Source organism: Alligator mississippiensis, chromosome 5, assembly GCF_030867095.1.
Source record: "Alligator mississippiensis isolate rAllMis1 chromosome 5, rAllMis1, whole genome shotgun sequence".
In the NCBI taxonomy this organism is placed as follows: Eukaryota; Metazoa; Chordata; order Crocodylia; family Alligatoridae; genus Alligator; species Alligator mississippiensis.
This window is the reverse complement of record NC_081828.1, coordinates 214,546,048-214,690,226: the sequence shown is the minus strand read 5'-3', so window position 1 is coordinate 214,690,226 and position 144,179 is coordinate 214,546,048. Positions and strand designations below refer to the sequence as shown.

Genomic DNA, 144,179 nt, shown 5'->3' with positions numbered 1-144,179 from the left:
TAACAAACATCTCTCCCAACTATACAGTTGATCCAATAACAGAGATTACCAAAGACAACAGGCATTTTGCATGCTCCCTGGATCATCATAGCTACAACAGCTCTCCAACCAGTTAGAATGATAAAGTTATAGAAAAATAGGGTTGGAAGGGACCTCAGGAGGGTCACATCTAGTCCAACTCCCTGCTCAAAGCAGGACCATCCCTGATTATATCATGCCAGCCAAGGGTTTATCTATCCAGATGTTAAAAATCTCCAAGGATGGAGAGTCCACCACCTTCTGTTGCAGTGCTTCACCACCCTCCTAGTGAGCGAAATGTTCTTAATATCCAACCTAAACTTCCTTCGCTGCAAGGTGAGCCCATTGCTCCTTGTCCTGTCATCTGCCCCCACTGAGAACAGCCCAGCTCCATCCTCTTTGCACCCCCCTGCAGGGAGGTGAAGGCTGCTATTCAATCCCCGCTTAGTCTCTCTTTTCTCCAAACTAAATACACCCAACTCCCTCTGCCTCTGCTCATGAGTCATGTGCCAGTCAAGGGTAGCAAACTGTTTTCTGCATATTGGTTGAGTACATAAACTATATGCTTAAGTGCACAGGAATATAACTGCATTCCTTTCAACTGCATATTTAGTGCACTGGACCAGAAGTCATCAAATTTATAGCTTCTGAAGCAGCCTTGAACCTACTGGATCCTGCAGATGTCAAGGTTGCTACTAGAACCATGATGTGCTCTGAGAATGAGGGTATGCAGTACAAGAAAATTAGGGTGAACTCTCCCTGTCCTTAACAAGCATTATTTGTATTGAGTTCAGGTAAGTGCATACTCAGAGCAAATGCACCCCCTTGTTTTCAGCCCCAAGGCTGTGCACTGAAATGCTGTATATATATGAAATACATTGCCCCAACACAAAGCCTGCCATCCCATGCGTGTGTTATGCCCAGAGTGCAGACCTGAAGCCAGCGCACCAAGAGGATAAGTAACTTGCCCAAGGTTACAGAGCAGAACTCAAGTCTCCTGTTGCAAAGTTCTCGGCTCTAAAACTGTAGACAATACCTTTTCCAAGCCTGCTGCTCTGGGTCCTAGGTCACTTCATTGACGTGCTAAATTCCCACTGGGACAGGTCATGCTGTGCGATTGCTGTTGTGGAACATTCCTCTTCCAAACCTTTCCAAGTGAGGCTGCCAACAAGGATGCCTCAAATGATGGCAATTTCCACAGACTGAGTACTTGGAATAGGGACACCAGCATCTCCTAGAGCTGCTCTAAATATAAGCTCCAAATGCTCTATATGTTTGGTGTTTGACACCATCTCTGATGGCAGATAAGGCCACCAAAAAAACACCAGGCCTTAAGAATTGCACAGCACCTCATACCCTCCTGGAAATGATGTGAACCTAAACTTTTGGTCTTCAACAAGTTATGACCCTTACTAACAAAACCGTGCACGTAAAACCAGCACTCCACTGCCCACTCTTGCATATTTTCTGTGCAACAGAAAGCAATATTCATATCCTAGATGTCATTCTCCCTGCCTACATGGAACCAATTAAAGTCATTCTGCTGATGGAAACTCTGCAGGAGTCAAGTTAGCGGCATGCTAGAGCCAAGAACTATTATACGGTATTTGTACATACCCACCTCTCATGCCAAGCGGTTCCAGAAAGCCTTATCTAGCCATTTAAGGATGAGAGCAGCAGCAGCCAAATACAGTCAGATGGGAAGTTGATGGAAACTGAATTCAAAATAGGATAAGTACCTCTAGTGTACCGCTATCTGTGGCTGTGTCTACATGAGATGCTTTACTGTGCAATAAAGCATCATCGTCTACATGTGCAGGTGCTTACTACACAACAAATTAGTCTACTGTGCAGTAAATATACTACCTGCTCATGCTATTTGGCTTTGCTATTTGCATATGTAGGTAGTACATTTACTGCACAGTAAAACCAAATAGCAGTAATTGCACATGTAGATGCACCCTGTAAGTAATCGATCCCTCTGTAAGTTTGAGTCCCAGTAGAGACTTGTTCTTCCAGGCACACATATTCACAGCCACTCCCTTAGCTTTAGCTCAAGGTGTAGCAACTAATGCTTTTAGCTCTGGAAGTCCCAGTTTGTAAGCCAAAGGGGGTTGCTTTCACCTTGAGGCTACTCTACAAAGAGTCATTTCCAATGAGCACAAGCACTATTCAGCAGTCCAGCTCCTTAGCCCAGTCTTGGTTGATCAAGGAGTCAGAGGAAAGGAAGACCTCCGCTCACATACATTAAATCGCATCTCACTCTGTGCCACCTGCACATTAGTTACTAACCTCCCATCCCCACTTCTAGCCACTTACCCAAGTTACCTGGCAAGATGTAACAGAACTACAGCCCAGGGTGACTATCCTCAAATCTGAGGTAGCAACAGAGATCAGATAAAATAAGACACAAGGATTTCCATAACAGATCAAACCAATGGCCCATCAAGCCCAGAGTCCCCTCCCACCCCCACCCCATCTCTAATATTTCAGAGACAGATGTGCACTGAACGAGGAGGTTGCCAAAGCCCAGATGGGTGCTCTAGCACCCAGGAATTAGAGAAGGCAACGCAACAGGTAGCACAGAGCCTATCCTCACCTGGCGCCTCAGCCTAGAGCAAGATGTGCTGTTCAACTAACCACCCATGGCCATCAAATATCTTGTGATGTCTTCTCTATAATGCAACTGCACGCTGTATGAAAGCAAGAACAAAATGATGTGTGGGTTCACTTGATTCATGGCAACACCTACATGTCCCAACTGTTCATTTCCCAGCAAAGCTCATTAGGGAGGAGATGAGATTCACTGCAAACAGCAGAGGCTCCCCATAGAAACTTCAACTGCACGACATCTCACCAAGGGATCTCCTGGGTCTTCTGATAATATGAACCAGGCACCGCCTTGTGCCTTTCTCTCTAGTCAGCTCCCTAAGGGGAAGAAAAAAAGACATCCCAAGCAGAGAAAGAGAGGAAAAAAAAAAAAGAAAGAAAGAAACAGAGAGGGGTTCATTAAGTGGCTAATTCCCTGCCTTTCACCAATAATCACCTGAGCATCTGATTCCCTCTAGCTATCTCACATGGCCGTCTAGACAACAGACACCTGTTCCTAATTAATGGCTAATACCCCCAAACTGGAAAGAGCGGTCGCTCAGAACACAGCCATGACCTCAATCATCTTCTTCCACCAGCAAATGTTCAAACGAGCCCGAGGACCGCCAAGCCTCTGACACGCTGCCCACCTGCTGCTGCAGCTACTATGGCTTCGGCTGCTCCGTTCAGCTGACTCCTTGGGGGTTTGGGGTTTGTTTTATCTGCTGTGCTGTGTGCAGTGACCTGAAGGAGTGCAAATCACACACACTCGCTCGCACACACATGGTTGGAAGGAGACGGAAAGAAAATATCTAGGGTTTTCGCCGTGTGTTTTCTTTCCAGGGAAAGGCATGCTTCCTGCATTCCAGCTGCACAGCTGACAGCTAGCCTGCCTTCTGATCCCCGCAGATAAAAGGGAGCCTCTAATTCAGTCACAGTTTTGCACCCTGGGGGAAAAAAAGGGACTTCCTACAAGAGGGCAACCTCCAGCCTGTCTGTGCTGTTTTTATATATATAAAAGTCAATTTGACTTTCACAGCTGACCTGACAAGCTAGGAGAACTAAGCCCTCTGCCCACCTCCAGAGTAGCCTTCTATCTCCAGTCACCGGGGGATGGCAGAAGGAGGTATACGCCTGCTGCCTTTCCTACCAGGACACACCTGAACCAGGAGGTGGAACGACAGCCCCCAAAACAACACTCCTTAATACTGAGACCTAATTAATCCAGGGGCCTGGGAATACTCCTCCCTTAGAGAAGCTGTTGAGACCCTCCCAAGCACATTTTGGTGCTGGTGGCTTTAGGTTACCATCTGGTTTGTTGCTTTGTTGAAGCAAAGTAGGTTTAGATTGGATATCAAGAAAAACTTCTTTGCTGTTTGAGCTGTGAGGTGGTGGAACAAACCCCTAACAAAGTCGTGGAGTCTCCAACATGGGAGGTGTTTAGAAGAGATTGGACAGGCATTGGTCAGGGATGGTTTAGGAGTAGCTATGCCTAGAGTTTTCTGTAAAGAGCAAGAGTCCCCAATAGCCCTCTTTGCCCCATACAGATTTCTGGAAGATGATGAAAAGCATTCCCCAATGGTCACAGAGGCCTTGGGACTGACTTGACTTGGTCTAACTTGACCTGACTTGATTTGACATGACTTGATCTGACTTGACTTGGCTTGGCTCAACTTGATCTGACTTGACGAAAAGAGTCTGCAACCTAAAGAAGGTGGATATTGCAGATGACCAGACTCAGCGGCAGGAGAATACAGCAGAGCTCCACGACTGGCTAAATTATGAAAGAAGAATTAAGGATCAGGGATAAGATTCCTGAAGGGGATACAGAAAAGACAGATGTGGTTGTCCAGTAAGAGAGTGATGTGTTGAGTGACACTTGCTGCCCCCAGGTTGCAGAGTAGACTGGAAGGTGCTTAGTCTTTCCAAGGCTTTTTTGGCTTTGCGGATTGCCATATTGGATCGGGAAGGTTTTTTTTCCCCGTTCCTGTTGCTACACATCTGGGAAGGTTTCCATGTTCCTTGGAGGTATAGGGGAGTTGGCTGGGGATTTTGACTGGGCTGTGCCAGTGCTCCATTTGGGACTAAACCCCAGAGTTTCCTTGCCCCTCTGCCCAGGGACACCACAAATGGGGTCGGGAAGGAATTTGATCCTCTGATCAGACCGTGGTACAGCCCGTGGGGGGTTTGGTACAGACCGTGGGGGGTTTGTCTTCCTCTATAGGAGGGGTCGGGGAAGGAGGCATGGCCTTCTTTCTGGGATATCTCCAGCATATTTTAGCAACCCTTGCAGCAGCAGGACATAGACTGCCATTGCCCCCCTGCTTTATCTGTGGCTGGTTGGGTGCTATGCCTTGTGTTTGTCTGACAAGGTTGCTTGTGTAAGGTTACTCAAGGATTTGTATGGGTGAGTTTGGATAGGGATGATCCTGCTTCAGGCTAGATGACCTCTGGAGGTCTCTTCCCACCCTATTTTTCTATGACTGTGACTCTATTGACCACAAGTTACAACTCTAGCTGCCTTGACTGAGCTGCTAAGCCATTCTCTCCAGCATCAGTCCAAGCACTTACATCCAGGTCAGGTTAGCACTACGTTTTAATAAGCTACAACTCTCTTGTTTAACTGCAGGCTCCATCATCCAGGTGATCATGCACCTTGGCTTGCCTTAGACTCTGACTTCCTGATTCACCACCCATTTCCCCCTCCACTGTAGGACTGAATGCATCCTAGACCCAAAGGTTGTTGGTTGTAACCGTGTTGGTCTAAGGACATAGGCAGATGAGGTTCTTTAGGTAAATATGATATCTTTTGTTAGATCACCTAAATACTTGGGAAAAAAAATGTTCTTTGCAAGCTTTTGGGGACAAACACCCTTCTTCTACACCCACACAAACACAAGTTTAACATGAGCAAGGAGCCAAATCTCATTTCCCTTTCACGGGGTTTGAACGGGTGTCTCCTGCTTCTGAAACAAAGTACTTTAACCACCCGGCCTAGGTGTAGCTTACTGTACTCTCCAGTCCTCCTCTTGAAAATGTGCCACAGACCTTTGGCTTTGTCATTCACTGGGTGAAGTGCAGCAAGAATACAGCTGCCCCATTGAAGGGAGGAGCACAGACAAAAGCTTCCAGGGCCAGCAAGCAACAAATTGAGCCACATACTCCTTAGCTGGCTTGCTTTTATCCTCCTACTCATGTTATCTCCCTTTCTTGGTTACCCAGTAGGTCAGCTTCAAGACCAAAGCTGGAGAGTGCTCTGATAGTGCTTAACCTGCAGCATGATCATTACAGCACTTGCAAGGAGCACACAACTCCTTGCAAGTGCTCTAATCTATTTAACATGCTTGGTTTTGCTTTTGAATGAAGCCAGAAGTGACCCTATTTTACTGCAAACTTTGCTGGTCTTTATTTAACTCATTTTGCTTGTAACACACCTGTAGCTCTCAGAAGCAAGTCAGCAAACAGAGATTTGAAGCAGGTGAGCACTGGCCTCGTGGTCAGGGGTTTGCAGTGGAACAGGTCCTGAGCACTGCCATTGCTATCCCCCTTTTGCTGTCTCTTCCCACTGCTCATCAGCTCCAAGATCCCCCTACTCTGTTCATGACATTTATATCCCCTTCATAACAAAGTCACACACTCAAGGGCTGTGAGCAGAAGAGCAGAGCTCTGAGCCCTGCACCCACCCTACAGCCTAGGGGGGGAAGGCTTTTGTAAGGATAACCCCACAAACTCTCTGGCCTAAATTCACAGCACTTTTTCGGTAATGCATTCCTGCTGAGAGATACCCCACTGAGATCAATAGGGATTTAGGTAAGATGCTGCCGTGATGGGATCTAAGCAATTTTCTAGATAAGGACATGCAGTCCTGTTAGGAGATACCTAATCCCTATTGATTTCAGTGGGGTAAAGCTGCAGTGGTGGGAACTAAGCAATTGTCTAGATAAAGAAGAGTTGCACTGTCCTCCAGTGTCATTCCATAGGGCTCTGTTGATTTTACACCAGCTGAGAATCAGGCCCATAATTTAATGTGGTATTTGCCACCATTAGCCCTAAATCAGTATGGAAACACATGCATATGCATACACACACATGCATACACACACACACACACACACACACGAATGAAAAAGCAAGAAGCAGATCCAACCTGAAATGAACTCAAGGCTTGCTTCAGGGCGGCTCACGGCTGGGTATTCCTCTGAATTCCCCCCTCCTCTCTTTTGCAACGTGATGCAGACTTTTGCTGCGAGTGCACTGGGATGCTTTTCACACAACGCATGCACACACGCGTGCACACAGCCCCGCCGCCTCCCCGTGCTCTGGACAGGGCTTTGGATAATGAAATGTGTCAGCAGCCTGGATAATTTTATTGTTGCAGGGGGAGATGGGAAGGGAGGAGGGCAAGGCAAAACATAGCAGAATTTGTCAGCATGCATCCACGTTGTAATAAAGCAGCCCAAGGCCAAATGTAGAATGACAGGGAGGTAACACTAAGCAGGCCTCAATCCCGTCTCAACCCATCACCTATAATTTCAGGGAGTCAGAGCTCTGCGGCTGACAGAGTTTTGGATGTCATCCCCGGCTGCTGCAGGGCAATAAAGGTGGCCGGGGGGAAAGGAGGGGAGAGGGGCACAAAGTGTTTAGCATTGAGAGGAGGGAGGAGCAAGCAACACGATGATGTCAGACCAGCGCAGCGGCGGCGGTGGCAGCTCTGGAGCTCACGTTGCACAGCCCCTAGGTCAGGCGATCGTGGGTGTAGCAAGAGCTGCTGTTCATTTTGGATGCAGTTGGAAAAGGAGCACTTCATCAATTCTAAGCTGGCTCACAGATGGGATGGAAAAGGTCTGTGGAGCCCTTATCTCTATCATATGGCACCTTGACTGCTCCAGCTTCCCGTTAGTCAAGCCATAAGTGTTTGTAGTAAGTGGGAGGAGACACTGGGAATGACCCCAAAGGTCACTGATGTCAATACGTATTTCTTTCCATCTCCTCCAATAAGTTTGCACTGATTCGCCTCAGATTTGCAGCAGGGTAAATCAAGAATATCTCCACTTAGTCAAAGGAATTGCACCAGTATAAACCTGGTACAAGTGGGAAGAGGCTCAAATCCCATTAACAGGCTGCGAGTTTCTTTCGATTTCTAAGTTTCTTTTGTTTGATAAATGAGCTGGAGACTCTAATAGGTCTCTGCCTTCTCCATCGCCTACAACCCCAGAGGGAAGAAGTCAGGGAGTGGCTGACATATACCATGCAGGATTACTATAAGGAAGATTTTTGAAATACAGAGAAAAGAAGCTAAATTAAGGGTGGAAGGATGATTTAGTGGTGAAGATACTGTTGTTGGACCCAGGAGACCTGGGATCAGTTGCCTGTTCTCCCACAAATATCCTATATGATGCCTTCAGCCACTTTTGCTCCGAACTTCAAAAGGAGCTAGGTGCCCAAATACCCGTAAGGATATGGACTGTACTCTCTCCTCTCCACCCCACATTCAAATGGGGTAATAGCCCTTCCCAATCCCATAGTGCATCATGCATTACAATACACAAATGCATTAAGAGCACAGACCAACTACAGACGCTTCCTCAGCCTGATGAAGGGTATTTGTACCCAAAAGCTTGCAAAGAAGAATTTTCCCAACTATTTAAGTTGGTCTAATAAAAGATGTCAGATTTACCCAAAGAACCTTGTCTGCTTAAAGACTGCGAAGCAGCTAGCTATTATGAATAGCAGGAACACACAGGTAGCTTGTTAGACCCTCACCTGGTACAAATCAGCATTGCTCCATTGATTTTGCTAGAGGTCTCATCAAACATGCTTATGCATAACCTCAGCTAGACCATTAGCCCTCAGATATAGTAGAACTTAATAATTTAAGTGGGGCCAGCCCCCAGGTCCATCCAGCCCAGTGTCCTGTACCACACACTGGCACAGAACAGATATTAAGGGTATTATTTATGTGGGATGTGTCCAGACTGATCCATCCCCTGCCCCTCTTCCCTTATTATATAAGGAGATCCCATTACAATCACATAATCACAGACAGCAGGGCCCTCAGGAGGTCATCTAGTTCAACCTCCTGCTCAGGACAAGGATCATCCCTATATAAGCTATCCTATAGAGTGTTTCATAGATGCTGGGGTCAGAAGGGACCTCAAGAGATCATTGAGTCCAACCCCCTGCCTGGGCAGGAGAGTGCTGGGGTCAGATGACCCCAGCCAGATGCCTATCCAACCTCCTCTTAAAGACCCACAAGGTAGGGGAGAACACCAGCTCCCCTGGAAGCCCATTCCAAATCTTGGCCACCCTTACCGTGAAGTTTTTCCTGATATCTAGCCTAAGTCTGCTCTCTGTCAGCTTGTGACCATTGTTCCTTGTTACCCTAAGAGGTGCCCTGGTGAACAGCGCATCTCCCATCCCTTGCTGCGTCCCCCTAATGAATTTATAGGCAGCCACAAGGTCACCTCTCAGCCTTCTCTTGCAGAGGCTGAGGAGGCCCAGGTCCCTCAGTCTCTCCTCATCGGGCTTGTCCTGTAAACCCTTAGCTGTATGAGTGGCCTCCTCTGGACCCTCTCAAGTCTATCAACATCCTTCTTGAAGTGTGGCGCCCAAAACTGGATGCAGTCCTCCAACTGCGGTCTGACCAATCATGAGTCAACACCTTCAACCAGATTATTGTTCAAAACCCATGTGGTTTGACTAATAAAACATTGCAGATTCATTTTATATGTCTTTAGGGACAAAAGTTACATACAAACTGGTATAAGTGACTGGAAACCGGTTCAAATCTGTAACACAACAGAAGTTCAGTGCACATAAACTGCTTTCAAAATGGGCTGAAACCAGTTTAAAATAAACCTGGATGCATGTAGTATCACACTTAACTGATTACATTAAGTTGGTTTATTGAACTCCTGTCCTAGATCTCCTCTGGATTCAAGTTAACTCACAGTCCCTCAGCATCCCAGGATGCTTTGCACCTCCCCCACAAACCACCCCCTTCGCAGGGGGGGTAGGCTGTCCTTGGCCTAAGCTGTCTGCTCCAGTTGAGCAGAGAGGTGTGCTCTAGCGCCCCCCAGCTTCTGTCCTGGGCCACTGCAGGCATGTGACTGCATTTCCAGAATCAAAAGTGAATGTCTGGTCACTTGCTTATCAGTTCAATCTCCGCAGTTTAGACTAATCTGCAAAGACTGAATCAATTCAGCCTCAGGCTTTTTGACTGTCTGTACTTAGCCTAAGTGTTGGAGTCTCTAAGTTTTGTGTTTTCAAACTTTCATTTCCACTCTTGAGGACCAGAATTATGAGTGTGCGTGTGTGTGTATATGTGTATGTGTGCGCGCCCGCACGTGCACGTGATATTTACAAGCACACACATGCATGCACACTCACACACACATGCACACATGCATACGCACATGTACGTGCACACACATGCATGCATGCATGCACGTGCATGCACCCGCATGCGCGCGCGCACACACACACACACACACACACACACACACACACACACAATTCTGGCCCTCAGGAGTGGATTGAAAATCTTGGAAACATATATATATATATATATATATATATATATATATACATATATATATACATGTTGAGATTCTCACACAATGACCTGACTCCAGGTCTGGAGGATTTAGGGGAAAAGATATTGTAACCTTCAGGATAAAAATGCAAGAGTTGGCAATATATCAAATAATTTGCAAGTTTATACATGTTTACAGACTCCCTGTTGGACAATAACCTTTGACATCACCTCCTAGGTTGTTGATCACTTATCACATGAAAGAAGAAGACTTTTTTACACACATATACACAGATATACTAGTCGTCTGACCCAGTATGGCACTTCTTATGTTCTTACCTAGGTGTATGAATACAAACTTCTATAGAAGTTCCAGGGGTTTGTCCTTCACTCCATCTCTGTGAAAAACCTAGTACAACTGGGCTGTTACTTGTGATCTTCTAGGAAGTACCACCACGAAAATAACAAAAACTGTGAAATTTGGCTGGAATTTTGCTTTCTGACCAGATGTTGTCACCATGTACCGTGCAAACACTAAAATAAATCCCTCCTGGCTCATGTGGTTTTCTGCAAATCCAGCAAAAGAGAGAGAATGCACCAAGTCAGCTTTCTAAATCAGGGACTTTCTTGCAACTCTAACTTGCTGGGAACCCTGCTTTGCTTTTCCAAACTCCTGCCAAGTCATACAAAATTAGATGAGCACAATTTCAAACCCTCCCCCCTCCACCCCACCACCAGCCCCTCCAATGCCAGCACAACTGAGTTTATTATTATATAACTTAACCCGCTTTTGCAAAGTCTATTTAACATGCTTGGTTTTGCTTTTGAATGAAACAAGAAGTGACCCTATTTTACTGCATACTTTGCTGGTCTCTATTTAACTCACATTGCTTGTAACACAGCTGTAGCTGTCGGAAGTCAAGAGCTCCTTTGATAGGAAAAATCTGTGAGCACAGCATGTTCCTAGATAAGTTACCTAGCAAAATAGCAGGTACCGGCCTGGAGTCTTAAAACTCTGCCTGGGAATCAGCAGAGGATTGAAATCTTTTGTTTTAGTTTGGTTTTGCTGACAAGAGAAAAAGTTAAGATCCCATGGGTGTACTGGTGAGACACTATAGCCTCTTGCATTGGCTTAATGGCCCATCAGAGGGGTTGCTGCAAGGCCAAACCCAACCTCCTAGCTTTTAAACTGGATGATTTGTTATTTTCTTGATTAAAAAAGAAAGACACCTCATTCTAGGTCAAATAGTTTGCATCTTATCCCAAAAGAAACCTATAACCAAGCCCTTCTCAAGATATCTCCCTAAATTCATGGCAAATCCAATAGATTGGGGAAGACCATATAGATTCATAGATGTTAGGGTCAGAAGGGACCTCAATAGATCATTGAGTTCGACCCCCTGCATAAGCAGGAAAGAGTGCTGGGTCTATATGACCCCAGCTAGATGCTTATCTAACCTCCTCTTGAAGACCCCCAGGGTAGGGGAGAGCACCACCTCCCTTGGGAGCCCGTTCCAGACCTTGGCCACTCGAACTGTGAAGAAGTTCTCCCTAATGTCCAGTCTAAATCTGCTCTCTGCTAGCTTGTGGCCATTATTTCTTGTAACCCCCGGGGGCACCTTGGTGAATAAATCCTCACCAATTCCCTTCTGTGCCCCCGTGATGAACTTATAGGCAGCCACTAGGTTGCCTCTCAACCTTCTCTTGCGGAGGCTGAAGAGGTCCAGGTTCTCTAGTCTCTCCTCGTACAGCTTGGTTTGCAGGCCCTTGACCATATGAGTGGCCCTTCTCTGGACCCTCTCCAGGTTATCTGCATCCCTCTTGAATTGCGGCGCCCAGAATTGCACGCAGTACTCCAACTGCGGTCTGACCAGCGCCCGATAGAGGGGAAGTATCACCTCCTTGGACCTGTTCATCATGCATCTGCTGATGCACGATAAAGTGCCATTGGCTTTTCTGATGGCTTCGTCACACTGCCGGCTCATGTTCATCTTGGAGTCCACTAGGACTCCGAGATCCCTTTCCACCTCTGTGCCACCCAGCAGGTCATTCCCTAGGCTGTAGGTGTGCTGGACATTTTTCCTCCCTAGGTGCAGCACTTTGCATTTCTCCTTGTTGAACTGCACTCTGTTGTTTTCTGCCCACTTGTCCAACCTGTCCAGATCTGCCTGCAGCTGTTCCCTGCCCTCCAGCGTGTCCACTTCTCCCCATAGCTTTGTGCCATCTGCAAACTTGGACAGAGTACACTTCACTCCCTCGTCCAAGTTGCTGATGAAGACATTAAAGAGTATCGGTCCAAGGACCGAGCCCTGAGGGACCCCACTGCCCACACCCTTCCAGGTCGAAGCAGACCCATCCACCACGACTCTCTGGGTGCGACCCTCCAGCCAATTCGCCACCCACCGGACTGTGTAGTCATCCAAGTCACAGCCTCTTAACTTGTTCACCAGTATGGGGTGGGATACCGTATCGAAGGCCTTCCTGAAGTCTAAGTATACGACATCCACCCCTCCTCCTGTGTCCATGATTCTGTATCAGGATTTCAAATTCAGTTCCCAAAGTTAGACAAGGTTTGGATAGGGATGATCCTGTCTCAGGACTACATAGCCTCTGGAAGTCCCTTCCAGCCCTACTTTTTTATGGGTTTTGTGATTTGATGACAAGCCATTATGGGGGTATTCCACTAGCCCACACCAACTAGTCCATGGACTCTGGTTAAGAGGTAACAGGTAAAAACTATACCATGCATAAACTCCATAATTGCCAATGGTAAAACATTTTCAGGAAGAAAACCCTTTTACTGGAAAAGCCGGTTGGATCAAAATCAAAATTTATCACAAGGAGTATTCCAATCTTAACCAAAACAATCAGTTTACTGAAGTGTTTGAAGTGACCCATTTCATGTGGAAAAACCAATTTCATTCAAAATGTTTTATTTCAAATTGACATTCCAAAGCAATGTGTTTCAGTTCAAATAACTATTTTAGTTCAACATTTGCTCTCCGAATGTCAAAACATTTCATTTTAATTGAAAAAGTCAACAGTTCCATAGGGACATTCCCAAAATATAACTTTTCTCCACGAAACATTTGGATATTTGGATTTCCATGCGGAGAAATCTTGAAATATCAGACATGTTCATAGGACAGAAATTCCATTTTATGACCGGATTTGCCCAGATCAAGCCTGGTCTTTTCAAATATTTGAAAGGCTGTGACAAAGAAGAGGGGAAACAACTGTTCTTTCTTGCCACAGAAGGCAGAACACGAAGAAATGAGTTTAAATTATAGCAAAAACTATTTTGATTAAATCTCAAGAAAAAAAATGTTCTTATGGCAAGAACAGCAGGACAATTTAACAAGCTGAACAGGGAAATCACGGGATTGCTTTCACTGAAGATTTTTAGTATCGGGCTGGATGAGAATCTGGGGAATTACAGATCAGTTGTTTTGAACTCAATACATGGAAATATCGTGAACCAGGTCTTCAAGGAATATATTTCAAAACATCTAGAGAAGAGCAGCCAGCATGGATGCAGCAAGAGTCATGCCTGACCAACTTGATTTTCTTCTACACAAAGTGACAGGATCAGTGGATGTGATATACCTTGACTTCAGCAAGGCTTTTGACACCGTTTCCCATGCAATTCTCGTTAATAAGATAAGTAAATGCAGATTAGATGAACATACTGTAAAGTAGATACACCACTAGAGGGTTCATCATGCTCAATGAGGAGTCATTGGTGATTCAATGTCTACTTGGGAGCAGGTGTCAAGTGGGTTCCCCTGGTGCCAGTATTGTTTAATATCTTCCTTAATGATCAGGATGGTGAAATCGAGTTCATGCTTAGCAAATTTGTGGATGACACCAACTTGGGTGGAGTTTCTGGCACTCTGGAAGATAAGGCTGGGATCCAGAATGACTTGGAGACATGGTCTGAAATCAAGCAGAGACAAGTCAGCAAAAGACAAGCGCGAAGTCCTGCACTCAGGACTGAATAATTGCATGCATAAATACCAATTGGGGAATGATTGGTTAGGCTGCAGTATTGCAGAGAAGGGCCTGTGAGTGGAGCAGAAGCTGAATATGAGCCAACAGTGTGCTCTTGTTGCTTGGGGGGAACCAAAAAACCCCAATAACCAGTGGATGTCCAACCTCTTCTTGAACGCCGCCAGTGATGGCAAGTCCACAACTTCCCTAGACATGTATTCACTGCCTCACTGCTCTAGCAGGGAAGAAGTTTTCCTGATATCCAATCTAATCCTACTCTGTTGCAACTTCAAGCCATTGGTCCACAATGGCAGCCAGAGAGAAAAGATGCTTTCCCTCCTCTTCGTGGCAGCCTTTGGGGTAGTTGAAGACTGCTATCGTGTCCCCTCTTAAGTGTCTTTTTTCTTCCAGCTGATAATAGAATTTGCATTCAGAAAGATGCACAGATTGGATAAAAAATTCAAGTTTTGTAAAGAACAAAACAATACACTAGAACAGAATAGACGGCATTACCCAGTTAGATAGACTACATCTCTCTTTTCACAGGACAGAGACAGAAGCATTGCAAGCTTCCTTCAACGTTACCCCCCTCAGCATATCCCAATCAGAGCAGAGCAAAGCCAGTCAAATAAATAAATAGATAAATCAAAATGACCTCAATTGTCCATTTGGAGTCGGAGACAAAGTCACATTGACTCTGTCAGCTGCTGATGAATAGTCTTGCAAGTGGGTTTGCTGACTGGAATGCTTGTAGAGAATTAAATTTACCTCTGTGTGGAGACGCTGACCGTGCCTGCAGGAATTCGGCAGGCCTCATGTGAGATTAGTGGAGGGCTGAATTCACCTAGCAATCCCAAACATCAAGCCAATATTGCAGAAGGCTCCCAGAAAGCCAGTTCCAAATTTAGAAGCCTGATTATAGGAGTTATGCTCATCAAGTCAGGGTTCAGAAATGATACCATGTCACCCGTGCATCCAATCAAAACAGCTCCAGTTTGGACTGTGAAATACTTATAACCAGCTGGTCATGAATGAACCATGGGCAGATATTTAGGAAGAGAAATATCATTTGCAGATATTTAGGAAGAGAGGAGTCACGGGCTAGTGAATTAAATCCAAGAAAAGTATAATCTGCAGAGAGGGAAAATGGTGAAATTGGGTGAATAAGCTTAGGTGCCACAGGTTGTATTTCCTGTTCTAATCTTCATTCTGAATTTAAAGAGGTAGGGGTGGGATTTGAGAAAGAATACGTCAGTCTGACTATGCTAGTGTGGTGTTTGGGGTTTTTTTTTAATACGGACCCTAGAATTAAATCCATCAAGCTGATTTTGCGTTGGCCATCAAACAGCCAGGAGTCACTACCAGCCTTCATTTATTATCTACCGAGGGCCTTGATCCTACACACACTTTAGACACAGGAGTAGTCCTCTTGACTTCACTACAGCAGCTCTCATGCTTGACATTAAGGATGTGCCTAAATGCTTGCAGAACTGTGACATGGGTTGCGGGGAACACTGAAAGCCGTAACAGGGGTGAAAGGCCACGTGCATCATTATCTCTCAATGGGGGAACAGGCAGATCAGTCAAGGCTACTCAGTTTGTCTTCGCTGCCTTCCCCCGTCTGCTTCCTGTCTCGGAGTCTGAAGAGCATCAACCTTTTTATTCACCGCTTGCCCATGGAAAAAAAAGAAAAGAAAAACCATTTGTGCTAGATAACATGCTTTGGATTGTTTGATACTGCAACTCTGTGTTTCCAATTATGTTGCCTTGCTTTTATCGTCTTTGTATAATCTACTCAATCCCTCCCACTAATTAGAAACTTATTTGCCCTTTCCTCCCCCCCGCCCTGAAAACAGTGTTTATTCTTCACATTGCTCCTCACATCTCTGGTTAGCTAGATTGGCTTCTGTTATCTTTATTTTTTAAATATATGTTTAGATTTTATTGGCACAGACATCCATTAAAGCTCTCCAACTATTCATTATGGGACCTCACAATTTTCCATAGTAAATTTCCTAGACAATCAACTCCGATCAACATTATTTTTTTTCTCATTCCACATTCTTTCAAAGAGCTATTTTTTTTTTTATTAAAAAACCCACAAAGCTACAGATTATTACCTTTCATACATAACATAACCTTAGAATCGGTGCATATCTGATGATATTCTGATGGCTAGACCTCCAGATGTTTTATTTTATTTATCATATTTGGCTTCTTTTCTAGGACTAAGTCCAGAATGAACTCTGATCTCAGTGGCTGCTCAACAAACTCGGTAAGGAGGAGCTGGGGACAGATCTCATGTTAACTCAAGGGGAGAAAACCCATATCCATGATAAGTGATTCTGAAAATACGGTCGTATTCTTTATCTATCTAACTGCATCTGACACCGGTTGATATTCAGCCTTTAAAAACTAACAGTAAGTTGAAAAACATTGTTTTGGAAAAGCTATAAATCATCATGCTTTTCAGGTCATAAGCCAGGAGGTCAGAAAGAAACTTCCTGAGGGCAGGGAAGAAACTGTCTCTGAAGGCAACTTTCCATGACTGCTGACACTAAGCGTCTTACCTTTCTTCTGCCGTTCCAACTCAAGTTGGAGATGGAACAAGCTAGCTGTCTGGTCCAAGATCATCATGAGTTTTCAACCAAAAAAACGGGGATCGACGAGAGCCACTTCCACATCATCATCTCTGGTAATGTCTCTGACAGCCAAGAGCTCCCGAATCGACAAAAACGCCAAAGCGCATAAAGATACGGACACCATTTTTGTCATAGGAAAGAAGAAACAAAGAAAGGAGAAAAGATTTGACTTTGCAACACATCACGGCACCTTGCATACAGATGATTGAGCTCAGGATTTGGTTTCCAAATACTTATGGGAGATTCATACCACACCATGTAGGACTACACAGAGATACCCAAGTACGGGGCGGGCAATTATTTTGAGCTGAGGGCTGCTCACTGAGTTTTGGCAAGCCACCAAGGGCCACATGACAGGCAGGTAGGGGGCAGATAAATATTAATTTTCTGATTTTTTTAGGGGCCCCACGGGCCGGATAGAATGGCCTGGCAGCCTGCATTTGGCCCGTGGGCTGCATTTTGCCCACCCCGTCCTAGTAGCTTTGAACAAGTTGGTAAGTCTATAATGCACAATTCAGTCCCACATGGGGAACAATAGCTGTTAATGACCCACTCTCCTTTTCAACTGTCTTGATATTCCACTAATCAGGCTATCCTTTCTTCTCTTGGGCTCTCTTCTTCTACATTACAGGCCTGCAGACTGCTGTTTTAAGCCATTTTCAACATCCTAGCTCTGCCCACGTCTTCACCAGCAGCTACTGTTTCAGCTTTTGGCTGTGCAGCCAAGAGCTACTGACAATTTAATTGCAGCCTGAGATCTCGCATCAGCCAGAGGAAACGCTGCAAGGACACGTTGAAGGCATACCCCAGGAAAATAAACACCGCCATAAAGAGCTGGGAGGAGCTGGATGCTACCGGACTCCAGGGGCACTGCAACCTCAGCCAAGCAGCACCTTGCTTTCAGGTAAAGCGTCTTGCCCTCGAAGCAGAGAAGAGAGAGTGGAGGAAGGAAAAGGAGATAAAATTCCAGCCTATAGCCTACTCTCTCTTAAAGAAAGACCTGCAACTTCTGCAGAAGGATCAGTGGCTCAAAGATTAGACTCTTAAGTCACTTCAAAACACATCGATGAGCCAATGTAGGGATCATCCTCAAACTGAGAGATTGCTGACAATGATTTGATGTTTCAGTGAAAATCAAAAACTCAGCAAAATGCTTCCAGCCAGCTCTGCAGCCATCCATAGGACTCAGCGTGTGCATGATCACTCCCTCCTTTTTGCAGGTAGGCAACCTAAGCCCTGGATCATGATGCCTGAGGATGACTCTAAAACACATCTCTTGAATCTGTTGAGATCTTTTTCAAATCCATCACCCAAGTATTTGTCTCTGTGGCTTCCTGCAGCAAGGAGTTCCCCAAGTCAGCAATCCACCCCGGGTCAGAAATTTCAAAATCAGACCCAAACAGTGAAACAAAATATGGTTAGAATAAAACTGGATGAACTCCACCCCCACCCCCATTTTTCAACATCTTGTAAAATAAAGGAGTCTTCATTTCCCAGTGTCACCACTTCAATTTAGAAATAATGATCTTTATAATGACAGTGGGTGATGTCAGAGGGTATGCCTAAACGTCCCTCATGCTGTGCCTGGAAACACCCCCATGAGTCATGTGCAGGGCACTCATTAGTGCACAAAATCCCCGAAATGAGGCTGTCCAGCTAGTCTAGACCAGCGCTGCATCCATGAGCACCCTAGGACTCACTCTCATTTGGGCATGCTTCTTCGCAGGTGCTCAGCACCGTGCTAGGAGGGCTGCGTTGCCACATTTGTCTCATGCAGAGCAGAAACACATGTGTGAATGTGCTTTATATTGGCACGGAGGTAGGACAGATGAGATGCCCTCGTGTCCAGCCCAGCTCTCTGTGTCAGAAGCCACACACGGAGCCCTAGCAGTTCCCATTTCTCTATTCCAAGAAAGGAACCAGCTATAAATCCACTGACACAAGATCAGGGCATGCACCAGGCCTGTCATTCTGGTCTCCAGCTGTTTAAGACTTCCTTTTTAATAGCTATCACGCTCAGAAAGCTGGCTGCAAAGCTCAGACCTCTTCATTTCATGAATCCTCCCTCCTCCTCCTTACCTCCACAGGCTTTTAAAGGGAGCTGTGCTTTTCGTTGACTCTTGAGACAACCCTGAAAGCCAACACTCGGGTCCTCTCTCCATCCTCTGGCTGGGTTGCTTCTATCCTGAAAGCAGCAGGTTTGGTTATGTTGGAGTCACACCAATTTTCAAATGGGTAGGAGGGGGAAAGAACCAAACCTCTCCAGCCTTGTCGGTGATGCACCATAGCAATGACATTAAATATCACGGCCAAGGGTCAGGGTGTCACGGAAGCAATGGAAAACCAGCTCTGCGGTGTCTCCTAGCGGCGGTGAGTGCTGTGCGTCCAGGACAGAGCTTCCCCAAGGCCATCCCGGTAACCACGTAAAGAGTGTGTACAAACACACAACCCTAGTGCCTAGCAACGTTTCCTGCAGCTCCAGACAGTGGCATACAGAAAAAATGCGGGGCCGCTCCATCCAGCGATTAATGCAATTATATCATCGACGGGCCGTAAAACATGGAAAAAAGCTGCCAAGCTAGTGGGGATGAGTGAGAACAGGGACCATCCGCCCCCGCTTTCCCAGAGGCAACGTTCGGCTGGCCTTGTCTTCCCAGCTTTGGGAAGTCTGCCCCGCTTAATTTGGCCTCCGGTGAGCTTTGTGTCCTGAGTTAAAGCTGATGTGTTAAAGAGGACATGCAGGTGTGGGGAATAGCAGACCGGGGGGAGAGCATCCATAACTCCACGTTATCTTTTCCTGCCTGGAGTGACAGTGACAGTGGCCTGTTGAGTTGTTGAGTCTCTTCTGGGCCATTTATGCCATGAGAAAAGGCTGTCATTTTTAGGGATGTTGAAAGAGACAATATAGAAACCAAAGTCCTCCATTTACTACCCATAGGGGCACAAGTGCATCTTATATAGTGACTGTGATAGCCTCCCTGTCCTGCCTTGCCGCCTCACTTCATGTGAAGCCAAAGTGGACCTCCTGGAAGGACGAGCATGGCTGGGCTCAGTGTCCTTAGAGGAGGAAAATTAATGAGGTGAGATAAAAAAAATGTTACTGGACCAAATTGCCTCCTCCTTGATGCCTCCTTGCTCCTTGAGTGAAGGCACCTGGGTCACAGAGAGAAAAGAAATAGTTTTGTTGAGAGAGAGAAAGAGGAGACAACCCTTCAGGTTTCCAGGGGCCTTCATCCAGTCCAAGCTAAGTACAAGATAGAAGAATTGCTTTAGCTGAACCTAATGATGTTCATGGTTTGACCATTTGAAAGGGAAGTAAGCAGTTATCATCCATGACCCTTTCTTTCTCCAACTTGAGGAAGGGCATTTGAAACCCAAAAATTCATCTCCACTCTCTCCCAGCTATGCAGTTTGGTCCAATAAAAGACAGTACCTCACACCACCAATCATGCTGCTTTTATTTCCCAGGCCTTTTGCAGCTACTACAACAGCACTGCAGCAATATTCATACTTATGAGAGTCAAGTTTCTGCACTGGGGCTGCCGGTGAATGCCCTCTTAATGACCACCGCTCTTCTGGCCTGCAAACAAGATAAGGTCCCCCCTGCAACCCTCAGCTTTCAAGAAGGATTCAGTGCAGCTGATGGCTAGGAAGAAGAGGCACAAGCTAAGGATCTGTAGCACAGCTGTACACAAAAAAAAAGCAACTTCATTTGGCAGAAAATGTTGATATTGCAAAACTTGGTTTCCTTCACATTTGGAGCTGGAAGTCTTGATGAAAGGGGGATGGAGATCTGGTTCCAGGGAGGTCCTCTTGGCTGGCTGCTCCAGAGCCGTCGACCCTGGGGCCACTGACATCCTCAACTTCAGGGCATTGCACGGCAAACTTCAGTGAATCACAGAATCCTAGAAAACGAGGTGGGGAAGGGACCTCAGGAGGTCATATCTAGTCCAACCCCAGCTCCAAGCAGGACCAGCCCCAACTAGATCAACTCTATCCGACGGAGTAGCTCCCATGACACCTAATTCTGCAGAAATGTGGGTGACCCAATCATAGCTATGTTATAAAGCAATGATTAATTCACTGACTTTTTTGGCCTACTCCCCCTGTTAGACTCAAGGCAGCACTTGCAAAATGCCGGCTTTTAGCTTTCACTCACTTTTTGACGAGGGAAAAATAAAAGGGCAGTTCTTCTCTTTCAAAGGACTCGGAAGGACCACGGCAGGGAAGAACATTTTTGCCCCTCTATGAAATCTCTGGGTTTATCTTATGAATCATGCTTAGGTGCTTGCACACCAGACAGTGCCAATATTGCATGGCACCCTGCAGTCACTTAAAAGGATCTCACAGCACCCCAGGGTGCTGGACTAGCCCGACTGAGAGTCACTGTTATAAAGGGCTCTATTTTACTTGGAGAGAAATGTCTAAATGAGAGGGAAGAAGAAGGGCCCATGCCCCTTTGAGCCCCTTAACGAGGGCACAGGTCTGAGATGGCAAAGATGCAAATTCGAGGCCCTGAGACATAGGGAACTGAACACCTTAAATCCCAGAAAATTACCATAACTAGCAGGCTTTAGGGTAGGCAGGACTAGTAAAAACTTCCAATCCTCCTATTCAAGTGAAGCCCCTCTGGGCAGTCAAGAAGGACAGCATTTAGGGAGCTGGAGGAGAGCAGGCCAAGAGGGAGTGTGAGTTTGTGGTGCAGCAAGGTGGGCACTGGCCTGGAGGCAAGGACACTTTTGTGCCAGCCTGTGCACCTAAGGTTGCCTGTGCAGTTTGCATTTAATAAGCATTTGATCTCTCACCAACAGGCTGAAAGGCAGGCTTGGGGTCACCCCTAGGATGCCCTGTCTCCAAGCTGGGCACATGCAAGTGGGAGCAGGCTGGGCCTGAGAGCAACCCTCCCTGAAAGCACCGAGGTTGGGATGTAGACCCAGCCTGAAGCCTTCAGGGCTGATTTGAATTGCTGCATTTATTGTGACCCCTCCTGCCCCCCGCACATGCACACAATCTGTGCTCCCAGTAGCTCTTGGAGCATCACTAGGTGTCACCTGCCAGGTGTCCATGCCGAAACCTCCTTGGCCCCATTTCTGAAACGGCTACTGAGCATGCCCGGCGGCCCCTACAACTGGATGTTTCTGCAGCCTCCCTTCCCTGCTCTCCACCCAGAGCCTGAAATAGTCCATCTCCCCTCCTCAACGCCTTCCCCCTGCTTGAAAAGCAAGAAAAAAGAAATAAATTAAAATGTGCAGTAGGAAGCCAGTGGCTGACATCAGGCTGGTAGGACGCTCCTTCGGGTGTTAGCTCTTTCCTGCCAGAGTGAGATTTTTATGGCACAAGGTTCGCTGCCAATGCTGAGCAGTGCCAAGACTCCCAGTGTGGTGGAGTCATTCCTTTGAAAGCAGGAAGAGAAATAACCTGAATTACCAACACCTATACCCACACACACGCATGCATGCATGCACAACCGCAGCTATTTTGCAGCTTTTAGGGAGATCCTGAGAAAGGGAACTGGAATCCGGGGGGGATTAATCGATCTTGAGAACGAGGGACAGATCTGTCAGGTCACTGATTAGGAACATCTGGCAGGAGAACAGGGAGCATTCAATAACAGGGGAACAGCTGGCTTCCCAAACAGCTAAGGCTGGCACAGGAACTATCCCAGCACCGGGCCGCTTCGGCATCTCTCCGGGGGGCACCGTTTCCACGTGCGGCTGTCTCCCATCGCTCCCCGTTCGGTTCACACACTGCTGGCCTCCCGCCTGTCAGCGGTACTGTTTCCACATGTCAACCGGCTCCCACCCGGGCTGCCCATGTCGTATAGAAAAGGAGGGAGGCAGGGAGCGTGTTGCTTGCATCATGGGTGCATGAGTAAAGCCATTTCTAAATACAGCCGCAACTTGCTGTATGGGATTACAGGAGCATCTGTGCCAGGAGGACTTTACAGCTGCAAACTGGATGGCCAGCTTCCTCCGGGGTGAAGCCCGCTTGCTCTTTCTGGAGGGGATCGCTGCCCAAAACCACTCGCAACCTATGCCCGTCAGTCATGCTGCTCCTGAACCAGTCCTCCCATCCCCATGCACAGTTGTCAAGGGCCCCCAGGACACAGCAGAAACCTGCTCCTTCCCAGGCTAGTTTTGGCAGCCAGATCCCGTCTGCTATATCGGCTTCCCCCTGAGCACAGATGTCTCATCTCTTAAAGAAAACTAGCTTCACCGTTATGCCAACAGAGCGACCGAGCCCCTGACCTCCTGCTCTCAACACTAAGCCATGGGGCTGATCAATGATCCTAGGAGTCCCCTAATTAAAACTATAAATTAAATCCTCAGAATAGGTGAGATTCTGTATTGGATCCGGTCCCAGTTTTGATAGTGACCTTCCAGTCAGGCTGTCTCCTCTCCCCTCCAGGAGTGATCACTGGCTGGCAGCCTTTGGCACTCGGCATACAAGGCTTATAGCAAAGCTGCTAATGAGCACATCAATAATTTCCGAACCTCAAAAGGCCAGGACAGGAGTCGGTTTAACCTGCTGGCATTTTTGTGCTATTGCCTGACTTGCTGGATCCATTGTCTCCATGAAATATAGAAAGCTGCCGTGCTGTCGAGGGGCTAACACACGGTTTCCATCTGTCACATCCAGCTAGCTGCTCAGAACAGTGTGCCCCAGCCCTTTCCAGCCGCAGATCTCATTACAAAAAGGGGATGAATGTAATCACCCCGCTCTTGTAGGGAAACTGAGGCATGGGAACGTGTGCTGATTCATCCGGGCTCATGCGGTGCATCAGTTGCAGTTCTGGGCTGAAATCCGGATCCTTTAAAAGCTCTAGCCCGTCAATCCTTCAGTCCTCGTTATAAATAAGAAGGGGAAGTGTGAAAAGAAGGGGATAATGCCAGTATTTTTCTTTTTTTTTAATATACCAGGTCTGAGCAGTGGGAAACATGCTCCTGATTCCCACATCCAGATGTCCTAGAATTGAGGTGCATTGAAAAATTATAAGGTGAATGGAAGTCAAGGAAGTGATTCAAGCCATGTGGTTGTCCAACATACACCCCCCTTCCCAGTCCTTTACCCGGGAACACCACAGGTATCCCAGCTGCTGACAACATCACTCACCCAGGAGCTTTGGGCCAAAAGATAAGAGTGATTCGAATGATGATAAAAGAATTGCCCTGGTGGGCCTGGGGTCCGAATTCGGCCTCCGATGGCTACACTGTCTTCTCCCTCATTTCACACATAGGCTTAGTGATCCCGATTGCACCTTGAACCTGCAGCTCATCCTGGTGAACCCTGAATTCCCTAGATAACACCCTCTGAATAGGATATTTCCTGCTGAGAAGCGGTGTCATGCAGTTTATAATTCCAGGAAAATCTTGGCCCCACACGTGTTGGAAAAATGGGGGAAAAAATGTATATTACAATAACTCCAAAATCCACAATGGAGGGTAGGCTCTGATTTGAAGAGCTTGGTTGTGCACAGAAAACATGCAGGAAGCAAAACAGATGAAAAACAGAATCCAAACTGGCTTTGTAGATGCCTCCACTTCAGTATTGCAATGCTCACAAATTCATTACCATGCCCAAGGAGTGAAATCCAGAGACAGCATAAGGCAACCAGGTCCCTATACAGCCCTTCTAAATTTAGGTGTCATAGATTCATAGATGTTAGGTTCAGAAGAGATCTCATAGGTCATCGAGTCCAACCCCTGGCCCTGGGCAGGAAAGAGCGCTGGGGTCAGATGACCCCAGCCAGATGCTTGTCCAATCTTCTCTTGAAGACCCCCAGGGTAGGGACAAGCACCACCTCCCTTGGGATCCCATTGCAGATTCCAGCAACCCTTACTGTGAAGAAGTTCTTCCCGATGTCCATCCTAAATCTGCTGTCCATCACTTTGTGGCCACTGTTCCTAGTTACTCCAGGGGTGCCCTAGTAAATAGGGCATCTCCTATTCCCTGCTGCCCTCCCCTGATGAATTATAGGCAGCCACAAGATCCCCTCTCAGCCTTCTCTTGCGAAGGCTGAAGAGATCCAGGTCCCTCAGTCTCTCCTCGCGGGGCCTTGCCTGCAGGTCTCTGACCATACGAGTAGCCTCCTCTGGACCCTCTTGAAGTGCGGAGCACAAAACTGAAGTCAGTACTGCAACTGTGGCCTGACCAGTGCCGCACAGAGGGGAAGCATCACCTCCCTGGACCTGTTCATTGTGCACCTGCTAATGCATGATAAAGCGCAGTTAGCCTTGCTGATCACTTCGTCACACTGACGATTCGTGTTCATCTTGGAGTCAACTATGACTCCGAGATCCCTTTCCACTGCTGTGCTGCTGAGAAGGTCATCCCCCAGCCTGGAAGTGTGTTGGTGGGTGTTTCTGCCCAGGTGCAGCACTTTGCACTTGTCTTTGCTGAACTGCATCCTATTTTGTTCTGTCCATTTTTCCAACCTGTCCAGATCCACCTGGATCCATTCCCTACTCTCTGGTGTGTTAACGCTGCCCATAATTTGGTATCATCTGCAAGCTTGGACAGAGTGCTCTCCATGCCCTTGTCCAAGTCACTGATGAAGACATTGAATAGCACTGATCCATGGACCGAGCCTTGCAGGACTCGACTGCCCACATCTTTCCAGGTTGATATCGACCCATCCTCCACCACTCTATGGGTGCAACCCCTAAGCCAATTTGCCACCCACCTGACCGTGTAATCATCTTCATCACATCCTGTCAATTTATTTGCAGGAACAGAATGAGATATCATATTGAAGGCCTTCCTAAAGTCTAGGTAGACAACATCTACCTCAACTCCTGCATCTACGTATTTGGTGACCTGGTCATAAAAAGAAACAAGGTTAGTCAGGCAGGATCTACCGGCAATGAATCCATGCTGATTTCCTTTCAGCATTATTTCCCCTGCTGGGCTCTCACAAATGTGATCCTTAATGATTTTTTCCAGAGTTTTCCCAAGGAAAGAAGTGAGACTAACTGGCCTATAGTTTCCTGGTTCCCCTCTCCCCCCCTTCTTGAACATAGGGACCACATTGGCCCTTTTCCAGTCCTCTGGGACCTAACCAAAGCACCACGAGTGCTTGAACAGCCGTGCCAGTGGCTCAGCCTTAAAGTAACTAGGGTCAGCAATAGATCCAAAATTTGAACTCAGTGACCTCTAGTCCGCATAGCTTCCTTGTTATCATTGATTTTCAATTCAACCCTTTCTGATAGCAGTGGGCAGGGCTCTTCTTGCTATTCAATTCCAGTTTCAAAGTGTCTGTATTGTATCTTTCGAACATGATATGCTGTAAAAGTCACCTAGCCACCCCCCGAGTCCTGTATCAAAAAGAAACTGATGATCCCGGGAATCATACCGTTCCTAGAGTTGCCTTGAGACTCACACGGGGGTCCCCACCCTTGATGTCTGTGAATCTGTGCTTGCCCTGGCTGTGAATTAAACCCCCAGATTTCACAGAGGACAGTCCAGGGATACTTCCAGATACAGATGCTGGTCTCTGGTGTTTAGCGATCAAAGCTATGGCAAGAGTCCCAGGGGTTTGAGCTGGATTTGAGACAAGAGACTTCAATGGGAGACAAATGATGCCCAGGTATGGATAAACTAGCTGTAGGCACAATAGAGCCTGAGAGAGAGAATAAAAATCTCTCTTCTTCCTGTGGTGGACTCTGAGCCCCTCACTATTATGGGTAATAAGACTTTGGTGTGGGAAATGCCAGTGGAAATGTTCTTCATGAGGCGTACGGGATACAGGAAAGGGCCTCATCTTCGCATCTTCATACGGCTTAAACTAAAGCCTCCTGAAGTCACAGGAAACTTGCCCATGGACTTCAGTGGGCTTCAGAAAAGACTCATAGCTCTGAATTACTATGGATGTTAGCAGAGTGATGGCCCAAGCAGGGTGGGGGAGGCAGCAGAGTCCTTAAGGGTGCAGACAGAAGTGCAGCGCCCAGCTGTAACTCAGAACAACTTCTGCAAAGCGCTCTGAGTTACAACCTTACCCCAGACCAAACAGAAGTTCACTGCTGGGTCCAAGGGAAAGGGTATCTAGCTGGGGCTGGAAGCCAGATTCCCATAGCAATGGCCAGGGCTCTCTGCCAATGCTCACTGCTTTCAGAAGGGAAGGGGGGAAAAGCAAAGGAGGGAGCTCTTCTTGGGGCTCTCCAGATGGTACTGAAGGGGATGAATTGGGCCCCCCCTGCCCACCTTGGGGGGCTGAAAAAATCCCAGACTAAACTCCCTCCACTCCCTTCCCCGCTCCCATTCTGAAAACAGCAAGAGGCTGGGAGCTTGCAGACACACTTACAAAAGACGCTACGTTTTGCAGCATCTTTATCTGATGCAATGAGGAGTCAGATTTTCACACGATCGGCCATTTTTTAAACCATCTGCAGCCATGCACTTGTGTTTGGTCACAGCTATAAACTGGTTTCTGTGGCCAGATTGGGTGAAAATTGTCACTTCTGTCTGCACCCTTAGCTCTTGCTGCAGTAAAGCAACTGGTTACGCTGTCGAATCTGCTTTCGATGCTTTCTTCCTTTTTCAGGGAGTGTTTTTTATTCACTTCTGCTACCCTGACCCTCTGCACCCTTGTGCCTCTTTAAAAGTCTTTGACTTCCTTCTAAAAGTATTTGACCTCCTTTGACCTCTTTCTTTTGTAGCTGTTCCCTTAGAAGAGATGAAGTTTTCTTTTTTTCCAAAAAAAGAAGAAAAAAAAGAAAGAAATCAAGGCAGAGGTAACAGAACCTGGTCCCTGTCCCTTCAGCCAATGCATCTTCGTGCAGAGGCAGCCCTCACAGAGAGGTAAGAGTTCATTCAACCTCAGCGTCTCTGCTAAAATTGAGTGCCAATGCATTTTGATGACATGGCCATCTGCTGTGAAATGGGCCAGGATTCACAACTCATTTCAGACACGTCCCAGCCCACAGCGTAAAGGGGTTTGTCGTCCATCCCTCGCACTCCCCCCCCATCAACCACAACCCATCAAACCAGCAGTCTGAAGGGGAAATGCTTTCAACCACCACCACCCATCCCCAGAGCCATGTAACCTCGCTTTCCTAGCTGAGATAAACTGGACACCTCCAAGGTTCCTGGCCCGTTCTCTGAGGCCGCGTTCAAGAAAAAGAAAATTAGTCTGCCTGCCTGACTGCCTATAAACCCCATGCCTAAAATGTGCGAAATGTCGGGAAAAAGCAAGAGACCAAATTGAAAGTAAAGGTCAGATCAGAGTTAGTCAGAGCCGATTCTTGAGGGCTGGTCCTTCAATCCCAGTTTTACAAGGACCATGGGGCAGAACGGGAGGAAAGCAAAGGTTTTACCTCACTCTTTCCAGTAGATATGATGACACTGTTAGGCTGGTGGTATTTCCATGTAAAGTGGTCAGAGACCGCTATAAATTATTGACTTTACTTTTTTTGGTTTGTGCTCTGCAGGCTGATGTACCGGGCTGCAAACGGGAATTGTAGTCATAGGAAAGATATGTGGAGTTTGGAGCGGATCTGAAGAATGTCAGAGCAGAGGAGATCCCCGACTGACCCCATGACTGCTGAACCCGTCTCGCTTGCTCTCTCAAATGCTTCTGTTTCTCCCTCCATCTCTGTCTAGAAACTTCCCCATGCATCGTCTCCAAATGCACGGCCACTCCCTAACCCGACAGCCCCTTACCAAAACACCGCCCTTGTCCTCAATACCTGCCACACCAGGTCATGCCACCCAAACTCGCCCATCACTCATAACTTCCTGACATTTGGAGAACACCCTCTCATTTCCCCTATGCTCTTGGCCCCAGTTTGGAGGGTTTTGAATGATTTCATAGACATTTTTAGACATTAGGGCTGGAAGGGACCTTGGAAGATCATTGAGTCCAACCCCCTGCCCCAGGGGCAGGAAGTCAGTCCCGAATTAATCGGTTCCAAAGTTGTAAAACACTCGTGGAAAATGCCTAACAGAAAAGTTTGAAAAGTTCAGTCGGGTTATCTGAAACCTGTTTCTCCCCATCAGTTTGGAGCTGCATAGCTTCACCTCTGCTCAAAATGCAATGTCGAGGCCTAGACGTCCCTAGCAATGCATTTATACTCCCTGCCACAGACTGATGAGGGCCGTTCATTCAGAGTCTCTTACCTCCACATCACCAAGTCAGCTCTAACCCTCTTTTAATCTCGGCTGAAAGTCTTCAGCGCAGACTTGTCCTTTTGAGGGCTTTGTAGGATGACTTAATGCATCCTATTCTTGTTGCCAATGGATGGGTGTCCACAGCACTGATCCTGACTGACTCTAGCTCTCCCCGCTATTAGGAATCTAGGCAAAGAAACCAATGTTAGAAGAAAGCAGGGATAATAAACCATTCCTTTCCAGCCCGCCACAGCTGTGCCTCCAAGGCAAGGTGAAGCCATTTCTGAAAGGACACGCTATACAGGATGCTTCCCCTCCTGCTATTAGTCCTGCAGCTAATGGGAGGGGGTTGACTTTTGGGCTGTCAATCCAACATGATCATCACATTTTAGAAATGGCATGAATGCTCACAAAGTTGCATTATGCACTTAGAAAAGACAAAAAAACTCCACTCTGTCACGTTGACAGCCCTGAAGTACCCAAGCCTCAGATTCAGATTATCCCATTTAAATGTTGCTTCCTTGTGATCCAGGAAATAAAGGTACCTTTCCTCTCAGTTGCTGAAAAGGATGTCCTAGGAGCTACAGACCCTGGAGCAATATCTAAAAAGGACAGTACACCCATGAGGGTCCTTCATGTTGGGTACACATTTCAAACTCCTTCTGCTTTTAATGGTACTGCTCATAGAGATACCATAAAGGCCCAGCGTGTCTAGGACTCCTACCAGCTCAAATCAATTCATTAAAAACCACAGATCAGGGGTTATGGTAATCAAATTATCTGGAGACTGCTTCCATCAGATTCCTGCCAAGGAAGGTGGTCAATCCAAAGACAAGAAACCTTCAAGTGACCTATCTCAGGTTTTAGACTTAGTCCAATAGCTGCTGGGACAAAGTTTATGGAAGTCAGCAGCAACACACTCCCATGAAACACCAAAGCACGATGCGGTACATCTCACCGTCCATTCTCAGCATACTGATGGAAGGGACATTTGTGGGACCACCTGAAGGACATCTAAAGCATCACTTGACATATTTATAACAAACAGTATGACCGGCTGCACCTTACATAGGTGTCAATCAGCTGTAACGCCACTGATGTTCCTGCAGTTATACCAGTTTTTACCAGCCTCAGTGAGAACAGACTCAAACCCAAAGATTGAAATAAATATTACTCCTCTTGAGATTTAGATTTCTTTTAATGATTTTGGATATGGGTATGAAATGCATACTGACAAGGTTCGCGGACTACACCAAGATATGGGGGAGGAGGAGACTGGGGGGTGGCTCCCTGGAGTGCGGTCACGCTGGAGGACAGGCTGACCTGAACAGCCTGTATCCTTAAGACTAAGGATGTCATCCTCCTGCTCTACTTGACATTGCTAAGGTGGGCAGATCAAAACCTGATGATGTTTAACACTGAAAAATGTAAAGGGGAGAAATAATCTGCAACGCACTTGCAGGCTCGGTGGTGCTACACTACCCAGGACCACAACTGAAAGAGGCCTGGGGGTCATGACTGAGCACATGAACATGAGCCACCAATGTGATGCTATAGCTGGCAGAGCAAACAATATGCTGGCATGCATCAACCGATGCATCTCAAGCAAGACTAAAGATGTCATCCTCCTGCTCTACTCCGCATTGGCGAGGCCGCAGCTGGAGTACTGCATCCAGTTCTGGGCGCTGCACTTCAACAAGGACGTGGAGAAGCATTAAAGAGTGCAAAAGCATAATGAGAGGTCTGGATATGAGGAGAGGCTGAAGGACATGGGACTGTTCAGCCTGGACAAGACTCAGGGGGTCTTGGTGGCAGCCTATACGCATATAACATGAACATCAGGGGCTGAGAGAGCATCTGTTCACCAAGGCACCCCAGGGGAAGACAAGGAATAATGGACATAAACTGCTAGAAGATTGCTTCAGATTAGATATAAGGAAAACTTCTTAATGGTTCAAGTGTCCAGAGTCTGGAACAGTCACTGACCCTGGGGATCTTCAAAAGACGATGGGACACGCTCAGTCTTTCCTGCTTACAAGCAACGGGGGCTGGACCTGATGACCTCGCGACGTCCCTTCCAGCCCCTAACAGCTACGAATCTATCCCAGGCCAGCCACGCACGTTTTATCCCACATATGAGTAAGAATGATCTGGGCAATCCAATATGCCCCTCTTTGTATGAATGTATTTGAACTGTAAAAACCAAACAGCCTGGTGTGGAGCTCTGATAAGGACCCAAAAGATATTTCAGAGCCCACAGAAATACCTTCATCTCTAAGGCAGCCTAGGCCAGAACTACATGAGCCAGACTGCATTATTGTTATTTATTAAGCTCTTTAAATGTTCCCTGGTGCAATAGTTTCCCTTCAGAAAAAGTGGATATAATAAAATCCAGGCATTCCACAGGAATATGTCGATCCCTTTGAATCACTCAAAGAAAATTCAAGAAGCAGGCAGGCTGGCCAGGGACCGGTTTCTCCTGACTGGCTCCCTGATTGGGTACCTGGGCAGTCATATGCCCACAAACTATTTTTTTTTCATGGGAAAATGCCAGTTTATTTTGTGGGAATCCATTGCTTTCAATGAAGCTACTGTCAGGGAAGGTTGAAGAATGAGTCTCTGGTTCAAATCAGAGTGAAAAAGAGAGTGCTGCCCCAGAATAACCAATAGCCCAGTGGGAAAGACACTCACCTCCAATATTACTTGCTAAACTCAAGTTCTAGACTTGAAACTGGTCATAAAACCAAATGCCAGCTTCCGAGACATCCCTCCTCCCAGGTGAGGGACTGCCAGATACCCAGCTCTCTGCACAGCCCAAGAAATGGGCCCATTTCCGTGTATGCACAATGCTGGATTTCAAAACCTCAGGACTGAAAAAAAATACAAAAAACAGAACATATGATGTATTTGGGGTTTTGCCCCAATTTGCAATTTGTTGGGTTTTGTTTTTTTTTTGAAAACTCAGACATTTCCCAGGAATGGAAACTGTTTCCCCCAGCTGTCCCTGTACTATTTATATTCATTAGCAACTAGAGGGCTCAAGCAAGAACAGGGCGAAATTGTGATGGGTACTGCAAAGCCCTATAAATAAGATGTAGTAGACGTGTTACAGAGCCTACCATCTGCATAGACCAGGTTGAAACAGCAAAGACTCATCACCTCTGTTTTACAAAGGGGGTGCCAAGAATCAGGGGACGAGGGCTAAGTGATGTGCCAGAGGTTAAACAGCAACCTCTGCAACAGGAGAAGGACCTGAACCCAGTGTGCTTATGCCTCAACCCCCGAGGTCAATCTTGATCGATATCTGATGCTCGTACAAGGGGTTAGGGATGAAATTCAGCCCTTTCCCCAGGGCCATTTTAGGCACTATCTGGAGAGGAAAGGATTGACTTCTTCATGCATCAGCGGGATGGCGTATCACCCTAGCAGGGCAAAGCAAGAGGCGAGACCCCCCCGCCCCCCATTCACATGTATGCACTGGAGGATGAATCTAAATTTTCCTGAAGGAGGCAACCATCTGCCCTAGGAAGGAGCTGTGCCTACGGACAGCAAGGGGACGAAGCACGGCCCTCCTCAGCCTCGACTCACCTCTGCGCACCAACCCCCTTCTGTGTCCGTGCAGAGGCCTCCAGCACTGCCTCCCAAGCCCTCCCGGGCATCCAAGGTGGCTTCAACAGCTTGGCATCTTGCACTTTCCCACCCTCCCCCCGCCCCCACCACCGCATGATCTCCTTTCTCCCCGGCTTTCCCCTTAAGCCTTCCTTGAACCACGGCCAACGCTGTGTTTGACGGGTGAAATGTCAGAGGATTAACTTCTCCCCGGCTCGAAGGGGCCAACTCAGGTCCAGCGAACAGACGGCAATTCTCACAAGACGGGGCAGCTTCTCCTCCAGCCTTCCCAGACTCGCAAGGACCGGGCGCCGCCACATCCACCTCCTGAAGCCAGGGCCCTGGGGAGCACTCAGCTTTGTGAAGTTATTCTGCTGCCTTCATGGAAACAAGGAGGGCATTTTCCTCTCTCTTCCCTTAATGCCATCCGCAAACATTCCCCACACAAAAAAACCAGGCTGGGAAGAATTGATCTATGCACCATCTTGCATTTACCAAATGGATTAGCTACTAAATTGCTGGCTCGCTGAAACACTGAAGGGCTTCTGAGTGTTATGCATTGGGAAAGGTTGCTGGGATGGGGAGGGAGGGGGGTTATTATTATTATTTTCCTCCTTGTGAGGCCTCAGATCCTGCTCCTAAATCCTTTTCACCCTTTATTTTTTTTCATTCAGTGAGCCGAAAACTGACTTTGGGAACCAAGATATTAACCTTTGCGGCTCCTAATGCCGCATTACAACATCTAATCCTGCATTGCGTGGTCTGTTTAGAAAAAAAAGAAAAAAACCTAGGAGGACAGCTATAAGAACAAAGATTACCCATAGTGCAAAATATGCACAGGCCAAAAGAAACATTTGAAGAGGAGAGGAGGACAAAAAAAGATTTGGGTGGATTTCTCTGTAAGGCTGTCTAAGCTTGGGAAGTTTCTGAAGAGCTGAGGGTCTGGTCTGGTGTGGTTTATTGAAATTTTAAGTCCCCCACAAGCACGCATGCACACACATATGCAGAGCTTGACCAATAATGGCTTATTCTCCAACGTGCACAATACAGGCCTTGTAGAGGCGATGCAATTACCCTATCTAGGAAGGCACTGTGGGAAGGCACTCATCCAGGGAAAAGGACTGATAATGCATCGGGATAGAAGTAGTCATCCCTCCATTCATGTTATCTCATGGGCAAGGGTGTCAGGATTTGCTGCAGCTTTTTTAAGATAAGCTGGCTTTGCCTTGCAGTCTCACCACGTGAATATTTTCCTCCCTCTGTATCACTAAGGACTGATTTTATGCTAGTGGGAAACATACCTGAACCATTAGGTCACGGGACAATACAAGATTCATTTAAAGGAAGTGCTACGATGGAAAGATGGGAGCCAGGAGGGGGCCAGGTTTGGTTTGGGGAAGAAGAAGGGTAAAATCTGAGCTCTAAATAAAACGTAAAGAGCAGAGAGAGTGCAAGGGCAAGGAATCTAGATCTGAAACAACCTGGTTTGAAAATTGATGCAAGGAGCTATGATTTTGAGGGTCAAGGCATGTAGAGGGGTTCTCAGTGCTTGTCAATCAAAAATAAGGGCCTCATCTGCTCCAGTCCTGCACCATCATTTTGCATTGGTCCTTGCATTGCACTACAACCCAGCCAGAATTGTGTTTCACAAGCCCTTTACACCCATAACAACTAGCCAAGGTACAACGGGGTGCAGAATGAGGCTCTAAATAGGAGAGAATCAGCACCCAAAGGTTACAATCTGCATTTCTAATGAGCAGTCAACTATTTTCCCATGGAGCATGTTTTTTTCCACCCCCACCAGAAAAAAAAAGCCATTTTAGTCAAAACTGAACCTTCCTGCAGGTAGATCTGAGTTTGAAGAAGGGGAATTAAAAAAAAAAAAAGTTTGCTTCTGCATTTTTCAGAATGTGATGTTTTGATTTTTTCAACCCAAAACACCTTTTCAGTTGTCAGTGTCCTTTTTTTTATATATAATAGAGGCATAATGTCTAAATGGATTTTAAAAATGTGAGTTTAAGTTCATGAACGCCTTGATGGATCTAAAGCTATTCCTTCGGATTTTTTTATTTCCTGGGAAATGATTAAATGCTCCGATTTTGTTCTGATTTCGAGAACAAAACAAAATGTAACATTGTGGGATTTTCTGCAAAAGGAAAATTGCAGGTCCTACAATGTTCTGGATATCTATTTATCTATCTGTCACCTTAGGCTCAGAGTACCTATGGATTGCATTGACACAAGTCAGATGCGTTGTGATTTTTACCCGCTGGTGTAAAATGCCTTTTGTATTCACATTTCTCTGTCACTTTATTCAAACTTTTTTTGACAGGATAATTGCTCCTTGCTTCTGTACCCCATACTTCAAGCAGAGTGACTCTATTCTGGAGTTACTCCTGATGTGCATCAGCATAGCTGACATAAAAAGCAAACTGTGACAGCTTTGGTTTTGTCCCATGTCTGCAGGGTTTTCATTTTGCAAAGCCAAAGCCAGAAGGAAGTTCAGATCCAGATTCCCTTTTAGACCAAACATGCCAGACCAGGCTCTGGGTTCCCCTCCAAACCAAATACTGAATCCACCAGCATGCAAATAAAAGTTTGCAGTCTTGTGGAACTCGGTTACGCATCAGACACCAAATCCTCTGTTGGCGTCAACTGCGGTAGCTCCACTGGCTTCAAGGCAGATTTATACCAGCCGAGCATCCAGCCTCATTGACTTCAATGAAGCAATGCTGATTTACCCCCGCTGCGGCCCCGATGAAGACTCTCTAGTAAATCTCCAGCTACAGACCTGCAGAATGGGGAAGTTTATTAGCCGTGCCTACAGGGGAATATGCACAATAGCAAGAGGGAAGCGAGGGTGAAGAGAAGAGCACTGCTGTGCTAATGTATGATTTGCAAGGAGCATGGAAGGAAAGCTTGCTGGCTGAAACCTGAAACAGAGCCTGAAGCAAGCCAAACCAACACAGCATTAGGGAGAGGAGCAGAGGAAGGGACTGGGAAGAGCTGTGGGTGGCACTTGCACAGAAAAGCCAGGGGAGTGGGTTTGGGATTCCTCCCTTGAAACACGGTTGCCCGCATTTTAGATGATTACTTAAACTTTTCAAAACAATGATTTATGCAAGGAAAAAAACATGTAAATGCCTTGATGGTCTTTAGTCCAACAACAGTCACCAAGAATGCTTGCCAGCAGAATACACTGGGTAACGTCATATCGTCTGGATGAGCATGCACCAGACACAATCACGGGGCAATCCTCAGCATTGCTGTTATTATACTCTATAACTATGGTATGGTATGGTATGGTATGGTATGGTATGGTATGGTATGGTGTGGGTATTGTATGATATCAGTAAGTTATGGTATGGTATTGATATGGTATGGTACGGCATCAGTTTGGTATGTATGATATGGTATCAGTATGCTATGGGCATCTTTGATATCAGTAAAATATGGTATGGTATCAGTATGGTATGGGTATCATATGATATCAGTAAAATATGGTATGGTGTCAATATGGTACAGTATCAGTATGGTATGTATGATATGGTATGAGTATGGTATGGTATGGGCATCGTATGATGTCAGTAAGATATGGTATGGTATGGGTATGGCACGGTATCAGTATGGTATGTATGATATGGTATCAGTATGGTATGGGTATCGTATGATATCAGTAAGTTATGGTATGGTATCGGTATGATACGGGGTGTTGTAAGTTTTTAGGATCACATATATTTAATCTCTTTGGGTCACAGATTGCTGCTGTTATTATTATTTTCTAGATTCATGACACATGGCAGGATGCATACAGGAAATGATGGGCATTAGTAGTAGCTGTAGTAGTATTAAAGACCATCGGGAAGAAGGGCTAGAAAGACATCAAAATGTCATCTAATCCACTCCCCTGCTCAAGACAGGATCATCCCTGACTTAACCGCCCCAGTCAAGTGTCTGTCCAACTTGTCCTTGAAAATTTCCAGGGATGGCAATTCGACAGCTCCTCTAGGTATTCTGGTCTGATGCTGGACCACCCTCATATTCAGCAAGGTCCTCCTCATCTGCAACCTAAATTTACATCGCTGCAGCTTGAGGCCATGCTCCTAGTCCTGTCCCCTACGGCCACAGAGAAAAGCCCATCTCCATCCTTTCTCTAAATTGCCCTTCAGATATTTGAAGACTGTTATCAAGGCCCCGCTCAGTCTTCTCTTCTCCAAACTAAATAACCCTAGTTCTTTCGCCCTTTCCTCATAAGTCTTGTGTCCTAGGCCTCTAATCGTGTTTGTCACTCTGCACTGGACTCTTTCCAATCTGTTCACATCCTTCTTGAAGTGTGAAGCCCAAAACTGGACGTGTTACTCCACGTAAGGCCTGGAATAAAATAGAGTTAAATAATTACCTCCCCTCCTTTGCAAGAGAGACTCCTGTTAATACAACCCAGGATGCTATTGGCTTTTTTTTGCAACAAGGGTACACTGTTGGCTCATATTCACTTATGCTCCACTGTAACCCCCAGGTCCTCCCTGCAATACTGCAGCCTAGCCACTCATTGTCCTCCAAGAGGACAATTTTTTGAATGCATAAGGCTAACCTGGCCTTCTAACCCACACCCATGATGCCTGGCCAGTTGTGTGACATTGTGCAGTCTGTAATGGCTTTCACATCCCATCAAATATCGGTTCCACCACCTTCCAACACTGCTGGCAGCCTGCATTTATACCCAGGGGTGATGGCATTGTGTGTTTTTTTGGTCCCGTGTCTCCAAGAATAACAAAAACCAAGGCTGTATTTCCCCTCGTGGTCTCCAGGTGTGCTTGGGTCAGGAAGACATCCTTCTATTATCACATCATTTATCACCCTGCTACCCTCACCCAGTTGCATACTCCCTGCTCTGTGGTCTAGCCACCTGGATCCCATAATTTGTCTAGTCTTCCCATTCGAGTGAGAGATGGATATATCCTGAAGTGTAACTTTTCCACTCCTTTGTGTTTATGGACTCACCACATGTGCGTTTGGACTCTGTCTTCCCTATTAGGTAACCCTGCTCTCTCTCTCATTGGTTTTCAAAATATATTGGATCTTAGGAGGGACAAGCCAGAATTGTTGCTCCATTACATTTCAACATGGTCCTCTGGAATTTCAGCAAAGTTAGGACAGGTTATGTATTTATTGCTCTGCGGTTGAATTTTTGTTAAATTGGAAGGGGTTGAGAAGGTGATAAGGACATATTAAGTCACCTTGTGATTGCAAAAGTGTAGAAATTAAATTTTCCTCCAGTGCCAAGGGTGAGAGGCTTCCCAGAGGGTTAGTCTTTTTTTCTGTGCTTTCCCCCAGGACAATGAGAGGGCAAAAAGCTAACTGAGAGGCCAACAGACAGGATGCATTCCCAAGTCTGCCCACTAAACTCTATGTGCTGCTGCTACTACTACTACTACTACTACTACTACTATTATTATTATTATTATTTTATTAAGTAGCACACCCCAGCAGTGTCAGCCAAGGTGAGGCACACCATTTTAACAGGCACCATCCACAATCACAAAAGCAACCCGTGAACCAAAGCATTTACAACTAGAGGAAGTTTGGGAATTTCTGCTTTACAGGTATAGAAGTGAGTCCCAGACGGATAAATCAAGTTATGCACAGTGACATAGCAGCAAAGCCAAGAATTGCACCTAGACCTTCCATGTCTCCCATGTAAGGCCATCCGGTCCCACCCTTTTTCACAGCCCCTTTTTCCATCATAGCCAAAATAAATTAGCTCACCTTCCCTTAGGCTCAGTTTGGATTTCCCAAAACATCTGTCCATCATCGGTGGTGGCAGTTCCTTTGAGTTGAGGATGACGTCTGTCTGGCTTGATGGGTCCTCAGGTGACTTAACATTGGGTGTACACCTCCTTTTTACATTATACCCTAGAGCCTCTTTACATTATACCCTAGAGCATTTTACATTATACCTCTTTACATTATACCCTAGAGCATACCCTCTTTGTAGCCAGGACTCCCTTAATTTATGTGGAAAGTATAGCCCCAAACCCATTTGATGTCATTGTCAGGCTCATTATTCTTAATCATACTCATATCCAGAAGTCCTATGGGAAGCCAAATGTTTCAAAGCCTGGGTGATTAAAGTTAGGTGTACAAATGGCTATTTAATCGACTTCACGGGGATGAATATCCACGTGGTTGCCTTGTTAGGAGTCACAATGTGAAGAGCAAGCACAGAGCAAGTCATGCATAATAATTCTGCAGACAGCTTCTCTGATCATTACTCCAAGTCCTGCCTGCTACAACCACAGAGAAAAGGCTATGTCCATCCTCCTATAATCACCTTTCAGGTATTTAAAGACTGTTACTAAATGCCTTCAGGTAGTTTACAATTAGGCTGGGGTGGGGGAGTCTTGCACTAAAATGACCTGTACTGTACTGTCCTCCCAGTTGATAGAAGAGTTCCTTCTCTAGGGCTGTCCAACCAGCCTCATTGAAACTGAGCTGTCAAATTTAGGCTGGGGTTTACTTAGGAAATCTAGTGCTTGGCTCCCATTGATGTTCATTTCTAAATCCTTTAATTGCCTTTGAAAATTTCAGCCTTAAACATGCCAATATGTGCTGCATTTTCCAGCTATCTCCTGCCAAATGTACTAGAAGGGAACATTATGGGCAGCATTGCTTCACAGCCCAGGAGCAAAAGGGGTTAATGGAATAGCCAAGATATACTTCCTAACATCCAAAAAGTTTTGAACTTCCACCTCAGTGTGATTTACTAGCAGGTGCAATGCTCAAAGATCTACCACCTCCCCTATGGTCCATAATAGACTGCACTCGACTGCTGTCCAGCCTTACAATCCCGCAGACGAGATCTCTGCATAATTTGTCCTCTGCATTCATAAAGCATGTACCCAGCACATAAGCCTCTTGAGAAAATTCACACACCCGAGCAAAAGACCTGCCAAAACCAACAGCAAAGAGATAATCTCCATATTAATCATTGACAACCACCATGACTTCCAGGCCCTCAGAAACACCCACCCCAATCAGTCATGCAGATGCTATGGGTCAAGTTCATCTGCGGGGCAGCTCTGCTGACTGCTATAATGTTGCATGCATGTCAGGAGTAAGTTTGGCCCAAGATGTTTCCTGATCAATTTTTTATCTGACCAAAGGCTAGCAAGGGGACAAGCTATGTAGATAGACTCAAGGGCCCCAAATCCTTAGGAGTGGCATGATGGGATGATGCTTTCTGGTACCCAAGGTGATCCGTGCTGACTAAGAGCTCCATGGAAACAGCTAGAGTGCCTAGTGGGAGAAGGAAAGAGCAGTGTGAGCCCTGGACCAGTTTTTCTACTGGCCTTCCTCTCCTGGCATGGAAGAAGTGGGAACAAAAGTTTGCACACAAAACCATGGGCCTTGTGATCATCAGGCACATCTACACAGGCCCGTTGGTCCAGCCCTGCCTGAAGATGAGCAAACTAGGACCGTCACCAAGATACATGGGCAATTCTGGAGAGAAGGCCTGGTCCAATGCCAACTGAAGTCAATGAGAGCGTGTCCACTGACTTTAACGGATGTTAGATCAAGCCCTAAAAGATCCAGAGCCAGACGTTGACCCAGACGTTGACCTCTGAGGTCCTGCATTCACTCTTCAGTGGAGCAACTCTAGCTGTTCTGAGCTGCTGAATGGGTGAGAAGTGAGTTCAAACTCAACCTTCCTGAAAACTACAGTAGAAATCATTGACTGGCATAAAAATTGCACCAACAAGAAGCAGGGTTAGACTTGGCCCCTACTTTCTAAAGCCAAGGCCAATCACATAGCCTTTCTCAGGATTTTTCAGCTTATCAGGACCTGAATGAAAGGGTCTCCTTGAGAGGCACTTGGAAATCAAAAGAAGCAACAAAATGAAGTTATCCAAATTACTTCCCTCACAACCTCTTGGCTTGGGTTGAAGGTAAAAGCCCAGACCAGTCACTAATTAATATGAGGCTGTCTGGTTTTCTGGTATTTATGTGCCATAAAAATTAATAGGGGATTTCTTTGGGCAAATAAATGGTTAGTTGGAAGGCTCCGGTTTTGGCCGCTGTTTTTCTTTTTCATGTCGAGTTGTAGTCTCTCAGCGAAGTTTCATAGTTGATCGGGTCAGAAGGGACCTGAGCAGATCACCAAGTCTGACCCCCTGCCATGGGCAGGAAAGAGTGCTGGGGTCAAACGACCCTGGTGAGGTGTTCATCCAGCCTCCTCTGAAGACCCCCAGGGTAGGAGCCAGCACCACTTACCTTGGAAGTTGGTTCCAGATCCTAGCTGCTCTGACCGTGAAGTACCATCTCCTGATGTCTAGCCTGAATCTCCTCTCAGTCAACTTGTGGCCGTTATCCCTAGTTACTCCTGGCAGTGCTCAGGGGAACAGGGACTCTCCTGTTCCCCACTGGTCCCCCCTGGTAAATTTATAAATGGCCACCAGATCCCCTCTCAGCCTTCTCTTGTGGAGGCTGAACAGGTTCAGGTCCTGTAGCCTCTCCTTGTAGGGCCTGCCCTGCTGCCCCCGGATCATGCGGGTGGCCTCCTCTGGACTCTCTCGATGCTGTCCACATCCCTCCTGAAGTGCAGCACCCAGAACTGGACACAGCACTCCAGCTGCGGCCTGACCAGTGTCACGTGGAGGGGGAGGATCACCTCGTTGGCCCTGCTCATGATGCATCTGTGGATGCATGACAAGGTGTGGTTAGCCTTCCTGACTGCATCCTCATACTGTTGGCCCATGTTCATTTTGGCATCAGTGATGACTCCAAGATCCTTTTCTGCCTCTGCACTGACGAGAAGGGAGTTCCCCAGCCTGTAGGTGTGCTGCTGGTTCTTCCTCCCCAGGTGCAGCACCTTGCACTTGTCAGCGTTGAAACCCATCCTGTTCTCATCCACCCACCCAGATCTAGTTGTAACCTGTCCAGATCTAGTTGCAGCCTGTTCCTCCCTTCTAACATGCTCACTTCTCCCCACATCTTAGTGTCATCTGCAAACTTGAACAAGGTGTTTTTCACCCCCTCGTCCAAGTCACTGATGAAGATGTTGAACAGTGCGGGTCCGAGGACCAAGCCCTGGGGAACCCCACTGCCCACATCCCTCCAGGTCGAAAATGACCCATCCACCACCACCGTCTGGGTGGGGCCCTCCAGCCAATTTGTGACCCATCTGACTGTTGGCATCAATGCCACAGTTGCCTAATTTTTTAATGAGAATGGGGTGAGAGACCGTGTCAAAGGCCTTCCTAAAGTCCAGAAAGACTACATCCACCGCGACACCTGTGTCCAAGGATTTTGTGACCTGGTCATAGAAGGCCACCAGGTTGGTCTGACAGGACCTGCCTCTAATGAACCCGTGCTGGTTGCCCCTAAGCATAACCTCCCCTGCTGCCCCTCGCAGATGTGTTCTTGGATAATTTTCTCAAAAAGCTTCCCCAGGACCGAGGTAAGACTAACAGGCTTATAGTTTCCTGGGTCCTCCTTCCTCCCTTTTTTGAAAATGGGGACCACACTGGCCCTTTTCCAATTCTCTGGCACCACACCAGAGCACCACGAGTGCTCATAGAGCCATGCCAGGGGTCCCACAATGGCCTCTGCCAATTCCCTCAGCACCCTTGGGTGGACATCATCTGGACCTGCTGATTTGAACACATCCAGTCACACCAGAAGTTCCCTGACTAGGTCCTCACTGACCCTGGGCCTGGCTATGCCTCTCCCGAGTTTGTCCGAGATCCCTTGGGGGGTGGTGGGGGGAATGTCCCGGCCCCTGCTCAGAAATATGGAGGCAAATAATTTGTTAAAGAGGTCAGCTTTATCATCTGGTGCAACCACCAGATTGCCAAACGTGTCCTGCAGGGGTCCCACATTACCCGGTGCCATCTTTTTGCTCCTTATGTATTTAAAAAAGGACTTCTTGTTGTCCTTGATCTATGTCACTAGTCCCAGTTCTTTCTCCACCTTAGCCTTCCTAACAGCCCCCCTACAGTCTCGAGCAATGGAGGTATAATCCTCCTTGGTGATGACCCCTCCCTTCCATTGGGTGTACACCTCCCTTTTAGCTGAGCAGGGACTGGGACATCCCCCCACTGGGGTCCCAGACAAAGTTCCCTGAAGTGTCTTCATGTTTTTACTGCCATCCTGTTCCCCCAAAATCCTAGCACTAGAATTAGGAATAACTGTAATCTCTCAGGTATCATCAGGCACCGACAGCAGATTTCCTGCAGCCCAGGAAAGCCTTAACTTGAATATTGACCTATGTGGGTATGCTTATCCTGGCTTCATATTAGTAGGGAGAACAGGAACAGGTTTTCAAAAGAGACCTGTAACTTTAGGTGCCTCCATTTCTTTTCTTTTCCAAATGAATGGCTTGAAGTCGCAGCAAAGGAAATTTAGATTGGAGATCTTGAAAAACTTATCACTGTGAGAATAGGGAGGCAGTGGAAGAGATGCCTTGTGAAGTGATGGACTGTGCATCACTGGAGGTGGTCAAGAAGAGACTGGACAGTCATTGGTCAGGGATGATCTAGGTATTTCCTACCATGGGGGTTTCCCATGCTTTGGCTACAGCTAAGACTGGACACTTCAACTGGGGTGTGCCAATTCTCCTGCTAGGAGCAGCACAGAGGTTCCTGGCTAGAGGGTCTTGCCCTTCCTCCAAGGGTCAGGCTGATCACCACATTTGGGGTCAGGAAGAAATCCCCCTGGTCAGATTGGTATGGATGCTGGTGGGTTTTGCCTTCCTCTGTAGCAGGGGGCATGGTCCTCTACCTGGCACCTCTTGAGCATATATTGACAACATTTTAGAGAAGCAGGACATTGGCTGCCATAGTCCCTCTACTTTACCCGTGTTAGGTTACTGAGGCAAGGACCCTTTGTATATTTAGTCCCAGAGTGGCCCTCGACCCAAAAACGCTTAAGTATATTGACATTGTATAAAAGCAAGACATTGGCTGCCCTGGTTCCCCTGCTTTACCTGTAGGGTGTTGTGTCTGTGTTGTGTCAGGGTTCAGGGTAGTCTTATGTAGAGTTTCGATTATGGTCATATGGGATGGTTTGGATAGGGATGATCCCGCCTCAGGCAGGAGGTTGGACTACGTGGCATCTGGAGGTCCCTTCCAGCCCAACTTCTCCACAGTTCTGTGAAATTTAGCCACACAAGTGTCCACTTTTGAATAGCAGGTCCTAAGATACTTATAATTAGGTACTTAACTGGGATGTGGAAAGGAGACAGGTTTGAAAAAAACTTCACGGGTCAGAAAGTGAGTCTGTGATAAGAGTAGGTATATGACCTATGACTAAAGTGCCTGGCTTCCAGCACTGAGCTTTAACCACCAAGTCCAGTCCAGTCCTTGCCACTGCCAGCTAAACCTTCCTGTTGTGTTTGGGATGCCTTTTACTTGCATCTATTTTGCATTTCCATCTGCCACACTGAATAACGCTAGCCAAGTGAGTCTCTATATGCAGAGCACGGGACATAACTACACTCAGGGGTCAGAGATATCATGAAGAAGACCCTCACTAATTATAATACAATCAAGCCTACCATGTGGGAGCCTTTTGCTTAAGGTTTGGAGCCAAATTTTTCAGCTGGAGTAAATGTTGACCTCAAAGAAGCTATGGTGATTTACATCAGTTGAGGATCTGGTCCTCTCTGTCCCTATCCTATCCTTCTGGAGCCTGTATCATGAGCTATTCTGCTTAATGAACCACTTTCCACTAATGATGTAGCATCAGGAAAGGGCTCTGGCAAAACACAGTGTTTCTATGCAGCGAGTTTTTCTTTAAGGCCTGCGGAGAGCTGCAGGTGTTTGGCTGTGGATGAAAGCAGGAACTAACAATGCTGTTTTATTCCTGACACGAGTCCTGATATTCCACTGGGCTGAAGTATGCCAGTGATGTTGGGGCCAAACCTTTAAAAAAAATATATATGTAACGCACAAGATAGGGACTGATGTAATGGATGAAAAGGACACGATTATTATGATTATCTCGACGGGATTGCCAGCACGGCTGAATCATGTTCAGCCAAAGAAGTATCATGGAGGCCAAATTTACTTCTTTATATACACAAGGGATGCAGGGGGGTGGGGAAGAAAAATGACTCCAATTCAAAGGATCAAAACACCAACTGTTCGAAATGTGCTGCTTTTCACAATTCTCTTTCTTCAGAGGCAACCGCGAAATACAAAGATGTTTAATCCATTAAAAGGGACAGTCTCCAAGCCTGAAAATCTGGATTTTGTCAAGCCACTGGACTGCCTCTCACTGGGTGGGCTCAGGCTGGTTAGGGGATACTCTTACACTGGATTCCCTAAGAAAAGGTCAGGGTGCCACACACTTTATGTATGGTATCTAATAACCTTCACTGGCTGATTTTCAGCTCGAGCACGATGGGAAAATATATTGCAATTGTGGAGTAGCGCAGATCTGAATGTCAACTGGGCAAAAAGCAGGGAAGAAAGGGTTTGGGGCTTACAGCACATAACCTAGAAAAAAAAAGGGGTTTTCTCATGCAACCCCAACTAATTCACTCCCATCCCCACAGAGGAAAGGGAGAGAGAGGGTCCTCATTTTTCTCAATGGGAGCTGATTTGGAAAAGCAATTATAAGTGGGATTAAGCAACTCCAGAGGATGGTTAAGTACTCTCAAATACCACGGGAATGCAGCGTTCTCAGTACCAATGGGATCAGGTCTGTGCCTCAGTTTCCCTCACCGGTCAGATAATAATGTATTGCCTCCCAGGGCTGCTGTGAGGCTTCAACCATCTAGAAATGATCCTCACGTGGGTCTGGAGTTGCACTGAATGATCGCTGGAAATCCCTTCCAGCGTTTCTCTTGGCGATTCTCTGATGCTCCCTCGAAGATGCTATGGAAGAGTGAACTGATGTTATTATGAGAGATCAAAAGGTATAGATGTAGGATCAAGATGTAGCCAGCATACCTCCCCCGTCCACCCTGGCAGTGTGAAAGGGCCATAAAGGGGAAATCCTCTGGCACAGAAGCCATGTAGGCTCAGTGCAAGGCATTTCCGGGGGGCATGTCTGGGGTAGAGCTGGTGACATGAGGGAGAGGTCACAACCTTGAACTGAATACATGCACCCTGGGCTGCTGCGCAAGCCATTCACCCGGATGGGGAGGGAGCTATAAATTAGCAGCCCTGCCTGTTTGAAATGGCAGAGGATTTTTCAATGCTGCTATTTTCTTTTTCCACTGGAAAATGCTGATGGGCTGAAACCAAAAGTTCTCCCGAAACTTATTGCTTTCAGTGAAGCCTCCGTCAGGGACGGTTCCTCAGGTGCAAGGTGCATTATTTGATCACAGAGGGTAGGAGAGACAATGTCTGCATTGCTCTCATCCTTGGCAAGTGCCATTGGCTGTACGACTCTCCCTGGATGGATGGATGAATGAATGAATGGCGCAGAGACAGAATGGGATTTTTTTTTTTTAATCTAGACAGCTTTTACAGGAGGAAAAAACTACTTCCTATCTAACTTTTCTCCTATGAATCACTATAACTTATAACAGCTATAGTGCCACTCACCGCTCACTCAAACACACACCCTGCTGTATCCAATAGGGCTGCGCAAAATTTCACCGCCCGTCTCATTTCAACGCTGTTTCGACTCGTTTCGAGCTCGAAACAGTGAAATCAAAATGAAACAAAGGGCTTGGAAACAGCCTCGAAATGAAACGAGGGCAGTCAAAACATTTCAAAAGTTTTGAAATATTTTGAGTTTTGAAGCTGAGCTTGCCTGCAGGGAAACAGAAAGTAAGGAGAGAAGAGAGGGGGGAAAAGGGGAAGGACACAGCGAGTGCATGCCTTAACACACACGCTGGAGAAGAAGCTCCTGCAGGAAAGGAAAGAAAAGCTCTGTGATAGTTTGACTGCCTGAGACGCTGCTGGTGCTACTGTGCTAGTGCTCACTCACCGAGTTATTTTATACCTGTTGCCATTTAAAGTGGTGGACCGGACTGAGGCTGTAGGGGAGGAGGAGACCTCACTGGGGCACACTGCCATGTTGTATAGAGGCCCCAGCACCAGTGAGGACGCACCTTCATACCCACACACCGTCACCCTTGCATGAGTTTTGCTTGTCAGCAGCTTGAGGTGCAGTTTCCCAGAAGCCCCTGCACCTCTCTCTTTGAAACTTGGCAGCTACCATCTCTGCTGTTTTCGTCCAAATAGGCCAAAACATGACAAAGTTACAGGCAGTTTTGTGCTTGCCCATTACAGCCTACGGGCGAAACGTCAAAACAGCATCGAAACAGCGATAGTTTCTACAAAACAAAATGGAACAGTGCTTCGAAATGAAACAAAACTTGAAATGAAGCACGGTCCTATCAAAACGGCAAAATGGAAGTCGAAATGAAACAGTGCTGTTTTGCACAGCCCTAGTATCTGAGAAGGTGTAGGACAGAATTTAATCCACATGCCCTACTGATATAATCATTTAGAGGAGACTTGAGTTATTACGTGAGGGACAACCACTTTTGGAAGGCAGGCAGGCTGGCTTTTTTTTCCCCACTTTGTGCAAAATTTTCCATTGAATATTGACTTTTTTCAGCCAAAAAAATGTTGTTTTGATGCGGGGAGGAAAAAACAGCATGTTACTTCTCTCTCTCTGCCTTTTTTCTTTAGAAAAAGTTGCAGGCAGAAAAAAGAAGAGACTTCTGTCCACCATGGAAGCTACATGAACTATTTCTTACATAGGTTAAAACATTATTACACAAAAATACATTTCAATCTGTCATGACCCAAAGGTCTGATTTTTTTTGTGTGTGCTTCGGCACTAAGAACTATCCCCGCGGGTATACAGCTTCGTTGCACGGAGGAGTTCTGCTGCGCAGAGAACCCGCGTGCAGGGGAGTGTTCCTGCCACTTTGCAGCGATCTTTGCAGGGTGCATTTCCTTTGCAGCACAGAAATGCACGGTGCAAAGGTTTCCCACTCGTCGTATGCAAATTCGTGCCCCGCAATTGGCTAGTTCTAAATTATTCACACGTGGCGGCTGGCGATTGGCCTGCTAGCCGTATAAGAGGATTGAGCAGTTTCCGCCCAAGCCGAAGAGGACTCCGCATCCATCTCGTGGGGACTCTGGGTGCGCGGCAAGGTCATAGATACCCTGTGTGTTATTCAGAGGAGTTTGGCAGCCTGATCCACCGCCCACCTCTTCCCGTCTTCGAACGGAGCCTACTATAAGACGTAACGACGAGTTTAATGCGCGCTTGTCCTGGACATCTGGAGTTTGTCTGCGTGGAGCCTAGCAAGCTCCACGTGATTCTTCGTGTTCTGTCTGCGTGGAGCCTTGCAACCTCCACGTGTGTTCGTGTTTTTTGTTGTAACCGCAACTCAAACAAGTTCTCAGCCTACACCACGACCATCTCGGTGTAAGTAAAATAATCTTAAAATCAACCGTTACGTGTCTGTGCCTAATTCTAGCTCGGCGCCCGCCCTCTCCGACCCGGCCTGCCCGGGCTGCTGGCCACAGCCTGCGTGCAGAGCGACAAAAGCGACCCGGGGTCAGACCCGGCGCGCACACAACCAAAATGAACTTTTTTTTTTTTTTTTTTTTTTACACACCATTTCATTCTGGTTCAAAAGACACTTTCCACGAGGAAAATATTTCATGGAAAAAGTTCACCCCATTTTAATGATGACAGCGGGATGAAAGAGTGGGGAGAGGGGATAACTATGCCCGAGGTAATCCAGGGGGTACATGGTTTCCATCCTGCCCCCTGTGCTGAGAGCTGCGCTGGGATCCAGAGTGACTCTGGTGTGAGCAGGCCGACGGCAGCAGCTAACGGGCTGTACAGTGTCACGTCCCTGCTCGGAGAGGAGCTCTCAGAGTGACGGGCCGAGCTGAATCACACCGCGGGAACCAAAACCAGCAAGGCATTTTCCTCAAGGAAGCGTATTTAGCAGTGGAATCACATTAACCCTGGCAAAGCTTCTGACCTGGGGCTCATTTGAGTCCTGGGAGCCTGGAAGCAGGTCCCTGCCCTCCAAAAGACAGCCTCCCCCCTGCACCTCCAGCAAACAGCCCTTCCTCTGAGCATGGTGAAGGGAAGGGTCATGAGCCAGCCCTGCAACCACACAGGAGGCAGCTCCTAACCACTCTCAAGGGCTGCTCTGAGGGACGTTATGGCCCCGCGGTGGATGGGTTGGATCAGCAAAGGTTACCCGAGCAAATGAAGCTGCTTCGATAACTCCCGCAGGCCATTATGGGAGCAGAGATTCACACAGGTGCAGGCTCACCCTGGTTATGCCTTGCTACCCTACATCCGGATTGTTTTGCTATTTTCCAAAATGGATGATCAAATAATGAGTGATCTTTCCCAGCCTGCCAATATTTTTAATAGGCATCTTAGTCAATGTTAGTGCAGCTGTCCTTTCAAATCAACTCCGATGATGACTCACACTTGGATTCAGAGATTTCCCGAGGTTTATCTGCTCTGCTAGTCCTCTTGGTGGGCACGTCCCTGGGTCTCGTGGGCTGAGGGAGCAGGACGGGACTCTCCATCCAAAACATGCAGCCCACCCGGGAAGCCGAGTCACCCATAGGGGAAGGAGGCAGCGAAGGGAAGAAAGGACAAGCAAGGTCATTTCATGCTCGGGTCCATTTACGTTTCCATGTACCACCTCAATGCTGACATTTCTATAGCCACCGCTCCAGCCTTACTCATGGATACTTCCCATCACCTGTTTCCCCTTTGAGTCGACATTTCCAAGGACACTGGCTTCCTGACATGCAGTTGGAAAACTAAGAGAGTAAAATCTTCGTATTCAGAAGAAGCTGCTTGGACAGCACTGGGGGGAAATGGCAACAGCCAATGCAAACAGAGAAGAGAAGGACAGACTGAATGTCCGAGAGACCGGGATCTCCACAAAAGCCATCAACAAGCAAGCAAGCAAGCAAACAATTCGGGTTACTCGAGGAATCTTATTTCTCTTTGCATCAGCACCAAGGTCAATCTGGCCCACTGCTCAAGGGAGTCAGTAGGCAGCCCGGATTCAGTAACAGGGCAAAGAGGGAAAAGCGCTCAAATAAAAGATCCAGTCTTCAGCTCAAACAGTGCTTCTTGGCCTAGAGTCAGAACGTAACGCGAGAAGGGTTTTGTGTAGTTCACGGAGTTCGTTCTTCCCTTCAGACGAGCCTCGGCCTTCCAAAAATCAAGGATGCTCTGGGCTGAACAGTTTGGTTTTGGAGCCTCCAGTAGCTTGAAATATCTCCAAACCTACTAAACCCTGAAACCAAAATAAACACTTTGTCCTCCTTTCATGGAAGCAGAAAAGACCTTTCAGGTCAAGTAGCCCCTTTGCTTGCCAATACCAAATCGCCCTTGAGAATATTTTCTCCGGGGCTTTGCAAAATTAATTTTTAAATGGCTTCAGCAATGGGACTCTACTACTTCCCTGGAAAATCTATTCTAAAATCTGTTCCATGGTCTTTTAGAAAATAAAATAAAATAAAATAAAATAAAAAGTAGTAAAAAGTGCATGTTACATGTAGCTCGGTTTTTGCTTGTAGCCATATTGGTCTAAGGACATATTGCTGGGTTTTTGGTTGTAGTTGTGTTGGTCTAAGGACTAAATCTCAGACCAATGGAGACTCCCGTTGCCTGACAAAGGGTGACTATGCCCGAAAGCTTGCTAAGAACTTTTTTTCCCAACTACTCAGTTGGTCTAATAAAAGATACCACATCTACTCAAAGAACCTTGTCTGCCCACGTTACATGTAACTACTAAAGTTGGGCAGGAAGTCAATTTTCCACCTTGTGGGAAATTTGGGGAAATCTGTGCTTTCTCTTCTTTTTTTTTTATTCTGAAGACTAACAGAGATTTGAAAAAAAAAAATCAGTTTATTTCCTACAAAATAAAATTCTGAGAGGAAAAAAAAAATTTGGGGGTCAACTGAAATGTTTTCTTCCCATCATAGCAAAATGTTTCATTTGATTTAGACTTTTTTTTATACTTCACATAAAATATATTGTGTGTTATAGGATCATTGACCTAGGGCTGGAAGAGACCTCATAAGGTCATCTAGCCCAGGCCTCTATTCAAGGCAGGACCATACCAGGGGATTTTAAAAAAATGACTCAAAAAGTCATTTTGAATCAGAAAACCTCCATTCCATTTTCTCCTCAAAATTTCACCAAAATCAACATAGAATTATAGAAAATGAGGGCTGGAAGGGATCTCAGGAGGTCACATCTAGTCTAACCCCCTGCTTAAAGCAGGATCAGCTCCAACTACATCATCCCAGCCAAAGCTTTATCAACCCAGGCCTTAAAAACCTTAAAATCCTTCCACCATCTCTACGTAACCCTTTCCAGTGCTTCACCACCCTTCTATTGAGAAAGTTTTTCCCAACATCCAACCTAAACATGTTTCTGCAAAAATGCCGTGGTGAATAAGCCAGCATTTTCCAATTAAAAAAAAAACAACATGTGCTATACGATTTATCAACATAACTAGTAAGCATTTTGCAATCTTCAGGTTAGAACGTCTCTCTCACTTTTATAGTTCTCTATAGACTAAAACGAGCCAACTCTTCCTATAGCCAGAAATGCATTTCTTTGAGGAAAACGATGCCATGGAGAGAGCTTCAAAGCAAAAGGTTGTGTCCATTTTAACTGATGACTTCCATGCTCCTCATATACCACTTATTCCTGTCATTTTCTTTGGGTTTAAATCTTCTATTCTGTGTTGTTTAATCATATTGATGGGTTTTCTATGGTCCTTATCCGACCCAGCAAAGCAGTTTAATGTGCTCCATACCTTTAAGCATGCAAGTAGGCAACACATAACTTAGACTTTGAGGGCTTAAAGTACGTGCTAGCAGTAATTTGCTAGTTCAGAGGCAAAATCCATTCCAGTCAACAGTACTCATTTTCTGCCGACTTCGGTAGGGTTTGAATCAGCCCTCAAGTGAGGTAGATATCCGCACAGGGACATGTGTGCTTTGTATTTCACCCATAAAATATATGTGCCTCTGGCCTTTGGTGTGCTCCCTGCATTGTACAAGCCGTGAGATCCCATTCCCCCTGCTATTTCATCTGCCCCCGTCTTATGGGGCTCCCTGCACATCCTCCGCAGGTTACACATTCCAGCATTGATTAATAAGTGCTCTGCCCAGAGCAGTTGTTTGCACTGTCAGCCATTTACTATTGATTAATAAGCACTCTCCATGGAAAGACTGGGTGGTTCCAGCTCAGGAAGATGCCAATGAAAATAAAGCTCTTGTTAGCAGTCCTCAGCGTCTTTCTGGTGCTAAGGAAGAGGAGGTTTTCTGCGGTGAACGACTGCTCGCAGAGATGCTGATCCTTGAAAGCGACTGAACAACAATAAAGGTTAAAAATAGGGTAGGCTCCTAGCAAGGCAGCGAGGCGAAGGAAGACCAGCAACACTGAAACATCAACGAGGGGGGAAAAAGCAAGCAAGTGTTAGACTTTCCAGCTTCCATAAAGGACAGGTTCTTTCCACAGCCAGGGGAAAGAAAACAGATTTACTAAACAGCATGACATAACGTGTTTGCACAGCGTTTGGTGATGTGTGTTTTATTACCTACCCTACCTCCGTGCTAGCTCCCAAAGTCTTTCCAACGGACCTGTGAAGAAAGCCTACGGTATGGAAAAGAAATAAACCAGTTCGAGGCTAGATGGCACAGCTGGGTGAGTGAATAAAAAACAAAAAATGCCCCAAGGCTGAGTGCAAATGCAAATGGGGTGGGGAGAGCGGTGAAAAGGACTTCTTGGATGGACTGGGCATGGTTTCCCCACTGGGTATGGCTGACGTGGAAGAGGAACCGGTATATATGCACCGCACCTCGTACCTGGGTGACCTTTATTACTGGCATAGCAAGGCGTTCCTATGAACACCGATGCACACTCTGCTACCATTTGTGAATAATCCCTTAGTACGTCTTAGGGGGACAGCATTTCTGGAGACTTGCTTAAGCCATTCCTCTCAAATCACAGTGGAAGGGAAGCAAAAATACAATTGATATTATGCATCTGTCCAGCCCATTAATATTATTTACACACAATATTCCTGTTCATGCCCTTGTGCCATGCAACCTCACCCTGGTTGATTTTGTTTCTGTTTTGTGAACGGTTTCCCCAGGTCCTTTGGAAAGATGCTGGGAGCTGAGCTAGAGCCTCATTTCCGGAGTTATGCCAGGTCAGAATCTCAAAGCTTGTTAAACCAATAAAGCAAAAATACTGCACGTACATTTTTACAAGCATCTAAGCTCCCATGATCTTCTGAGTCATGGAGGTGCTTTTGAAATTTTTAAGCTCTGTTCCTAACATGGCAGACCCAAGCTGGCATCTGTCTCAATTTGCAAAGTACCTAAAACAGTAGCTCCAAGAGGTGTAAACTGTGGTATTCATTTTAACCCTGACTTATGCTGCCACTTCAAAATGGGGTAAAGCCGTAGTATGACAGCAGCTTTGCAGGTTAGTGCCAAAATCTCCATAGTGCCTCAATTTTACTCTGTTTCTCAGCATTCAACATAAAATGAAACAAAAATGAACAAACCAATCCTCGCCAAAAGCTCAGTGTCTTCTCATATCTTTCAGTGGTATTCCAGTTTTGACTGGTGCCAGTAGGCATGGATTTCCTTGCCTTGACCTCCATCTCTCTTGCGTGTCAAGAGCAGGGCACGTCTCATCTTTGGAGCACCTAGTCACCATTCCTGTCTTCCTTACAAGCCCCCCAATCCACAGAACTAGTACAGGGGTATATTTGCCCACAAATCCTGTTTACCTTGAACGCAGATGGGAATAAAAGAGTGATCAAGAGACAACCCTACTCTCCACAACTTCAGTTGGTGGATACCTGTGTCCTTCTGTTCCCCAGCCCTTACTAGGAGACACCCTTAGTCTGAAACCATATTACATGGCCTCTTTGTTCATGATATGAAAAATGATCTGGTGAGGTTTCATTTTGTGCCTCAAACTCCAGCTCCTTTGCAACACTAAAGAATACCTCCAACGAGTCCCACCAAAATCTATGTCCAGCCATAATATGCTGCTAGAGACATAGCATCTTCCACTGACTAGTCCAAAGACCAATAGACTCACCTATTCTGCAGCACTGCTTATTTGGTCTGTTATATTGTCTGTTTTGGGGGCAGGGACTGCTTCTTTCTCTGTATGCACTTAAGTCCTTGCATGATAGAGCAGTGAAGCATATCAGTCAGTGACTGTGGGTGGGCAGGGCATGACTGTGGAGCACTGGTTTCCACGCATGCTAGGACTTATCTTTGCTATGATGTAGACAGTATCATAAAGCTGTATTGTGATTGTGGTTCCTAGGTGCTACTTGTTATACTTGTCCAATATTAAGAAACAGGAGATAGACTGTCTGGGATTCTCCCTCCAGGTGTAAAGAAGAGATTGCACCTGTATCTATGTAGGCTTAAGACCAAAATGGGGTCTGCACCATATGGGTACTTCAATAGGATTTACTGTCAGATTATACCTGAAATAAAGCATCACTCTTCTCTTATCACTGCTTGTAACAGAAGAGCAGGCAAAAGGTTGCAGCTGGCCTCCATCAATGACTTTGGGATTATTTACCACAAACAAGCCCAAACCAGAGCACCATATCTCAGCATTGGTTAATTCTCTCAATTCCACCATGAATCTCAATATTTAGTATTTGCTTGAAGCAGCAAGGAGACAAAGGTGAGCACCTGAACTTTCGTTTCAATAAAATAAGTATGATTTTAAACCTCAGAGTTGAAGAGAAAATCTTACAAACAAGACCTTGGCATGACCTAATTGCTCAAAGATCACAAGGCAAAATGCACGGAGCAGAGTTGGGATCCTCAACTAGAAGAACCATGGCTTTAATCCATTCCTATGTCTCCACGATGCATGAGGTGGAAGGAACTTGGGCTGATGAGCTGATGATGCATAACCAAGGCTGGCACTTAATGAAACATGACTCCAAAGCTCTTCAGATATATTTGGGCAACTTTTAACACTATGAGATCCCAACTCGGGGGTCTTCGGTGTAGCTGCAATGAAAAACACTGTCGTGAACATGCAAGTGTGATCTGGCACCCCAGGAGAGACAGTGAACATACAGTCCCAGAAAGCCACTGTCTAGAACAGCCCCAGTTCAGAGCTTGCAAATGGCCTGGCTGACTTTAAAAGAACCCAGATCATCTGTGAGAGGGAAGGATGTTTAATAAGACAGTCTTTGAACCAAGTATAAATGGTAAATATCCCTAAATGCAAAAGAAAAGAGAAGTCACTGAATCATGTTGGAATGACATAACAGGAAAAGGAAACCCTCCGATGAGAGGCGAAGGCATGAGCATGCAGGGTCAGCCCATGACAACATGCCAAAGGGCTCATCTTGTTCCACTGCTTTGCATCTCAGCTTCCACTCTTAAAGGCCCAAGCTCTCATGGCTACAGACAAAACATGAAGATATGAAGTAAGAGCCCCTCCAGGATCAAAAGCCAGAAGTCAGACAAAAAGAACAAAAATTGTATTACTAACAAAAAGAAAGAAAGAAAAATCCTCATGATTCTTAAATCACATTTCACGATTCTTGAGGTCCAACTCACAGGTTTTGAATGCTTGGGGCTGGTCACCCCACCAGCTTCTGTGTCTTCTTCTGGTATTAAACCTGCTGTTTCCTGGAGCGGTGCCTGGATCTAGACTGTGGGTCTCTACACACCGGGCACATCTACATGAGACTCTGACTGCATATTGTAACATATAATAACAGTGCATATAATAACAGTGCACAGTAGAGTGTCACAGCACAAACCCTGCTCATAGCCTACTGCGCAGTGTTATTAGGCTAATGCACAGTAAGCAGCACTAATTAACCATGCACTGGCTCTAACACACAGTAACTTGAGGTACTGCGCATTTAATTAGTCCAAAATTAAGGAAGTAGTAAATTAAATGCGCAGTATCTAAGGCTCATTAATGAACATGTAGACATGCCCACTGACACTGATCCACCAATCAAGAGGGAATGAGATGCCATAAGACACCAAGCTGGTCATTTGAGGGAAAAGCTCCAAGACCAGGGGAAGGAATAGAAATGCTGCTTTCCTAAGCTGCCCTCAACTTGTGCTTTATAAAGGTGATGAGCATATGGCAAGTTTGACCTGCTGTGGGGCAGGAGGATGGAGTAGCTGTCCTGTCAAGATCCCAGTTTTCAATAATTCTGTATTTGAAATAACAAGTCAAGTACATAGAAATAACAATAAAAGTCAGCCTCCCTTACCTATGGGGAGCAATTTTTCTCCACTTCATTTATATGAACTTTAACCTCGTATAGTATCAATGTCTTTTTACTTGCAAAGATTTGGATTGCATAGCCCGCTGCCAGTAGCGTGAAACCTTCTGTCAAAAGCACAAACAAAATTGTAACAGTACTGTTGCTTGAGCTGTCTCTCCCAACTGATAGCCTTTTGAATTGTACATGGATTACGACCTTTCCAAGGAAAGATTGCCATCTCAAAGGGACATAACTGTTAAAATAAAATGAAAACTGCTGTTAAAAAAAAGAAAAGAAAGAAAAACAAAACTTTTTCTAGGAAGAAGAAAACAAATTTGCCAGGCCCCCAAATCTTCATAATCAGTTCCTTAGATCAGTGGTTTTCAACCTGTGGTCTGAAGACCCTTTGGGGGTCCAGAGACTATGTCTAAAGGGTGAATGAAGGATGATTATGATCAATCAAAAGTATGGGAACACTTACACTTACAGTTCAAAGGGGTCCATACCTCCATTTGAATTTTGGGGGGGTCTGCCAATGAAAAAAAGGTCATGGTAGGATGTAGCATACTTGTTCTGTCCTTCTCCTATGGTCCATCCCCCCAGCAGAGAAGCAGGATGTGATGATGGATCAGGCCCCACATTGGACCCCAGGAGACGCAAGTTCAATTCCCAGCTCTGCCATTTAGAAGACCTGGCATCGAGGAAATAACCACCTGGCCACTGCATCAAGTCCCACTGAAGTTAACAGAAGTCTTTCCATACACTTTCCTGGGAAATGGGGCAGGCTCTTTGCTTGTCTTTTTGGGAGGCATCACTTCTGTCTCAAGTCAATGGAGCAAAATGAACCAATTTTATTTTTCCTCTGTGCACCGACGAGCTACATTGGACCAGAGAGAATGAGTTTTGATAAAATAAGGAGCAGTCTACACAAATCCCAGGAATTCAAGATGAATCTTTTGCAAAATAAAATCAAAACCAAAAAGATTTATTTAAGCTACCATGAGTCTCTGAGCTTCTGATTCAAGATGGCAGCACAAGTACACTAAAGCATGAGGTACTTCAACTGCAAAACTGCTGGGTAAATTTGGATGGTCCCTTAGCACTAAAGTTATCTGGCGAATAAGATTGCTCATCTTGATGGAATTGTGTTACTGGGGGTGCCGAAAGCCAAGGCATGGAGGGCTCAAAATTTGGATCCAAAATGTTTGGATTTCAGCAGGTATCAAATACCAGGGCTGATGCCTCCAGTTCACGACAGTGCTCTCCTGAGCCCATTCTGGACTCTATGGGACATTCTCACTCAACCCTCAAAAAATAGATCTGGTTAATAGACTCGGGAAGGTTTCAATCTGGGCTCCCAGGATACCTGGACGAGATACTTCCAGCCTTGTAAAAGGAGATCTTTGCAGGCTGCTCCCCATTGAAGCGACTGGACGCACCTTCGCAATGCCATCTAATTGAAGCACTGGTTCAAAACACTGATGCAGCTCTGAAAAGAAAACAAGGGAATATAAATCTGCAAATCTATGTAAATGGTTCCCGCCCGCTGGAATTCCAAGTATTCCACAAACTGACCCAGGCCTATATTGACAAAAGCTTTATAGTGTGTGCCCAAATCCCATCGGCAAATATGGAAGAAAAATGCAGATATTGCCCTAACCCAGCCTCTACCCCCTGGAAACTTTGTGGCCGCTTGCTGTATTTTCCTGCCCTCCATCTACTAGCGCTGGGCAATCAGGGAATGCAGAGAAGGCAAGGTGAGCAGAAGCTTTGCACAAGGTTTTACCCAATACGTGCCTTCCTCACACCAACTAAAAGTCATGCAAGCTCCCCTCAGCTCCATAACCAGCCAAAATGTTTGAAAAGAAGCCATATAGACACAGCATTAACTAACTAAACCTTACAAACTCTTACAAACTAAGCAGCATGTGACTGGATTCTTGCTTGAACAGAAGACTTGCTAGATGGAGCTTGTCACGTTTGTTATCTTTTTGCACGTAAATTGGAAGGTCGTTAGGGGTAAGCACCACTTTTTAGTTGTTTCCTCATTGTAGTGTCAGCAGTAATGATACCCAAGGTGCTCCAGGCTGATTTAGGGAGGAGAAAGACATCTCCATCCTGAGGAAGACATCTCTATCGTGGTGAGGGGGAGATGTAAAACGGAGCCCAGCGATGGTCAAGTAGGAATCTGGGATAGGTGTGATCATTTGCAGTAGGGATCTGGGGTAGATGTGATCCTTTTCACCAAAAGTCGATTTTTTTTGTTTGTTTGTTTGTTTTTTTACAGAAGGGAGAAAAAAAATCTGATCCGTTCTGAGAAAATACAACATCCCGATTCCTTTGGGCAAAGCTCTGTACAATTCAAAAGGTCCCTTTCTAAAAAAAAAGCACTAAGTTCCACAAAACTCCCAAACACTACACCCTCGCACGTGCTCTCTTGTCGCATTGAGATGTAAAACCACAATAACACAACAGCTTTCACCCTTTCTTGGAAATGAGATAGATGCCAAGAACAACCGATGCATTGCTTTCCTTCCTCTGCATAGTGTTTCTATCTAGCCAGTGCCTCCGTAACCATCTTTCCAGGACGCACAGCCTATTCAACCCTCATTCTCCTTCCAGAGCACGCTTAAGAGAGACCCCGGGGCATCACCCAGAGTCGGGCCATTAAGATACCCTATCCCTGCCCCTTCCTGCTTTCATGCAAAGAACGTTCTTTGAGGTCTAAAACTCACGTGCACCGATGGCACAGTAGAAAATAATAAGTCTGTTGCCCTCCCTGGGCCTGTTTCACGTTTTGTCCATTTTCATCTGGTCTCTTTAGACTGCAAGGTCTGCAGTGCTAGGATCTGCTTCTTACCTACGTGCATGCTCAGCACCGAGCACAGCTGGCCCTACTCTCAGCTGGGGAATCTCCACACGCACCTGGATGAGTTAGGAGCCCTACAAATGATAGTATTTGAACCTCACTGCGATTCTGTCATTTCAGTGCCAGGCCCCAAGCAACTCTTCTGTCCATTTAGCTACCCAGGGCCACATTGTCATCCAAGGCACTGTCCCCTTGCTTAACAATTAACGATGGCACACACCCCAGCTTATTAGCAGCTTGCTAATTAGCCCCACCCAAGCAACAGGACCAATAAGCTACCCCCTCGTGCTAATCAGCCTGACTGCATTGCACCACACAGACGCTTCCAGCTCAGGGGGGACAGGCTGCTTGCAGTCATCGCTGCCCGGCATAGCACATTCACCCTGCAGACAAGGCTTTTGCTTCCTAGAGGTCTGCATAGCTAAAAGCCACCGACAGACTAATGCACGGGCATCATTTTTTCATAAGACACCCTTCCCCGTCACACTGGGCTCTGCATTGTTCTTAGATGATCCTTTTCCCATACAGACCCGCTTAGGCCTTGGGACTAAGACAGGCAGAGGGAACGGGACAGGGCTTTATTTATTTATTTATTTATTTGGCAGCAGAGTTTCTCTCTCTCTCAAATTTTCTGTATTTTTTCCTTTTTTAATCCCCAATTTTTACAATATGTGTGCTCTAGCTTCGCCCACTTCCTCTGCGGGAACAGCTGTCAAAACGCTGCTGGATCCTAGGCTACTGCGGCTTTACGACTCACATTAGCAGCTCTTTAAGGGTCTGGCGGAGGCTGGCTGTGAGGTTTCAGCCTGGGATTTCTCATTACCCGACGGGCAGGAAGTGTGACGTGGGGTCAGATGGGAAGCAGAGGAACATGGGGAGGCAGGTGGCAGGTTTGGTGAGCGAGCCCCAGGGAGGGGTCTCCTGCTCCGGTCATGCTGCCTGGCTTCCCGTATCCAGCATGCATAAGCCTCACTGTCTTGCTCCCTGATGGCCCTTGCCTTGATTTGAGAGGGCCAAATGAATCAAGACAGTGTTCCCATTGAAGTGAACAGCCCATTGGGGTCCAAGCACCCTGATTTCTACAGTCAACAGCACGGCGAGGGAGCAACATGGATAGCATTGTACCAAGCCACCTCTGACTCCCCAGCTCCCATTTACGAGTGGGATAGTCAACGTGGCCAGAATGCACGCTGCTGCCCCAAGAAGATGCCTTAATGGTTCTGCTATGATGCCCTCAGTGGGTCAGCTGCCCCTCACAATTTATTGCTTGTATCCCTCTAGGAGCCCTAGACATGGACCAGATTCCCCCGGTGCTTGGTGCTGTACAAGCAAGGAATAAAAAATATGGTCCTAGCCTTACAGAACAGAGCTTTACTTTTTTTTCCATTTCTGTCCCCTACAATGCCCTTTCACATGCCATCCCCAGACTCAGATGAGCCCCTCGGGTCCTGGACAGCATGCCATCTTACCCTCCTCACCAGTCCCTTGATCCAGTCAGTCTCCTGCCAAGGCTGCTCTCTCCAAGGTCCCAGTTGTTCTAGGGGTCCCCGTCACATCCACACATACTGGTCTGCCATCAAAACCAGCAGTGCCCAAGCCCTGACCCTCAGGGACATATTGCCTGCATGACTCTCTGGCTTTCCTCGCAACTGAAATGTTAAAACCGAGAGAAGAAAGCATCGTGCGTGGCTTGGTCGGTATTACTGTCTGGGGGCTCATGAAGATTGAGGGCCATCTATTAAAAACCCTGAAAGCAATTCTTGCCTCCATTAGGGAGAAAAAAAGAAGACAAAAAAGAACTGGTGGTGGAAACCCTGGGAGCAACCAAGGTCACTTCCTGCAGGCCTTTTCCAGGTGCTAAAGGGAGCTGGGAACACCTAGACCCTTTCCTGGCTGGGACAGAGGATGTCTCCTCCGAGGAAGGGGTGTTGCTTGTAGGCGTGTTGGTCTATGGACATTGGCAGACAAGATTCTTTGGGTAAATCTAATATCTTTTATTAGACCAGATCAAATACTTGGAAAATGTATTGTTAGTAAGGGCATGCGTCATGCACCTTAAACATGCATAAGTCCAGGTGCAAAAATCATAGAAACAGAGAAGTGGGGCTGGAAGGGACCTCCATAGGTCATTTAGTCCAACCCTCTGCCTCTCTTTCTCTCCCACATGCCATCAAAATATCAACTTTCAAATCTGTAAGCGACTACCTAATATTATCACTCAATCTGCAGATGTTTCCAATTTTTCCAAATTTGATACCCCCTGCCCGAGGCAGGATCGTCCCTATCCAGACCATCCCATACAATCCATAGTCTAAACTCTTCATAAGACTATCATGAACCCTGACACAACACAAGACATCACACCTGAATCTGCCACAGGTAAAGCAGGGGAACCACAGCAGCCAAATGTCCTTTTCCTATAAAAGGTTGTTAATATACCCTCAAGAGAGCCCAGGTAGAAGGCCATGCCCCCCGCTACAGGGAAGGCAAACCCCGCACAGTCTGTACCAATCTGACCATGGGGTAAAATTACTTCCCAACTCCAAAGATGGTGATCAATTTGACCCTGAGCAGAGAGGCAAGGCCATTTAGCCAGGATCATCCAGCTTTAAGTCCTAGCAGAAGCATTGGCACAGCCCAGTCAAAATCCCCAGCCTTGGCTGCAGCCAACACCCAACGCCTCTGAAGAAGATGTAAAAACACCCATTGCTCATGCCTCTACAGTGCCCAGAGTCTATTTTCCAGTGTCCCCCAATCAGCTGCCGAAAGCCTTGCACATCAGGCTTCATGGCACAGTGATGTCTTGTCCACCAACAAGGGATCTGGATCGCTCTGAAAGGTCAATGAGACACATATATGGTTGAGCCTTCTTTAAATGGATGCAGTGGTGAACGGGAACAGCTGAAATGGTGGTTATATGGGTCAGTTTTCTTCACCTCCACAGCCCTCACCAACAGTCCTTTCCTTTTGCATGCTATTGAGCATCTATGTGAAGCTGCTAGAGGAGATGATGTCCTACCACAGGTTGAAAGGCTCGGAGTTCAAAGACAAAACCTTTCACGACATACCCTCCGTACATGCAACATCAAACTGCACCATTGTCCAGCCAGAGCTTTCAAGACCCAGGTGACATCAGCCCCTCCCTGAACAACAACTAGCTAGAGCTCAGCCAAGGAAAGACCCACGCCAGTGAAAGAAGAGAGGAGATTCAAAGAACTTGAGTCTTCAGGGAGAATTTTCCCTCCGGCTGCAAAATCCGTATCACCTTGGGTCTTCTGCAAACTCTAGAGCTCTCCTGGATGTCGGAATAGCTGGAAGCAAAATACACATCTACTTCCATCTTTCACCAGCCAAAAGTTTGCACCCCACACTATCATGCATCAAATGAGCCATCGTGAGCCATACTGTTGGGGCATTCAGGTACAGACTATCGAAATCCATCATATACAAAAGGTGCACAGCTTGGCGTGTTCTTCTGTCTAGCAACACAAGTCATCATGGACATATCCACCCAGCGTTTTGGCCTCTGCCTTGAATACAGATCTCAGCTGAAGGTCTTGTGCTAGATAGTCAAAAGCTCCTCAAGGGACTGACCCAACTATTTATGACATTTCCACTTGCTCTGCAACCCTGACTTGCTACACGGCACTGTAGCCAAGACAACAGGGCAAATTCATTAGCCCACGATGTAAAAAATTTACCGGATCTGATGCAAACTAGAACCACCATGGGCCTAAAGACTAGAACAATCAAGGGCAACATCATTTTTACGAGGAAAGATGAAACTCATTTCCATGCAGGTATCACTTGATAGATGTTTTTGCACAGACAGACGTAGGTACACAAAATTACCTACAGGCATTTAAGGCATTCAAAACAATCAAGGGTTGCTTTGTTGGTCTGTAGGCAAGGAAGAAAAGGAGACAGGTTCTTTATCTTGTTTCTATTGGTAAAATCTTGACTGATGCACACATCCCACAGTATTGGCTGGACTAGACTGGGATATATTTACACAGAATATCTCTAGTCTAGTCTAGTCTAAGAATAGACTCTATTCTAAGACTAGTCTAGAGATATTCTGCATGAATATATCCCAATTTGGAAAATCTCACCTCAGAGGTGCTGTGGCTACTGTGCATGGTGGGTGGGAGAGAATGACTGGTCCCATATATATTGATTGTTTTGATGTCAGGCCCAGATGATGCTCAAAAAAAAAAAATCTTTCAAATAATTTCATTAAATTTTTGTAACAAAAAAATTCAGGTCACACTATTTCTAAAGCACTCAGTCAATAACATGATATCAATTGTTAGTCAAGGTATAGGTTTGATGACCAGCTAGGAATACAGAATAACAGATATCTAAGTCTTACCTGCATAATAGGTCTGAGAATATGCCCCAGCATTTTTCAGATCAAGCCAGTAACTTTACAATGGGCTTTTCATTATGTTCCCCCCACCCCCAAAAAAAGCCTGTTCTTCATGAAAGGAGACATGGCTATGTCAAAGTTTCTGATCTTCATTAAACTGTTCATCCATGCTTTATCCATTCTGTTCTGCTTCCGAGGTGGCTAAGCAGAAGACCTTGTCAAACTTTGTTGAACAAGAAATGTTTTTGACAATATCATTGCTGTTATTTATTCTGCAAATGAAAGCTTTGGCAGAATATAATAATTATTTTATTCTCCCTGCCCCACCCAAGGCCAATTTTGATGAACCAAACATCAAGTCCTAGCCTTCAGCCAATGAAAGGCTACTCTGTCAAGATCATCTCCACTTCAACACCAGTCTGTCAAGGTCTTCATCAGTCCTCACCTCTAAAGAATTATACTAGGCACCATTTTTGGATGGAGGGAACATTATTCTGAAGGAATGTGTCAGTAGTCATTGTGGGATCCTTCTCTAGGTTGTTCCAAAATATTACTACATTCTGTGTTGGATGGAGCAGATCTAGGGAAATGCCCCCAGATCAGCCAAGGACAGCAGCGGTGTTGGGGGGGTGGGGGTGAGGGGTAACAGCTGCTGGGATTTGCTTCTCAACTATGTGCATGCTCAGCACCAAGCACAGCAGGGCCTGATCTAAGCTGGGGCCTCTCCAAATGCATCTGGATAAGTGCCTGAGGCCTGACCTGGGACCTCCAGCCATGCCTTAACCCCACCAATTCCCCATGGTCTGAGGGGCAGTAGTTTCTGCCCACCCTTTAGCAAACCCAAGATCTGTCCACGGTGTTTGAGACAAGAAATAAGCAGATATAATTTTTTTCTCCTCTAACATTCAATACACTTAACACTATTATTTTCTCTCCCTTAATTAAGAAAATAATTAAGCTGACCCAAGAGAACTTTCCCAAATTCAAATTCTTATGAATTTTTTGTTTTACTTTCCATTAGTGATATTTTGTTGGATTTTTTGTTGCGTTTGGTCTAGGTTCTTTGTTTGCTTGTTTTTTTGTGGGGGGCGGTTTAAGTTAAAGGGGCTTGAAAAAAATTGTGAGATTGGAAGAAGTTTATGGAAGCAGTGCTTTTAAATTGATTCAGCCTTGAAAACCCATTCACTGACTGTCAAGAAACTCGTTACGAAGTCAAGGTGTAACTAATACATTCTGCGATGAAAATTTGGAAAAGATTCATTCTATTCTTCCTCCAAAGCAAAAGGCTGAACTCCCACTTTAAAAACACCTTTAATGGGACCCTCAGCACAGCTGCACCATAACAACAGATTTAGTAATGCTTGGACTGCTCCAGGTTTCAAAGGCACTGGATTTACACCATATTAAATGAGATCAGAATCTGCACCACTGAGATCTGGGCTTCCTCAGGCCATTGAATCCCTCAGAAGAAATTGCAGCATACTTACATCCACACCAACCTGATCTCTGCTTTCCTATGGGCTGTTGCTGATGCTACCTAATTCAGATCACAGAGATCCGGAGCATTTGTAGGTGGAGGATCTCAGTCCAGTGACCAAAGTAGCCCAGCAGGAGATATTACATCAGCCATTTATGGCCATGCTGATAAAACCTACTCCCCATTACTACCTGGGCTACATCAGACTTAGGCACTGGGCTCAGGTGGGCTTCATGCTGTCCATGTCATAGAAGTCATAGAAAAGTAGGACTGGAAGGGACCTCCAGAAGTCTTCTAGTCCAACCCCCTGCCTGAGGCAGTATCATGCCTTTCCAAGCTATCCCATACAACCATAATGCAAACTCTCCATAAGACTACCCTTAACCGTGAGACACCATAGAGATAACATCCTACCCTACCACAGGAAAGCAGGGGAGCAATGGCAGCCAATATCCTGCTCCTATAAAATGTTGTCAGTAAACACTTAAGAGTTTTTAGGTCGAGGACCACACCGGGACTAAATACATAGAGCGCCCTTGCCTCAGGGTTGGAAAGCCTTGAGCTTTGGACTCATCAGATCCCTGAATTAGGCATCTGGGCTCCAAGCAGTGCATGGGGAAGAGTTCAACACCGTCAAATGCGATTCAGGGAAGCCAGAAGGTTGAGCAGGAAGCTCTAAGTGGGTAGGGGTAGGTGTCGGCAGCTGGAGCCTAAATCCCCTCTGTCCCAGGGTAGTTAGGCACCACTGTGGGCTGCAGTGAGGTGTCCTTGCCCGCTGTTATTAACAGCCAGGAGCCTTCCCTTGGAGCCTTGTGCTTCAGCCCTTTCTTCCAAAAATAAAAGAAAACCCTGGTGTGATGAAGGGGTGTAGGTTTTGAAGATAGCCATGACTGCTTTATGAAGGCTCACCTAAAACGTGGGAGATTCAGTGCTCCAAAAACAGACCGAGGAGGGTTTTGAGCCTCAACGTCCCACCTCACAGGCCAAAACTTTATCTCTTAGCTTATGATGGGGTGTAAGTGGGCTTCACTAGCATGCCATGTCTTGTTTGAGGATATCTACCAGAGAAGGTCCCACATGCAAGATAGGCTATGGGCCGTCTAATCTGAACACCCTGCTGTGGCCTCAGACCTGAGCTGCTCAGCGGTGGCATGGCCCTGGAGGGCAGAAAACGAGGTGGGGATTTCACTGGTGGAGATTCAGATGCTGCAGCAGCTGTGGGAGAAGGGTTTGTGGGTCTACCATACCCAAATTGTCACCTCGGTGCCTGCAAGGGATTTAGGAAGAACTGAGGTGATTAAGTCATAAAAGATGAGCCATATCAATCCCACTCCATCAGCAGTCAAACCCATTGAGCACTTTGACTCAACAGATGCTGGCCTTGAAGAGACCTTTCCACCTAGATTTCTTGTCACAAACATGACTTCTCCTCTGAAACATGGGGGGCTATGTTGGTCGGCGTACTGCACCTTAGCCTAACAGCTGGAGCCCTCACTAAGAAATAGGATACCCAAGCTTTTCAGGTCTCCTCTGCCTACAAGAATGCAAACACACAGGCCTATTTCCCAGGCAGGTGCACTAAGCTCTAGGCAAGCTGCTTTCTGCATGTACACAGGCATGTCCCCATCTAGTTTGTACTGGTGTGCTTCGAACAGGGAGCTTGCACATGCATGAAAAACTCTAGTGGGGATGTAGCAAAGTCATGGCTTCAATACCTGTATTGTCCAACACCAGTAGCATGGCGGTGTTGGTAGTGGGGATTGAACCCCAGACCTCTGAGTCTAAAAGGATGAGCTTTTACTATTGAAGCTAAATGCACAACTGCAAGAAAAACACCACTAAATGACATAAAAATGTTTATGTGGGCCGGCCAGAGGGAAACAAAGTCCTACTTGTGAGTTGAGGGTACAGAGGCAAAACCCCAAGACCCAGCTGCACGCTTATTACTGTACAGCACTTTTGAGGAAGCAAACCAAGATTGCAACAAGACCTGGGTGTAGGAGGAGGAAATAGTGTTTCACTAGGTGGAGGAAATATAAATTTAAGGAATAAATAAATATAAAGAATAAAAAAAAATAAAACAACATAAAGACAAGAAGCTTGAGGGGGGAATTTGATAAGTCTTCCAATCCCCAACAGGTGCTGAGCGACTATTTTCTATGGGCAAAGGGGAGAGAGGACAAGAAACAATAGCCTGAAATTGTAACACAAGCAATTTAGCTTGGACATTAGGAAGAAGTTTCTCACTATAAGAGAGATTCAAAACAGCTAGGGAGGCTGTGGTGTCTCCCTCCTTGGAAGTTGATGTGGGTAAACTGCATTAACACTTGGCCGATCGGGTACAGAGAGGGAAGATCCTGCCTTGAGTAGAGGGTTAGTCCAGATGACCTCTTGAGGTCCCTTTCCACTGTATTTGTTATTATGCTATATGAATCAGTATTGCATTATTTACATAAAGCTTTAGCTTTAGTATTTCATTGTGATATAGGATCCCGCACCTGCAGAGAGCATCTCATCTCTTGGTTCATTTGAGCGGACCCTTGTACTTGTGTTCTCTGGCAGTTGTCCTCTCCACAGGAGGATGCTGGCAGACCCATGGTCAAAACCCTTGCTTACCTCCTTCAGTCTTTCCTGGCATCAAGGACGGTGTGATAAAGTTGCAGGATTTAGCTAGACTCTGCCCTTTCCTTCCCTGACCCTCTAATCACCAAGTCTGACATGCCAAAGATCTTCCCCCCCTCCTAAAAATCACCTGCTGTCTGCTGGGCCCTGCCTTTGCATCTAAGCAAGGCCCTGAGAGAGTGGGAGCTCTAAAACTGTGCTCGCAGCAAGGGGCTTGCATGCCAGCCATGCTTCTTCTCCGCTGCTCTTGCATCTTCCTGAATAGGCCATAATGATCAGCCTCTCACCTTTGCATGTGAACCTCCCAGAGCCATCAGGTACAACCTAGGTAAAGTCAGACCCTGAGGCCACACGTAGCTCTATCTTGAAACCCGAGGACCTTTGCATCACAGCGGGAACTGCTGGAAGGGCTGTTCCTTTCGTTACCCTCGCTGACCACTCACCAAGCTGATTGAGGCCCCTCCGCGCCGAGTGCTGTACAAAGTAAAACGATAGACCCCGTTCTCAAAGCGTTTACAAGGGAATAGACAAAGCATAACAGGTGGAGCAGAGAGGCTGAGGTGCGAGAGATGCAGTAACAAAAATAGGACGCACGTTATTCTTAGCCAATCGGGAGCAGCGATCATAATTCAACGCCTACTTTTAGCAGATCTAGCCCTTATTTAGGAGCCTAACCAAGTAGGAGAGCTCTTCAGCCCACAGGAGGATTCAAAGTATTTGAATGCCACCTCCTTCGAAACTCTGCAATGGGTGCCCTAGGAAAACCTTAGAGCCGTGCTTCTCAACCAGGGACCTGTAGCAACCTGGGGTGCCGCGAGACCCTTCCAGGGGTGCCACAATGCCATGCAACGCTAGTGCTGCTGGGTGTACCGGCATGGTTCACAAGATGAGCCCAACAATTTCAAATAAGAATTTGCAGCATTAAAATATTGACCCATCGTGGGCTTTTTGAGACCTCTACAACAGAAAATTTGCTGTATTATTTCTCCATACTCAAAAAAACCCCTATTAAAGTCGAGCACTGGCGATAGTGAGGCAACCCATTTTCAAAAAACAAAAAAACAAAAAACGATTCAAGTCCAGCATTGGAGGTAGTGGGGAAAGCCATTTAGCATGGGAGCAATAGTTAGCTGCAGTGCATCAATGGTAGTGGGTTGTCAGGGGGGAGAAAGGAAGAGTTGCTTCTCTCTCACAATTACACAAGCAGCACACTTCTGGGGAGGCAGTCCTTTTGGTCTTGTTTGCAATCCTAGAGCTTGGCACCACACTTTTGGGCTGAACTAGGCTGCCACTTCAATGCTAACTATCTGCCACTAGCAATACCCATTGCTAGTCTTATAAAAATGCACCCAGGAGCTCCTAGGAGGTACAAGTCAACCCACATCAGCTCCTCCCTATTGCATTTCCCTAAATAGGGCCTGCATGAAAAGCAAAGCATGATCCTGGAAGAACCGGAGGGTAGGAGAATTGCTAAACTCAAATGCATATATGCTAAAAAAGGAGAGAGAAAATGCCGCTCATGAAAGTGGGGCATATTTGCACACCAGAAATTTAACACAAACCAGGGTTGGAAGAAAACTTTTGGAAAAAAAAATTAGAAGACACGCCACACACAGGTGGAATGGTGTTGAAACTCCCCCCCACCCCAGCTCTTCGGATATCAAGTCACCTGTGTTTCAGGCCTTTGTTTCTTGCCAGCTGAATGACAGATTTTTACTATTTAAAGCTCATCTGAAATGAACTGAACAGGAGAAGACCTTTGTGAGAAAGACACTCGAGTAGGTAGGACAACATACAAGTCCAGAGAATGACAATTTTTAAGATGACTGCCATGCGCCCAATCTAAATTTGGCCTGCCTGTATTTCGAGCTGCCGCCAGATACTGTATCTGAGTAACTTTACCATCGCATCACGCCACCGACATGCCATGCCAAGGTGTCACAGCTTCTTCGCCTGTAGACGAGGACTAATGCGTTTCCATAAAAAGACCGTGTGCACGTCCACCTGCCTTCTGAGGTTTAGGCTCCTATTGTTTCAACCCTGCAGCGGCAACCATGCAAGACCAGCCGTGCTTTTCAATGGCTTTGAAACTTATACTGGGAATTGCTTTGCTATACTGGGTCGAAGCACTGATCAGTCTCTAGGCTGAAGACCTAAAGTCAAAACCTTTGCTTGGTCACAGACTTCTTTGTGACCCTAGAGCAAGTCATATATTCTCATCTATAAAATGGGGATAACTTCCTTACCTCACAGGCATGTTACGAGGATAAGCGGAGAGGCAGTGGTTTTTGATGAGCCCTCAAACACAAAAGGGTTGTTGTAAGAGGGTGGCTATCAACTGTCCCTTGTGTCCACGAGGGACAGGCTTAACACATATAGGAGATTTAGGCTGGAAATGAGAAAGAGCTGCTAAGCGCTGGGCCAGATTACCCACACCGGTTGCCAAATCTCTTCTGGTCACTGGAAGTTGAAAGATGGGTTAGATGGACACTTGTTTAGACAGGCACAATCCCAATTTGAGCATGGGATTGGGTTAGGTGAATATTAGGGCTCCCTTCCAGCTCTGTTTTCCAATGCCTCTGGTACTACAGCAATTAAGGGCCAAGAAAAGCAGTGATCAGATCAGAATTAGCAAGCGACAAGTATCCACCAGTCTTTGGGAAAGACCCTGATGGCGCTGTGCCCTTCCTCAATGCAATGCTAAGGAGTGCATCTCTTATCCCCACCCAAATGTCTGAATAAGTCCCAGCCATGCAGGGAAGAGAGGCAGGGGGTAGTAATCTCACTTCAGCAGCAACATAGGGGGGAGCCAGGAGCACGAGTAGCTGCCATCCATTCTGGATGCCCCTGACCTGCTATATGAGAGCACGCGGCGTACAGCAAGCATGAACAGGACAAAACATCTGCCCCCGATAATTCATTACCACAAGCTACCCTTTTCCCAAAGTGCATTTGGGTTCTTTCCTCGTACCGCTGCAAGGAGCCACTAGTTACCAGGTTGGTCCCGGACCCGACACAGGACAGGTAAAGAAAGGGGAGCAGACTTCAGGTATAATTTAAAATACATTTATTGTTTCATTTGTTCTGGCTTTTGTTATACAAAGATGTTAAATAACTTAAATACATTCTCAACAGTCACTCAGAATCAGATTTATACCTACAAGCTGTACATATGAGGTAGAGAAAAAATAACTTAGGCTCCCATAAGACATTGAAAAAAAAAAAAAAACAACAACCAAAAAATACCGAACCACAAAGAAAATACTAATCCTTCATATGTTAGTATTCAGTCCCCACCTCCCTTTCAAAAAGGAAATGCCATTTTTCCAAGTGCACAAAACAAATCCTAGACTTTACATTCAGACCTCAGAGGAACTGGAGCAAAACAGGAGAGGGGAGAAGAAGGGTCACGTGCCAGCACTGAGAAGACGACTTTGGATAGGTTTCATCCAGAAGGAGCTGGTAAGGCTGTTAGCAGGCCAAAGTAACCTAACTTGCTGCTCCTACCTCTTGGCAAATGCCATGTTAAATATTTCCCCAGCGCCTTGGAGACCAAGGGCTTCAGCGCTCTTGTTACACAAAGAGCCGTGCCCGGAGTACGTGGGCACCCCAACGAGATTCCAGTATCCACAACAGGAGTGAGGAAGTGAGCTCTGCTTTCACAACTTGGGTAGCCCCTTCCAAACAGACCCCCCCCCAAAAAAAAGAGGGGAGGGAGAGTCATTCATCCCTGGAAAATGTGGTGCTGCTTCTAGCAGAAAGGAAGCAAAGCTCAGAAGTGTCCCCTTCCATTTGAACCCAACTGGATGTCCACATGCGGCATTAAATTTATGGTTTTCCTCTATATCCCTCTCGGCCCAAAGCAGAACGTGACCCTCTTTGCTAGAGCTAGCAGAAAATGGCACCGTGCTGCCAATTCGGCAAACATTTCAATCGTACTCCTATCAAGATATTTAACCTTCATTCAGAAAAAAAACCATAAAAGGTATTCCCCCTTTCCACCTGTACAGGGTTTGACTGAAGCAACTGGGAATTTGAGTGATTCTGTAGTATGGAGATTTTTCCTCTGAATGGCTGATGTGTATCCACCCCCCACCCCCTCCAAAAAAAAGTCACTAGGCTTAAAAAACTCAACTGATGACCATCTGGTTGTGGTGGGAGAATGGTCATCCCCACGAATGCACACGTGGCCATTTTCACTCTAGGACACATCTATGGGCAACATCCTCCAACTGATAAGTGTCATTGGCCATTAAGGGCATTCTTATGTTAAGTATACCTGAACCGAGGGAAATTAGACCTTCCTCACCTTAACAGCCACATAAAGCTGAATAAGGCAAGCAAAGTGATGCTTAGCCTGGCGCTGCCCTTCCTGCCGACTTTGGTGTAGACCACAGGAAGGACTTGGCGCTTTTGAAACATCAAACCAGGACTATTTCTCAGCCATTAAAACCCATTACAATATAAGCTACCCCAAAGAGTTTTGCAACTGAGCTGCTTTGTAAATGCTCCATCACAAAACGTCTCTTCCCTTGTCGGATTTTATCCTTTGCTGTTGCCATTTTCCTACATCTTTTTGAAAAGGGCAACCTCAGTCTTACCCCTGAATTCAAGATAATACAAGCAGTTGAAAAATTCTGCCCTCTCACAATATCCTTTTCAGAGCAGCTAAAAAGTTGCAAAACTTTGCTAACAGGTGACAAAAAGTCCTCAACAATATCCTCTGCCTCCTAACGAGGTCGCCAGAAGTTGCACGACTGGCACGGACCAAATTTCAACCTTTTTTTTTTCCATTTTTTTATTCTTAAAGTAACTGCCACTGAAGTCAGAGGGTGCCGTGCGTCTTTGCTTTATTACACCCAAAACTATCCCAGAATGCAGGTCAATTAAAAAAAATAATAATAAGCACGGGGGCATCTTTATTGTGAGTTTTTGCATCTTTCTCCAAATCAAATCCTAGTTTTGGTACAAATGACAAAAAAGTAGTATTTAAACAACCGTGTCCGTTCACCTAACTAGACTCAACACTGCTTGCTTTGCCAATTTAAAAGTCTTCTGAAGTTGAAAGACCGGATGAACGTAACGTTTAGGACTTGTTTTGCACTTCTCTGCACCAGCATAGATAGTCAGTCACACAGAACAGAAGCTTGTTAAATAACCAATGGCGGGTGCAACAATTATTTGCGTGGATTTTTTTTTTTAATTATTATTTTATAATAGAAAATTCTAATATAAAACAGCAAACATTTTCAGTTTGCCTTGTTTACAAAAATATTATATATATATATTTTATATTTCTGACATAACTAAATGCACTATTCAATAAAAATATTCTTCCATCCGCTAATTTTTTTTTTTTTATTTTAAAAAAAGTTATATAAATAATGGTTGCACCCCTCCCCACCCCCACGCACACATACTGGCAATACCTTGCAAGTCTTGCTGGACCCACTAAGGAAAAACCAGACCTCTGAAACACACCTGGGGGAGTGGAAACAAGAACAAGGAGGGGGAATGAAAAAGCTGAGCGCTTCCCCACTCAACTTCCATCCCTCCCCAGTTATATTTGCTGCAAAAGAGTCCGTCTTAGGAAAGTAAGTAAAGCTTTGCTTTCTTTGCAAAAAAAAATGGCACCGTGAAAAATCTGGGGCTCAACTCTGCTTTCATCTCAGTTTTTTGATGCCATTAACAAGGGATTGCAATGGAGTTTCCATGGTGGGAGTGATAGCAGGACCAGCGCCCATGGAAAAGCAGAGCTTCGTAGGGATGAACCCCAGAAGGCTCTCTGGAAGTTGCTCCAAACCTTAGCAAGTCCTTAAGAGACAGGTCTCGTATTGCTTTTTTCAATTGCCCGGTGAAACAGCTACTTCCCAGCTAACTTCCAGAAGAGACTTCACAAAAGCTACAGAGAGGGATTGGACTCTGCCACGTTTGTGCACCGGGTTGCAAGGCGGCTTTTAAAACCACGCATTTGTTCCACCCTAAACAAGTACTCAAGACTTTTCTAAAAGGAGACATTTTCTGCCCTACTCGTTTCTTTTCCAAAGATAAGGCAAACACTGGAAAACCTCGGCATTAACCCCCCCACCCCCAACAATAAGGTAACCCATATGCTATACCACCTTCGTCAAAAAGGCCAGAGAGACAGAGATAAGTTCTCCTGATTTCAGAGTGTTAGTATATATGTTATACACTGCCTATACATTTAATGCATGTGCCTCGCTACTATTTAGTTATTTATACCTTTTTTTTCTTTAACCACAGGAGAATAAACCTTGCTATTTACAATATATAAACAGGAAAGTAATATATCCACATTAACATAAATACAATTTGTTTTTAAATACTTACAGAAAGCATCCAGGCTTCAGTGCGTGAGTCCTAATACACAGAAGAGCTCTTTCACTCAGTAGTTCATTCACTCTTTGCCCCTTACCTCTATGCAATATTTTAACAGTTTGCCTCATTTCCCCCACCTCTCTCCCCCCCGCCCCCATCACCAGACACACTGCTTGGGAAAAAACAAAAAAGTACATAGTGTGCAAGCTCACGTATCCTCTTTGTACAATGCACAAACTCAAATGTAACCTCTGTGCCACCAACCTCTCCCTCTATGCAGCGAGGATGCCTCCTTCTTCCCTCGCATCAGCGCAAGTGTGGAAATACCCCAGCAAATCAATGGAGGATGGAGACACCAGCAAAAAAGAAAGAAGTCATGCCCATATATATCTAAGTAGAGATGGGTCCAGAGAGATATAATCTTTTTTCCTTTTTTTTTTTTAAAGCACTTTTTATCTACTTAAACATATATATGTTTAAGTAGATAAAAATGTGTGTGTGTGTGTGTGTGTGTGTGTGTGTGTGTGTGTGTTTAAGTACATAAAAAGCACTTTTTATGCTTTTTTTTTGCTTTTTTTATGCTTTAAGTAGATAAAAAGCATTAAAAAAGCAAAAAAAAAGCATAAAAAGCATAAATAGTGCTTTTTATGTACTTAAACATATATATATGTTTAAGTACATAAAAAGCACTTAAAAAAAAAAAAGTAAAAAAGATTAAGTAGAGATGGGTCCGGATGGGCCAATTCCTCAAGGTTTTGGTGGCGGTTTTGGATCTCAGTTTAAGTTGTGTTTAGGAGAAGGGGTGAGGAAAAGGGATGGCAAAAACCTTACAGTGAGTTTGTGCATGAGAGAGAGACACACATAATACCACATTGAAACCATAAGAAGGTCCTTCAGAAAGGCTTTATAATAAATAAATGTTCATTCAATATTTTTTTATATATAGATCTATATATTTTATGTATGCTTGTGTGTCAGAGATAGATAGATATATCTATATCCATCTCCACACCGAATAGACTTCTGTTCAGTCTCTTAAAAAAAAAACAAAAAAAAACCAAAAACCCCCCACAAACACCCAGGTAAACTGCTCGTGCACTACTTCCAAACCAACGCCTCTTGTGGAAGTCGCAGATTCCTCCTTCGCTCGCCGCGTCCAACGTGTTGCTGTGCATCTGCCGCGGCAGAAACGACGGGCCCAACTCCACCCCGTGTCCAGAATCAGACAAAGAGCCAGGCGTGTTGTGTTGCAGGGCTGCAGAGCATTGAAAGGCAACCCTTTATTTCCCCGTCCCCCATTTCCTCCCGTCTTCCCAGCTCCAAGGAGTACACCAAAAGTCAGGCTGAATTGCAATTTGTCCTTAAAGAAAAAAAATTAAAAAAAAAAATTAACAAAGAGAATCCCCTACACTACATATAACCTTTCCCTTCCCAGTAGATGCACACGAACAGCTTGAATATTAGTGGCTGCTAATTGAAGAGGCTCTCCGAGCACAACAGTCCTTCTTGGAAGACAATGCTCTCCTGTGTTGCAATAGGCATTTACTTTTCCTGGAAGGAGAAAGATCCCAGCCAACTTTCCTCTCTCAAAAACACAGATCCATGGGTTATGAACTAGTGAAATTGCTACTAATGGAGAAAAAAAAAAATCAAGGACTGCAAGAACAAAAAAAGATGCCTTCCACTCTCCAACATTTCCTTAGGAAGCTTTGTTGAGGCATTTACCAGCTGTTTCTGATCCCAGCAGTGGTGTTATAGGACTGAAGACAAACTGCCATATCAATTCCTATATTGTAAAATATCCTTTTTAAGAAATAAATGGAGGTTGTCGTTTAGTTCACAGCGCTGGAGCTAGCTACCGCTGCATTTGATGGTTGGATTCCTTGCCCAGCTCGTGTCATGTTTGACTAGAGGTTTGCAATCTCCAAGGGTTGGTTACTGGTAAGTAGCTGTATGTAGAAATACTCGATCTAGTGGTTAAAAAAATAAAATAAAATAAAAAGCTTACAGTTGTAGGGTCTACCTCTAGTTTGTGCCATGTACAACTGCCATGGTTTAGAGTAAATGGAATGATGACCTAATAAAATAACATCTTCTCCTCCAAAAGGTCCAATCCAGTCCAGAACAGCTCCTATAAAATGCAAGTGTCAAGCCAGCATCGAGATGCAATGGAATTCATGTGGTCAAAAGCCAGCTATCAGAAAGACAAGTATCCAAATTTTGTCGCCATAAGACTAACAAGTTCCAGTCTGGATTTCTACAGCAGCCTCCACAGGGTCAACGTCAATCAACGAGAGGCAAGAGGGATTACTCCTTTACCAAAGTGAAGCAAAGATCTAGTGGTTTTTCTTTAAAAACGATTTAAGACCGTGATAGTGCTAAAGAAACTGCATCTGGAGAACATGTAGAGGTGCGTGTTTGACTGGACTGCAGGGAGTGGGACATGTGCATCATTGGACTGTCTCCTCAAGCTCTTTGTCGGATGGATTTGCCCATAACATGGTGGACCCAAAATTTTTGGAGTTACACCGATATATAAAATCGCTGTTAAGCGGCCAACTTTCTATATGGGTCTCTTCATTACAGCCTTGGACACTTGATCTGCAGAAACTCCCTTAGAAGAGCAACTCATTTTCTGAAGCTTGCCCACACCCATTTTCCCCTCTTTCTTTAGAGAGACATTGCCACTATTACATTTTAAAGGCAGAAATACTTTAAATCAAGTTTCTCTCATTCATCTGCTTGGCTCTCCATTCAGTCAGGCAAGTTTCAGGAATAAAAAGTAGAGTAGGGCACACAGGTGTTTATTCCAGAGAGAATAATTTCACCGAGGAGCTTATGGAGGACTGAGGAAGCAATCAAGGACTTTCAAGATAAATGAATGATCCGTCAAGCTGAGTGGATTTATGGATGGCTTTGGCAAAGGGTCAGCTGACACCTAACCCGGCATGACAGGCACTTGTTTCCACGTGGTTGGACCTCATGATTAAAAATTCAGTCTATAGAAAAAAAAAGCAAAAAACACAACTGGGTCACCTGTACCCTACAAAGTGCTTAGGTCTCAACATAGCTTTCAGATCCCAAGACGGTCAATCACACCCTGTTTGTCTCCATATATAATTCTCATAGATCCTGATCTCCCATCGCTGAGGGCATCCGGTAAGCAGAGCAGGCATTAGTCCTTGCAGGTATAAACCTCTTCTCTCTGAGTGCACTGCTTGCACTCCACGTAGCAACACCAGCGGACCTGACACTGGCACGGCCGGGTGACCACCCTGCTCTGCGTGTTGTGACCTCGGCCACAGCAGATGCTGTCGCAGTTTTTGTCTTTGTAACATTTCCTTCCTGAAGTCCCAGGTGAATACCTGCTCATCAGACAGAAGCTGGGGGAATCGTCAATATAGACAAGATCCGTAGTCCTTGGGATTTGGTCACTGTGACCAGGGATGGACTTCTTGGGTGGCGAGATGTCCCCTTCCCCGGTGGCCTCGTTGGTGGTGCTGCCGACTTTGAGCGACGTCTCGTATTTCTGCTTCAGCTGCTTGCCAATCTCGTGGAACGGAGAGAGCTGTCGCCAACACGTTCGGACAGTACAGGATCCAGATACTCCGTGGCACTTGCAGGTAGTCTCCACCCCAGCTTTGATGACCTGGCGACAAAGGATACAACCAAGAAGAAAGTCAGCAGTGAGAGAAGGAATCTCACTAAAGAGCCAATACAGACACTATAGGCTATTCCACGAAATGCTGTTCCTTCCTTTATGCAGTACATTGAGATAAATCACATGAACAAATGCAACGTGGGGAAAGACCCGTTAGGCTGCAGTGCTGAAAAAAAGAGCACTTGAGGATCCAAAGCTGATTGTTAGGGGGGAGGAAAGAAACCACTGCACACCTCCTCAATAGGTATTAGGCCAGTTATTTTCATCTCCAACGCACCCCGAGGAGTCCCGAGATGCTTTTAAAGGCATCAGGGAGTGTTGTGAAATATTAGCACTGTTAGGTGTGCAAATACCCACAAGTGATTCACAGGACAGATTCAGAGGCCACGTGCAGATGAGCGTGGACATTTGGTTCCCTGGGGACTAGTGCCACTGCTACTTGTCTCCAGGGAACATGCGTGCCACATACCCCTGGTGCACAGCAGGTTACCCCGGGTGGGGTAGGGGAGGCTGGGGCTCACCTTGGGGCCGGGAAAGCTGCAGTTGCATCGCTCCTGCACCTCGGAGCCCAGCCAGCAGCCGGGGCATGGCTCCAACCAGCCAATGCTACAGGTGACACACTGAGTCTTAAAGCCACGCAAATGCCAAAATTGGTTTTGCACACAACACTAGTTTGGGACAAGGATCTGGCCCCATTATATAGCACGTTATCTCCACGAACTTCAGTAGAGTTGCTTGAAATGTTCGTGCCTGGGCTGATGTAGTTGGGGCTGGTCTTACCTGGAGCAGGGGGGTGGACTAGATGCAACCTCCTGAGGTCCCTTCCCACCTGAATTTTCTATGATCCGATGAAGTCTGAGTTTGTGTCAAAGCAAGGGAATTTTGAGACATAAGGGCCCAATTTGCAGCCCATAACTGATCTTAAGGAGTCAGTTTTGCCACTGGGACATACCAGTTGGTCACAGCAACGGTTTTCCCACTCTCAACTCAGAGGCAGCATCCGTGGCATCCACAGAGCTGAGCTGTCTCCAACTGTGGATAGTTTTAAGTGGCAGATTGACTTGAAGCCATCAGCTCTTTCTCTATAAAGGTCTGTAGCCATTTGGAAAGACCTATCATGAAGAACATTGCAAGTCTCATCCCACCATGAGCAGAGGGGGACCACTCATTCTTGAGACAGTACAAGATTCCTAGAGCTATGGGTTATGGAGGGTTTTGGGGGTGCTTTTGATTTTTTGCAGTGTTTGGGAGTTTGTTTTGGGGTTTTTTTATTACATTTCTAGAGCCAGGGCTTGCCCCACAGCCTGATGGAAAGAAGCAAGAAGTCACATGCCATGGAGTTTGCAAACTGTAAGACTAGGTCTTATGCAGTCTGGCCTAGTAGGTAGGGCCCACTAAGAGTTAGGAACAGGGTCCAAATCACAGGCCAAATCAGGGGTCCAGAACCAGAAAACGAGTTGCCAGATCCAAGAGGGAAACCCAGAGGCAGAGTCCAAATCACAGGCTGCAGTCCGGGTCCGAGGTACCAAAGCCGAGCAGAGATCCCAAAAGCTGGAGTCCAGAGGCAGATGCAACAAGGCTCACCAGGGCAGACCTGCTGGCTGGCTTGTACCCTGCTGCCACAGGTGGATTTAAATGAGAAGGGTGCTCTCCCCTCAAAAGCCAAAATCAGGAGGCCTTAACTGTGGCCAGCTGGTTCATCAGCCAAGTCTGGCCACCTCGGCAATTAGTCTTCCCCGGGCTTCCCATTAGGACCCCTGACAAAGCCATTGACTCATGAGTGGCAGACTTACTAGCTATGAAAAATGAGTGTGCACGAGGGGGTTATGCAAGACTTCAACATTTGCTAGAATGATTATTTTCCCCATCTTAGAGTCCCCACATCTCTCTGAGGTATGCTGCTTGGCCAAGTCTCAGATCACCCTCCAGCGTGGGCCTCAACAACAGCTGACAGTACAGCTAAAAACACCAGCCTTTATGGATTGCAATTTGTCAGTCAACTCTCAGAAACACTCTGCAAGGGAGGTCCAGTATCATGCCCCCGCTGTATAGACGGGGAAACCAAGGAATGGGGAGGAGAAGCAATTTGCTAATGGTCACACAATGAAGCCACCGATAGAATCAGGAATAGATCCCACATCTCAAGCCCCGGTCCAGGTTACCTACTGTGCCACGCTGACATTCGCTGTGGAAGCCTTTGGGCAAGGCCACAACTGTATATTTGTAACCCAAATTTTTAAAAAAAAGGGGCAAGAGACAGCCTCAAAGTTCATCAAATTTGAGGTGGAAGGGGGTTTGAAATTCTTATGAATTGCAGCCTGTTGGGAGCCTTTGAGAAGAGGGATTGTGCAAGTATCAGATTCAATCCTCCTTTAACGCTCATCAACTTCCATGGGGTGACACAGGGAGAGCCCGGCTAGGGTCCACGTGCTTCCATTTAACTCAAGTCCTAATTTTCCTGACACCATATTCCAGAGGTGTGATAATGAGATCCCAGAGGACAGAGGTGTAGGGAAGAAATCAAAAATAGGATTGTGGAGAGCAAGGAAGAAGACAGCCTCCTTTACCAAGGTGTAGGCAAACCTGCTCCTGCATAGGGAGATCTTCCCGTCACAGCTTTAGTTGGTATGGAGACACTGCTCCTCAAAACAAATGAATACATTTCTCATACAAGACCAAAAAGAGAGAGATGGAGAGACAGAAAAGGAGATGGCTGGATTGGAAGCTGTGCGAGCCGAACCGTCTAGCCAACTCTTGTGGGAATTCCCACAATGTTACACAAGAGTGCACAAAACACAATTTCAAATACAGAATAATAAATAAATAATGGCTGGTTTAAAACAGATTTTCCCTTCTCACCCCAGCCGAGATCAGAAACAAGCTCCTATGCCCAACTTAGCGCCCAGACCACCAGAGCGCTGGGCAATGTTGATGAGATACTTGCGTGTGGTCTCCAATCACAATCATGTCACGGTCCAAGATTTTTTATTCTTTTCCTTCCTGCTCCATAACCCACTCCACCCACGTCCCACAGGCTATGAGAGGAGGAGCATCCCAGTGGTGGAGACCTCAAGAAACAACACACAGTATGATGGACACCATGCGAGTCCCCTGTAAGTGGCCATGCTGGCTGTATCTTGTGGTAGCAGAAGGAGACCTGGTGATTTTCTTGCAACACCAGAAGTGATGGATTACATTGATCATCCCATCCATCTCCCCACCAGTGTGGGTCTGCAGGAGGTGCAGGACTACCAGCATCCGATGAAGCCAACAGAAACATAAACCATGTAGAAGGCAACATTTTTGCCGGTCCCCTTCTCATCAACCAGCCACTACTACAGTACAGACGAGGAGAGTAAAGGTTTATCATCCATATTTTAGTGGATGAACAAGACAGTTTATAACGCATAAATATTAAAACCACTAGACAACTCCCCAGTCCCACTTCCAACTCCATGGCTGATCAACAGCCAGAACTGCTTGCATGCAATAGTGATGGGCCACATGAGAGAGAGTGTGCAATCTCCCCCCTTTTCTTGTTTTTGATGAGCAAACCAGTCTTTGTTCAGCATTTACACTGCTAGTGTGCAACTGCAACATATCCTCAAATTTAAAAAACACCCGTCGTATGGGACTTAGGAAGACTCATGGGTGTTACAAGGCCACTACAGTAAAAATCCTAGAGTACTTCCTCCCACCAGATGCCCTTCCTAGCTGCTGTCAGTGAAGACTCAGCTACTCAAGGACATGTTCTGCAGAAAACCATAGCTTACTGGTTTCCAAGAGAACAACGGTTGCCATAAACACTTCCTGCTGACTCAGTTCAGCTTATGTCTTTACTTATCCCTTTACTCCAGATTGCTCTGTTCCCTTCATTTTTCTCCCCATTCCCAAGAGAAGCAGCTCCTGACCCACCTCCTTCTATCCATCAACACTAAGGGGCAACCAGTGGACCAAAACCTGCTGGTGGGATCTTGTAGCAGCGCTGGAGACTCCTTTCAGCGCTAAGGCTACAGAGCAGGGGACGAGCATCACAAGTCTGTGGTTTACTCCCAAGCAAGAGTAAACTTGGAAGGACTGCTTTTGAGGAAGACATAGAAAATGGATTAGAACAAGTTAAACTAGCACCTTCTACCATAGCACTGTAGTCAAAGCAGTATGGATTTCAGCACAAAGTTAGCCAAGTCAACTAGAGGCGGCCCAAGTCAACTAGAGGCGGCCCAAGTCAACTAGAGGCGGCCCAAGTCAACTAGAGGCGGCCCAAGTCAACTAGAGGCGGCCCAAGTCAACTAGAGGCGGCCCAAGTCAACTAGAGGCGGCCCAAGTCAACTAGAGGCGGCCCAAGTCAACTAGAGGCGGCCCAAGTCAACTAGAGGCGGCCCAAGTCAACTAGAGGCGGCCCAAGTCCCACTTCAGAGTCTATCTGGACTTGCTGCAATTTTGTAGGCAGCATCAGGGTGCAACAATATTAGAAATATTCCTCTAGGACACTAGTTATACAAGGCTGAACGGTGGGTGAAAGGTATGGAAAGGAATAGACTGATGAATTCCCAACCTGGGCTAGTCGTGGGGATGTGGCACTACACTCCCTTTCAAAACAGCACAGTTATATAAAAGACAGATTTCAGCTGGTCTCAAAAATACCAAAGACTCAGTCTTGAAAACACCAAGACATGCAGACAGGGGAAATGAAATTCAGGTGGGAATGCTGGATCATCTCGATTGCTCCATGCTGCTGTGTGAACACAAGAGCTAAGTGGATTAAGGCAATACCGCAGGGCTTTGCTTCCACTAGGCTGACAGAGTCAAGGAGAGGGATCATAACAGAGCATCGCTATGCAACACATAATCCTCTCTCACAACAATAGACTGCACTTGGTAGCAAACGAATGCCTAGTAATAATCAGTTTTGGATACACTGCGAATGTAATCCCGGAGCGTCTTGGCTGAAACACTGAGCACAAATTCCTGTTCATTCCCAACTGGGCAATCAGACCCTGCAGTGCTCCTAAGCCAATTCCTGGAATAGCCTGAACGCAAGCAGCGGTAGTCCAAGCTGGGCACCCAACCATGGGAATTCCTAGACCATACTATCACTCTCCCCAGCTCTGGACCGCGGCTCCCCAGAGTCTGGGCATTAAACCTCCTTTCCATCTCCTTTTGGGGCAAAGAAGTCAGCTGTACATTCAGAGCAGCCTACGCATTCCTCCCGACAGCATGGCTTCTGCTCCAGACGGGCTCTTTAGAGAAACACTCCTCTTCAAATCTGAGATATCTCCAATCCACTGGGTACATACCTTCAACTTGCATTTATTTGCTCATTGTCCCAAGTCAAGAATCGGTGGTCACTGGCATCCCCCCTGCCCAGTTTGCATGCTCCCTGGCCCCGAACCCAACTGGTCCCTCAACACCAATTGCTGCCATTAGCTGAAGCGTTACTTGAAATATGGACTGTTTCACAGGTTGCTATAGTAAACATCAGCCCCCTGCCAGAGATGTTTTAAAAGCAAGGCCTCTCTTTGGGTCAGGTTTAAGATCTGTTGGACAGAGCCCCACCTGCAGAGGTGAGGGGCGAAGGCGCAGAAACATGTACAGTGTTGTAAGAATATGAACGTTTGCAGTCGGAGAACAGACTGGGGGATTTCAGAGGAGAGCAAAGAAAACTCTCCCCCCCACCAACCCTCCAGAAGAACATAAAATAAATTCCTATTCAACGTAACAAGAGACTTGAAAGACTGTAAACCTACTTTAAAGCTAGGTTTTCCCGGCCAACTTCAGCTTCAAGTTTTTACCTGAATCAGTTAACATTTGTAAAGCTCTGATGAGGATGAAAAGTGCGGTGTAAAAAAACAAAATACAAATTCCTCGTGGGCTATCAGAGACAGGTTCATGTTCGGGAAGCCGTTTGCAAGACCCAATTGGGAGCTAACCAAAACAACTGGATTTTGCATTTTTCTACCTGCAGACAAATCGCAGGCACAAATCCCATTTTTTTGCCTTGAGACACCCAGCTCAGTAAGCAAATGGGGAAGAGTGCAAGCATAAGAAAAATAGCAGGATGTTTCAAGGTCCAGGTTGCTGAGAGTATACCCTTAAACAAGACGACCTGATGCTGCGTGCATCTACACAAGACGTTAAAAGTGCAGTACACCAATTCTCCCGTGCATTGGCACATCATAGCAAAAGCCGTGCTAATGCATGGTAGAATTAGTCTACTGCACGTTAACATCCCATAAAAAACATGAGCTAGTGCTACTGTGCAGTAGCACCGATTACAGCACATTGAGTTAGTACCTGTAATACCAGGTACTAAACTAGAACAAGTTAACTAGCACCTTCTACCACACCACTGTAGTCAATGTAATAACAGGTACTAAACTTCATGTGCCCTAATTACGGCACGTGTAGACATGCCACGGTGAGCCACATCTCCTACTACGTACGTCGGCTGCATGGGAGAGGAACAAGGGAGAACAAGATTTGACTGGCCAAAAGGAACAATTAGATATGTGGAAAGGGGTTGTTTTTTAAGGCATCTGCCTGACAGCTCTGGAGATTGAAATCCTATTTTATATCGAGAACAATTAGAGGGGATAAAGAGCACTGCGGTCCCTGCACTTCGATCCTCTCCTCCCACAACTGGTACAAGTCTCTGCTCTTCCACTAACCTCCTGCCCGACTCACCTGCAAGACGGGGAGAAGAGTACTTCCCCCGTTACGGATGGAGACGCTCGGATACCAATGCTAGGAACCGTATCGAGCAACGCCGATAGATCCTGACAGGCCTGAAAGTTGTCTGATGCCTCGGCTAAAAGAAGTGGCGGCATTTGGTTTTCAAGCTTCCTGCCAACACCGCCTCCAAAGAGAGAATTAAGGAACAGCAAGGCAGTCCCAAGCCAGCCATGCAGTTGGTTGTCTCCAGCCTCACTCTGCCTTATTCCCCAGGGGCTTGACAGTAGCTAGATGGGGCTAACAGTCATTACCAAGTGAGGCCCAATATTGCCTTTGGGTTTAGAAGTGAAAAAAAACCCCCAAAAACCTGTGTACCCCACCAACAATCCCTCCAGAAAAGCCAGGATCGCCCTCCTGCTCCTCGTGCTACAAGCATTCGCTTGAAGAATCGCAGAGGCAGACCTGGAATAAGAGGGATTCATTTTTATGGCTGAGTGGCACATGATTTCTGTAGGTCAAACAGCCCCAGTTCACCTTCCAGGAGTTGGGGGGTATGCAATGTGAGAGTACTGCATTTTGAAGAATGCCCTGTGTTTCAAAGCGAGAGCAAGGGACTTTTTCAGGGGAAATATCCTGGTTTCTGTTTTCTTTCTGCACCCCTGCTAGAAGAGGCAGGTATTCTGCATTTCACGGTCTCGTCTCCTTCGGTCTTATCCCCTCCAGGAGGGGAAGGGGGGTGAAGGAATGGGAACATGACATTTCTTCCTGGATAACCGCATCCCCTTTCATAGTGCCCCTCAGATTTGTAAGACATGCTTGACCAGACATGCCTCGGGAAAAGGTCAGCCCTTCTAGGATTAAGGAACTTAGCAACGCTCTGGAGAGGTAGTGGGGAAGTCATGTTTAATGATACTTTGCTGAGAAACATGGGTGAATTTAATTAAAACATCACTTACTGCAGCCCGGTGGAACTAATTGAGTGCTCTAATATTCTGACTTTTCATTAATGGGTTACAAAAGAGGGCCGCGATTGTGGGCTTGAGGGGGAAGGACATGGCGGTGGGGGGGGGAAAGAGGGTGTTGGAAGAGAGTCTGGCCTCGCTATTTAATATAACTGAGGAACTTCCACTTAATTGTCGGCGAGGGAGCTTTACTGGGTCAACTTCCAACCCCCGCCGAAAGAATAGCTGAATGAGCTGCGGCAGATTTGGCAGAGGACGGGAAATTGCTTTTTTAATAAGCGGTCTATTCAGAGCTCATGCCTCGCAATAAAGAGGAGGCCGGAGAAGTCCTCAGCCTAATTACCTCATCTTCACGCCAGACAAGCTTGCCCTTTCATGAGCGGCTGAGGTCATATCGAAAGCGCTTAGCGAGCCATCACGGGCACAACCGGGTCAGCGATCATTTCAGCGTTTGGGGCAAAGTTGCAGTCAACCCATGGGTGGGGGAGACAAAATAAGGGGTGGAAGACGAAATAAAATTAGAGACTTCTAGCATGGAAAGATGCTCAAGCTAGGAAACCCTCTTTTGGAGGGGAACCAGCCAGAAACAGGTCACTTGTGAGCCTCGTGAACCTATAGAGAAGTTGCCTTGTTGACCGGATGCTGCCAACTTGGCCAATGAAGCCTTGCCCCAACTCTGCTGGATCTCAGGGGACCCATTACACGTTCTGCTAGGCTGGGAGTAACGCTTCCTGACTTGTGAACATTGATTAAACGTGCTATGCTTTAAATGGGATACCCCTTGAACCTACGCTCTTTGGGGGAGACACCGGTGCTAAGCAAAGCTATTGGGGAAGGGAGTCTTCCCTTGGCTGTGCTTGGACCACCCCAAGAAAGGTTTTATAGGGCATCTACACCAGTTATTCAATAAATTGATGTCATATAATGAATGCAATCCTCCCCCCCCCCCCCCCCCCAAGCATAGACAAGTGTTTCAAGTTAAAAAACAGGGTGGTACTTTGGTTAGTGTGAACAGGAAACCTAGGTTCAATCTCTTCCTCTGCCAAAGGCTGCTTGTGTGACCTCTGTCAAGTCACTTAAGTGGTTTATACATCAGCTTCTCCCCTCCAAGATGGTAATAACAGCCCTTGTGGGGATGATGGTACCATATGAACATATAGCTATAAGGGATCTCAGGAGATCTCAACTGTTCCTCTGATCAAGGCAGGATCATACTTGACCCCAACGAAATGCTGGCCTTATTAGGGATGGAGATTCAACCACCTCTCTGGGTAGCCCATTCTCATCTTGACAACCCACGTAGTGAGGTACTTCTTCCTAATCTCCAGCCTCCATTTCCTCTGCTGCAGCTTGAGGCCATTGCTCCTAGTCCTGCCTACTACAACTACAGAAAGCAGCCCCATCTCCATCCCCTCTATAAGTCGCCCTTCAGGCGTTGGAAGACTGAGCAGATATTATTAAATCCCTCTGGTCTTTTCTTCTCCAGAGAAAAATAACCCTAGTCCCTTCAGCCTTTCCTCAAGCCATGCTTTCCAGGCCTCTAATCATGTGTTGCTCTCTGCTGGACCCCCTCCAGTCTGTCCAACTCCTCCATGACACGTAGGAAGGATGCTGTTGGCTTCTTTTGCAACCAGAACACAAGCTTTAAGCACTTCATGACAGTAAAACTAGATAAAATCTTTACAGTGGCATTTAAAGAATGGTCTGATTAATTTCTGACTAATAAAAGATGGGCCTTTCCATTCTTACGTCCCCATGTTAGCTTTTTAATGTGGACCAGTAAGTCAAGACACGCTACATGCTGGCCTCCTTCGTTAATTCACTTTAATTAAAATTGGGACTCGAATGAGTTTTACAGCAGCCCTCTCTCAGACCTTTCAAATTAGTTTTTCATGCTACGGCACAGGTGGGTGGTTTTGCAGTGCACAGAAGGAGGATTAATCAATGCCCAGCTTCTCCTGGTGTGGAGAGGAGAAGACAGGCCCAGTGTTCAAGCTGAACTGAACTGGTTACCCCCTCCCCTGTCACCTTCACTAAAAGCAATGCTGACAGGTGAAGAGCTCTGGATGGATCAATAAAAATGCAGGTTCTGATACTTCCCTCAGTAAGCACGGCAATGGATATGAGCCCTATGACGGGCATGATTTTATCTGTACAGAAAGCAAGGATTTCAAGGAAAAGATAAGCATAGACTGAATAAGGAGCGTTCTTTGTAATCAAAGCACAACTAATATAAAAGCCAAAGCCAATTACATTTAAACCTTTCCAGCATGCAAAGGTCCCAAGCTTTATCAGTTCAGATATGATCTTACACAAGGCAGGTTTTGCAGGGCCTGGTCAGCCAATGCGGACAAAGATAGACCGAGCCAGATAGCAAGGGACCTGGCTCATTTCCCCCACCCACATATGAAGAGTGTGCTAGCCAGATGGGTTGACCCCAGGGTTACCTCCATCCTTGGGATTTTGAGAGCAGGTCAGACGCATGCTCTTCTGGAATAGTTTAGACAGGGATGACTGCCTCGAGCACGAGGCTGAACCAGACAACTCCCTGAGGACTTTTCCAGTCCTCTGTTTCTATGATCCTATTCCATGATGGTTTGCCACCCTGGTGACACATGAAACACTCAAGCATATATACTTCAGATATGTCTTCCTGGTGGAAAACCCCTGTTCTAAAGGACGCAGACATTGCACTGCAGAAGGTAGTCATGAAATAGCAGATCTGGACAGTTGCATCCATTAAGTGCCTTGCACCACTTCATTCTCCATGATTTGGCAAAGCACATTCAATACACTAGTATCTAAAGACTCCCATGCACTATGCAGCTAATGCACTTAGAACAAGAAGGTCCCTGGTCCCGGTCCTAGCTCAGACTATAATACCCTAAAAGCTAGTGCATACTTTTGAAATTAAAATCCATTGATGGATCACTTAAGCAGTCCTGCTCTCAGCAGTAACTCAGGCCTATAGCTACAGGGATGAATGTATCCAAAAGCCAGCATATTATAACTTGGGAAATGAATGGACGGGAGAGAAAGGGCAGTTGCGAGGGGCTCTGGCATGGGGTCTTCACATGCATGGCTTAAAACAGAGCCAGACACTTATTCTGTATCTGCAGAGTGCCAGTGCCTCATGAGACCTCCCTTTCACCCATTTGCAGAAAAGGAGTATGCAGGGAGTTGTGTCAGGTAACGCAGACAGACCCCTTGAACCTGGAGGCTTACAGAGAACGGATTTGTGCTGGTGTCTTGGAAATAACCAACACCGTGGGCAAGGGTTTGACGTGATGATTTTAGGGATATCTTCAGTTAACATCTGCCTACAAAACAGCAGACGGGTCTCAAAGGACTGGAAAGGGCCTCCTGGGGCAAGGCTCCAGATTTTTTTTTTTTTTTTTCCCTTTTTTAAATGAAGGACAGGGAGATGGCAGGCACGGCCTCGCAGTTCTGCAGCATGCGGTTGCAACACTGAGGCTACAGTGGTGCCTTATTTAGTCCTGCTAAAATGACACAGCTGAGCAACAAAGACTAAAATCACAATACAAAATACAACCCCCCACTCTCGGGCTGCTGCTTTGTGCACAACCCAAGGGAAGGGCTGCACCACAGACTTCAACTGCTCAGGGTCTGAAGTGTGTCCTTTCCATCTTGGGTGCAGGAGTGCTAGCAGCTATCCTCAGTGATCAGCTAAACCCCGTGCTTTTTTTCACTCTGAACTAGGACAGTGGGGTGCTGTGCTCGTACGTGCCGACAGGCAAAAGACAGGCACGAACAGATCACCTTGCTCTGTCGCACGTATGGGAAAAAATGAACCGTTCCTCATGCAAACGGAGTCGGCGGCAGCGATTCCTAGAATGCAACCGGCTCGGCAGCATCAGACCGGGAAACTGGAGCCCCAGGTCCTAAAAATCGCAGCCCAACCCTTATATCCAATCACACGGACAATAACAAGGATTAAATACTATTTATAGGCTTACAGTATGTCCTAGTTCTAGGTTTGCACAGTGAAACGCTGATCCGAGGCACCTGCGCCAGCCAATCTGAGTGGTTTTAGTGCAGGGCAAGTGAGGAGTGCCAAACAAAGCAGAGCGCTGAAGGTGGAAAGCTTCCCTTCAGAGCTCTGGATAAAAGCCTTGCCCTTTCTCATCTCGCACACCATGGCAAAAAAATCCCACAGTGAAGGAGGTGTGTTTGAGTCATGGAGGACAGGAGGAGGAAGAATGAGAGGGTGACATCCAGGTGTCCCTTCCAAGTCAGACCAAGCTCCAGAGAGATGAAAAGCAAAGCAAAATTCAGCCGTGACACCCCCTGCCACTACACACCCTACTGACACGGGGCCCGAAGTCCAGCTAGGACCAGGGACTCACCTTCATGCCCACGAGGTTGTTGTGAAAGTCCACCCTGGCTCGCAGGTCCTTGATGGATTTCTTCCCCAGAAACTCCTTGACGAACTTATTGCTGTACTTGAGGTTGTCGCCACAGCCGCCCCACTGCCAGGCCTCCCTGTTCTCCAGGTCAGGGGCTTCATCGCAGGTGCAACGCTCCATACGCCCAGCGCTGCAGGCTTTGGCCATGGCATGGGTGAGCCCTGCTGAGGAAATGGCATAGAGGAAGGCTGTTTCCTTAAAACCTAGGAGAGAGCCAAAAGGACACCATTACCTGGGGCTCAGCAAAACAAGTTGTACTCTATGTGCGGGCTACACTGCAACGAGCAGCTGAACTGGAAGGAACAAGTTGTGCCAAAACCGCCTGTTGAACTCTGTGGGATGACGTAGTAGAGAATGCAATGAAGGGAACCTCTTTCCCTTGGCAGGGCAACAGCAACCTGAAGCTCTCCACAAGTATGTGGCAAGGTCTGTGGGGCTGATCGAGGGGAAAAAGTGGTCCCAGTGGCGTGCGTGGATCTGCCAAGACCATCCTGCTTCCAAATGAGCAGAGTGCTACCTTCATCTCAGAGATGAGGCCAGCCAGGACTTCAAAGCCACCACCGACGGGTGTACTACAGCCTCGAGCAGCTAAAGGGTTACAAAGGAGGGGGAAAAAATCCCCAAGGATGCCTGCTCCAGAAGCATGAAGTCTTGATGGACAGTGCTGAAGAAAACTAAGCAAGCCAGGCTGAGCAAAACAATGTGCAAAAACAGGCGGTTAACTGCATCCTCTGGAAACCTCAAATCTACCAAGCTAGTTCTCTCTCACACACACATGAGACTGAGGCCATTTCCACTTTATTGGAAAATAAACCGAAGCAAAAGCTAGAGTGGTTTGCATTAAGGTTATACAAGGAGACAATGATGGAGCAATTCCTGCATGGTTGTGTAGTTGAAATCAGACTCCAGTCTGGACTTCACTCGAGAAACACCCCCAGGCCCAAAGTCACGCAAGCCAATTGCGATAGGGGTGGATGCATCTGTAAAGCCAGTCCACTGCCCCAGATTACACCAAACTGTTGCATGACCATTCCTGGAACCGCTACTGGGGCGGTCCATGCCGAGTGATCACAGGGCACTGCACCGTCCTGATTATTGTTCCAGCATCATCGTGTTGCTGTCTGGCACCTGGCACTAAAAATGAGATGGGTGAGACAGGCTGGACATCGCTCTGCATGGCCTCCAAAAGGTGAAGACAAGGTCTGAGCAGGGAGAATTTCCCCCCCCCGCTACCAGTTCAGGAAACACCTACTGAAAACTGCATCCTTCACTCGAAGCACGGCAGTGGCAGGGGTAGTCGCTGGATGATCTTAGTACCAGCCCAGCCCCAGCATGGGTATATTCTGAATATCCAATACCCAAGAGGGCATGGCTACAGGCATCTGACACCCTATCCCACACAAGGGACCATACAACCCCATTACCCGTCATCTCACAGTGGCTAATTTAACCCATTGCAGGTGCAGGCTCCATCAGATCACAGCAGGGGCGTCCGGCTGCTGCCAAGAGAACACAATTTGCTGGACACCTGACAGAAGGTAACATAGAAATGGGTTCAGCTCCACACTGGCTCATAACATCTGCTCCGAACCAGAAGGCAGGAAGGATTTCAGGGAATGATCTGGTTCATCTGGGATCACCGAGTACAAGAGGCACATTTGCTCTTTTTGGCCTTGCAAGAAAGCCTTTTTCCAGGGTAATCCTGTACTTCCAGGCCTGTCTTTTCATTGTGAATGCAGAATACAAGCTTTCCACATAGAAAATTAATTTTGGGGGCAATGATCATTTGTCTAGGCTATGCCAGGTGCTAGCCAGACTGCATGGGTACCACTGCCCTCCCCTGGACAGATGTCAGAACTGCTCCACTATGCATCATGGGCTCTGTACTGCTCCGAGCGATGCTCCAGGGCTCTTGCAATAGGATGGCCCAGTCTAGTCACTGTCCCAAAAAAAAGGAAGGAAGTACGTTCTGTGGTTAGAGATCCCAAAGGAAAAACGTCACTTATGAGCAATGTCAAAACCAGCTATCAATTGACCTGTTAAGAAAGCAACCATCATTTTCTCCTTGCTCTCATCAATAAGATGCTGAATACCTTCTGCACGCGACAAGCCCAGCATTAAAAATAATAATAATACAAACAGACATGCATCAAAGGCTGCATGGTCAGAGATGCATGCGGAGAGAATGGATCCACTCTGGTGGCTTGCTGCCACTACAGGGCTTTGGTGGCAAAATGCATTTGTTCAAGTATTAAAAAAAAAATATATATATAATACCAGGAACTTGTTCTCTCTGTAGAGGATTTCATAACCACCCCACTGGATATAAAAAGCTTATTCTGCTCTTCTCCATCCTTCATTCCCCATGCCCATCAACCAAAGTATCAACTCGCTCGCAGGCAGCTCACACGCTTCACCCAAGTTCATGTGACATTTGGCTCTGGCCAGAATTAAAGCCATCTCCATGGTGCACTATTTGATTGCACCGAGATATTTTGTAACAAGATAATGAGCTCTAAATCAATGCAGGCATTCTAACCTCAGGTGCCTAGGGAGCCTGCCATCCAGAGCTATCCAGTTTCAGCCATTTCCAGAATCGCATGCAAGTCTCCAAAGAGGGAATCCAAAGAGAATAATAAATCCTTTAACTGCACATTTGTTATTTTAAGAAATGGACCACTTATCTGGAAGTTGCAACCCAGCGATCGAGCAGTTTTCTGGTGACTAAACATAAAGGTACAGAGAAAGAGTGGGGGGGCGGAAAAAAAAATAGGAGGAAAGTCAGCTGCTCTCCTCCTGCAAAGGGCATGAAAGGATGAAAAAAAAGAAACACACTCCAGCTTGCCGGGGTTTTAACTACAGCAGGCACATGCCCCTTTGCCCCGAGGCACGGCTTGCTGCAATGCCGAGACAGGAACCAGCAACTCCCCGTGCGGAGGAGTGAAAGATTGAAGGGGAGTGTGTTGTGCTAGAGGCACATCTGCAAGATTAACAGCGTCTGTGGAGGGTACAGACGAGCGCGGAGAAATAAAACATGGAACAATGAGACAGCGGGCAGACTACTGCAGCCTTTGGCGGGGTCATTTATTACACGGTGCCTTTTCTTGCAGAGGCAGATAATGCATTCTGCCTTGTCACCGAGACCTGGATACAGTACAAGCTACCCATCTGGACAGCTCTCCGCCTGAAGGAGCAGACTGTGGTCTCTGGGTGTCAGTATGAGAAAGCCCATTAGCCAGGGGTACCTCTGGCCAGCAGACTGTATTATGGGTGCAAGCAGAACCGTGCAGACTTCCTTTGCTCCCTACCATCACTGACACTGCATCAGTTTAGACAGCTGTGCGTGACTAATTTTGCTGGAGGAAGCCTACCGGAAGAGAAGTGTGGCCTAACAGTTGGAGCAGAGCTGCAAGTTAAGACTCCTAAGCTTCCACTCCCAATTGCATGGCCTTTCACTCACCCATTTTACAGGCAAGCAGGTTGAAGCACCAGAGGGAGTAAATGCAATCAACCACTTCTGTAGCTTCCTGGGTGGTAGAGAGTCTAGAAAGCATGGGTTTGGCTTTCCCCACTCTTCACCCAGAAAAAAAACCTCAGATTACAATAATTTTTCGACTAGAAAAACTAGAACTCGGGTTAGGCTAGCTTCACTTGTGAAGCGACGCAGGGATGGACTTGGTTTCCTCCCTTCCTACAAGCTAGAGTAACTCCCAGTGAACTATTTCCCTCGTTGTGCAGCAGCAGGGCACCGGCAGTGCCCTCGTCTCCCTTGCTCCGAGCGATACAGAGCATGCAACGGTATTCCTCATTGCAGGAAAGGGTTTGAAATGAAGATTCCTTTGGTGACAACGGCCTGTTAACACAGGGGACTGGAGGCAGCGACTCAGAAGGCTGCTTTCGGTCAACTCTGATGATTTAGCATGAAATCACTGGTAACTCTTTGCATTGATAACTCTTTGCAACTCAACCTACCAGTCCATGGCCATAGGCCCCCGATGCCCTGGGCTTACCTCTCTTCAGCAGGCTGGCCCTGTAGCGCCCCTCGAGCGTGCAGTTCCACCGTTCGAAGCGGAACTGGTACTGGCACTCCAGGGCGCTCATGCTGATGGCCTCCATGAGGGTCTCGGCCACCCCGGGGTCCCGCCGACACATCCTGCGCTGCTTTTTCTCCAGCTTCAGGCGGTCGCACACTTTGTAGTGGGCCTTGACGGCAGCTTCCTCCATTTCTGAGGTCAGAGGGAGGATGGTCAGGGGTTCATTCCCAGTCAGCCTGCGAAAGGAATAGGGCACGGGGGGGAAGGGGAAGAAAGAAGAGATCTAGTCAGCGCGAGCAAAGGGGCTATCCCCATTCACACGTTCTAGCACATCAAGCTGATGCCAAAAGCAGAGATCTGGGGAGCTTTTCTGCATAGGGAACAACCCAGGATATATACAGCTCCCTATATCTATTGCTTAACCCAGGACTTCATAAACCACAGCCTCAGGCAACACTGCCAAGAGACTTCGGTTAGAAAGAAATGAACTTGGGGGGGGGGACCTAGAAATATTTGGAAGCTTTAGAGAAATACGTGTCCCACCCCCTCTTCCCCTCTCCAGCCTCCTCCAAAACACAAGGTCCTTGACTCGTACAATGTGCAATAAGAGCAGCCAGCATACTGTTCCTGGTGTCGAGTGACGGGCTGCTGGACACCACCCAGGCTGGCATCGGCCCCAGGGAGTAAAGAAGCGGCAAGGAACATCTGCTGGAGGCATGAGCCGTTCGTTGGCTCCGCTGCCCGTACCCCACTCTCCTGGCTCTGCCCTCTTCCGGCCAGGTGCCAGTGCAGTCAGTCAATGGGAATCACTATATAGGGTTTCGAGGGACCTGAAGATACATTTCCCCGGCCAAAAAGGAAGAATTGCTCAAGCCAGAATTCAAAACATGCTGGAACATTTCAGCCCTGGGCGGACGCGCGCAGAGCCAGCGCGGGGCTGGGCCTGCGGCGTCTCCAAGATGCACACTTGGCAGCTTTCAGAGCTTGCAGAGACTGCCTGCAGGTCACAGAAAAAAAGGTGCAGGATGGAGAAGAGGGAGGAAAAATAAATAAATAAGAAGCCCCCTTCTTTTCCCTTTTTTTAAAATTAAACACTAGTCAGGTTTGCAGCCCCTAAGGAGTCAACCTCTGCTGCAGGAATGCCTATCTGCTTTTCATTTTACAAGGACACTATGCTATACTCGTGTTGCCCCATCCCCTCCAAACAACACAAATGATAATGTCAAGATAGTCCTTTATGAAAAGGCATGGATCCACTGTGCTGGCCGAACACCCACGTGCCCCCAGCCAGTACAGCTGGCAAGAAAGACAAAAAAAAAGAAGAAAAAAAAGAAAAAGCTAACTTCCCACAAAACTAATAAAAACCATTTTGGTTTTGCAGTTTGTGGGAGGAAGGGGGTTTTTCCCCCTTCTCAGCATCTGTTTTCTCTTCCAAAGTATTTTCTAATTAAAAAGTGAAAAACTAGTTTTTAAAAAACTTTTGAAAGAGCACGTACCTATATACCCCCACAAGAAACACGACGGCATGGAGAGAGACTTTCCACACCAAAATATACTAAAAAACTATTTTAAAAACCAGCTTCATTTGCAGAGTTTTAACTAGCTCTGCTGCCCTTGACCGAGACGCTTGCTCAGGACCGTCTACCCAAGGAAGAAGGGTACCAATGAACCATGGGTTGAATAGTCACGTGTAGCACTACATAGCCTTAAACAGAACAGAACAGTCCAGCAATACAGAAGTGCAGTGATTCAATGGACCATGTATCATTGGGATCCATCAACCCATCTACTCTTATTGATAAAAGACTTTTGCAGCAAACTTCCTTGATAAAGGATATCCATGAATGTGAGAGAAGAGAAAGATTGTAAGCATCTTCTAAAGCAAACCTCCTCCTAAAATATCAGTCCGAGTGCACGACAAGCCCTCTTTAGCATCTCAGAAGATGCATACAACAAGTAGAAAGCACCTGTGAGAAGCGATGAGTACATAGATGCTATAGCCAAGCTGGAGAGGGACCGACTATTCTGGATGTCATTTTTCAGGTGATCAACACCTTCTTAAAATAAAACCTATTTGAAATATCTAGGTAGGCACCTAAGCATCATTAGTCTCTTTAAAGCCCAGGTTTTGGGGTTTTTTTCAAAAGTACCAGGCTGGGATTCAAAGTGCTGTGTTAGCAGCCCGGACTCAGGCCTCCAGTATTAGTGCCTGGAAAGTCTGGGAAATGATAAAAATATTGAAGCGTTAAATGGACCGTTGCAAGCTGGACCCATTTTATTCACTCTCGCAGGAAGAGCTTCAGCAGGATGTTGCCAGATGTGACAACTGTGGCTTGCGGGTCACAACCAAGGTGACTACAAATATCCTAGTCCAAGGCATAGGCTGACACTCACAAAAATATCGTGCCAGGCGGAGGATGAATGTTATCTACCCCAAATGCGGCCATGCCACACGTGACCCCCAAGAGTGTGGAAAGCAGGCGGATCCCCTTTAGGGAGCAAAAAGAAAAATTCTCCATAGGATCCTAGAAAGTGAGGGTTGAAGGGACCTTAGGAGGTCACATTTAGTCCAACCCCCTGCTCCAAGCAGGACCATCCCTGTCCACCCAGCTCTTTGGATCTCAGCCCGTTAGCCGAGTCTTGCTCTTTAGTCCAGATTTCTGAAGCATCTGGGAAAAAAAAAGAGATGGGAAAAGTTGTTTCTAACCTTCCACTTTGTGAAGGTGGAAGCGGTGCAACGTGCAATCCAGCGAGCCTGGTAAAAATGAAGGCCTCGGCATGCTGAGCTCGTGTTGCACTGGCCTCAAGAAGAACTAGAGAAGCATCTCGAGGACAAGACACTTCATAGGGTCAACGTGAAGGTTGCCAGAGGTCTAGAGCCCGATCTGCTGGAAAAACGCATGCAAGGGAGAAGGGAAATACTGTGCCTAGCCGAGCTGGCGAACAGACTAGCTCTTCAAAATGAACACCCCCATGGAGCAAATGACTCAGTGCATGCACAGGCAGGTGTTTAAAAAAAAGTCAGCAGCACCGGCTCCATGCCCGTTTCGGTTAGGGGCCCCAAGTAGCAGCGTTGGGACGTGGAGACGCTTTGCAACAGTCGCAGTAGAAGGGTTCAGGCAGCATTTCCCTCCCTCTCTTCCCCAAACAGTGCCATCAATAAACAAGCGCCAGCCGAGCTGAGCGAAGGCCCCCACATGAAGTGCCGGTTTGGAGCTGCCCATGCATGAGACCTTTATAATCCAATAAAGCTCTTTTATGCAACGTAACGCGGAGCAGGGTCCTGTGAGGCAACGGTGTCAGTTGGATACCTTCTCAGCTCCTCACAAAGACCACGCTGTTCCTTCCAAGGGGGCTGGAAGTCTTTTGGGGTGAGCAAAGTTCAAAGGCTTTTGTTGCTGTTGTTGTTGGTTTTTTGTTTTGTTTTTTATGCTTGCCCAAATCCTTAGCTTTTAGGATGAAATTGTCAACTAGTGCCATGTGCGATTGTATTATTTTGGGCTGAGGGAGGGGGGTGCATGTCTTTCTTTGCTAGGACCTGGACTGAGACCAAAACAGCTCATTTCTCCTAAATCGGGAGGTCCAGCATAGTTTTGTTTTTTTTCCCCTCTCAATCCTTATGAGAGGAAGATGAGGGATACAGCACTGGGATGGGGAAAAAAAAATCAGGAGGCACAGGTACTCTGCTCACCTAAGCCAAGACAATTCCCCCTACTCTCCTTGCAAGCTTCTCTGCCCGCTCTGTTGAGCCCCGACAGATGGTGAGCAGCATCTATGCAACCGCTGACACCACAGCCTTGCTTGTATTCATGTACTACCTACAGACATCTAGCATGAGGCTACATTTGAGCTTGACTGTGTTCCCCTGAATAACCTAGGGCTTCTCCAGCCCCCAAGAAGCACAGAGCTTTTTTGGAAGGGGAGAGCAAGACAGAGAGAAGAAAGGGGGGTTTTTGTTGGGGTTTGTTTTTTTTTGGTTAATATTTGAAGAAGCTTGAACAGGAAAGCCCAACTAATGTCAATCTGCATCTTACTCCCTCTGCTCAAACGCAATCCATCATTTAGTTGGAAGCCAGTAAGGGATGGGACTGGAGGTCTCAGCACTGTAACTATCGCTTCCTGGCCGGCTCCCGGCCCGAGGCTGGATAGTAGCAGAGCCGCATAAACTCTGCAATACGATATTGCTAATTGTGTTGCTCTTACGGCTTTCCAGCTGTTGTGACCTTTAAGAGTTCAGCTCCGCTGTCATCATCGTCTTAGCAGGCATCAGACCTGCAGCTGGGGCGCTCCAAGACGGCTCGGTATCTGCAACATAGATTTCACTGGACTTCGAGATCGACTTTCCAGATGAGCTCTGTTTTCAGGCAGGCTCGGAGCCATAAAACTCTAAAACACACCCGAGTTTCCTCCTTAGTAAGATCTGGCTCCCTCCCAAAAAACCACAAACCCAAGGAGAACAAGATAGAGGTAGGCCTTTGCAGACACCCACGAGAGCGTTCCCCATTTGACATGCCCGAGTTTCCTTTGAGAGCGCCGCCGGAGACCCGAGCCAAGGTGAGCTGCTTTTTTTTGGGAAAACGCCTCTGCTACGCCCGCCTGCAATGACAAGTCTGCTGAAATATAGCATTCCCGCCCCATCGCTTCCTCCTCGGCCGGCATCTTCTTCCAAGGAGCTCTCTTTGGTGGATCCATGCAAAGCTCCAGTTGATTCTCCACCCCCAGCCCTTCATTGTTATAATGAACATTGCTCCGCTGCTCTGCTCGCCGTGTTATTTTTCGGTACCTTTTCCTCGCCCTTTTTTTCCTGCAAAAAGCTCATGAAAAGAGCAAAGCCGCCGCTCTCATAGCGACGCAGCAGAATACGCCGCACAGTCCAGTGACTCGACAGTTCAGGAAACCAGACGCTGCTTCATGCTGGACATCGAGTCTACTATTCCACAAGTCATTTTTCTCCCAGGACTTCCAGTTTTCCCTTCCTCTTCTCCATACAAGAAAAATAAAAGCTTGACCTACACTATACACACTATTTAAAAAAAAATAAAATTAAAAAAAACACAAACAAACAAAAAAAATTGGCCTTTGGAAACAGGTCAAATTCCTCTTCAAAATACCTCTGCATTCAGTGGAGTTGAGTCTGGACCTGTTGGATGCAGCGACTGGCTTTGAGAGGCCTGCGACTCATACTAAGAGATGGCTGGGTCATCTTAATAGAGTGAAATGAGGGTTTAAGAGGTTTTTTCCCAGAAGGAGACAATATTCCCAGTGACTTTTGAGCACTTTCAAGAGGAACAAACCCAGGAGCAGAACTGCTTTCAACACCGACCCCCAACTTAAAATTTTGCTGTGGCCTTGGAAGGTCAAGTTTGGATAACCCCACAGCCAAAGGGGTCTCTGCTGAAGTAGACAGACAAGGGGGATAAGAAGTTAGCTCCGGTTTCTAAAAGCAACCGACTTGCTTACTGCCCCCTGCCACCTCTGGCCTGCCCAAATGTCCCCATTCAGATCCAGTCTCATGGCTGCTTCCTGCTCTCTGATAAAAAGCCAGCCCTTCATACACCCCTCTATTCATTCCCGCTTCTATCTACTCTGGTCCTTAGCTCAAGGACCGCTGCATGCTTTCCTGCCTACCCTTCACTCGCACTTGCAATATATCCATATATCCTTCTCCAGCATTGCAGCAACATGAGCTTCCACCACCCCTTCTGAACAGGGACTGCCTTGGATCAGGTATGGGCTCTTCCTCAAGATTGTTCTCTGCCATGACGGCCCAAAAGTGCTTTACAGGTGACCCAGGTAGAAACCAGATGTTTTTTTCCAAAAATAAAAGATGTGCATTTGTAACCTGCAACAGGTTAGCTCCATTTGTGTGCGTTCCCACTGCTGTAGCCCTCCTTGTCCTCAGACGAAAGGTCTATGCACCTGTTCTAGACCTCTTCAGCTTGTAAGAAACCTCCAGGGATGGAGCCAGTTATTCATGGCATGTGTGCACGCTCCCTAGATCTCACCTGGGGCTTCCAGCTCAACGTTCACTTGACCAACAAAAGGAACAAGTAACAACCCTATGTAGAGCCCACTGTGATGCTGTTAAAAAGTTGGAAAGTTATGGAGGGTGGGCACCAACAGTCACAGCCTCATCGAAATTAAGGGCTGGAAGGAACCTCAAAAGATCAAGTCCAAGCCCCGCAGGAATACTGCCGAGATCAAACGATCCCAGGAAGGTGTCTGTCCAGTCTCCTCTTGAAGGCTTCCAAAGTTGGGGACTGCACCCCTTCCTTGGGAAGTCTAGTCCAGATTTGGGTCACCCTTACCGTAAAAATGTTCTTCCTTACATTCAACCTGAAACCATCCTCCAACAGGTTATGGCCACTGCAACTTGTCCTCCCCTGGGGAGCCCTATTGAACCGTTTCTCTCCTGATATTCACCCCTTACACACTTATAGACAGCCACCAAGCCTCCGCCTCAGTCTTCTCTTCCCCATGCACTACAGTCCTAGACCCCGCTAGTCTTTCCTCATAAGGTTTGTCCTCCAGGCCCTTCACCATCCTTGTGGCCCTTCTCTGGACCCTTTCAAGATCGTCCACAACTTTTTTGAAGTGTGGCACCCAGAACTGGACACAGTCCTGCAGCTGGGGTCTCACCAGCACCAAGAGAGGAAGTAGTACTTCCTTAACCCTGCTTGCGATACACCGGCTAATGCATCCTAGTATGCGATTAGCTCCGTTAACCACTGCGTCGTAGATGAACAGCTATCTTGGTCGCTGCGCTCACGAGCCACGCTTGCTTCGTAGAGTCCTTGCAAAACAGCCAGCGCATCCACCACAAGTCAATACCTTCACCACGTATCTTCTACTTGCCTCCAAGTAGACTTTCACCCTTTTCTAAAATGCAGGAAAGTAACCTCCACCATGCCATAGCATATCTCACTTCACATGGAGAAGTTCTTTTGCATTTGCTATTGGATATCGATTAAAAAGAGGTGTAAAGACCAGCTGGGATTTCTAGTTTCACACCCCCCTGTCTGTCTTCACGTTATTGCCATCTGGGGAGGTACGCCCCACGCTCTCCGCAACAGAAGATGCCCCAGGTAGGGCATGCAGAATCTCTGCTGGCATTTGACCCAGAAAAGTCTCACCAATTAGAGTTGACTGCTCTTGCTCAATAATTGCTACTTTTAATAACTGTCTATTTTCAGTCACTTCATAATGTCCATTGCTAAAGTAAAGACTCTTCATCCTAGGGAGGATAAATTCTGCGTACAACAGACACTACAATGGGTCTGACAAGAGCTGGACAAGTTCTCCTCGTGGAGCCTTCCTGTGAAGGACCTGTACGAGAAAAGCTATTTTTGCACCATGCAAAGCTGATGCCCTGGAAGTAAAAACATTTTACACCTCCCTCGAGACGGATGCATGGGAAGGGCTAAACAACTTCCCTGGTAACAAAACGAGAAACCTCTCAAGGCCTTCCTGAGAAACAAGTCTCACTCCTATTCCAGGTGGGAAAGATAACGCCACTCTGAGACACTCAACAGCAGAGCAAGAAGCCAAACCCAGCCTATTAGGTTTCAGCAGCACGGCTTAACCCCAAGCCCAAGCCTTCGGCCTTTTATAAGAAGTCTTGTTCAGGAAGTTACTTTGCAACAGGCCTTTTAGGTCAGGAAGACGTCTACACAAATCGGGTCCCCGAGCCGAGATCCACCAGCATGGAAACAACACGGGGAGCGCGGGCACGTGCCTCCAGATTCCAGCTCAATTGGACTTTGCAACATGCACGTGCATTGTGCGCGGCTCATACCAGAGGGCTCAGAAGTTCCCTGCGGCAAAAGTCACCTTTGGAACCGCCGCCGAGTGATTTGGGTTTTTTTTTAAATGTGATGACTACATTCACTCCCTCCTTTAGGAGCTTCCAGGTAGCTTGGCACCCAGAGCTGCCAATGACCTAATTCCACTGGAACAACCCATTTGGTTTGTCAGCAAGCAAGGGTTTCGCTTCCCCTCCCCTTCATCCTCTCAAGAATGAGACAGCCATCAGCTAGATTTATGGAGGATTTTTTTTCTTTTTAATTATTATTATTATTATTATTATTAACTAAACTTAAAACCTGCTGGTGCCCTGCGGTGCCAGGGGAATGCGTGGGCCAGAGCAAGAGGGAGCTCACAAATTTAAGACAGCATTAGCTTCACCCTCCAGCGTGCGTGCCAGGAAACGATTCCCCGCTCTCCCCATTGGCTGGACGACTCCATGGGTCGCCCCCCACCCTCATGGGGAATTCTTAGCAACCCGGCACTGTTAATTATTCCACTGGCTGCTTTTTTCAGCTCAACGTCATCCCTCTTGGCAGGGGTCCCACTAGACCGTAGGCGACATGTAGCTCTGGGTATTGGTACAGGGAAGCATGAGCTGGAAAAAGCCATTTTAACTCCTTTAACACCACGCTGCAAAAGGGAGGACAACTCCCCAGAAAGGCATTTCTCATTTTGTTTGCAACTGGATGCGAGTACAGAAGCTTGCAGGAGAGACTTGCTGGGAGCCAGCCCTGCCCTCTTCCTTGGACCTCTCGAGTGGGTTTTTTTTTTTTTAAATCTGCTGCTGGTCCCCCTGCTTGACCTGCAGCAGATTAGGGTGTGATGTCTTGTGATTGTCCCTTCCAGCCTTACTATCTATGAAGCTACCTCGGAAGAGCATCGGGTCCAGCCCTCTGCACCAAGCAGGAAAGATAACCGACCCCAGCAAGGTGACCGTGTCAGGGTTGACCATGTAGTTTTGCTAAGAGGCTGCACAGTGGATGTGTAGGATGGTTTGGATAGGGGTGATCCTGTCTCAGGCAGCGGGTTGGACTAGGCAATTTCTGGGGGTCCCTTCCAGCCCTACTTCTTTAAGGAATTGTATGAATTGATAGGAGACCTCTCTGAAGGATGAGGCAAAGCTGATGCAAGGATTTTAAGGTGGGGGGAGGAAGAAAGAGTCCTTCCCACCTTAAAAATCATCCGCACAGAAGTTGAGCAAAATCAGCAGGGCAGTGCCAAGAGTGAGCAACAATAATCCAGTTTCTCTGCCGTTATTAACTGCATGGCTCCCTCCCACCAATACTTTCAATAGGGTTTCACCAATCCACTCCAGTACCAAACTTGGCCGGCCAGCTTTCCAGAGCATGGGAAGCAAAGGCAGTTATTATATTGCTTTATGAAATGTATGAATGGACTGCTTCTTTCCCTTGCTTTCCATAGTCCACTGATTGGATTTGAAAGCCTCGAATCTTTCCCATGGAACAAGGGAATAAGATGCATACAGTGGTCACACAAAATTAATGTAGAGCTCCCTTGGAGACTAAGTGGGGGGGGGGAAACCCCAACAACAGTGACCAGACATTAACTTGCATTATTGCTAGCCAAGAGACAGACCACACAGAGACAGCGAGGCTGCATCTCGAGACTCTGCACCAAGGCTGGGACCGCAACGATGCTACCGCGTCCACCGGAAGACAGAAAGCAAATGCCACGTGCTGCCGACAGCTCCGCTGGGAGCTTTCAGCAGACCCACGGCATAGTTAATGCTTTCACTAAAACAATAAAAAAAGGCTTCAGGTTCACAGCAGTTAAGAAGGGTGCAAGCCATCACCTCCCCTGCTGCCTTTCTTTTCCCAGTGCTCAGTCATCGAATCATAATCATGGAAAGTGAAGGTAGGAATGGACCTCCGGAGGTCACATTTCGTCCAACCCCCTGCTCAAAGCAGGACCAGCCCCAACTACATCATCCCAGCCACAGCTTTGTCCAGCCAGGTGGATGGAGATGCCACCACCTCTCTGGATAGCTTGTTCCAGTGCTTCACCACCCTCCTCTATCAAATAGATTCATCGGAGATGAAGGTTGGGATCAAACGATTTTTGACTTTGACGTGCACCCCTGCGATTCTGCTCAGAGCTGGAGCCAAAATTGCTGCATATCCCCCATCTCCATCCCTGGTTTCTTGTGTGTTGCACTTGACTCCACAAATAGCCTCCCTGGTGTACTGGAAGGGAGCACGATGGAGAAAGAGTGGACACCCACCAAAAAGCAGTGCAAGTCCCAGCTTTTAGAGACGGGCCTAACCCAAGCCACAGCTCCAAGTTATTCCAAGTTTGGTCCACCTCTCCCGGCAAAACCAGGCACATGGAAATCCAGAAGATCGCTGCTATGATTAAGCATAGGGTTAAGGGTAGCATTTTGCTAGCAGAGCGACTGAATTTTGGAGCAGCGAGGAGATGCAAGGCAGCCAGGGAGAAACAAAAGACATCCCACGCTGGAAGTCAGACAATCCTGGATGCTGCTGTAACAGATGTGATGTGGGACAACGGAGAAGCTGCATCAAGTCGTCCAGCTGCCAGTATGAATTGTCCTCTCTTTGCAGCTCTCGAGATATTGGACAAAACTGCTCAAATGAAAAAAAAGAGCTTGGCACAGTTTCACGTTGCTTCCACGTGGCCCTCCAGTCAATGCAACAGCAACCCAAGGGCACCTGGATGCTGCTACAGGTGCTGGAAGAGCTGCTATGGGAGTATCATTTTTCACTTGGTCTACAGAAAAGGATGGGGTTAGGTGCTCTCAGAGCAACAACTCTGTCGTCTTTCCAAAAAGCTTCTCTAGGAATTGAGCTAGGCCGCCACTTCAGGACGCGGGCATACACAGGCACGACTCCAGCAATCCTTGCACCGAGCCATGTGCTAGTGTCAGTCTCTGCTGTCCAAGCTGGTGCCAAAGAACACATCTGACTTTGTAATGAATCACTCATTTGTCTCCCTAACACCTCAGCCAGTCTTTTGTTAAGCCTTACCTCCCAAATTTAACAGCTCCGTGATGGACACCATGCAACGTGTTGGCTTCTTCCTCCTTTCCCGCCCCCCCCAGCAACCCACATGTTGTATAAATCTTGCTCGCCTCCTGAACACTGCTTGATCTGTTCTCAACACATGCTGCGAAGTTAGAGAGTTTGCCCTTGCTTAGACCACAAAGATTGGCAGAAGGAAGAGACTCCTTGCAGCAAAAGCAACAGCTTCAACAAATAGACTCCCTATAGCCCCCACTTAAGTAGCATATTTAGAGCTTAAGTTAAAGGGGATTTATGACAGTACCAAAAAAATAAATAAATCTCAAAACTTTGGGGGTTCATGCCTATTTGAAGGCACTAAGGAAGTGAAAGGTCCCTTAGAAAACTGCTTTTTAGCAGCTCCTCATTTTGATTGTGGAAGACAATGGGCATGTCTACACGTTTATTAATACACCCTAATTAAAGTGCATTAAGTTTAATACCTGGAATGACAGGTACTGACTTAATGCACCGTAATCGGCATTAGCACAGCTGGACAGTTTTTTGGTGGTGTTAACACGCAACAGATTTATTCTACTGCGCGCTAGCATGGGTTTTGTCCACCACGCTAATGTGCAGTAGAATGAGTCTTCTGTGCCTTAAGCGTCTTGTGTAGACACGTCCACCGCTTCCTTTTTATAGTCACGATTTCTGGGTCCCACCCTCCAAGTGGAGACGAAATTTTAGGTGTTCTAGACAGACAAGCTTCCTTGGGTGAATTTGATATCTTTTATTAGACCAACCCAAATGGTTGGAGAATAGTTATTAAGCAAGCTTTCGGGTTCAAAAACCCTTCGTCAGGCTAAGGAAGCTGCAGCAGTTGTTCTAGAGGAACTTCTACCCAAAGATACAGGTAGAGCTGGGCAAAAATGGTTTGCCTCTCTTCCCTCCTCTACCCCCCACCCACAAAACTTATCACCCAGCTGTATTTTATAGCCCTCGGAGGTCAGACTGTGGAGTATTCAGATGGCTGGGCTTTTTGACACATCATCTGGGCTATTTCGAGAGCAGTTTACAGCTCAGCCATTCCTCCACCGCACAGTAGCGATAGCTATGCCACTCAGCCACTCGCTCGAATGTCACATTATCCCCGTGGCAGGTTTAAGAAAGTAAACAGGTGAAAAAACAAACCTTATGGGCACTGGAGAGAGCAGTATGCATGGATGGCAGGTTATGCTGCTGGGATGGTTTTTAAGACCCAGGTAGACACAGCTTTGGCTGGGATGATGTAGTTGGGGCTGGTCTTGCTCTGAGCAGGGGGTTGGACTAGATGTGACCTCCTGAGGTCCCTTCCCACCCTCGTTTTCCATGACGGCTTCCTACTCATCTCAAAAGGGGAGTCAAGTTGGTTCTCTTTTCAGAGCCAGTGAAAGTTATAGGCTCCAGCATATGGGTGACCCTTCAGGAAGAGGAAAATATTAGCCCAAATGCTTGCCATGACAATTGTATGCAGCAACTTGCTAAATCACACCATCCATTGCTGCTGGAGAAACGCTAGAGAAAACTCAGAAGGGGATATCCCTGACCAATTGCCCAATTTATATAAACTGTTGATCTAGACCATTATCTTAGCAAGGGTATATCTCCTCAGTGCCAAAGCTTTCACAATGCCCAGGCGTGGAACAGACCCCCATAAGAACTAAAAGGACCACCTCCCCACTGCAACCGCAAGGTGCATTTCCTTCAAGTCGGCCTTCTCCAACAAAGACAACCACACATGCTTATAAATTAGCTCTCCTTCCCCGCACAAAAACAGACCACTTCATCACACACATCGGCACAATGTGCTGTTCTCTCAGAAGAGGAACAAGAAGCCACGTGAGAGGGTCACCACATCTCTTGAATGACCTGTGCATGCTCCAGTCCTAACAGGACAAGGGAAGGCAACCATTTCTACATGATGGAGCCTATTCACAACTTTCTGGAGGAGCAAAGAACCAGAAATTGGCCAAGCAAAGGAGCAACAGGTAAATGGATCTTCACTGCTGCTTATAAAAAAAATAAAAAATAAAATTGGAACTGCCCTAAGTTTAAGTCAATATTGGGTTGAAAGTAAGCAAGCACTTTTGGTGCCATTTTTTTTTCTCAATGATACGTGGAGCTTAGCAGTTCTTCAACGTACCAGCAACTTGCTGCAGGACACTAAACTTGAGGATAGTCCATCACATTTTCAATTGCAGTGCCCAGACAACTTATATGCTCCTTGAACATGTGTGTTCACATCCCTGGAAGAGGGCAGGGATGTTGCTCACACTTCCATCAACATACACATGCAAACTCGTCTTTAGCTTTGCTTCTAGGAAGGCCAGGCCAAATCTAGGTGCAAGCACGACAGTTTGAGACAGCCAGAAAAAAATTGGATGCAATAAAGCTTCGGGGCCTCTTGGCTCAGTGAGATCCTGCATAAGGAATAAGCAGGAACCCAACTCCAACTATATATTATACACACACGCATCTACTTGACTTAATTCTGTTCCCAAAATGGAAGGTCATTTGCCAAAGACCCACAACAGATCAAGTGGTACCCTACTGACCAGCAGAGTTTGCAGCTTTTATAAAATATTGCTATTTATAATTATTTGTATTTTATAAAAGCTGCAAACTGCTGGTCAGTAGGGTTCCACTCGATATACACACACACTATAATATATATATACATATACACACATATATATACATATACATACACACACACCCCCCCCCATATATGTGTATGCTGGTCAGTAGGGTTTCACTTATATGTATAGGGGAAGTGGAACCCTACTGATAGATAGATAATATTATATATAGATATAGATCTCTATCTATCAGTAGGGTTCTACTTCCCCTATACATATAAGTGAAACCCTACTGACCAGAATACACATATATTTGGGGGGGGGGGGGGGTGGACATATAGAGCCAACAAAAAAAAAAATCCAAGATATATATGAATCAAACAGTTAAGATATTGCCTGCATTACCTTGACCAGGTCCCTATTCAAGGGATAATTAAGACCTCACAGCAGTTGCCACCATCTTTGAAAAGATAAAATGCTGATAAGGCAGAGAGGTTGATCTGATTTTCTTTTCTCAAAGGTGGTGGCAACAGCTGGCCAGTTGCAATATGGAGATTATACCTCCTTTGTCCAACCCTTTGTCTTGTCTGTTTAGACTGGAAGCTCTCTTAGTAGCTCACAGAATACTTTGCATAACAGGACTCTGATCTCAATGCGAGTCTGCAAGACTAGTCTTTGCTGGTTTATTCCATGTAAGAGTCTCATGCTCCTTCCTAGCTTGAGCATACACCCTGCTCCACAACACCCGGCAGAGACTAGTTATAAGAATAGATCCATTATTCAAGTGATCACAGAGCAGTGTATTAAGACAAGCATTTCCTTCCTGTATTGATCATGTATCCAAATGAATTAAGTTACCAAAAAAGTAAACCAACCCAGCGTTATACATAGCAAGTTCCGATCAGATTAAGGAACTTTAAGAAGATCTTAACAAGCGGACAGGGTCCATTTACATAATTAGCCCATGTGTAAATGCCTTCAAAGTGGTGCCAATGGCAGATTTTCACCACCTAAAATAGCCCAAAGCTGTTGGATTCGAGAACACTCGCCATCCCAAATTAGATCAACCCAAATAGAGACCACAAGGTGGTTTTGTTGCATCAAGATTAAGAACTGAATAGGCTCTGTGTGCCCGGGTTGGAAGGGGGTGAAAGATTACATTTAGCAAAGATGTATTATGGACGTGTTACTCATTCTCCACTCGCACCCTAAACCAACACAAAAGTGTCCCTCGGGACATTTTAAGAGGTTCAAACAATGGCCCTTTTGCCAATGTCCTTAAAAGTGAGGTTCTATGCTAAAAAAAGGACTTTGCAAACACGCACCCTTGGTGGGGCTGTTTGGATCCCGATGCCTTTCACTCGTTTTGCACAGACCTGTCCCTTCACTGCCATGTGCACGTGGTCAAATCACACCCTCGAGCAAGAGGATGTGTCAAAATGAAAAGCACCTGCATGACCTTAAGTCGGCTCCCTTACCTCTATGCATCAAGGTACTGCCTTTAAGCTACTTGATCACAAACCATTTCTCCCAACACACACAAAGCCCCCCCTTTGTTATTTAATGCATAAGAGGACCTGCTCTCTAGGCATCTCTGTCTAGTGGGCATAGCTATTGGCAAGGGCAAACGGTGGCAGAAAGAGGAGGAGACTCACAACTGAGATGATTGAACGCTGAGCTCAATTTTACATGGCAAAGAGGTCCGATGTGAAGAGAGGCAAATCCCATGAAGCAGGCGGTCACAGCTGGTGGCTAATCAGATGTCCCTTATTTTCCAGCGGCCTAACTTGATTACCCAAATCTGCAGAAATGCCGAGTGCCCGCAACCCGAGCCCGAGAGCTTTGAACAAAGAGTGCTCACCGCAGCAAGGGACCAAAGGCACACCATACAATTCACGGTGCAGAGTTCGGAGAGTGTTTTCTGCAGGAAGTCTTGAAACCACCCATTAAATGAGGATAAATACACAGTAGCTACCTATTTACTGAATAAGGTAAAGATTTTGCAGGGCTGGGAAAACCCTTCGATGACCACGAAGCCTCTCATACAGGTCAGGCAGCAGGTTTTAATTGCCAACACGGCTGATTCTTTAAATGCACATTCAAAACTTGGCAGCCTGGTGTCAAAAGTGGCACTTCCTCAGGAGAAAAGCAGAATGACACAGGATCTACTTAGGCTAGAGACACAGAAAGAAAAGTCAGACCGGCTTCTAGCGTGAACCTGGGGAAATAAAGTCACGGAGGGACTGTTTAGCAGCCACGGGAAACCCAAAAGTGCCATAAATATTATAATGCAATAAAAGAAAAGGAAGTAGCAAACCCCCTTAACAAAACCCTGAAGTGAATCCCCTTCTGCATGGCAGAATGGAAGCAAGAGCCAGACCACTGTAGTTAACTCGACACCAGCAATGCTACACTGCACATTTAGCATTTTAGGGGCTGGGGGCGTTCACTGCATTACCTGGGCGTCTAGGGCAGCCGTTTCCCAGCCCCTAAGATGCTCCAACATTGCTTGCAGCTGCAGGAAATTTTACCTTCTATTGACTTGCTCCCTCCAGGTTGACAGGACGAGCAAACAAACACACTTCCTGCACATTACTTGCTCTGTATTGCTTAGCAGCTGCTGACAAAGTGATTTAGGAGCTGGTGGGCAACCTAACAGTGTGGCAGCATTTGAAAGGAGGGGGATCAACATCAATAGGAGGAAGATTATTTAATATTAAAGAACATTTTGCTGGGGGAAAAAAAAAAGGGGGGGAGAGAGGAATATGATGGGTTTCTTAAGGCTACCAAGGGACGTGGCAGGAGTCTCAATGCTTAAAACAAAATGCCAGAAAATAGGACAAAGTATTCAGGACTCATGGTAGAGGTGATTTCTATTAGACCAACTAGATTTTTGCAACAACAAAACTTTAATCTGCAGATTTTTTTTTGCAAACATCTAGTTGGTCTGATAAAAGAGATCATCTCTACCACAAGTCCTGACTGCTTTGTCCTCTGGACCAACACAGCTACAACCTGGATATCAGAAAATAGGACAGGTATTTAACTCAAGAACCCAGCACCCCACGGTTGAGTTCTGCCACAATGCCACGCGAGTGCCAAAACCCTCTGCTCTCGGGTGGTGCATCCATCCCTTGCAGACAATATGAAACTACTCTTTGCCCAGGCTTCCTCTTTTCCCATGCCACTGGTGTCATGTGCCTTTTCCATGCATTCTGCCAGGAAATGCAAGTCAAATGCCCGCCGGCTCCTAAATCACTTTGGTCAGGAAGTCATGCCTTCTGCCAGGTCTTCCACAGACCTCACTGATTCCCTCCTGCCCTTACAGAAGTCAAAGAGGCGTCCAACACTTCTGCTTGCTTCTCAAAAAGAAACTCAAACCACAAGTCTTGCACCCCAGCTCCTACTGCAAGCATGGCTTACTCTTGCAATCCCACAGAGTGAACCACAGGAGCAAGAATGACAGAAGCACACTTATTTGGCCAATTTTCTAGCCCCTGTCATCTCCAGTGACAGGGGTTGTGTCCCCATTGATAGGGAAAATGGATCCTTTTCTTTAATTTACCTTATCCCCTAAAATGTTTAGCACCCCAACAGCATATGACTGCACACGGAGACGGAGCCACCAGCAACACAGACAACTGGAGGACCTGGCAGAATCAGAATCGGGAGCCATCTGATTGTATAGCCCAGGCAAAGGGCACGGCTAAATAGCAACCCAATTGTGGATCTCATTTGTTGGCAGGTTTGTAGCACCTACAATAGGGCCCAGCTCAGCAAAAAATAAAAAAATAAAAAAAAATAAATAAAAAAATCTACTGCCATTAAGACATCATGAGGTCATGCCATCATCTGGCCCAGGTGCATTTAATGAAGGGAAAATCTAAACCAAACTTATTTCTTCTGCCGCATGTCAGCCAGTTTAAAGAAGCATCCAAGACATTTCCAGACAAGCTGTAGGAAGGGGAAGTGGTCACCGAGCTGGGAAAAGGTACCCTAGTTTAGTTTTGCCAGGGCTACAAGCCCAAAATTCAGCTGCTTGCACTGGTGAATGCCCTTACGGACTAATTTAACAGGGAAAGTTAGTCCCCCGCCTCCCCTGGGGACCGAAAGGAAACGTCCGAGTTTTGCAGCTTATAAATTGGTGTTAACAAAACCAGCCTCCCGTTTAAGAGACGTCTTAAGCTTTCAATCAATTCACACACACGCCTTCAAGTTTCCAAAGCGACAAAAACCCAAAGCGTCCAGCTCGAAAATAAATCATGCCCGTAGTGTGAACACACCTTAGAAAGAGAGAGGCGCGCACCGGACACTGGAAAGTCTGACACGCTGCCCTGCCAAGTTGGCAGTACTTGGGTGGCATAGGAAACCTTGTCATCATTGCTAACACAGGCAGACACTGAGCGCCCATTTGCACTGTACAAAAAAAAGCCTGGAGGACACGCTGTTCCAGGAGGCTTGCAGTACATCCGAGACCAGACCGCCCAGATGCGCGACACGTAGCCCTAGATATCCGATGCCGTCTGGGGATCTCTTCCGAGCCTCCAACCTTAGGTGGAAGCGATCGCAGACAAAAGCACGGCAGGCACAACTGCCTGGTTCAAGCAGGACCGCGGGATCCAAAGGGCAATAATTTCAGAGAAACGTCTGCAATACCGAAAGGTTCAGGTAACTTGTTTGTGCAGTTTACGCTCCTTGGGATTTGGCTTCAGTGAGAGCCAGATGCATCAAGGAATGAGAGCAGGAGGATAGCTGTTATCCTCAGGCTACCTAGGCACGAGAGGAGATAGCAAAAATTAGATGACTTGCTACTTTGGTTAGAAATTGGTTGCCAGTCTGCAAGGGCCTTTGTTGGACGTCGGCTCGCAACTTGGAATGGGAGTGACCTAGTAAAAGTTAGCAGGTTTCAGGAGATAACCCTTGCCTGTAAAAGGGAATAACTCTGCAATTTCCAGGACAGCAGAAGTCATGACCACAAAATCCCTACTCCCCCTTGATCTTTATTTGCATTTCTTCCCCTGACCACCTCTTTCAGAGCAACAGCTTCAGGCCACTTTAGTAATATGGGCCCTCTGAATTACTTGCATTGCAGCAGCCCAAAAAGCTAGAGATAAGGCACTGAGCATGCAGAGAGACGGCTCCCTCGGAGGGACCTAAAGCAGCAAAGAGGTGGAGAAGGTTGCCCAGCGTCACGTAGTTAACGGCAGAGCTGCCAACATTAGCCAGGGCTCTCAATCTGGTGCCTTACTCTCTTCCTGTGGCCACCAAAGTCATTTCATATTGGCTACCAGGCTGCCACTCCGGGAGGGTCTATTTGTACTGTGGTCACGACCCCGTTAAAAACATGCAGAGGAGGGGAGGGAATAGCTATTCCTCCAGATGCAGCAAAGGCTTTGCCAGCCGTAGAGAGACCTGGACACGGCCTGCCACTTCCTAGGTACCACCCCATGCCGCCACCGCCAGAGGAGTTGCGCATCTTTTCTCCGCCGTGAGCCCGTGCGGTTTCCTAGCAATGCTAACATGCACCTGAGGCAGGTAACGATGACGTTTCAACCTCTTAGCTTGAAAATGCAAGCTTCCATGCAAACAAGCAAAAAAAAAATCCAAAGAGACCCCTTCCTCCCTTTGCACTTCATTACTTCTCTCCTACAAAGTCTTCTCATCCGCTTGCTGCACAAGCAGCACAACCCAACCCAACCCAACCCTACCCTGGCATCTCTGGACCAATGCTTCCCAGTAAGTATGTCTGAAGAGTTGGACCACACTGAAATGGCAAAAGTAGTAGCAGTTTTGGAACAAATTAGCACATTAAATACTAATAAGCGGCCAGGACCAGATGACATTTACTCGAGAGCTCTGAAGAAACTCAAAGGTCAAGTTGCAGAGCTGTTTGGCGATAGCATGCAATCCCTCATTACCACCTCTGAGGACTGGTGGGGTTGCCAGCAAAGCCCCCATCTGCAAGAAGGCTCCAGGAGGTGATCCTGGGAACTACAGACCAGCGAGGCTCACTTCCATCCCTGGCAAGTTGGCAGAATCTATAAAGAAAGAATAAAACCTAAAATAAAGAATAAAAATCGATCCAGGCAGTCCTGTGGACAAACACAAGGTGCTGGGGAAAGTCGGCATGCTTGTTGGGTTTTTTTGCAAAGGGAAATCCTGCTTCAGTCTGCTGGAGTTTTTTTGAGGGTGTTAGCAAGCATGTGGACAAGGGGTGGGGTTGTCTACTTGACAAATATATTTGGACTTCCAAAAAGCTTTCAATGAAGTCTCTCACCAAAGGCTTTAAGAAAACACTTGAGTTGCCATGGGTTTGAAGGGAGAGTTTGGTAGCTCAAGATAGGGTTAAACGATAGAAGCAAAAAGTAGGGCTAAATGGTCGCTTCAGGACGGAGGGAGGTCAAAAGTGGGGTCCGCTAGGGATTGGTGATGGGCCCTATTTTGGTCAACTTAGTCATGAATAACTTAGAAACCGGGGTGCACAGTGAAATCTCCAAGACTGCAGACGATACCAAATTATTTGGATTAACTGAGTCCCAAGCTCATGAAGAAGAGCTGCAGAAAGATCTCATCAAGCTGAACGAGCAGACAAAAAAGCAAATGAATTCAATGTAGACAAGTGCAAGGTCACGCGCCTAGGGAAAAACAGCCTCAAGTATACATACACCACGCTGGGTTATGAACTAGCCTTTAGGAAAAAGGACCTCAGACTCGCTGTAGATCGTTCTCATCAGCTCAAGAGTGCGGCAGCAACCAAAAAAGGCAATCCAAGGCTGGGCATCCTTAAGAAGGGAACAGAAAACAAGGACGGAGAAGGCGATCGTGCCATTACACAAATCCGTGTGCCCACATCTTGAACGCTGCGGGCAGCTCTGGTTTCCACACCTCGCAGAGGACGTAGCAGAATTAGAAAAGGTAGAGAGAAGGGCAACCAAAGCGATCAGCGGCCTGGAGCAGCTGCCAGACGAGCAAAGCCTAGGTCTCTCCAGTTAGGAGACGAGAAGGCTTGGGGGTGGGATATGGAAGAGGTCTGTAAAGTCATGAAGGTTGTGGACCAAGAGAACAGGGAATTATGATTCAGACAGTCCCAGGATGCCAGAACTAGGGGGTACCGACTGAAACTAGCAGATGTGTTTCAAACTAAAGAAAGTTAGGCAGCACGCCGTTAACTAATGGAACTCATTGCCACAGGAGGTGGTGGAGGCAGGTAGCACAGCCAGGATCAAAAAGGGACTAGACAAATTTACACCAGATAGATCTATTAACAGCTGCTGAACAAAATAGTTGGAGGTTTCCTCTGGCATCTCTAAACCTATAGGGGGAATAAGGGATAGATCACTTTTTGATCTAACCTGTTCAACGCTCTCCCTCTAAAGCATCCGCTCCTGGACAATGGGCTAGACGGACCATTTGTCTGACCTTGAATGCAGTAGACAACTCAGTCCGCAGAGCCAGCAAATCTTGCCGTAACTATGGGGTGTAGCAGCCTCAACAAGCAAGTATCCTAGCCTGAAAACCAGGCATCTCGCACATAGTGGGAGGGGGACGACCAGCAAGCCACCATATCGCTGCCTCCAAAGACAGGGCCAATGTGGACTGATCATCCTGGCCACGGCGCTGCAGGTACGCCAGCTTCATACTCCTCTGCCCCAGGGCTGGAAACCACTGCATTGTCTTTATAACATGAAGGCTCATCATAGCCAGGGAGGGAAATTACCCTGTTTACACCTGCTGGCTTTAGCCCCTTTTGGAGGTATACGAATCCAAGGGTGGGGGACCTCTAAGCATTAAGACACATGAAGATCCTCCTGATTTTTGCCTCTGTGCCAGGAGCACACCCAACTTACCCAGCAGCGGAGTACAAGAGCACAGTATTTGCAGCCAAGCACTGCAGCAAGGTTGGCTGCCCTTGGCCTGCACAGGCTTTCCTTCAAGTTGATGGATGGCCACTTTACAAGGGGTGTTCGTTAACTGCCAATGAAGAGGAGGTAATTGCAACAAGCCCTGAGCACTCGCATGGTAGCTGCCTTCAATCACAGCAAGCCTGGGCTTTTTATACCGAAGCCACCTGACCCACCTTGGGCTAGGTGTGGACTGGCTTAGTCCCGTCTTGGAGATCCACAGGCGATAAGCGTATTACACAAAGAGAAGAATAAGAGCACCTCCTTCGCAGATGCACATCACCACCTCCCACTGTCCCCTGCCTGCACAGGGACTATGAGAGGGCTCCCACTGGGAAGTCTCCCCATGTCCTGATGGGATGGGGATCCCCTTCTCCCATCGAGCCTCTCCCGCAGTGCCAGCCTCTTGCTGGAGCATGACAAATTCACCTTGTAGGGCCAGCCTCACTCAGAGAAAATCCTTTCTGCCGTTCTCAGCTGCCCCTATCTCTATACCAGGGGGCTCTCCCACGCCAGCAATAGCAAGAACATGCCTGCTATACAGACCAAGTCTCCTCCCTGGAGGCCTAGATCCTATTAGCACATCACTGCAATTAAATTACCCCGACACTTCAGACAGGGAGGCTGGGGTTGGTAACAGAAAGAGGTATCAATACCTGGGACCGCCAAGTCTAGGCATCCCCCCCTGCCCCACAGGTTTTGCAGGTAGAGGTCAGCTAGTGCATTTTAACTTCAAGACCAGGTGTGGTAGCCAAACCCCATTATGGGCCAACCTCAATCAGAGGTCCTCCATCACCGCAGATCCAGCAGGTCACCTAAAGAAAGGACCAGCCAGCAAAGCCATGTCCATAGCATGGGTTTTACTTCCTGGCTATGGAGTGCAACCATTTCTCACCACTTATCGACACAGCCCCATGAGCAGTGGGGTAATGGGGTAGATTTGGTAGTGGAGCCAAAGGTTTGCACAGCCCTAAACTGTACCATCTGCTCACAGATTCAAGGCAGAAAGAGTCATTCTACCTAGTCTGGGCTCTTCTGTAAATACAAGCCATGTCATTTCACCTAATAACCCTCGCATTAGAGTTCAACAGCTTAGTCTGGAGCTAGAACATCCTCCAGAAAGGTATCCAGCCTGATATGAGGACATCAAGGGACCTTTACTTTGATGGCCTTGCTCCTCATTCACCAGGGCAGCCCTGTAACACAGGCAAGGTAATCTCAGGAAAGATATATTACTAATCCAGATAAGACTAGTGTGCCAAGAAAGGATGGGGGTCAGCACAGACAGCACTTCTCAGACCATGCAGGGGCAATCCCATCTATGTTTAACACCATGCCCTTGCCCCACATCTTGATCCTGCTCGGCACTGTGGGATTTTACCAAGAGCCTCAGGGATTTAACTGAACCCCCATCCACGTAATGAGAGGTTTTTGGAAGCTTTGAACATGAGCCAAAGCAACAAAGCTAGTCCCCCAGGCAACTCCACTTGACCATGACCGTTCATCCACATGCAAACGCCACCAAAAAGTTATTTAACCACAGAAACCAGGAGCTACTTAAGTCATGGCCAAGATAAATGAACATGAGAAAGGTCACAGGGCACCAGATCCTCAATGCCAAGAGCAGGATGCTTCTGTAAGTCCAATAAAAAGGAGAGGACTCCACTGTCCACCTCCTTCCCCAGCCCTTCATTTTCCTCTGGCCTATAGGAAGCACATTGCAGCGGCTGAGTGAGAATCTATGAGACCCCCAAAAATTAATCGGCTTGCAAAGATCACAATGTGGGGGGTAACCGAAGCAACATCCCGACCCCTCGGTTTGCTTTTCAACATCTGCTCCCTTCTCCACTGCACAGGCTCCAAGGAGATGCAAGCAGCTCAAGGTAAGCAAGCCTGCAGGCTTGTTCCCGGAAAGAAGCCCATCCTACCGCCAACCACACCTGCAACCACCCAAACTATGCACCTCTTTCTTACACGGTGCCAAACCAAGTTCAACTCCTGTGCAAGCCAGAGAGAAGAGGTGGGAGAAGGAATAGAGGAGCTGCACAAAACTAGCGGCAGCAAAATAAACCTCCCCATCTGGCAGCATTTGCAATGGCAATGGTGACACTTTGCAGGTCTTACTTCAGCCGCCGATCTTTAGCGATCGATTCCCTCTCACGGGCTTTCACGGACCCTCGTACTCGGCATCACCAGAGCAAGGCAGAGTATTCCTATGCAGCAGGACACGGGGCCAAGCAAGCCACCCACCTTCAAGGGAGTTTTATGGAGGATGAATGCTGTTAACAGGCAGGCAATTCTTATTTGGCAGCTGTCTCTCTAGAGCCCGGGGAGGCAAGTGTGCATCAAAACCTCCTAGTGGGTGAAATATTGGAAACCTCATCCAGCAATGGACACCAGGGCCTCATCGGGGAGACAGTTAGCACCTCCCCACTCTCCCCCTGCAAACAAGCAGAGCCAAGAAGTTTAAAGTTGGTGGAACAAGTTCAAAATTAAAAACTGGGGGGAAGGTGAAGGTTTGTAACAGCATCTGCAGCCCAAGCTGCCTGCACTTCAGGGGCTGTCAATGTAGAGCCCCTCGGCCCCGCTCCTCCACCCTCATCTGGCCGTCAGCATCATGCAAAAGAAAAACCCATTTCCTCCCTCACAGCTATTTTAAGCAGGAATCAAGGAATCCATGTGTCCACGTCACCAGAGCCATTATCAACACATGCACACCAGTGGTAGGGTTGCCCTGCTAAGACCACCTCCCTCTGGGACTCGACTAAGATAATACAAGCTGGACCGCTATGGAAGACCTCCCACTTCACACCAGTGGGTTAAAGCAGGAAGAAAGAGTAGAGCCCTGTCTTGCTGGCCTGAATTTAAGTGAAAAAGCAAAATGCCTGGTTAAACAGTCTATCTATCTCCATATAGACATATAGACATGCATGTGTGCGCACATGTGTGTCCAGGACCTGGAAAGAAAAACGTAACAGAGTGGAAAAGTTGGAGGAGAGAAAGACCAAACCCCTCCAAAATAATCCAGCTGGGTGATTTTAGGCATTGCTTCAACATAGAGAGGAGCGTTTTACACATTAGCTGGCTCATTCGTTAGGCTCGGGAACCTTTTATGCAAATCGGAGCGTTTAACTACATTATGCATAAGATCTGTCCGCACCGGGGCACTCCGAAAAAATTAATCTGAATTTAGAAAGAGTGGCTAAAGTGGATTAGTCAAACCACGCAGATGCCTATGCGGACACGCTCATTCTGAATCAGGGTGGCCTTCTTTCATTTCAGCTCACTTCACTTGCAGGGTGAATTAAGCCAAGGTGAATTTTAAACATTGCTTATTCTGTCTGCATGGCGATGTCATATGGTTTAACTAATCTATTTTAAAAATGCTTCCCATCCCCCATGCTCTTGCCCTGCAGATGCTTACCTACATACCTGATGAGCTGCAGCTAGATCACTTTCTAGATATCTATATAGCTCTCCCCTGGGGAAGTATAAAGGAGAGAGAGTAAAGCATGACTAACTTGCTAGGCAGCCTTAGGCAAACTGTCCCTACCATAAAAGCAGGGACTACACATATTTGATACCAGGGTCTCCCAATGCCTTGCAGACTGCACTTGAAAGCAGTTTCTAGCTGGGACCCATCCCACACATTAATATTCACGTGTCATGATCTGTACCGACCTATGTTCATGCACTAGACTAGCCTTATCTTTTGCTCTAATGCCCTACTACAGACCTCCAAATTTGAAGACTGCAACAACACAGAAGTCATTCAGTCCTGTTTTCAAGTGGTCTCCACCCAGACCTTTTAAGGAGAAGCAGGGTATAAGCTTTCCCTGCAACAGACTTCTTCGTTAGAAAGGCAGTCCTCATGACGAAGGCATGCTGCAAAGGGACGGCTGTTAGTTACTGGAGATGAATACCCAGGAGTGGGAGGGGAGAAAAGCTAGAGATGGGCAAAACGGAGTGCGAAGCTGCACCCAGACAAGCTTCTTTGGGCAAATCCGATATCTTTTATTAGACTGACTCAAATAGTTGGAAAAAGTCTTCTTTGCAAGCTTTCAGCTTTTTAGACCCACCTTTGTCACCCAGGTATTCATCAAAACTGTTCCTAGAAAGTTGGCTGTACAGAACGGGACCAAAAGCACGGCAGAGACGAGCCCAAGCGTCAAAACAGAGCTCAGAAGATGGAGATTTAAAAAAAAAAAAAAAAAAAATTAAAATAGTAGCAACCCTCTCCAATAGCCAAATCCAGCTCGACTTGGAAAGCATTTTTTCCCCTGCGTGTCATTTTTGCCCTTCGGGGACAAAGAAGGGAGTCACTTGAAGCTGGAAGAGAAAGGAAGCAACAGGGAGTTTGGGTTTTGCCTCCGAAGCGAGCACTTTGGGTCCCGTCTCATTCGATCCGAGCTGGCTCTTCCACCGCACACACGGTGTTTTTTTATCTGGTAGATATACAGGGGGAGAGGGAGCGAGTCTGTGTGTGTTCGCTGTAGTTAATGTTTCCTGTGTGGTTCGGTCTGTTATGCCTACAGGTATGTTTATTCCACTACTTGAGCAAACCGGCAGACTTTTTCATGGAACTGTTGATATTTTTCCTGGCCGATCTTCCCGGAGGGGGGAGGCGGCGTACAAGAGAAGTTCATTCCTAGCGCCGGTCTGAAACTACTCTTCTCCTCCTGGGACAGGAGGGAATTGAAGGTTTCCATCGCGCTGGGCAGATTTCTTCCCTCTCCATCCTTCAAATGCAAAACACATAAACAGAGGCTCTCAGGCAGCCGGCAGCCGAGGCCGTCCTTGCCTTATGACTTATGCAAGAGCACCGGTTAGCGCGAGAAACTTAACTCCGTCATTGCATTTCTGGGGAAAGGGCTCGTTGCTGAACCCCAGCCAATGAAGTGTCAAGTCAAAAGGGACTCGCTTTGAGGTCCAGTCCGATGGGAAATTGCAGGATAAGGATAAGGGGAGGAAAGTTCTGCTTCAAAAACAGAGGATCAATCGATCACTCGCCTGCTATTTTTCTTGGCCACCCTTTAGAGGCTGCAGCAGCGGCAGTAGCTCCCATCTGCTAGCAGAGCGCTTCTGCTTTGGACGGTGCGTAAGGACCGGGCACCGCCTTCCCTAAGCCGGTCTTATTTCTACTTGCACTTGCAAGGCCTGCAAGATGCGGAGAAGATGCATTAGCTGTGCGAGATAAAGCACGGAGCCTAAAATAAGCAAAAGCAAGATAATGGCCCCGTTTCACAAGCAGGGCACCCAAACCACCACGAGACAAAGCCAGGGGTTACCCAGGTTATCTGTGGCAGATCGTCCTTCCTCACTTATACCACTGCTCTCTCAGCATGAAGGGAGCAGGCTTCGTATTCGCTGTCCTGAATACCTCAACCCCCCAAACTCAATAGAAAGAGTGATGTGAAGGGAGATGCAAGGCGCATCTGCTCTGAAGCATCCTCAGTTCCTAATCAGATGAATTAACTGGCTTGCAAATCCCATGCATAGTCCAGCAAAGGAGGTCAAAGTGACAGGCTGATTGTCTCCTGCTCCCTGCGTCCCACCTTGGACCAAGCGGACAACCCTGGTCTACAGAAGGCAAGTTTTTCCATGTAGTCCTTCACCTAAAAGGGGCTAAAACCCTTTACACCTCGGAAGAATCGAGTCAGGTGTAGACACCCCCTCCCCACCCCAAAGAGCAGCTGGCTCTCGCCCAGAAGCCACGTGACACTGCAACACGTTTCGTGGCATGACCACGCACCAAGGGCCGTGCCATGCACCACTGCTGCACTGCAGGCTTCAAACCTAGCTGCCGACCCCTCTCCTCTCCCAGCCTCTTGCACAGACCTGTTGACCAAGCATGAAGGACCCACAGTACACAAATGCACTGCACAGAAAAGGTGAAGGTGCTCTTCAAAGCCTTGGCCGAATGAGGGGAGCCAGCTGCAAAGACCAGTCTACCCCACACAGCAGGCTGGACATCGGGAAGAGACACCATACAACCCACTCCCTAGAGAAGAAAGCTAACAGCTCGGGGCACCGGACAGAGTTGCACGACCGAGTCTGGTTCCCTAGCATAGCTGGGAGCATTTTCTGACCTTGGTTGAGATATCTGGTCTTCCAGTCCATTGCCCACCTTTACACCCAGGCTATCTGTTTATACTGCAAGCACATTGAAGCAGGAACGGGTTATCCTGTGCATAGCCACAACGGGACCTGTTCTCAGTCAAAGCCTGTGGGCGTAGCTATATACCAACAGCAAGAGAGAGCAAGAGTTTCAACGAGAGGGGACAGGGATGTTCTGGACCTCACCTACAGGTTCAAGGATAAAAACAGGGATAAGCAAGGAGTTCACAGATAAGCCAAATCAGTCCAGGACCCTGTTCCAGAGTCTTTTGTATTGCTACAGTAATGCAAAAAAAGAGTTCAATACAGTCATTCAGTAGACCTGAGGGCCTCCATTACAGGCATTTATCTGAATGAAAGCAGATGATGATTTCTGGAGATAGTCAAGAGACGGCCAACACCTTGAGTAGGATCTTGTGCGTCCCTTATTCCAATAAGCCCCTTGCCTTAAAAAGGGATACAGCCAGAAAGGAAACGACTGGCTTTACATTTGCTCCCAAACTCAAGCATTTGATGCCTTGGGTATACCCAGACCTTGCACCAACATCAGGCTCTCCGGAGAAGAATATGAATCAAGCACAGTTTAAACTCTGCCGGGTGGTTATTTATAGAGCAAATGACCCAAGGCTGCCGAATACCAGTAACTGGAACCGGTGCATAAGATGCCTTCCTGAGCAGCACCAGGTGCTGGCTATAGTCAAGGCTTGGGATGGTGACTGGGATGTGCCAGTGCTCCTGCTGGGGCTCAAACCCGGAGGTTCCCGGCTAGAGGGTCTTGCCCCTCTGCTCAGGGTCAGACGGACACCCTATTTGGAGTCAGGCAGTAATTTTACCCCACGGTCAGACTTTACACTATGGGTTGTATGGGACGGTTTGCATAGGGATGATCCTGCCTCAAGCAGGGGGCTGAACTGGATGACCTCTGGAGTCCCTTCCAACCCGACTTCTCTAAGATTTCTACGATCATTCATGCTGATCAAAAGCCTAGACCAAGGGTGATCCACCCCCAACCCACGAAGCTCCCCAAGGGTTTGAAAATTTGAGAGCAGCAGAGAGAATTGATTGCCACTCCCCTGCTGCCAAATTTTGGGAGCCATGGGGCGTCCTGCAGACTGGCATGCAGCTAGATCCTGGGCACGTGGGATCTGGCCCACGGGCTGCCCCTGTGCCACTCAATCCAGCCCATGGGACCAGAAGGCTGGGCACCGCTGGCCTAGACAAATCAGTACCAAGTCCCTTGCAAGTGCGCAAGGACCTCAACCTACCTAAGGCCACGTCTGCATCAATCACTGCCGATGCACCCTTAAAAGCTTAGCTCAGGTCCTGCTAGAAGTGCGGCTTCATGGATGGGTTCAAAACTGCCTCAAGACCTGGGGTATTCGCACGGGTCTAGGAGCACGCTGCCATGGTGAGGCTGCTCCTGGTATCCAAGCTGACCAAAGCTTGAAGCCAACTCAGGTAGGCCTGTACCCCCTATCCCGGCAGCAGTGATTGCACCTTAGCCACACTCAGATTTGCAACCAGGGTGCAAGCAGCAGCCTGCTTTTCCATCGACAGCAAGGACTTTTCTTCTATCCAGCCTGGAGACTTATTTGGCTGGTTAAGGAGCTGCAAAATATTCACTCGTTCAGGGGCAGGGTTCCTTACCCTTGCCAGCTGCTCCAGATAACCAAGTTTCTGGCCAAGAGTAAAAGGAAAAGAAGTCAGGGCACGCTCACACTGCACTGACAGACTGACCCACCAAAGCCTCACCTGGCCCAGCTTTTGCTCCCCCTTGTTCACTTCTGCCTTGGTCCGCACAGACATGATGAAACTTGGGATTCACAGGCACAAGAGAGCTGGAAGTAGCTGTTCGAGAGGATCTGCCAAACACGCGGCCTCGCACTCGCATGCTAGGAGCCCCAGGAACCGAGATGAACAGCTGGATCTCATGCATGGGATATGAAGGCAGTGCGGGATCTGCCAGTGCTTGCAAGAATCCCGCAGCATAGAGGAGCAACTCCCTCATTTGTTCCCAGCGGAAGAGATTTGTCGCTGGTGGGATTTTGGCCTGGGATTGTGCACTGGCAGATAGGGGAGGAGAGGCGGTTCTGCGCAGCCGGGAGTCGAACTCGGGAGCAATTCAGAGAAAAAAAAATAAAAATAAAAATCAACACCTTGAGTAAGTAGCACATGCAAGGCTGCAGCCCAGGTATAAGACTACCTGCAAGGAGCCCGCTTCACAGCCGGCGTCTGGAAGAGATTGAACCCTTAGCATCGGCTGCCCCGCCGTGTGTGCAACAGCCCGGGAGTTGGAGATTCCCCTTTCACAGGGCACTCGGGTCTCGCTCACACGAGTCTCTCCGAGCACCAGGAGGGGCAGCGACCACACGCACATTCCAGCGCACGCTCCAACAATGCGCGGCATGCTCCCACATACAGAGCTGAGGACGCGTGTCACGGGCAGCTGATTGATGACAGAAAAGCCCATAAATAAAGCACCTTGTGGAGGTGGAATGTGAAGGCTAATGGCTCCGGTGCAACGGGAGGTTACAGCCGGTATTCCCAAGAAACATCTCCGGGCTGAATTAAGAGGCCAGCCTGTGCACAAGTTAAATGGATGGAAACTGTAGAAATACCTGCTTATGCCATTAAAAGCAGCAAGTGTCAGTCAGGGGGCCAGGGCACCCTGGGGGGACCCTTGTGAAGCTGCCAAGCAATATTACCCCTGTCAGGGTATGCAAACACCTACACGGACGATTTGCAAAAGAAACCCTGATTTCCAACAGGAACGCAGAGCGCCGAAAATATTCGGACCTGTTGCGGTCTTTCCGGGTCGTCTGCAACAGAAGCATTGCTCCATTCTCTTTTGTGCTAAAAAAAAAAATGAAAATTAAGAGCTGAGATGTTTCCACCCAAGACCTTCAGTCTAAAAAGGTTGAAAACCACTGCCACAGGAACAATGACCAGACATTTTACAAAGATATGTATTATGTCATTTCTTTTTTAAAGAGCGCTTAAGGGGCAAGTACCCAAATGCAACCGCAAGACTAGGGGATCTATGCACCTACATCCCTCGAGCACTTCAGAAAGTCCTGCCTGTTTGTGCTTTGCAAAGCTTTTCTTCTTGAAGGGCATACCGCGTAGAAATCAGGATCAGCGACCAAGCAGGCAGGGTACACAACCCAAGTGGTAACTCCGATGGCTCGCCCTGGAAGGGCCAAGGGTTAAAAAGAGGAAAAAGGTCAAAGCAAAAAAAAAAAAGGTGGAAACCACCCAGTTCACCTCCCCAAGCCAGCTTGTGAGTGCCCTGCCCAGAAATGCTCTCATCCCGACTACGAGCACCGCATATCTGGGTCTCCTCCTCTTGGGAGCCTGTGCTATGTATAAAACTACCTGGAGTTCATGTCATTCAGGAGGCTTTTTGACTTCAACCCAGTTCTTTGGGTAAATGTGATATCTTTTATTAGACCAAGTAAATAGCTGGCCTAATAAAAGGTTAACACATTTACCCGATCAACCTTGTAGACCAACACAGCTATAACCCACTTGCACAGTCTACACAGGTTTGCAGGAAACACTTGCTGAAAAATCCCAATGAAATGTATCATTAGTTCAAGTTTCTTAATACCTCATCCAGGCAGATATAAACTCAGGCACAATGTCCCTAGTCGTGCTACGAGTGCAAGACGTTGTCACTTCACCTGCTCTTCTGATTAGTGCAAGTCAGCCTTTGAAGCAATCAAGCCAGCAACCTTTTTCCCCCTAAAGTTACAGAGTGGTTTTGCTGAACCTATTCACCATCCAAAGGAAAGAAAGTTTCTAGTCTAAAAGTCACCTTCGATATTTATCTATCAATGCAGCTAAAAGACTGAAGTCGCAGTGACAGATGGACCAAAAAGATCGTCTCTTCCAGCGCCAGCCTTGTCATCCCTTGACCAGCATCTAATGAAGATTGCTGATCTTAGCACATGCTTGGCTGACTTGGAGCCCGTGTGTTAAATCCACACTAACTATTAAACCTTATGGTATTATGCATGTTCCTTTCCAGCCAAATAGGTTGCCTTCCAAGACAGCACAGACTAAAAGCTTTAAACTTCAGATGCAGTCAAATTTGAATGGTCTATAGTGGGAGTATACAGTAGTAAATCTACATTGCAGACACTTGCCAAGTTTCAGCCAGAGGGAAAATTAAGGGGGTTTTTTTGTGTATGTGTTTTTTGGGTTTTGTTTTTTGTTTTTTTTTTTAAATGCCCTTTCAGCCTTCATCAAGGTTTGCAAAGAATGTGCACCCTTCAGTTTTCTGGAAGAATGATTTAATATTGGAAGCAAAAATGAAAACCACACAACAAAAACGTGAACGTTGTTCTCACCATTTTTGACCAAGTGGTTTGCAGCAGCTGTATTTAAAAAAAATTATATAAAAAAAATCCATCCTGATTTTTCTATCAACAAAAGCAAATCCTTTAAGTTTAACCAGCGCGTTTATCTATGCAAAGCCATGAAATACTCCCTGTTCCAGACATGTGTTTGCACTGCGCTATTACAATACAGTGTAAAGCTTACAGTGTTGATACGCTTCACCAGTGTATTTTATTACAGTATCTGAAGAGATAAGGCTCATTAGCAGTTATGGCCAGGATTTTAGAGGGAATCCAACTCCAAGTCTGCTTGCAAAAATACCAAAGGAGAAGAGATAAAACCAAGAGAAAAAAAACTTACTGAACAATTAACTCCTTTCACCCCAAAAACAAAGGGTTTTATCCTCCTCGGCCTCCCAGACGAATGCTGTTTCGACCGAGACGGCGCACATCTTTTGTACTTTCTCCCCCTCCTCCGCTTTGCAGGCTGAGCTCCTGTTTGAGTTAAGCAACTTTTCCAATGGAGGGGCCTGGACCGATCAGGATGAAACAACTCGTCTACAAACCAACCCAAGACGCTCAGTATTTCAGTCTTTTCACAAGTCCTCGCGAAGAATTGTGAAAGGCAAAAGAGGCAAAGACGCATGGCAAGTCCCACAGCTATTGGGCCCGGCTTTCCATCTGAAAAGTTTGACTCTTGAAAGATTAAAGACATCCCAGATACTTCAGGGAGGGTTCAAATTCCCACTCTCCCCCAGCCCAAAGCTATTTTGTTCACCCAAATATTTCTTACAACCACAGCAAGAAGTAGGAACATCAGGGCTTGTTCTCCCACCGAGTCGGGCATCGTTCTTGCTCTTCCTCTACCCAAGACTTGCTGCAGATGGTCGATACCGCGCCCCTCCGAACCGAATACAAGCGACCTACCAAGAACGACCGGTTTCTGATCTACAGGCACCTGAACCGAATGAAAGTCTTTCCATCGGCTTCAATAGGTTTTACCTAGCAAGTTTCTGCCTCAAGATGATGCTTGCTTTGGTCCAGCAGCTACATATGGATGGGATCGATACAGCCAAGCGTTGCAAGATCCTATTCGTACAAGGAAATCGTGAACAACTAAAGACCCTACTCCCTGCCACGGGCTCAATCCTTGAAGACCTCCTTTCTGAGGACCGAACATCATCTGAACCTGGATTTCACTCAGGCTGGTTCCTCCAGCCTTGAACGTCCTCCTGAGCTAGCAACGGGCTAGAAAAGAGAGAGGATGGGAACCGTGCGATAAACACACCGGCCAGCAAAGCATCTGTCTTGTCTTGGTCCACAATCGACACCTCCTCCCCCGCCTGAAGGCTAATTCAATTACCTGCTGCTGAATAAGCCTTGGAGGCAACGCTCAGTGCCTCTCCGATAAAGCACGAGTCCTTTAATAATTAAACACACATGAGCCCACATTGGGATTGTGGGGCTGGACTCCCTTTTATTGTGGTTTGCAGCTCCTAAAACGCAAGTTAATTATTGACTTGGCCCTTCACCAGGAAGCCAGAGTCCCATAGAGTTAAAGTTCCCCAAGCTGTGGGAAAAAGGAAGGGGAGGAAAGAAAAGTACCTGCCAAGTCATACACTAGAAATCCTCACGGCAAGCAAGCAAATCTGCATTATGGTCACAAGGAGACGCTCCGGCTGGGGACAGGATGGGCTTTGTATGGCACTGAGAAAGTTCAGTGAAAGTGCTTGTGGACAAAGTCCCATTTTACAGAAGGGAAACTGAGGCAGGGAGCAGCTATTCAACTTCCTCGCTGCCACCCGGTTCCCATGGGTCTTGCAGAATAGTCTCCTGGTTTTACCGTAGAGGCATCTGTCATAGGGACGCAAGGCACAATGGGAACGCACAGGGCCTGAAGCCCTCCCAGAAATTAAGCAGCCAACTGCAGATTTGCACCCGCAGTTTCACTCATCCAGGCCTGAAAGCAGATGTCTGTGCTTTACGGGGCAACGGCAAGTCGTGCTGCACGTGCAAACAAGTCCAGCGTGCCAGCGACTTGCGGGGTTCCCCGTGCCCAACTTGGGAAGCCAGCGCCGAAGCAAGTAACTGCTTCTTCGGCATCACCTGCTCTCAAACCGCTCATTAATGCTTAGGCCCATTGCATCACACCACTTTCTCCCACGATATCCCCATTAAGGGGGGAAAAAAATCCACATTCCCTCTCCTGCTTCTCTTGGTCACAGCCACGGCTTGGATTCCAGGACCACACATTTGGTCCATCGGAGGACTGATGTTTATGATCGTTGGGCTCATAAGAGCTCCCAGGACGCTTCTTAAAAATCAGAATAGAGGGTGTGAAACCTGCACGCCTGGCCAGAGGCCAACGTGGGTAATTACATTCTGCCTACGTAAAATCCCAGCTGTAGTTTCAACTGGATACGGTATTCTTCACTTGCCATCCTAGCTTGGCGTTTTTCTTAAAACAGCTGTTGCATTTCACTCCAGGGGAGGAGTGACGAGCCCAGGGGATTTGGAAAGCTAACAGGCTCTGGCCTGTGTTTTTGCCTGCCCCATAGTATACAAGTTCGAGCGCTTCTGTAATTACAGAAGTGGGGAGGGGGGACACATTTGAAAGGCTCCTTCTATCCAGTGGGATCGCACTACCATCCAGTGACTAGGTCCAGAAATTATCTGCATGGAGAGGCAATAGGACAAAGCAATGAGTGTGTATTTATGGTAGGTCTGGCAACTGGGAATGAAGAGAGGCAGCGTCCTTGCTCTCGTCCTTATTATACTGGGAGATGCTGGGGAGGTTACAGAGAAAGGGACCGAGCATCCCCAGAGAGTACCAGCATCCATGCCTTTAGGACCACTCCTGGCAAGGATGGCACGTAGGAGATGCACTGAAGAGGGAAGACAGCATACTCCGGGGCAGGGAAGGAGATCGATCCGCCTGTATATGGGACCATCGGCTCAGCAAGTGCTTGCAACTTCACTGTCCGCCCCGAGATCCGGGCAGTGTGTCCTGATGCTAAAAGTAGCTCAGCTTTCTTCTGAGCGTGGGGTCATTGAAGCTTATGCAGAACAAGGGGATGAGTCAAGGGGAAGGACGCCACGTAACAGCAGGCCGTTACTGCCATGTCTCATCAAGCGCTTGCAATGAGGCAAGGCCAAAGGCACCCTAAACCCCCTGCAATCTTGAGCCACATATGCAAGCGTCATTTAACATTCTCTACCATGCGGACCAGAGTCGAGTGTTTTTTCATTAGAGACAACTCTGAACATCCAAATCCCGACAACCTTGGGAGGGCTCTCCCATTAGAAGTTGCAAGTCAAGGCAAGTTGAAAAGTTGAACCTCTCCCCCTCTCAGATCAGGAGCTCAAGGGGTGTTAGGACCCCACCTCTTGCTTCACACACCCCAAAATACTACTTGCACCGCACAGCTGACCTTATCTAGGCAGCAAACTACTAACAGTGTTTCAAGCCCAAAAACACAAGATGCAAACCAATTCCCTGACTGCAAGGATGGCATTCCTGAAGCCAAGTCACAAAAAAGAAATGGGAAATGAAATGCATAATTTTCTTGGGCATATGGGACCACTCCCAAGCATCCCTATCAGCACCGAGTAGTTTTAAAAGCATGCCAGAAGTTAGAAACGGACTTGCTTTCGGACCATTAAGAACCACCTGCATTCGCTGCTCTCGGAGAAAAGGGACACCACTGTTTGTGGGAGACCCCCTCCTCCCCTTTGCTAGGCCAAGAACCATAATTTGTACTGGCATGCTGCCCCACGAACACCTTTTTATCCCGGCGCCGTGGTTGCCAAACTCCTTGAGCCAATGGTGCACTGTCGACCCTCGAAGTTCTTCCACGGACTGCCACATGTGCTTCCAATGGAAACCAAAGCTGCAGATTCGTGGATACACACCCAGCCCGGGGCCACAGCACCAACATGGCACGCCTTTCGTGGGGGGGTAGATCAGGCGTCACTGCTTCGTGGAGGGGTTGTATGTGCACCATCCAACTAGACTCCCTTCATCCTCATTAGTCCCTCATCACATTCAATCTCCTTTCTAAAGGCCCGGATGTAGGCGCTTGTTTGGGCACTGATAACCAGCCCCCTGCATTTCACGCCGAGGACAACGGTTGACAAAAATCCCACTTTCCTCTTGCCAAGGAGAGGACGAGTCACGCGAGGCAAGGGAAGAGTGCTTCCCTTGAACCCGTTAAAGATTTGCAAGGCACCTTCAGGCCCAGTCACCCAAGCTCATATCCTCCCTGCCAACAGAAGAGATGCTAACCCACCTGTCAAGGGCTCCGAGTTCAAAGTGTGAGCCCATACAACTGGAGGATGATGAGAGCAACCTCCTACAGCAAGTGCACGTGGCCGAGAACCTGAACAGACCAAAACGAGGAAAGAAAGGCTTGATTTGCTATCCTTTTTTCAGGCATAGGGCTGCCTCAACCAGCCTGGACACCTGCGAGCGTCCAGAAGAAACAGAGGCATTGCTCTACCCCGCGGCCAACGTCAACCTAAAATCCTTTACGACGTTCGAGACGGATCCAGCATCCTCCCCTGCACAAGCAGCCAAGGAGGGCAGGCACCAACATAACTCCATGCTGACACAATCTCGGTAACATGCAACCGTGGACAATTTCTGTCCCGATGCACTAATTCCTGGGCAGGCCGCACATTTGGAAACTCTGAATACTTTCCCTGAAAGACGACGTTCGGGTGGAAAGGGGGAGGCGAGGAGAGAAGCGATCAGCCACAGCTGTCTCCATCCCACCGCAGACCGGCTGAGCCGGAGCTACAGGAAGACATCGGTCTAACCGAACCACGTCTTTTCCCCCTTGCCAGTCCCCTTCACACTCAAAGCCAGCCGCCGACTTTTCAGTCACGGCTCCCTCGTGGTGAAGGCAGTCTTAAAAAAAAAAAAAAAAAAAATCAAATAAAAGTTAAGAACTGGCCCCTAAGCAGCACGGTCTTGAAGGAAGCAAACAGAGCAACCTCAAACCAGCTGCTGAAGAGGAGGGACGGGCAGGTGACGAAGGTAACAGGTGACAAAAAGGGAGACAAGTCCAAAAAGGGACTTGGAAAGCTTCCAGGCTGAGTCCGAGCTCTTTGCACAAGCTCCTCTACCCCAGGCCGTGAAAAGCACAATTCACAGCAAGGCCAGGACGGGCTTTCTGATGCAAGCCAACACGGGATCGGGCTGAGCGAGCCCATCTGGAAGGGAGGCCGAGACGTGCATAATCATATTAGAGCAGCGGCAGCTGCAGCCAGCCTGGGTCATCCGCCGCAGCAGCCAGCGTCTGCCATCGCAGCCGTCCTCCAACACCGGGAGCCCCGCAGGACCTCCCGACTCTTATGTGCGAAACCCAAAGCACTCGCCGCTCCCAGTGCCGGGGAAGCCTACATTATGGAGCACCGCTCCGGAGTTACTCCTTCATACCCCCGGCGCTCGGTAAACCAGGGGTCACCGGGGATTAACAAGGGCCCTGGACCTTGGTATTGAATATTCTCCTGTGTGGAAGGCAGCTCAGCGAACGTGATCTCCGGCTTACTCCTCTTAAAGAACAATGGAGAGATTAGTAGCAGATGCCGATCGTTTGCTGTGCTCTAAACAAACAGAAAGACGCTTAGCATACGCCAACTTTGCTCGGCACGGCAAAAAAAGAAAGAAAACACCCTCAAGAGCCAGGATGCTCCCCTCCCAGGAGAGCGCTGCTGGTATCCCACCCCTTCCTCAAGGCTCAACTCCAGCCTGCAGCTTTGCTGCCTGCATTTACTGACCACAGCATCTCTGATCCATGATCAGAGCAAGGAATTAAGCTCAGTGCCATATTAAGGGATGAGTATGAGTATCCCGGGTCAAGCAAAGCACCTAGACTCTAGGACGATGGGCAATTAGCCCAACTGGCAGCAGTGCTGCATGGCTTAGGACAGTTATAGCCGATCGACAAACAAGCCCCGTCCAGCTCATGGCACAGAGGTATTTAGCAACATCTGCTCTGGGACGGGCGCCGCGCGGGTGGCCCAATACAACCTAACGCGGTGGCTCCTCACCAAAGCAGAGCAAAGAGTTAAACAGTTCGGTCCTGGGGACGGGAGCATGAAAATGGTGCTGCTTGGGGAGGATTGCCAGCTCATGAAGACAATCAACAAGTCTAAATGCCGAGAGTGTCTAACTGGAAAAGGAGGAAAACAAAAAAAAGCCAAAAAAAAACCCCCAAAAAGGGGGGGGGGGGAGGAAAGACGGGGATAGCCACAAGCACAGACACATGCACAGACCACTCCAGTCCATTAGGGATCATCCACTGGGATTAGCACGGCTGGAGGTGCCGGTGGCCACGAGTGAACAACCCAAGGTCTGACTTCGATTCGGTATTAGATTTCACATCAAGTTTACTGGAATGGTAATTAAGCTTTTTGGATCCCCTGCACCGCACCTTGCCAGCTGATCCGATTTCATGCCGAGCTTTTTGAAAGACAAGCAAGCCCCAGACTGCCCCCGCCCTTCACCAACATCGAGCGCAAGTGCAGCGAGGCTAGCAAGCGTGAAAGAACGAGACGCGGCACCGATAAGGCGAACTGGTCCTCCGACACAACCGGCAGCAGGCTTTCCTGCCCAAGTGCAGGGGGGGCTGTGGACCCGACAACCTCTAAGGTCCCTTCCTGCCCCTAACAACAATGAAACACCCCGGCTAAAGTTGAACCCCGCAACTGATGCTGAGAAACGCCAGGGCCAGGAGAGATGGGGGTAGACAGAAAAAAGCAAACAGATCCTCTGTGCAATGCAGAGGATAAAAAAGAAAAACAACAGAAGAGGAGGAAAGAGCAATTAAATGCACGCTGGAGCAGCTTTAGCCATCTCCAGCTGAGAGCATGCAGGGAATGGACCCTCCCAGAAAAAGGGCACCCAAAAAAAGGAGAAAAATGAAAAAAAAAATTTTTTTTTTCTTCTTCTCATTTAAAACTTTCCCATGAAAGTATTCTATTTTCTTTGGGAACAGGATACACCTGCAAAGCCTCGGCCACTCCAAAGCCGGAGGTCTTCATTAGTGGGGTAGCAGAACCCTCTGCCGGCCGCATTGCAGAGCTGCACTGGCAGGACCCTCTGCAAGGCTGGGGGGAGAAGGAAGGGGAAGAGGGAACAGGTGACAAAAGCAAGAGGGCTGGGAAAGGGAGAAAGCTCCCTCCAAGTGGCCCGTGCTCTCAGCAGGGCAAGCCGCAGAGCCTGGGGGACGCGCATGAGGCCAGGGATCAGACACGGGCACTGGGCAAATGCCGACACAGAGGGAATTTGCAGACCAGGAACAAAGTCTCATGCTTTGTCAGCCTTAAAAATAAGGCCAGGCTAAGGAGAAAGCCACGCATGTGGCAACAGGCGCCCGGGGCTGCACACCCTCCGCAGCTCCGTGCACGGACAGGGATCTGACAGCACCGCCAACGTATGGCTCTCAAACGAGAGCGACAATAACACCACGCTTCCTCTTCGGAGAGAGGGGAAGCCACGAAATTAGAACCGGAGCAGCTGAGCCAGGCACGAATGCGGTGAGCAAGGAAAGAAAAGAAAAAAAATCCCAATTCAAATACTATATTAAACAAACTTTCCCAGACCAGAGAGTTATGAAATCCAGGAAGAGAGAACCTTGTTCTTGCTGTTCCCTTTGATTCCCTGCCCAAAAAGCACACAGCCGAGGGAGGGACATCATAGCAATGATAACTCTGACAGACACTTTCTGGAGAAGCCCAAGCCAGAAAAATAAACTTCAGGCTCTTTATTTTCTCTCTCTCTCTCTCCTCTCTATGAAAGCATTTGCAAACATCTGGATTTTGTAAGGGTTTTTTTTTTTAAGCCATTTAGCATGGAGGGGGCAGAGACAGCTTCTGAGAAGGGAGAAAAGTAAAAACAGGAGAAAGTTTACCTATCAGTAGGGAAGGCGTTCCCCGATGGCACGGCACCGCGCACACACCTCCGTGTAGCACAAGGCACAAATCCCTTTCCAGATCTCGCCCCCCGCTCGGAGACGCTCGGATCGGTCCCTCCAAAGGGTGTCTTTGCCTCATCCCCTTTTATTGGGGAACCCGTGCAACTCTACTGCAAAGACACGTGGCCACAAACCGAGCAGCCAAGCCAGCAGGATAGCTGGATCTTTAAGGACGAACGTGACTTTTGCCATTTCTTTCCCCCCAGGCTTTTCCTAATCCGTGCCCCGAATCTGCCCCGTGTGCGGAAAGCAGGAGAGGGGGGAGGAGGGTGCGGACCACAACCATCAGGAAAATGTCAGCTTGGAGACTCCGCTGCTGAACACAACCGCACGTTACAGGAAAGACAAAATAAGACTCTCCGGGATCAGCACAATTTCTCTTTTCTCCTCTCCCTCCCTTTTAAGTCAACCCGAGCTCCGGGGATCTGCAGCGAGGGCAGGCGGCAACCGGAGCGCGGAACGGGGAGAGAAAATAACCTGCTGACCCAACCCGGGTGTGCTCGCACACATGCACACGCACGCACACCGCTTCCCAGCAACAACCTGCAGCGTCCAGGCTGCGGAGGAGGAGTGACAGGGCGAAGCCGGCAATCGGAGGGGCTGAGGGACACCCAGGATGCCGGGAGCCCTGACTGCCTTTCAGGGAGGGGATCCCAGCCCCTCGCAGGCAGGGGGATACTCCCTGCCCTGCCAACACAGTCCCGGCTCTGCCCCAGCCCAGCCCCAGCAGGTGGGCGCTGTGGCGGCCAAGGATCAGCCCAGCAGGCACTGGGCGCTCCGGGCTGGGAGAAGCAGCAGGGATGGGGTAGATCACCCCAACACCAACTTCCCCTGGGCGTGGGACCCCGGCTGCTTCCCCGGACAGAGCAGGGGGGAGCCCACCCCAGCCCCATGCAGGGGAGAGCAGGGGGATGCCCCAGGGGCTGGTGCACGGAGCAGGGAACAGAGCAGGGGATCAAGCGGCTAGTGCACGGAGCAGGGGATCGGTGCACAGAGCTGGGAACAGAGCGGGGGATCTCAGGGGATCCAGCAGCTGGTGCACGGAGCTGGGAACAGAGCAGGATATCTCAGGGGATCCAAGCAGGGGATCACAGGGGTTGGTGCACGGAGCAGGGGACAGAGCGGGGGATCTCAGGGAATCAGAGCAGGGGATCAAGCAGCTGGTGCAAGGAGCAGGGGGTTGCAGGGGTCGGTGCACGGAGCTGGGAACAGAGCAGGGGATCTCAGGGGGTCGGAGCAGGGATCAAGCGGCTAGTGCACGGAGCAGGGGGTTGCAGGGGTCGGTGCACGGAGCTGGGAACAGAGCGGGGGGATCTCAGGGGGTCGGAGCAGGGATCAAGCGGCTAGTGCACGGAGCAGGGGGTTGCAGGGGTCGGTGCACGGAGCTGGGAACAGAGCGGGGGATCTCAGGGAATCAGAGCAGGGGATCAAGCAGTTGGTGCATGGAGCAGGGGGTCGCAGGGGTCGGTGCACGGAGCAGGGAACAGAGCGGGGGATCTCAGGGGATCAAGCAGCTGGTGCAGAGAGAGGAGGGCTGCAGGGCTGGTGCACGGCGCAGGAGGGCTGCAGGGCTTGAGCAGAGAGGAGGGTGTGCGGGGCCGGCGCCCGGAGCAGGAGCAGGAGCAGGAGCCCGTACCCGAAGTAGGCGGCGTTGGGCGGCGGGGCGCGGGCGAGCAGCGCGAGCAGCGCTAGGCAGCAGGCGAGGCGGCCGCGCCGCAGGCGGTCTCCATCCAGCATCTTGCTGCGGCGCCGGCGCTCCGCATCTCGCTCCCGCGCCGAGCCCGCGCCCGCCGCCCGCGCCGCGCTCTTATAGCGCCCCGCGCCCCGCCCCCGGACACGCCCCCCGCCACGCCCCGGCCACGCCCCCGCGCGGGGGGGAGGGCTGCACCGGGCAGAGACGGAGAGAACGCGCGTTGTACGCTCGTGTGCACGCGCATCGGCGTGTGCATGTAGGTGCGCGCCCTGTCACTTCACTCCGTGTCTGCATGTGCCTATGTCTAGACATGTGCATGCATGCGTGCGCTCCGTGTGCACGTATGTAGGTTGCGTGTCTGCCTGTGTCACAGCACACCTGCATACGCACGCTTGTGCACACACGTAGGTCCCCCTTCTGCAATTTGAGACCGTTACTCCTCGCCCTGTCGCCTGCAGCGACCGCAGGGTAGGGCTACACAGGACAAGCGTGCAAAAATCCCAATGCTGGCATTTCACCGACAGGTGTGGGCCTAGTTATGTGCCATGCACCCTCCATGAACAAGGTAGGGGAGAACAGCATCGTGGCAGACAGCATCAGGGCAGCTTTCAAGAGCTCTTCAACCCACAGGCAGATCGGAAAAAAAACCCAAAAATGAGATGAGTTTATTCTCACTTCCCACTGGATATGCGCCCACCTGTCATTTCCATCCCAACACCGGCCCTGTGCAAGCCACCACTTGGGTGAATTTGGACGTGCCAGCTTGGAAACCTTTGGCCGGCGCAGAACAAGCGAGCAGAAAAGGACCCCCTGCCCAACAGGGTTTTGCAGGAAATCAGCTCGGGACAATCCCTGCAGAATCGACCAGGGAAAGCGCCTGCTCCACCCAACAGGCGCACACACACACACACACGCACACACCCAGCTTTGCAAATCTCAGCTAATTTTTCAGTGGCTTTCACAGCCAGGCTGCTTAACTGCAAACATCAGACAGCGTTTTCTACCTGTCATGGAAGCTCCTGCTTCTCCCTCACTATAAATAAAATTACAAATTAAAAATTAAAAAAAACAAACCCTCAAAACAGCCACCACCCACCTAAGTGCTTAACTTTCCTTTGGATCCGCCCAGGATTGTTCAGGGCAGCCAACAGCCAGCTGCAACACCCATTGCAGAGAGAAGTAGGCAGCAGCTTTGCCCTGGGGCCCCAACACAGAGTCTTTTCATTAAGGGATAGTAAAGGAGCCAGGAGTGGCAGCGCTGATGGCACGCACCAGGGGCTGGGAAATATGACGGCGGCCTGTGCTTCCCCAGGGCTGCACAACTAGAAAAGCACCACGTACAACACAAGGAAGATTTCAACCAGTGTCGAGAGGCTCTCTGCACATCTGGGAGAAGTCCTTCTTTGCATGCATCTGTGCTAGAAGTGAGACTTAATGCAACGGGGGGGAAGGGGAGCTTCACATCTCATCTGCGTGCCCAGCAAATAAAAAGGACAGCAGTGCTTGGAAAAGCAGAGTAAGCATTGCTTACACTCATTTCCTCTCTCCAAAAGCAAGGTTAGGAAGTGGAGCCTATTCACTTTAACAACTCAACTGCATGCTTTTCATAGAATCAAAGAAAATGAGGGTTGAAGGGACCTTGGGAGGTCACATCTGGTCCGATCCCCTGCTCAAAGCAGGACCAGCCCCAGCTACATCATCCCGGACAAGGCTTTATCTAGCTCAAAAACCTCCAAGGATGGAGAATCTACCACCTCTCTGGGTAACCTGTTCCAGTGTTTTAACTATGCTCTTTGTGAAAAAGTTTTTCCTAATATCCAACCTCAACTTCCCTTGCTGCAGCTTGAGCCCATTGCTCCTTGTCCTATCGTCTGCCCCCACTGAGCACAGCCCAACTCCATCCTCTTTGCAACCCCCTGCAGGGAGCTGAAAGCTGCTATTCAATCCCCCCTCCATCTTCTCTTCTGCACACTAAATAAACCCAGTCCCTCAGCCCCTCCTTATAAGTCATGTCCTCCAGGGCCCAGATTCCCAAAATTTGCAGTGCCCAGGTAGGGGGCAGGGAGAGGATCTGCTCCAGAGCAGCAGGTGAAGAGTACCTGCAAGTGGAAACGTCTTTGCCTGGTGTAGGTCTTCCCCATCTCCACCCCCCAGAATACACAGCTGAAGGAAGAGGGCATAGCTCAGCATCACATTAGATCGCTGTCTGATCCAAGCAATCTGCCGGATCATTTTTCCTGCCCTTCCATGTACAGTTTGCCCTATTCACAAAGCTGTTCTGGAGAGGCAGAGACCTCTCACAGAGCAGTGTGAATGCTTTTTAAAGGGGAGGTGACTGCAGTGCACGGCAGAGGAGCACCCAGGTTTTCTATGCGTTGACCCTACCCACTGAGGACTGCTGTTAAAGTGTGCATGCACTACGCACACCCAGAACCTGTGTGGGGCTAATCGAAGTGAGCAGATAGCTCCCCGCATTTTTTACATCATCATCTTAGAAATCAGGATCCTAAACTCAATTCAGGTTTCCCCTCATCAGGCCTGCGGGGTCTTCCAACCACCACTTGATCTGGTCTCATATTCCAGCGTTGCACATATACTATCAGGTCTAGGAGCAGGTGTCATCAGAGATGACAAGGTGCTGCCATTTTTATTTTATTTTATTGAAAAGTTCTTTTCTGCAGCATTTTCTAAAGTTTTGGATCACATTCAGCAGCCCATCTCACACAGAGGCAGGGCCAGGTTAACCCTTTAGTGAGCCCTAGGCAAACAGACTCGTGGGCCCCTACTTAGTACTGTATATTTATATTACTTTTTTTCACTCAATAATTATACTACGTAAAATAAGCTCAACTGGGTCCCTTCTTCATTTAGGGCCCTAGGCACATGCCTAGTTTGCCTATGTGTTAATCCAGCCCTGAACAGGGGAGCAAGCAAACATCCATGAAGCATCTCAAGAAACAGCATTAAAGAACTTCAGGCAAAAAAAAAAAAAAAAATTATAATCTCATCTACACTGGAAAGTAGCCATGCTAATGGGAGTTATAAATCTTTAGGATCATAGGAAAGTAGGACTAGAAGGGACCTCACAAGGTCATCTAATCCAGCCCTCTGCTCAAGGCAGGAGCATCCCTGACTAAACCATCCTGGTCAAGTGTCTGTCCATCCTTGGAAATCTTTCAAGAGCAGGTTGGAGATTTAAAACTCCTCTAGGCACCTGTTCCAAGGCTTGCCCACCCTCACTGGAGATGAGGAGGAACATCCTGACTATCTCAATTTGCCATGCTGCAGCTTGAGGCTGTTGCTGCTAGTCCTGCCCCCGCAGCTGCAGAGAAAATCCCATCTCCATCCTGTCCATAAATCACCCTTCAAGTATTTGAAGACCACTATCAACCCCCTCCTGCCATCTTCTCTTCTCCATGCTAATTAACCCTAGCTCTTTCTGCCTTTCCTCTCAAGTCTCATTTCCCAGGCTGCTTATTTTTGTGGCTCGCCACCAGGCTCTTTCCAAACTGCCCTTGAAACGCGAGGCTCAAAACAGGACATGGTGATCCAGGTAAGGCCTCACCAGTGCCGACTCGAGCAGAAGAATCACTTTCCTTTGAAGCGATTGCAACCTTTCTTTATCGTTGCAGCAGAGGATGGGAGACGAGCAGCTGTATGGAGAAGACAGGCCACTTACCACTGACAAGTCAATGAAATCATCCCTCATGCGCTAAGGCGAATGCACCCGTCTTTTTGCAAATGGTGAAGAATGACCAAATGCGACTTCCTTCTAGTGCAGAAGGACCTCTGCTAATGTTCACAGTCCTATCCCCAATGGTCCATGGTCCCTAGCTCAGCCTCTGTAGCAAGAGAACTAGAGCTTTGTCACCCCGGCTCATTTCCTATTTAATAAGCCACATGTCCCTTTGCCTTCTGCACGTGGCAATGGCACCTCTGCTCCGCAGTCCAATGCGCCCAGAACAAAAACACATGTCTTCAGTGTATTTGCCCTCTGCAAGTCTGGGTCCTACCTTCCCACAGGGCAGCAGCTACTCGTGCCTCATGCCCACAAAAGCCATCATTACACCACGGGGAGCAGGCAGGGTGACTCCACGCTCTCCTTTCTGCAGACCCGGACATGGACACGGGTGAACCGGGCGGCCGCCCGGAGCCCAGACAGAATGAGGGGCCCGAAAATGAAAAAAATAAAATTACAATTGCAAAAAATAGTTTTAATATTGCATGTATACAGGACTGGCAGTGTTATCGATTGAGGACGAACTATTTAAGACATCAGTACCACGGATGCGATCAAGACTTTTGCAACAAAAAAGTGCTGCAGAACAGAATTAATATAAACATTATATTATAAAAACGTGCGATTTGAACTTTTGATTTTCTATTTCATAGATTGTAAGGGGCTGGAAAGGACCATGCAAGATCATGGGGTCCAGCCCCCCCTGCACAAGGCAGGGAAAGACAACTGGGGTCAGGTGACCCCAGCGAGATGACTGTCCAGTTTTCACATTACATCTTCTATTCACCATCTATTAAAATGGTAATATTTGCGCCGTTGTCTGATTATTATCATCTTTATCTCTGGCAATACTAGAGCTTCCACCAGGAGTCTAGGTACAGCACTGCCTCCCTGCGACCGTCGAATTGCAAGATCAAGGAGACGTTATGTCCCCTAAATAAATGTTTGCCTTCATCTGGTTTTATTTGCATGAAACTTGACTTCTGCTATCATTTTTTAGAAGTGAGTAGGAATGTTTGGAGGTGGTTTTTGACTTTTTCATTTTCCATCTACAATGGCTTAGACAGGCACAATCCTGTCCGGAGCAGATGACCTCCTGAAGGCCCTGCCACCCTGATGTTTCTATGATCCAGTCCAAGCAAAATATTCTCCTGCTCTTTCCTTTCAAGGCAGCTCCTGCTGGAAAGTCAAGTCCCAGCCGCTGAGCTCTTATGAGCTGCCGCTCATTCAGCATGACCCAAACCTCTCCAGTTGGATGACTACAGCTCAGTGGGGTGGATGAGTCATAGAGGAGGAGGAAAATACCTATGAGGTCATCTTGTTCATCGCCCGCTGCCAGTGCAGCCAAGCTCCCTGTGGTACAGTTGGTGTTAGGTTGCAAGGACTCTGAACCACAAAGCCAAAGGTGAGGCCTGGTTGTCTGGAGGCGTTTTTGGGAGCCAAGGATCCCTGCCCTGTAATTCCTACTGCAGTAGGTTCCCCCGGGACAAAGCATTCATGCAAACAAGAGTGGACAAGGGTTAGCACAAAACAATCGGTCCTGGAGCCGGTTTTGTTCAACGTCTTTATCAGCGACCTGGACGATGATGCAGAGTGCACCTACAGCAAGTGTGCAGATGATGCCAAGGTGTAGGGAGCAGTAGATACACTGGAGGGTAGGACTAAGATTCAGAGGGACCTGGATAAATTGGAGGACTGGACCAAAAAGAAACTCATGAGGTTCAACAAGGACAAGTGCAAAGTCCCGCACTTAGGACGGAGCAACCCCATGCACCGATGCAGGCTGGGGGCTGACGGGCTGGGCAGCAGCTCTGCAGAAAAGCACCTGGGGGTCACAGTGGACAATAAGCTGAATAGGAGTCAGCAGTGTGCCCTTGCTGTGAAGAAGGCTAGCAGCATCCTGGGCTGCATTGGTAGGAGCGTTGCCAGCAGATTGAGGGAAGTAACTGGCCTTATGAGGACAGGCTGAGAGCCATGGGACTCTTCAGCCTGGAAAAGTGCAGGCTCACGGTGACTTGGGGGCAGCCTATAAGTACATCCGGGGTGTACATCAGGACCTGGGGGAACGCCTGTTCACCAGAGCACCCCAACGGATGACAAAGTCAAACGGACACAAACTCCTCCAAGACTATTTCAGGCTGGACATAAGGAAAAAAGTTACCGTTCAAGCCCCCAAGGCCTGGAATAGACTCACTCCAAAGGTGGTACAAGCACCTGCTCTGGACTCTTTTAAGAAACATTTGAACATCTATCTTGCTGGGATCCTTTGACCCTACCTAACTTTCTGCCTCTGGGGCAGGGGGCTGGATTCGATGATCCTCCAAGGTCCCTTCCAGCCCTAATGTCTATGCAATCTATGAAACCTATGATTATTCCCCTCTATTCAGCACTGGGGAGGCCACATCTGGAGTTCTGTGTCCAGTTGTGGACCCCCCACTGCAGAAAGGACGTGGATAAATTGGAGTGAGTCCAGCAGAGGGCAAGAAAAATGGTTCAGGGGCTAGGAGACAGGACTTGTGAGGAAAAACTGGGGGAACTGGGTTTATTTAGTCTGGAGAAGACTGAGGGGGATTGAATAGCAGCCTTCACCTCCCTGCAGGGGGTTGCAAAGAGGATGAAGCTGGGCTGTTCTCAGTAGGGGCAGATGACAAAACAAGGAGCAATGGGCTCAGGCTGCAGCAAGGCAAGTTGAAGTTGGATATTAGGAAGAATTTTCTCACTAGGAAGGTAGCAAAACACTAGAACAGGTTACCCAGAGAGGTTGTGCAATCTCCATCCTTGGTGGTGTTTAAGGCCTGGCTAGACAGAGCCCTGGCTGGGATGATCTAGTTGGGGCTGGTCCTGCTTGGAGCAGGGGGTTAGACTAGATGTGACCTCCTGAGGTCCCTTCAACCCTCATTTCTATGAGTTTATGAATCTAGGAGGAAAGAAGTGGCCCTGTTCACACTGGGTCACAGATATGATTAGCTAGTTATTGAGAGCTCAGCAATAAAAATATTCCCCTCCCTAACCCCAACCAGGTTATATTTTTATCTGCTCCTTTCTGCCGCAAGCTCCCTTTCTTCTGGGTGTTTCCATTATTCAAGTATGGATATAAACACTTCAGGCCAGATTAGCTACTTGGGCAAAGAAGGGAGGCATACAGAAGTGAAGTGTAGACCTGGGATAGCTAACGTTGCTCAGCATGATTATATAGCTAAGTAGGTAGACCCCCCCCCCCCCCCAGCCCATAAGCCAGGGTCTGCTAAGGGCACCAATTTTCAACCAGGGTGAAACAGCACCCCAGGGTGCCTTGAGATCCTGCCAAGGATCTAACACAATGTTAGCACTGTTAAGTGGACAAACACAATTCACAGGATAAACCTGGAGGTTTCAAATAGAAATCCAGAGTGCCAAAAGCATTCAGCCCTGTTGCAGTCCAAAGTCTTTGCAACAGAAGAATCGCACTAGTATTTTTTGGTAGTCAAAAACCGAGTGAAAACTGAGAGCTGGCATTTTCCAAGGGGGACTTTGAGTGTAAATAAGGTTGCAAACCTCTGGCTTAGGGGCTCAGTCTGCATATCTCGGCCAGCCCCGTCATCCAGACAAGTCCTCTTTTCTATCCCAACCCTAGCAGGTCAGAAAACAGTCAGGTCTGTGTACCCCAAAATCCCCCCAGCAAGGTGTGGAGCCAGGGTCTTGTACAACCCAGCCATGATTTGGGGCTGGACTGCCCACCCCTAAACATGACATACCTGGAGCTAACATAGTGTCTGTGCCTGAGGAGCGGGTCTGGCCAAAATGGGTTGCCAACCTGTTGCATTTCATTGATGTAATGTCCTGAAGAAAGCCCTCATTGAATAGCGGCATCCAGACTTTCCTAGGCTACGTCAGAGGTCAAGGAGATGCACACAAGCTTGCAGGATCAGGGAGCTACAGCTAGCTACTCCCAAGTGCCACCATCCCCTTCTGCCCTGCACCACCTTGGCTCTCATGGTGCATCCACATTACAAAGCTGCAGCCATCATACCTTATCCTGGCCTAGCATGTGGCACCAAGGGAGGGGCTTCTTCCCTTACATGACAGAAGCCCTCTTTTGCACCCAGACCTGGGGTCTCCAAAAGCAGTGACCTCAATTAGGAGATGCAAGCTACCCGCACCCTCTGGCTGCCATAGCTTTGCCAGCAAAAGCTCAGTGTAGACCTGTTCTCACTATCAGCTGGCTCTATCCCCACCATTGACCTTTGCTGCAGCTCAAGCCCTAGTTTGAGTATCAGGAAAGTCCTTAAATCATGCAACACCCTTTATGCTAACCCCTTGCACAAGGATGCTCACCCTCCAAGGAACTTCTAGGTTCCCTCCCACCCTTTCCCCATGCATTACCTCCCCACCATGCAGAAGAGACCTCTTTCACTCCCAGAGCAGAGGCAAAGGGTACAACCAGACCACACAGCTGGATCAGCCCAGCCTTGGGCTTTGCTTTTTTGTCTCTGATTTGCCAGTGCAGTCACACCCTGATACTACCTTATGAATAAGATCAGCCTCCAGTAAGCACCATCAGTCAACCACTGTGCAAGGACAGTGGGAAATAGGGTGTTTTCTAAGGGTCAAAGGATCTCAGGGACCAAGAGCTGTGCCCATCCTCAGTTGCCAGATAAGCCTCTCCCCTCTCTCATCATGCTTTTCCCTCAAAACTAACTCTTTTCTTTAAGAATTGCAACCACATCCTAGGCAGATGCAACTGTGAGGCTGTTAAAACTCATCCAAGAGACTTACCAAGTGAAGTGGTCTGTTAAAGCTGCTAAATCTCATTAAAGGACATTAAACAAGCAATCACTAGATCCAAGGCACAGCGATGGTCTCCCTCCCCTCCTTCCTGGGGGCTGCCAGCTTTTGCTACTCTATCCCCAGTCTCAAGATATTGGGTGGGTTTTTCCCCTCTCTTAAAAGCCCCTGCTCTTGATGTCTTCTTGTGGAACTGGCCTCTCTCAAAGCCCGTTTCTAGCTCTCATGATTGCAGAGGAAAGCTAAGAGGAGATAACTGCAGAAGATAAAAAAAGAAGATAGATGAACAACATCTGGAAAGCAAGGATTAGGAGGAAAAGACCTAGGATTATTTAGTCTGGAGAAAGGATGGCTGAGCAGGGATTTGATCGTACTCTTCAAATACCCGAAGGATCGTTAGAGAGATGGGCTTTTCTCTGTGGCTGTGGGGGGGACTGGACTAGGACCAAGGGTCTCAAGCTGCAGAGGAATTCAGGTTGGAGACTGGAAAGAAATATCTGACTACAAGGATGGCCCAGTATTGGAGCAGGCTGTTGTGGACTCTCCATCCTTAAAAACTTCCAAGAGCAGGTTGGACGGGCACGTAGCTGAGGTGACTTAGGGGTGATCCTTCTTGCATCAGGAGGTCCTCATGAGGTCCCTTCTGGCTCGACTTGCTTATAAAGCTGCAAATTAAGTGGGGGGGAAGGGGTTGTTTGAATGGATTTTTTTTGGCGGGGGGAAGGAAAGGAGACAATTCATGGCCTTTGAATAGTTGCTGGCAATTTGGCTTCCCTGATGCACCACAGACACAGGATGAGCAGGTGTTACAGGGGTCCTCAAGGATGGGCTGAGATCACTAGCACCTTGCATACCCAGGAACCAGAGGAGAGGGCACTTAGCACTTCCATCCTGGACAAAAATAGTCCTCATTCACTAACCTAAGAAGAGCAAGGACCCATGCATCACATAACTCAATAAGAAACTATGCACATAAAATCTTCCAAGTGATTTAAGGCATGTACTAGGTCTTCCCTTGAGAGGTACACCACGGCCCAGAGAAGGAACAGCATCCACTCCAAA

The 144,179-nt window shown here is 47.5% G+C and overlaps 1 protein-coding gene across 1 annotated transcript; it reads right to left on the bottom strand.

The window, feature by feature from the left end:
- Positions 1-70,137: 70,137 nt before the first annotated feature.
- On the bottom strand, positions 70,138-134,689 carry WNT9A (Wnt family member 9A). Its single transcript, XM_059729243.1, has 4 exons — positions 134,558-134,689; positions 93,159-93,418; positions 89,089-89,351; positions 70,138-77,075 (listed from the first exon to the last, which is right to left on the bottom strand). The coding sequence occupies exons 1-4, from the start codon at positions 134,656-134,658 to the stop codon at positions 76,602-76,604; spliced, it is 1,098 nt and encodes a 365-aa protein (XP_059585226.1). The 5' UTR covers positions 134,659-134,689; the 3' UTR covers positions 70,138-76,601.
- Between the last annotated feature and the right edge of the window lie 9,490 nt (positions 134,690-144,179).

What these genes read in the sequence shown, in the direction of transcription:
- WNT9A (XM_059729243.1), bottom strand. Translation starts at nt 134,658, where the DNA reads ATGCTGGATGGAGACCGCCTGCGGCGCGGCCGCCTCGCCTGCTGCCTA. An exon ending in CCCAACGCCGCCTACTTCGG is followed by an intron (nt 93,419 to 134,557) that starts GTACGGGCTCCT and finishes TTCCTTTCGCAG; the next exon opens with GCTGACTGGGAATGAACCCC. An exon ending in ACAACCTCGTGGGCATGAAG is followed by an intron (nt 77,076 to 89,088) that starts GTGAGTCCCTGG and finishes CTTTGTCGCCAG; the next exon opens with GTCATCAAAGCTGGGGTGGA.